General features: G+C 37.4%; 21 protein-coding genes and 1 pseudogene across 30 annotated transcripts; 12 read left to right on the plus strand and 10 right to left on the minus strand.

Annotated features, from left to right (window-relative positions):
- Positions 1–11,702: 11,702 nt before the first annotated feature.
- Positions 11,703–16,193, plus strand: LOC103341466 (Agenet and bromo-adjacent homology (BAH) domain-containing protein). 2 transcript variants are annotated; one of them, XM_016796569.2, is made up of 7 exons: positions 12,073–12,212; positions 13,209–13,274; positions 13,580–13,665; positions 13,770–13,892; positions 14,027–14,869; positions 14,975–15,191; positions 15,311–16,193. In XM_016796569.2, the coding sequence occupies exons 2-7, from the start codon at positions 13,256–13,258 to the stop codon at positions 15,850–15,852; spliced, it is 1,830 nt and encodes a 609-aa protein (XP_016652055.2). In that variant the 5' UTR covers positions 12,073–12,212; positions 13,209–13,255; the 3' UTR covers positions 15,853–16,193. The 2 variants fall into 2 exon arrangements, with proteins under 2 accessions (XP_008243212.2, XP_016652055.2); XM_008244990.2 differs by lacking the exon at positions 13,209–13,274 and having other exon boundaries at positions 11,703–12,212.
- Positions 16,194–16,797: 604 nt separating this feature from the next.
- On the plus strand, positions 16,798–18,390 carry LOC103341465 (uncharacterized). Its single transcript, XM_008244989.3, has 3 exons — positions 16,798–17,170; positions 17,270–17,351; positions 17,998–18,390. Exons 1-3 carry the CDS (start codon positions 17,099–17,101, stop codon positions 18,162–18,164), a joined length of 321 nt encoding a protein of 106 aa, XP_008243211.2. The 5' UTR covers positions 16,798–17,098; the 3' UTR covers positions 18,165–18,390.
- Positions 18,391–18,530: 140 nt separating this feature from the next.
- On the plus strand, positions 18,531–19,524 carry LOC103341464 (Copper transport protein family). The gene is made up of 2 exons (XM_008244988.3): positions 18,531–19,063; positions 19,160–19,524. The coding sequence occupies exons 1-2, from the start codon at positions 18,991–18,993 to the stop codon at positions 19,363–19,365; spliced, it is 279 nt and encodes a 92-aa protein (XP_008243210.2). The 5' UTR covers positions 18,531–18,990; the 3' UTR covers positions 19,366–19,524.
- A 1,028-nt stretch (positions 19,525–20,552) lies between these two features.
- On the plus strand, positions 20,553–29,446 carry LOC103341463 (uncharacterized). 4 transcript variants are annotated; one of them, XR_016123828.1, is made up of 16 exons: positions 20,553–21,063; positions 21,623–22,836; positions 22,918–23,144; positions 23,338–23,522; positions 23,716–23,784; positions 24,304–24,376; positions 24,706–24,862; positions 24,966–25,257; positions 25,334–25,448; positions 25,561–25,728; positions 25,929–25,999; positions 26,119–26,299; positions 26,441–26,530; positions 26,988–27,052; positions 27,585–27,632; positions 27,725–29,446. XR_016123828.1 is itself a non-coding variant. In XM_089045182.1 (13 exons), the coding sequence occupies exons 1-13, from the start codon at positions 20,683–20,685 to the stop codon at positions 26,566–26,568; spliced, it is 3,261 nt and encodes a 1,086-aa protein (XP_088901308.1). In that variant the 5' UTR covers positions 20,553–20,682; the 3' UTR covers positions 26,569–26,696. The 4 variants fall into 4 exon arrangements, 1 of the variants encoding a protein (XP_088901308.1); XR_016123827.1 differs by having other exon boundaries at positions 26,988–27,632; XR_016123829.1 differs by having other exon boundaries at positions 26,119–26,530; positions 26,988–27,632.
- Positions 29,447–29,989: 543 nt separating this feature from the next.
- LOC103341462 (Regulator of Vps4 activity in the MVB pathway protein) lies at positions 29,990–33,093 on the plus strand. The gene is given in 6 exon segments (XM_008244983.3): positions 29,990–31,356; positions 31,462–31,565; positions 31,665–31,836; positions 32,043–32,165; positions 32,294–32,314; positions 32,317–33,093. Coding segments are annotated over 6 exon segments (1,224 nt in total). The 5' UTR covers positions 29,990–31,170; the 3' UTR covers positions 32,935–33,093.
- A 7,758-nt stretch (positions 33,094–40,851) lies between these two features.
- Positions 40,852–42,719, minus strand: AHP2 (Tat-binding protein 1(Tbp-1)-interacting protein (TBPIP)). The gene is made up of 6 exons (XM_008244981.2): positions 42,583–42,719; positions 42,450–42,475; positions 41,790–42,057; positions 41,596–41,666; positions 41,302–41,490; positions 40,852–41,214 (listed from the first exon to the last, which is right to left on the minus strand). The coding sequence occupies exons 1-6, from the start codon at positions 42,608–42,610 to the stop codon at positions 41,080–41,082; spliced, it is 717 nt and encodes a 238-aa protein (XP_008243203.1). The 5' UTR covers positions 42,611–42,719; the 3' UTR covers positions 40,852–41,079.
- Positions 42,720–42,851: 132 nt separating this feature from the next.
- LOC103341461 (uncharacterized) lies at positions 42,852–44,681 on the plus strand. The gene is made up of 5 exons (XM_008244982.2): positions 42,852–43,223; positions 43,314–43,407; positions 43,533–43,570; positions 43,681–43,816; positions 44,156–44,681. Exons 1-5 carry the CDS (start codon positions 42,852–42,854, stop codon positions 44,569–44,571), a joined length of 1,056 nt encoding a protein of 351 aa, XP_008243204.2. The 3' UTR covers positions 44,572–44,681.
- A 34-nt stretch (positions 44,682–44,715) lies between these two features.
- LOC103341458 (aluminum-activated malate transporter 9-like) lies at positions 44,716–47,471 on the plus strand (annotated as a pseudogene). Its single transcript, XR_016123830.1, has 6 exons — positions 44,716–45,481; positions 45,576–45,713; positions 45,817–46,086; positions 46,192–46,328; positions 46,427–46,573; positions 46,687–47,471. The product of XR_016123830.1 is annotated as an aluminum-activated malate transporter 9-like (transcript).
- An 84-nt stretch (positions 47,472–47,555) lies between these two features.
- LOC103341457 (KRR1 small subunit processome component homolog) lies at positions 47,556–51,459 on the minus strand. The gene is given in 13 exon segments (XM_008244979.2): positions 47,556–47,858; positions 48,019–48,090; positions 48,241–48,384; positions 49,104–49,185; positions 49,293–49,375; positions 49,507–49,611; positions 49,710–49,748; positions 49,910–49,966; positions 50,452–50,520; positions 50,742–50,770; positions 50,773–50,851; positions 50,935–51,011; positions 51,177–51,459. Coding segments are annotated over 13 exon segments (1,137 nt in total). The 5' UTR covers positions 51,364–51,459; the 3' UTR covers positions 47,556–47,744.
- Positions 51,460–52,966: 1,507 nt separating this feature from the next.
- Positions 52,967–56,194, plus strand: LOC103341456 (aluminum activated malate transporter family protein). The gene is made up of 6 exons (XM_008244978.2): positions 52,967–53,443; positions 53,595–53,732; positions 53,868–54,131; positions 54,257–54,393; positions 54,496–54,642; positions 55,136–56,194. Exons 1-6 carry the CDS (start codon positions 53,074–53,076, stop codon positions 55,793–55,795), a joined length of 1,716 nt encoding a protein of 571 aa, XP_008243200.2. The 5' UTR covers positions 52,967–53,073; the 3' UTR covers positions 55,796–56,194.
- Positions 56,195–58,370: 2,176 nt separating this feature from the next.
- Positions 58,371–64,504, plus strand: LOC103341455 (uncharacterized). Its single transcript, XM_008244977.3, has 13 exons — positions 58,371–58,576; positions 59,454–59,870; positions 60,204–60,450; positions 60,880–60,992; positions 61,259–61,338; positions 61,523–61,664; positions 61,776–61,856; positions 62,506–62,610; positions 62,815–62,997; positions 63,357–63,449; positions 63,611–63,750; positions 63,850–63,916; positions 64,034–64,504. The coding sequence occupies exons 2-13, from the start codon at positions 59,478–59,480 to the stop codon at positions 64,151–64,153; spliced, it is 1,764 nt and encodes a 587-aa protein (XP_008243199.1). The 5' UTR covers positions 58,371–58,576; positions 59,454–59,477; the 3' UTR covers positions 64,154–64,504.
- Positions 64,505–66,622: 2,118 nt separating this feature from the next.
- On the minus strand, positions 66,623–67,897 carry LOC103341454 (alpha/beta-Hydrolases superfamily protein). The gene has a single exon (XM_016796540.2). It carries the CDS (start codon positions 67,809–67,811, stop codon positions 66,705–66,707), a length of 1,107 nt encoding a protein of 368 aa, XP_016652026.2. The 5' UTR covers positions 67,812–67,897; the 3' UTR covers positions 66,623–66,704.
- A 1,332-nt stretch (positions 67,898–69,229) lies between these two features.
- LOC103341643 (protein PLANT CADMIUM RESISTANCE 11) lies at positions 69,230–70,100 on the minus strand. Its single transcript, XM_008245187.2, has 3 exons — positions 69,923–70,100; positions 69,746–69,817; positions 69,230–69,625 (listed from the first exon to the last, which is right to left on the minus strand). The coding sequence occupies exons 1-3, from the start codon at positions 70,098–70,100 to the stop codon at positions 69,315–69,317; spliced, it is 561 nt and encodes a 186-aa protein (XP_008243409.2). The 3' UTR covers positions 69,230–69,314.
- A 557-nt stretch (positions 70,101–70,657) lies between these two features.
- LOC103341453 (protein PLANT CADMIUM RESISTANCE 9) lies at positions 70,658–71,970 on the plus strand. Its single transcript, XM_008244975.3, is given in 5 exon segments — positions 70,658–70,938; positions 71,027–71,098; positions 71,202–71,411; positions 71,718–71,744; positions 71,747–71,970. Coding segments are annotated over 5 exon segments (462 nt in total). The 5' UTR covers positions 70,658–70,832; the 3' UTR covers positions 71,794–71,970.
- A 54-nt stretch (positions 71,971–72,024) lies between these two features.
- LOC103341452 (uncharacterized) lies at positions 72,025–73,192 on the plus strand. Of its 2 annotated transcripts, none has more exons than XM_008244973.3 (2): positions 72,025–72,804; positions 72,924–73,192. In XM_008244973.3, exons 1-2 carry the CDS (start codon positions 72,459–72,461, stop codon positions 72,977–72,979), a joined length of 402 nt encoding a protein of 133 aa, XP_008243195.1. In that variant the 5' UTR covers positions 72,025–72,458; the 3' UTR covers positions 72,980–73,192. The 2 variants fall into 2 exon arrangements, with proteins under 2 accessions (XP_008243195.1, XP_008243196.1); XM_008244974.3 differs by having other exon boundaries at positions 72,927–73,192.
- Positions 73,193–73,765: 573 nt separating this feature from the next.
- PAN (bZIP transcription factor family protein) lies at positions 73,766–77,539 on the minus strand. The gene is made up of 11 exons (XM_008244971.2): positions 77,323–77,539; positions 77,008–77,111; positions 76,859–76,932; positions 76,537–76,749; positions 76,088–76,165; positions 75,928–75,987; positions 75,435–75,512; positions 75,296–75,353; positions 74,752–75,023; positions 74,383–74,628; positions 73,766–74,275 (listed from the first exon to the last, which is right to left on the minus strand). Exons 1-11 carry the CDS (start codon positions 77,385–77,387, stop codon positions 74,129–74,131), a joined length of 1,395 nt encoding a protein of 464 aa, XP_008243193.1. The 5' UTR covers positions 77,388–77,539; the 3' UTR covers positions 73,766–74,128.
- A 1,431-nt stretch (positions 77,540–78,970) lies between these two features.
- Positions 78,971–83,156, minus strand: LOC103341450 (Plasma-membrane choline transporter family protein). Its single transcript, XM_008244969.3, has 7 exons — positions 82,787–83,156; positions 81,927–82,387; positions 81,093–81,276; positions 80,751–80,975; positions 80,531–80,647; positions 79,831–80,064; positions 78,971–79,665 (listed from the first exon to the last, which is right to left on the minus strand). Exons 1-7 carry the CDS (start codon positions 82,859–82,861, stop codon positions 79,450–79,452), a joined length of 1,512 nt encoding a protein of 503 aa, XP_008243191.1. The 5' UTR covers positions 82,862–83,156; the 3' UTR covers positions 78,971–79,449.
- An 887-nt stretch (positions 83,157–84,043) lies between these two features.
- On the minus strand, positions 84,044–85,996 carry LOC103341448 (Eukaryotic aspartyl protease family protein). Its single transcript, XM_008244968.3, has one exon. It carries the CDS (start codon positions 85,842–85,844, stop codon positions 84,174–84,176), a length of 1,671 nt encoding a protein of 556 aa, XP_008243190.2. The 5' UTR covers positions 85,845–85,996; the 3' UTR covers positions 84,044–84,173.
- Positions 85,997–95,718: 9,722 nt separating this feature from the next.
- On the plus strand, positions 95,719–99,174 carry LOC103341447 (GDT1-like protein 4). Its single transcript, XM_008244967.2, has 13 exons — positions 95,719–95,777; positions 95,871–95,939; positions 96,383–96,442; positions 96,549–96,596; positions 96,710–96,798; positions 96,880–96,916; positions 96,994–97,041; positions 97,307–97,375; positions 97,459–97,503; positions 97,584–97,645; positions 98,339–98,411; positions 98,532–98,627; positions 98,782–99,174. The coding sequence occupies exons 1-12, from the start codon at positions 95,760–95,762 to the stop codon at positions 98,601–98,603; spliced, it is 690 nt and encodes a 229-aa protein (XP_008243189.2). The 5' UTR covers positions 95,719–95,759; the 3' UTR covers positions 98,604–98,627; positions 98,782–99,174.
- Positions 99,175–99,695: 521 nt separating this feature from the next.
- Positions 99,696–101,738, minus strand: LOC103341446 (ATP-dependent Clp protease adapter protein CLPS1, chloroplastic). 2 transcript variants are annotated; one of them, XM_008244966.3, is made up of 3 exons: positions 101,525–101,738; positions 100,299–100,449; positions 99,696–100,121 (listed from the first exon to the last, which is right to left on the minus strand). In XM_008244966.3, the coding sequence occupies exons 1-3, from the start codon at positions 101,586–101,588 to the stop codon at positions 99,857–99,859; spliced, it is 480 nt and encodes a 159-aa protein (XP_008243188.1). In that variant the 5' UTR covers positions 101,589–101,738; the 3' UTR covers positions 99,696–99,856. The 2 variants fall into 2 exon arrangements, with proteins under 2 accessions (XP_008243188.1, XP_008243187.1); XM_008244965.3 differs by having other exon boundaries at positions 100,299–100,452.
- A 609-nt stretch (positions 101,739–102,347) lies between these two features.
- LOC103341641 (Transmembrane amino acid transporter family protein) lies at positions 102,348–105,230 on the minus strand. Its single transcript, XM_016796544.2, is given in 9 exon segments — positions 102,348–102,672; positions 102,849–102,917; positions 103,241–103,258; positions 103,260–103,333; positions 103,427–103,532; positions 103,666–104,059; positions 104,247–104,630; positions 104,749–104,891; positions 105,035–105,230. Coding segments are annotated over 9 exon segments (1,341 nt in total). The 5' UTR covers positions 105,089–105,230; the 3' UTR covers positions 102,348–102,573.
- A 944-nt stretch (positions 105,231–106,174) lies between these two features.
- PFT1 (phytochrome and flowering time regulatory protein (PFT1)) lies at positions 106,175–115,944 on the minus strand. Of its 3 annotated transcripts, XM_089045641.1 has the most exons (16): positions 115,345–115,944; positions 113,648–113,678; positions 113,210–113,273; positions 112,634–112,764; positions 112,019–112,228; positions 111,866–111,931; positions 111,288–111,498; positions 110,778–110,845; positions 109,863–110,654; positions 109,665–109,718; positions 108,825–108,853; positions 108,336–108,404; positions 108,148–108,232; positions 107,374–107,460; positions 106,563–107,016; positions 106,175–106,532 (listed from the first exon to the last, which is right to left on the minus strand). In XM_089045641.1, the coding sequence occupies exons 1-16, from the start codon at positions 115,440–115,442 to the stop codon at positions 106,324–106,326; spliced, it is 2,658 nt and encodes an 885-aa protein (XP_088901767.1). In that variant the 5' UTR covers positions 115,443–115,944; the 3' UTR covers positions 106,175–106,323. The 3 variants fall into 3 exon arrangements, with proteins under 3 accessions (XP_088901767.1, XP_008243186.2, XP_088901766.1); XM_008244964.3 differs by having other exon boundaries at positions 106,175–106,995; XM_089045640.1 differs by having other exon boundaries at positions 106,175–107,016.
- Positions 115,945–116,525: the final 581 nt, after the last annotated feature.

Here is a 116,525-nt window from a genome sequence, read left to right on the forward strand (position 1 = left end):
GCATTATATATCTCGCTCGAAAATGAACATCAGAGTACAGAGAATGTGAGATAAAATAATCTTCCAGAAGATTCTTACCCCGAGAATGTCTATGTCTGTCACATTCAAGACACGGCCTTCTCGTGAACCACGGCGGCTCTGGTTTTCTTCCTCCAGCAAAGCAATGGTCATGTCAAGTTGCTCATCTAGTTCTCTCTGCGCCCTTTTGCTTGCAGCTCGTCGACACATTCTTTCTCTCCTTTCTCGCTATTGTCTCTCCAAAACCTTTTGCATGTCTGCCATTTAAAATGAAGAATGAAATCTAAAATATGACAAATGAAAATGTAGAGAAGATCTGTTGTGGGAGGTATGAGATGAGCCTCTAGTTTTATAAAAAAATTTAGACATATAGATATGACACGTGGCGCAATCTTATAGGGTGAAAATCTTATCTGAAATTTGAAATTTGAAATTTATCTGAAATTTGAATTTCGAAATGTATCTGAAATTTGATATTTTGAATTTATCTGAAATTTGAATTTTGAAATGTATCTGAAATTTGAAACCGAAAATCTTATACGATATGAATAGTATTGACACGTTGGAACCCAAAAATCTTATCCGAAAATATTATTCAAATTAATTGTTTAAATAAACAAAGTTTTAAAAAAAATAAAAAAATAAATAGTATTTGCCATGAAAAGCCTAAACTACTGAAACACACTTTTCTGGGGTAGGATAGCCACTATTCACATGAATAGTAGTTGCTATAGAGCTCCCCTTGCCATGGTAAGGGACTAACTGGTGGAAATGCTCTTAGAGGACAGGGTTATAATAATGACTCTAATATGAAAAGGGAAAATCAAGGTGTGCAAAGAAGAATACTTGAAATAAATCCCATAACTTTGTTCATACCATGTGGTTGTCATTCTCTTAATTTAACAATATGTGATATGGCAAAATGTTGTGTGTGAAAGCAAAATCCTTTTTTGGGGTGGTTCAACGAATTTATTGTGTTTTTGCTAATTCTACAAAACGTTGGAAGATTGTACAAGATCATATAGATAATTTAACTCTCAAAACATTGTCAACTACACGTTGGAAAAGTCGTGTAGAGAGTGTTAAAGCAATAAGATCCCAAACTACTCAAATAAAAGAAGCTTTATTTAAAATAGCAGAAACTAATGAAGATGTTAAAGCAAAAGGTGAAGCTGAAATTTTAGCAACACATGAACTGGAAAATTTTGAGTTTTTATTAAGCATAGTTATTTTGTTGAAAATTAACTTAGTCAACAAAAAGTTACAATCTAAAGACATATGCATTAATGCTGCGTTAAAAAATTTGGAGGAGCTCATTTCTTTTTTTGAGAATTATAGGAAAAATAGATTTGCATATGCTATTATTGAAGCTAAAACTATTGCTTGTGATATCAGAATTGAACATGAATTTCCTAAAAAACTTCAAAGTCATAGAAAGAAACAATTGGATGAGAATGTCAATGATGAGACAATACAATCAGTTGAAGAATCATTTAGAGTTAATTATTTCATATGTGTAGTGGATATGGCTCTTTCTTCATTAAGGAGTAGATTTAAACAAATCCAAACATATGATGGTATTTTTGGGTTCTTGTTTAATTCAAATAAGTTAACTTCATTGGATGATAAGGAATTGAAAATTTGTTGTGTGAAGCTTGAAACTACCTTAAAAAATGGTGAGTCTTCTGATGTTAATGCAAGTAGTTTGTTTTCAGAGTTAGAGGTGATGCAATTACTTTTACCATTAGAAGTAAACACAACACTTGAAAATGTACAGTTTGTAAAAGATATGGATTGTTTTCCAAATATTTTGATTGCCTATAGAATACTATTAACTGTACCTGTGACTGTAGCATCTGCAGAAAGAAGCTTTTCTAAATTAAAATTATTGAAATCTTACTTGAGGTCTATCGTGTCATAAGAAAGACTAAATGGGTAGCAATCTTATCCATTGAAAAGGAGATGTTAGAAAATCTTGAATTTGAAAGCATCATTGAGGATTTTGATTCTCAAAATGCAAGACGAAACTCATTTAAATAATACTTTTTTAGTTGTGATTTTATTGTTTTTCACCTTATGTTGCAGGTGGTGATGTTAATATTTTGCTGGTTGTTAAGGATGCAAAGGGATTTCAAGTAGGTTGGCTGTTGTTTGCTTTGGCTATTGAGGATGCAAGGAATTTTTTATTTTGCTAGTTGTTGATGATGCAAAGGGATTTCAAGTAAGTTGTTGTTGTTTGCTTTGGCTGATGAGGAAGAAAATACATTTTTGTTTTGTTGGTTGCTGAGGATGCAAAGAGATTCAAGTAGGCTACTATTGTTTGCTTTTGCTATTGAGGATGTAAAGACCTTTTGTTTTGCTGGTTGCTGGATGTGTAGGGACATTTTCGTTCAAGACTCTTGAGATGCAATGGGTCTCTTGAAAGAGTCAAATGTGTGAAATTGTCCCTTGAGTTTGAGTTCAACGATCAGACCCCAAGAGTGTTTCAAAAGGGTAGCTGAGCCTTAGGAAACACTTTGGTCTTCTTCACCAATGAAACCAACAATCACTTAAAGATAAATTATTGGCTTGACATGAGAAACTTATGGCATGGGAGCTGAGCATTCATGAGTTTAGCATGAGAGAAAGAGAGAGAGAAAAAAAAAACTGCGATTTCCTATGAGAAACAGAGTTTTTAAGGCAATGGGGAATGGATTCTAAAGGAGTTTGTTGAAGAGAGAGATGGGGGAATAACAATGGTGTGTTGAGTAGTTTCCGGCAGCTGACGAAAGCTCTGTCAAGCTATTGAAACGATTTACCAGAGGAGAAGATAGAGGAATGAGGCTTGAAATTGTAGAGGTTTAAAGGATGAGAGATGAAGCTTGCTCTGGATGTGTGTTGTAGCTAGTGGTGAAGTAGTGGGTGTGGTTGTTTGATGGGTAGGAGATGGCCCTTTTTATAGCCGTTGGAAGCTCCTCATTTTCAAGAAACCCTAATGGTTTCTCTTCAATTTTGCCAAGTCTCACTCTCTCCTTTCTCTTATATTCCTTTAGTTCATCCCTATTTTGTGAAATCTTCCTTAGTCCAAGCACTCAAAGACAGGATTTTTAGGAGCTCTAAGGCTTTCTCGCAGCTTTTGCTTCAGTAATGAACTCCCATTTTTGGCATCCTCCTCACCTTCTTTCCTTCCCTCTTCCATAACAAGAGATGGTGGGAGAAAGAAATGGGCAAGGGCGCTGGTTTGAAGGGTGTTTTGCTCAAGTATCCTTTGGTTTTTTGATGGCTTGTCATGGTTTTGTCTCCAGCCATGTCTTTGGAGATTCCCAATAGCCTGCAAACTTAAGTGACTTTTGGCTTTTGTCATGGTTTTGTCTTCAGCCATGTGCTGGAGACTTTCAGATATTTTTTAAGTCATTTGGGCCTTACTAGGGTGATGTGCTAGTTTACTAAGGGAATGAGCCAGCTTCCTAAAGTGACGGACTGTTGGGTTTTCTCTCATACTTACCCATATATTTGGGCTCAGGGAATGGGCTTAAGTTTTGGTGCTCCGAAGTAGCCCAAAACTTTTACTCCTTGGATCATCAATGGACCTCGTGAATACTCATAATCATCCATACCACAACCCGCTCAACAAGCCTCAGGCATTTGTGTTGTTTGGGCCCATTTAACCTTGTAGCGTGACACGTGTGCAAACGCATATGATGAACTCTTGCGTACCCAAGTTGGATTTCTTCCCAAGTTAGGTGTCATACTGGGCTATAAATATAGTTGGGCCTAGCCTTTGATTTTTTGGGCCTCAATAGGATGCAAAGGGATTTCAAGTAGATTGATGTTGTTTTGCTTCGGCGAAATTTTTGCTGGTTGCTTGTTGTTAGGATGAAAAAGAACTTATTGAATTGTTACAAGTATTTATCTTGTTTTATACATTGTAGCCTTTTATTCTAAATTTTTATATATTGAAGTTTGAATTGATACAATTTATTTGGTTTGAATGTTAAAAATTTTAGTTAATTTGGACAGGTTAGATCTTGGTTGAAAAATGAAAGTGAGTTCATCATTAAGTTTAAATATTGTTGAGGCCCAAAAAATCCACGCTTCGGCCAAATAAATTCTCGGCCCAATGCATTACCTTATCGAGAAGAAACCCGATTTGGGCAAGCGAAAGTTCGTCATATACACTTTGCACACATGCCACGCCAATCAAATAAGCATCATGCCACACTACAAGTTTAAGTGGGTGCAAGTCACACAAGATGCCCGGGGCTTGCTTGAGTGGGTTGTGGTATGGATGGTAATAAATTGTCATGAGGCCCATTGATGGGCCGAGAAATGGAAGTCCCAGGTTGCTTGGGAGCCTCGGGACTAAGCCCATTTCATAGGCCCAAACATGTGAGTAAGCACAAGAGAGAAAAGAATATCCCATCACTCCAAATAAAAATAGTCCAACCAAAATAGCCTATTGACTCAACCAAAAAGCCCAACACCTCAAGCCAAACCTTGGTGAAGTTGGCTCATTTATTTGATAAGTCAATCCATTGTTCTAGAAGGCCCACAGAAATAAAATAAAGACCTGCAAAACCATCAGCACTTTGTTGGAAAGCAGAAGCCACGAAGGAAAGTCTGAAAAGCTATTGCAAAGCTCTAGCACATGGGAAGAAAAAGTTTCAAGCAAAAACTTCCAAATGACCAAGGGATATTGGAGCATAGATCACCCTTTGAACCAGCATGCACACCCATTATCTTTTCCTCATCAGACCTGGCCATAAAAAAAGGAAGAAATGAAAGGAAGGAAATAGTGAAAATGGGAATTCTGAGGAAGTCATGCGGAAATGGCTTTGAGCACCCAAAATCCCTGATTTTATGCAAATGGACAGAGGAAAATTCACCAAAATAGGATGATTGAAAGGATGAGGGGAGAAAGGAAGGGAAAGACTTGGCCAAATTGGATAGAAACCATTATGGTTTCTTGGAAAATGTCAACTTCCATCAGCTATAAAAGGGGCCTCTTCCACCCAACAAGCATCAACTACATCAGAGAGCAAGCTTCCTCTCTTACTCCTAAAACCCAGCAATTTCGTGCTCAGCTCATCATTTTCCCTTAGTTTTCCTATTGGCAAGCCGTTCGACACTTGACAGAATCTCTGTCAAGCTGTCGGAAAAACACTCAAGCTACCTTTTTCTCTCTTTTTCCTCATGCTCAACCAAACCTCTCTGCAAAATTCTTTCTCTCCAACCTTAATACCCCATCTTTCCCCTTAGGAACACTTAGTTTTCTCTTCAGTGCTAAACTCATGACAATTTTGCTCCCATACCACAAGCTTTTCATGTCAAGCCAAGAATTTATCTGTAAGTTGTTGTTGCTTTGATTGGTGAAGAAAACCAAGATGTTTCCTAAGGCTCTACTGCCTTTTCGAAACATTTTGGGGCTTGATTTTCGAACTCAAACAAAGGGGACAATTTCATCAATCTGCCCTTTACGACAGCACCTCATTTACAGCTTGTGAAGAAAAACCCTAAAATATATATATATAGGCCTAATTTTTACTTTTGCTCTGGGCCGTGAAAAATTCAGACAGACTACCCAGTGATTTTTCTTTATTTATTTACAAATATGAGATACCCAATTTCCATTCTAGCCATCAAAGATTTTGTAGTTCAAATGGTTAAGTACAGTGACTCATCATGCACTTGAGATCAATCTTGCGTTTGAATCTCCTTATACCACAATCAATTTCGTTCAATGTTTGATTCAAAAAAACTGCACTTAGCCCTCTGCTCCTTCCTCCCAAAAAAAAAAAGCTTAAACCTTATCTTATAATTAGCCTTCTAATTGATAACCTGAAACTCTCACTTCCGAGATCATGTGTCCAACTCCCCCTTCCGACATTTTTTTGTATTAAAATAAATACAAATTTATAAAAAAACCCAATCCTAGACATGTATTTATAAAAAAACACAAGCACTATTTAAACATAGAAACACACCCAAAATTAACCCCAAAGTCAACTTTTTGGGTGTGTTTATAAATGGGTTTTGAGTGTGTATAATGATGGGTTTTGGGTGTGTTTATATATTTAAATAAATTAAGTGCTTGGGTTTTTTTATAATTTCAACTCCCATTTTGGGTGTTTTAGTGAAACTCCCTAAAATAAATAAATATGGGCCAAAGGTAGGGTTTGATTGTGGGCATTATTTTACAAAGCTCACGGGCTACACCTTGTAGCTTGGCTTGTTGAATAAACCCAACCCAAGAACTTGTGATGTAGATTTCATTCTTAGGCCCTTCTCGTTAATGGTGGCCCAAGAGATCCAAGAGCAACCCGCCCATGGAGTTGAGGTGGGCCCAAAATTGTAATCTTGTCGCATCATGCGGAAACAATTGGGCTGTGGTGAGAAAAGATTCGTAGCCAAATAATTAGTGTCAGTTTTGTTGACCTCTGACACAGGAGCTGATGGATGTTGCATCAATTAATTGCTTTTTTTTTTGTTTCATTCCAACAACAAAATTATATGTTAATTTGGAGATCCCTGGATATTCCTATGGAGCTTACACTAAATTCCAAAATCATCATTTCATGACGTAAAGTTGGTCAACCCCACCACCCTTGTTATCAATATAATTACATTCTTAAAATACATTTCATTGTCTATTCTAACAAAATTATATTTATATATATATATATATAACAATAAAAAAACACTCAATCATTCATGCCCTTGTTTTTAAACTTTCACAGCTAAGTGGGTCGACATGTTTGCAAATGAGGCCAGCCAAACTAGATCTTTGCTATTAAAGGTATGTTTTTCTTCTTCTTTTTTTCTTTTTTGGGTTTATTTATGGGCTTATTTAAGTATTTATTAGTTTTCCATTTCTACCCCGGAAGTTAGCCCAAATTCATGACCCTACCAAAACGAATCGTCGAAATGGACGGTTTGCATTTAAAGGAGGCAACGGCTCAGATTCGGTGTCGCTTGTCTTACAAGTCAAAAATCCCGCTTAACTCTCCCGCCTTTCAGATACAGCCCAATTTTGGGGGCCGGCTTAGCTGTCTTTTGGACCCATTTCCAATGCCCTACCTCACCTATTTATTCGCGTCCTTATCCTCCTTTTTTTTCTTCATTTATTATATTTTCCATTGAAAATTTTATCTTATAATTTTTTAATGGGGGTGATGATAGAGTGCTTTGCAGCTGTATTTGTGGCGATGCTGCTGAGGACAGCAAGGACCGGTCTGTTTTTGCACCGTCAGCAAAGTTTCCGCGTGGAAACAGAATCGAGCACCTGTCGTTTTTAGCTTCATTTTTTGTAAAGCCTGTCGTTTTTAGCTTTTTTCTCTCTTTTTTTCGGTTGGGGACCTCTAGTTTTTTTCTTCTTCTTTTTTTATTTCAAAGTAATATAACTGTATTGAAACAACAATATCAGAAAAATACGGGAATATTAAGAACTAAACTCCAGTGACGTAAAACATATGTGGCCTCGTTAAAATTTGCCTTCAAAACTCCCTAATAAAGAAAAATCAGATTAATTACAAAATTAAGAAAATTAAATGTCATTCGGGAAAACATTACAAACAACCCACGTCTCTACACGTTGAAGAACGTTACAGTCGGGTCACGGGGCCGGCTCCTCAATCATATAATTCAGTCCACAATACATAGCTTTCACCAATGAAATATGAAACATATCATTTGCATACTTGCATGCAAGTAGTATAACTTTTTTTTATTTGACCTCTTTTTGTACAAATTTTTTTATTTTACCTTACCGTTCCTCTTTTACATGAACCAATTATTATTTCAAATTAAATATTGTTGCATATTTTTTCTTCCAAAATTTAATATATATATATATATATATATCGTTGACCCTGTAATTATTGAAAAGCAATATCTTATATTAAATGACTTAGCATCAAGTGCTAGCACATTGGCAATCTACACCATTGTGCATATTGGAGACAATTACATTATACAACAATGTCTACATGCATTTTGATATGGAGATCTAAGGAGTTCAGATAGTTGTACAATAATATGCGTGATCAAGATAAATATCAAGCGCTTATAGTGTAAGTAGTGAAGAATATTTACCTACGTACTAAGGTTTTGTATTTAATTCTATCATCTTATATTGCTTGTATGAAAGATAATGTATTTATCACAAGGCAACATGGTAGCTGATATCTTGGCAAAGAAAGGACATGAGGATAATCACTCTTGTATCTGATTTAGTAACTTACATGTGGATGTTAATTATAGATGTTTTGAATGCATACTAATTCCAAATGTTGAATTTTAAATCTCATTAAATATAAACTGTCGAATGATAGCCTAAATGTTTTACTTAGTAAGGGACTTATAATTCAATTGGTTAAGATCATTTACTCATGCATTCGATGTCCTAGGCTCGATTTCCTCCACCAATATCGATTGTATATAAGGAAAAAAAATATCTTACTTTACAAGCATGTGTTTTTTAAACGAATGATAGAATTGTAGATCTAAAAGTTAATATCTTTTAATCATTATAGGAGTTTTTTCGATCATGAATATTTGTAATTTTCGTTTGTCAAATGAAATTTGAAGAAAAACAATTCCTTGCAATGCGAATCAACCTCGTTTGTTTGTTTTAAAAAAATAAAACTTTATCCATTTGTCTTCTTTTATTTTGAACCTTTCTTCAATAAAGAGACAAATACATAAGATGGAAACAAGGAACAGGAGATTTTCAGCAGCATTTATACGCAAAAAAAATTTATTAATACTGTAAATTAAACTAAAGAAAAGCAACACCCATAACCTACAAAAACATTCAAACATATTTATCTTCAAGCTTTCTCATACACCATATTAGGGAGTTTTTTTTTTTCCTTTTAATCATTATAGGAGTTTTTTCCTTAATGAATAATTGTAATTTTCGTTTGTCAAATGAAATTTCAAGAAAAACGTATCAGGGGTTTGTACCCCAAAGGGGTCATGGTGTAAGAGTCTTCATACATTTGTTTGACAAAAATAATTGAAAAAAATTAAATAATAGTATTTTCATTAACATATTTTTACTCTAATTGCTTTCCTAGCCATAAAATGAAAACTAAGTTTCATTTATTTTTTCCTCTTTGCTACCCTAGCCACTGGCGGACCCAGAAATTTTTTAGCGGATGTGCAATATCGACTAAGTATGAAAAATAGTTTTTCGAATAATCATTTTCTCAATATAATTTTTGGCGGCTTTTATTCCTTACACATCAAATAAGAAAACTTGATTTTATGAGATTTTAGTATGAAGTATATATTGACTTAATGAGCCATCATTTTTAGCCTAAATCGTATTTTGCACTAAAACCGAATTTTCATATTTTGATTTGGTGGGAATTTTATTTTCTAGTATTTTTATTTGAATCCAAATGGGGGGTACTTCCTTATTTATATTGTAAACTTAAGTAAATGGAGTAATATACAAAAAAATAAAAGTAAAAGGACAAAGACATTTACTTAAATGTTGAAAATGGAAATAAGGTAATCTGTACACCAGTTGAGTAAAGTGACAATTTGAAGCGCTACAATAGTTTTTCATGAGGAGGTGCAACCTCCTTTCGCTTTACTAGGTCCGCCATGACCCTAGCTATATCACATATAAAAAAGCCAACAAATATGCCCAAACCCTAGAATGACCCCACTGTGCATACGTCAGTGATCGTATACTATATTAGGGATGGTCATCAATCGCAGTTGAATTGATGAAATCGGCTGATCCAAATAGTAATTATTGATTTGGTTTTGTTTTGGCTAAGAAAAAGTTAAGAAAATGTTAAACTGTTTAAAATCAAACTAAACCTTACATGGTTTGGTTTGATTCAATATTGAGTTTTTGTAAACCGACCCAGTGGCGAAGCCAGGATTTTATGTGTATGGGGGCCTCTTACAAATTATAAAGAATCAAATGTTTGAACTCACAATACATACGAAAAATAGTATATATATATCACATATGTCAAGAATTATATTGCTTATTAGTTGCAATCATAATTGTCATCAACAAAGGGATAGACAAATACATTTTAAGCAAGAAAAATTGTAAGAGATAGACAAAGAGTAGCGATTTAGCAAATATCTTTAAAGCTTTTTCCCCCATTGAACCCAATAGAAAGAAAAAAAATAAAATTTCACAAACTAAAAAAATTTAGGTCCCTTCATGCATTCATATCGTACATGAAAAAATGTTTTATGTCAAAATATTGACTAAGTATGAAAAATGGTTTTTCGAAATAATCATTTTCTCAAGATAATTTTTTGCGGCTTTTATTCTTTACACATCAAATAAGAAAACTTGATTTTATGAGATTTTAGTATAAAGTATATATTGACTTAATGAGCCATCATTTTTAGCCTAAATCGTATTTTGCACTAAAACCGAATTTTCATATTTTGATTTGGTGGGAATTTGATTTTCTAGTATTTTTATTTGAATCCAAATAAGTGGTACTTCCTTATTTACATTGTAAACTTAAGTAAATGGAGTAATATAAAAATAAATGAAAGTAAAATGACAAAGACATTTACATAAATGTTGAAAATGGAAATAATGTAATATGTATACCCGGAGTGCACCACCACCAACTGAGCAAATGAGCAATTTGAAACACCTCATCGTGCCTTAATAGATCCGCCACAACATATATTGGTACATATCAAAGCGTAAAGTATTTGAAATAATATACATATAGAAATACATAACAGTATATTACTTTTTAAATATATAAAAACTTGAGTAGGGCCCGGGACCACACTGGTCCCAATGTGGCTCCGCCCCTGAACCGACCTCAACTAAATCAAATTGTCAACTTGTATATTTATTGTACACTTATGGTACCCTAATTAGATTATATGGATTTTAAATTTGAAGTTTGATGTACCTTTGGAGTTATTGATATTTAAATTTGAGCTATTTTAGTTATTGAAATTTGAAGTTTTAATGCATGTTGAGTTTTAGAGTGGTTTGATAGTATAGTAAAAGAAAAAGTATGTAGCAAGTTGTGAATATTTTTTATTTACTGTAATTAGGCTAATAATGTTGAAAAAATGCAAAAAAGAAGAAAATTAGGCTTAGGCCCAAACCAACCTAATCAAATCGTCTTAAATTAGTTTGGTTTGGTTTGATTTCTTTCTTAATATTTGTCAAAATCAAACCAAATAAAACTGTTATATTGTAATTAGTTTGACAGTTATTTTAAAGTGAAATTGATCAAATTCGGACCATGTCCATCTCTATTCCAGACTAATAAAAAAAAGCTTCACATATAAAATAAAAAAAAATTCGCAACCAGAATTTATTATCTCAGTAACTAACAAAAAGTTATTTCGCAACCGTAATTTCTATTTATATTTTACAGGGTCCTTTTTATCTGAAAAAAAGAAGAAAGAAGAAGACAATTTTTTCAGACAGCTGGCAACCAGAGTGAGCGAGTCTTCCCTTTCTACACCGGCAATTGCGGGAACCACTCTCTCCCCCCTCCTCAACTTGTTCCTTGTCTCGAATGCCCAATTCCAGCATGTGATACATAACAAAAGCCAGCAATTTCCAAACTTGACCAGGGGCACTTTCGGAAATCCAAAACCCCCTTAGATATCCCCGCAGTTTCCTACGACTTTCCTGCGTGTCACGCTCGTGGGTGCAATCTCAACCGTCTATCTCAATCCACATCCCCAAGCTCGAAACCCTAGCTCCCTCCTTCCCTTGAATAATAAAGTTTAAAATTTGCGTTCAAACCCCTCTTCCATTCTCATTCCGAGAGAGAGAGAGAGAGAGAGAGTGCATCTGGTTCGCATATTGCTCTTCGTCTCTGGTTCGTCCTCCTCGGTTAGGGTTTTATATGCAATCAATTAGAACCATAGCTGCGTCGTTATAATCAACTAGGGGTTTAAATTATTGAACCTTGAGGGAATGGATAGATTGGCGGAGGCGGCAACGACGGCGTTTGGGTACGTGAGGTGGGATGAGGTGTTTGTGTCGAGCGACAAAGGGAGGAGAGAGGTCCATTACTATCTGAAGCGAAGCGACGGGAGCTCAGATCTGGCTGTGGTAGGCAAAGAGAAGAGCTTGCGGCACATGTCCTATCATTACGCGTTTAGAAACCGATCCTTATTCTCTATGTCTTCGCTTGTTAAGCTCAAGTCTCGCAGGGAGGTCGTTGATTGGCTAAATTCCGTCGTTTCAGGTAAATTTCGCGCATGTTCAATTTCTTGATGAATTTTGATAACCTCCCTTTCTTGTTTGTTTTTGGATATTTTGAGGGTTTTCAGTTTTCCTTATTGGGAAAATTGAATGTGTTTTTTGTATTTGTCTACAATTTGTTCGTGTAGTATTGTTGGGATTTGGCCTTTGTTGAAGAAATTTTATGGATCTGGATGGTTTTGTTTGAGGCGGACATAGAATTACTGGGGTTGTGTTTAATTTTTAATCGATTTATTCACAAATCGATTTCTTTTGTTCCCATTTTCTTGTGTATATTTTCACCGATTTGTGGTCATGGGAGCTTCCCCACCGCTTTTACATGGGATATCACCATCAGAATTTTTTCAGAGACGGGTTCTCTGGTTGATAGGGCGGAGGGTTCTTGGGTTCACCTACAGGCCAAATTCAAGGCTTTTCCCCTTGTTAAAGTTTCAACCTTTGCCATGAGACGCAAGTTTTGTGATAATCTGGTTTGTTTTATCTGTCAAAATCTGATTTCCTTTATCTTTCAATTTCTAGATTCGGCTCTGGCAGGAGTGTTTATCCTCCAAGTTGGCCTGTCTTCCACTCCTTTCCCTCTTTCAGATCTCCACTTATGTTGAATTCTTCTTGGCATGAGGAAAAATCCCCTTGCCTTGAAGAAAAATTATTTTATTCATTTCCATGTAAAATCTTTTCTTTTTTTGGGATCGGTCTTACCTCTCTGTTTATTTCTTGGAAATTTACACAACTTATAGCCGTTCTATTTGTTAAAAACACGAACGCCTTAAAGATATTTTCGTCATGTTCTTTCATTGAGCCCCCACAGGCTATTTTTTGTTCACTAATGAAGGACCTTACAGGTGGTATGGGCTGTTTTATGCGTATTCTTACTTTTACGGTCTTGTCTTTATCTGGCTTTCAACCTTGACCATGCTCTGTTCTTGATGGTATTGCTGGTGTTCCTGTTTTTGTGAACTGACTATGATCTGGGCTGCAGGATTTTTAATTAAATTGTAAAGAGCTGGTTGAGAGCATCGGATCCTTATGCCCTCAAAATCTCTAGGTCAAGACCCTTCATGGCCAGATTTATTATTATTCCCTAATGATCTTTGGTATCTGTGGTAGTTTATGTCTTCAGGTTTTCAGTCTCTCTGTTTAATGTATCCATCTGTTATGGAGACTTGTCCTTTGCACTGCTTGTTTCTGTTTACACATTTCTTTCTGTTAATATTCTTGGGTTGTTTTTCTTTTATGTTTTCATTAATGTGTCCTGATTGCTGATATATCTGTCATTCTATTTTCGTTATTATTTTTACTGTAGTCCACGTTAAATTTCATATTAATTTGTTTGTTTTATGAATCCTTCAGATACATCACCTCACAAGTCACCTGATTTGGGTGGGAGTGTGTTGGATGATAAAGATTCTTGCAAACTGGGGATTGAAATCCATAAGGTAAGGATGATTACTTATGACTCTTATTTACTCCCCTGCATGTTTTATGCTTCAAATATTTATTACTGAAATACACTTATATTCATTCTCCATCTTTCTCCTAGGATACTGTATTGCGGAAGTTGGGCCACCATACTACAGAGTTTCTGTGGTTAGGTTCTCCTTGGACATGCAGGAAAAAACGGAGGCATTATCAATCTTTCAGCCGGAACAGTGTTGTAGTTTCTGTAAGTTCTATTCCGTTAAAAAAAATTCCCTTTTGTTTCTTGGACATCTTACTATCAATTGTGAGTTTGCTTTTGGAAAATATTTTCATCTGACTCATTCATCTTCTGTTGTTCCTCTTTCCAAATACTTTCAGGTTCATGATTTTGTATTTGTTTTAGCAGAGGAGGATAAGCGTCTTGTTGCATACTTAGAAGATATGTACGAAGATTCTAGGGGCAACAAGATGGTTGTGGTACGATGGTTTCACAAAGTTGATGAGGTTGGTATTGTTTTGCCTCGCAATTTTAATGACAGAGAGATTTTCTTTTCTCTGTGTCTTCAAGATCTCAGTATTGAATGCATTGATGGATTGGCAACCGTCCTCAGTCTCCAGCATTTCGAGAAATTCCACAAGGAGGCAACACAAACTCATTTGGAACCCTTTGTTTGCCACAAGCAGTTTGATAATGATGATTGCAAGCCCTTCGACATTACTCAAGTTAAAGGTTATTGGAAACAGGAGATACTTAGATATATGTGCACAGCTTCTCCTTCAAAGGTTCATGGGAGTTCTCAACAATCAACAGAGGGGTTGGAAATGGAGGAAAATGATGATGCCAATGGTGTCAGACCTAAAAAGAGGCATCATTCAATAAAAGGGTATGATGTGTGCTTGGAAAACAATGACAGAAGGGAATCACTGGATGCAGTATGCGTGGATGTGGGGAATTTTAGTAAACATGGGACTGATTGCAGAAGTAAAAGCGAAGCCTGTGGTTTTGGAAGAGGGAGTTCTGATGCTACTTTACCTAGTAAAGAGGTGAAGAAAACCCTACTGCAGCATTTAGCACTGGGCTCCCAGGTTGAAGTCCTCTCACAAGACAGTGGCATTAGAGGATGTTGGTTTAGAGCTTTAATTATCAAAAAGTACAAAGAGAAAGTAAAGGTGCAATATCAAGATATTCAGGATGCAGCTGATGAAGCTAAAAAACTTGAGGTATGCATTGGGGCCATCTCTGTTATATTTTATTTTGTATTAAACTTGTGTCAAACCTGTTCTATGCTTATGGCTTGCTTGAATTTTATGATTTTCATGTTGTAGGAATGGGTTTTGGCATCCCGGGTTGCAGCTTCTGATCAATTGGGTTTTCGGATTTGTGGTAGGCCAATTATTCGGCCGTCTCCAGAGTCTAATAAATGCAAAGTTTCATGGGCGGTTGATGTTGGGACTGCTGTTGATGTCTGGTGGCACGATGGGTGGTGGGAAGGGATTGTAGTTCAGAAGGAATGTGACGAAAGACTTCGTGTGTATTTCCCAGGTTTGCAAAGACTTCCCTTCTTTGAAATCTAATAATAGTAACAGCGAAGTTCATGAAAATCTGTTAATTTTGTATTTTGTATTTTTGTTTACTTGCTTAAATATATTAATTCTGTGCAGGAGAAAAACGGGTGTTGATTGTCGGTCGTGGAGAATTAAGACATTCTCAAGAGTGGGTGGGTAATGGGTGGGCTCAAATTAAGGACAAGCCTGAACTTGTTAGCTCAATCACGTGTAGTTTAGAAACAAAGCAAGTTGTGGGAAAATGTTTAGATGGCATGTCAGCACAATCTGCTATCTGCGATAGCAGGGCCTCTAAGAAAGATGAAACAGGGTGTAAGGTTTCTTCTGTGCTCTGTAAAAAAGATAAGGATGAAAAGGTTAAAGAATTGGGTAAGGTTCCGGATCTTTTGAAAGATGATGTACTTGCCCAGCTGAAGTGGAAGTCGTCAAGGAAGAGAAGACGTAACTGGAGCTCTGTCCAGAAGGTGCATTGCATTGTTGGTGACGGTAAAAGCACACGTGGCCTTGTGGGATCCGGTACTTGTGAAAGATTTATGATTCCGTCATCTCTGAAAGTTGATCATGAGAACTGCAAATATTTAGGGGATTCTCTGTTCAGTTCTTCAGTGGCGCCCCCACTAACAAGCTTAGTTATGTAGTTTATTCATCCACAAGTATATATTTGCTCTGGTGCATCTATTGGATGCCGCTTTCTTTTTAGACCCTATAATCTCAGCAATGTCATCTCCTGAAGTGTTCGTTTGATGAGTCATGGCATCCAAATCTCTCCATGTAACGTGTTTAACTATTTATGCAACAATAGCCTGAAGGGCCTGAAGCCCTGCAAACGTCAGGCAGAAATTTTTGGCGCAGTTAGAAATGACCTTTTTAGTTCTTCAGTCTTCTTCACAGTTGGTAGCAGTTGGATGTAATTTGTATATCGTTTTTTGATTTAATAAAATTTTAACTGTCAATCTTTTTGGTTGTCAGAAGTTTTCAACTGTCACTTGCATAATGTTTGGGCTGGCCCCCTCTTCCGGAAGGAACCCTTGGGATTTGTAATTGACTATGCCATTCTGAACCATGGATGAATTTATTCTCTCACGAGGATTTTAGTGCATGATCAGGCTCTCGTCGTTTGTGATTTGACTAATTCAACTTAATGATGTTTGGCATCAGCAAGTGTCCGTTGGTCATAATTTAGGGACCGGCCTTTTATTTGACTTGGTCTCACCTTTGAACAGAACAGCTACATGACAGGGATCCTATCCTATGTTCTTTGTAACGTTACAGATCTAAGATAATATCAACTGTTTTCCAAGTTGGCTTTGTTTACAAATAGAAATAGAGTTTTGGTTGGGCAAGGATCCTATGTCACAAATAGTTGAAAACTTGCAAGAACAGACCAAAACTACGACTAAAACCTGTGCTTTAATAGATAATTTGACTGTTATTTACAGCTGTACCGCACTTAGTATACTGCACGACATCATTGTCAAGTAACGTCGGAGGAATAAGTATGGAGAAGATAAGTTTGTGTGCCAATGCCACACACTAATGCGATTGTGGGGCTACCATTTGTGAATGAAGCATCGTTGTCAACTAAAGACCTTTACCTTTTCCCATTTGCTGCTTTAACAAGTTTTTTTTTTTGTCATTAATCTCCGCTCCCTTTCTCTCCAACAAACGGTACTAAAGGACTCAAAGTACCTCAAAAAGTAGGAAGGCTCCATCAGGACAGCAGTAGCTGCTGCTAGATCATTTTCTACTTGCATGATGGGATTGAACTTCTTACCTTCCTGCTCTGTGTGAGGTTCTTCTTCTTGCTCTGTTTAAGCAACATAACGAAGCCATGGCTTGCAGTATTGATGCCCTAACAAGGAGCTCTCATGATTTGGAATCAAAATGAAGTCAAACACTTCATCACTTTCTCCTGGAACCAGTCTTGCCTCTGCTGAATCTTTATCCATGCCTCTTGTTTGTACTCTCTCTCTCTCTCTCTCTCTCTCTCTCATTCCTGCATTCATTTATATTCAGACCTTAAGTTATTGTTGGTTTTTTTCTCGCTCAAACCAGTTCCAGGAAGTTGTTCTCTCTGCTGATATAGGATGTACTGAATGCCAAGAGAGACTTGCAGACATGATATCAAAATTGGGTGGTAAGATTCCTATGCAGCCTTCATTCATATGCTTTGGATTATCATGGCAAATTAGAGACCCTTTTGTCTTTGTTCTAAATATCAGTAGAGCCTTGATCGCTTGCCTGCCTCCTATACAAGATACTGCATGTATGAGTTTTTGCTTTGATGAACTAATAGCATTTGATTTACCGGTTTAGAAACAAATTATTACATTTCTAGGGAGCATGGAACATCTCAGATTGAAATAATGCTGGCCTTTCTCGAGTAATTACCAAAGAGTTCTGCCTCTGGTAAAAACATTTGCCCTGTTTATGCAAAATGGAAAGGCATGTGCTCTGTGGACCCGTGGTGGGTAATTTATCATCTCAGAGCTGTGAAAACTTTGGCTGCAGTAGCAAGTAGTAGGAAACTTCTTTAATGTTCTTGGCCAATAAAGGGTCAAATACTATAAAGCTGCCGAATGCTATAGTATAAGTATAGTATGGTACTTATTCCGTGACAGTTGTACATGATTGTCTGCTAGTCAAGTTCCTGGCTTAGGCCTTGGAGCTTCCTCTTCCCTAATGGGACCACCTGCATGTGTTTTCATCTACTTTCTTTTATTAGCACTGTAAACATGTGATGTAATTTGTAAACATTATAACATGTTTTCATGATTGAGCAGAGATAGAGTCTGTTGTGGTGAATGCATTGGAGAAGAAGGTTACACTCATTTGCAGATATCCCAGAGTAGCCAAAGCACCGGCCTGTCCGCTAGTTGCTGCTGTTTACAGGAACCCTCTAAACAAATTTGCCTTGATTAAACGGATATTTCGTTCTTCGTCGAGTTGATCAATTCCAAGCCAGATTGAGAAGTCCAAGATGCTATGGGAAATTCATATCAGAAGTCTTCCTAATTCCTTCAATTGGATTGGACATGAATATTACTTTTTCGCTCTGATTAATCGATGATTGGGACATACTTCAGTTGGTGGTTTGGTTCCACATTTTGTAATTGAATTTTTATAGAAACGTATAGTAAAATAAGTGGGACATATTGGTAGATTGATTGGGCAAATCCTTGACTACTTGTTCTGTTACTGTGTTTGTTTGAAAAAGAGATGGTTGGAAAAACTGGATCCTGAGAGGGGCCTTAAATTTTCTTTAATAGAAACCTTTGAGTTCAAGAAAGAGATGCTTTCTAATGTTGCTATGCAAAAGTGATGCTTAGCCTTGCCATTGTGACAGGAAACAGACAAATATTTATAATGAAGTTAAGGATATATAATAAGCCGCACAGAAGAAACAAAAAGCCTCTTTCTCAACTTCAAGCATAGTCAGATTCCAAAACGAAAAGGAAGAATTTCCATGGGATGATTCAAAAGTAGAATATCAATTATTGGTTCACAATCTTTCATATTCCCAATATTCCACAGCTGCCTTTTCCATTTACCTTTCTCCAGTCATCAAAACAACCCAAAATTTCATCTCAGGTCCTGGCATTTCCAACTTCATGGCAGGAAAGGCAAGTTCTGTGGCATCTTTGTCTCTCTTCCTTGTCAAGCTTACATAATGTCTCAAAGGTTAAATTTCGTCTTTCCGAAAAAAGAAGAAGATTTCTGATGGGGCTATATATCTGTTTTTGGTTTTTTCTTGGGTACAATTGCAGTATTTTTGCATGGTGATGAGGCTCAATATTGACTGCAATGGATGTTGCAGGAAAGTAAGGAGAATACTTCTAAACATGAAGGGTAAGGTATCCATAAACGTAGGCATCGAAGTCCATAAATTTAACTCTAAATATATATTCCAAAACTAACTATCCTCTTTCCATTTATGTGTTGAAGAAATAGAGACACATTTGATTGAGAAGCAGCAGTGTAGGGTAAGTGTGTGTGGGAGATTTGTACCAGCAGATGTGGCAATAAAGATGAGAAAGAAGATGAACCGTCGAGTTGAAATTCTGGAAATTCAAGAGCTCGATGGCACAACTGAACAAATGGAGCAAAGGGCTATGATTGCTACTTGTAAAACACATCAATTATATTGTTAGGGTAAATTTACTTTACCAGGTGGTTTTTTTTCCTTTTTAGTGTGAATACAAAATTTGCCTAGCAGTTAGTAATACATGCCATTGTTCTTGAGAATTGAAATTGATAATAGAATGCAAATAAGTGAGATATAAGCCAGGAAATCATACTTTTCAATTCGATATTTTTTTTGTTTCATGAAACAGGGTTCTTGCGTGATGATATAAGTAAGTACATAAAGAAACAATCAATTATCCATGCCATGAGAAATCTGTTTTCATTCCCTAAGATATTTTCAGAATGGTTCATAATTTTTATTTTGGTTACCGAGAAAAAAACCTTTGAAGCTGCTTCATTTTATCCAACCTACAGGTTGCCCTTTCTGTGGAATTGGGCTCATTTGCTGCACGAAACCATGTTCTGATATCAATTATTAGAAGCCCATGAGTAGAACTTGCTCCTAAAAATCAATTTGTAAGTTGTAAGAAAAGAGTGCCCAAGAATTGTTAAGTCGCGCTAGAATATGCCATTTTTCCAATGTGGAAACTCGAGTCCTAACATTCCTTCGCGCTTTTGTTAAGTTCTTTAGTAACAATTTTCATTTATTTATACAAATGAGGCCAAAAAGATAGATATTTGAATATAAGACACTCAAAATTTTTGACCAAAAAAGGCACCCTAAATTCCATAGATGGAAAGAAAAATAAGTTCGTTTGGCACAATAAGTGGATAAAAAAAAAAAGTTTTTTTTTTTTTATAAATAGGCCCATTCGTAAGCCTATTTAAAGAAAAACCGAAAACTAGCCACTTGTCATTTTCTAATTGGTTCTTAAAATTTTTTAAAACACTAAAAGCAAATTAGAAAATAGTTAGTTTTGGGTTTTTCTTTTTAAATATACTCTATATACAAATATGAGAGTTTCTCAAATAAGTATTTTATGTTAAGAATTGGTTACATACTTCTAATCTTAGCCATTGGATTGCATTCATTAAATATGTTGGTAATCTCTTAGATACAATATAATGGCCGAGATTAGAAATATACAACCAATTCTTAATTTAAATACTTATTTGAGCATCTGTATATCATGCTGAAATGAGCTTTTTTTATAAATATTTAAATTAATAAAAAATTTCGTTTGGCACATGAGCCACCGTGACATTGGACCCGAATAAGGATATCCATATGTCACGCTGTCAATCTCGAAGTATTTGATTTTCTTCGAAAAGTCATAAAACCAAAAACCATTCTCTCTCGCTCGCTCTCATAATTCAGACTCCTCGCAAAACCCAAAATCATAAAACGACAAAAAACCAACCCCTAACCCTAGATTTCCCGGATGGCCAGTGAAGCCCAAGACTCGCATCGCAAACACCGCCGGGCCTCTTCCTCCGACGACGAGGCCGAGAAGTCGTCGAAGCGCCACAAGCACCGTCACCACCATCGCCACCACCGTCACCGTCATGGCAGCAAAAAGCGCGAAGGCGATGTCAAGCCGGCCGTTGACGATGTTGAAGCTCCTCTGGCTGCTGTTCTGTTATCTTCTTCAGGTGCCAAGAGTTCTAGGCCAGATGAAGACGTGGAGGAAGGCGAAATTCTCGAGGAGGAGGGTGTCGGTGGTCACGACGACGGCGTCTTGAAGACGACAGCCGGCTCTGATGCCGAGTCTGGTGAAATTGAGGCTCTTGGAATTCGCGATCAGTCTGATAATCGAAATCTGGTGTGTTCTGAATGCCCCGTATTATCTTCTGGTTTTTCATTAGTTGGGCCTCTACTTGCTGTTTGGTCACTAAAAAGAGTTTGGAATTTGGAAATTCGAATCTTTAATTGTTTCTGGCTAGTTTTCATGAACTCTTTAATTGATTGGTTTTCAAACTTATATAGTTTTTCTTTTTCGTTTCGTTTGCTTGAGATTCAAATCGTTGAAACTTTTGGAAATGTATTTAACTGTTGTTCAGTGGACAAAATATCTATACCTTTCTATGCGTTTTGGACTGTGTGATGAAATTTGTTTGGTGAGAACTTGTTCAAGCTGAGTCAAAGCCATTGTTTCATACATATGTAAGAACCCGCTCTTGCACTAGCCGAACATGAATCAATTGCAAAAGAAGTTTCCCTAGGCGTTTCAATCAATGAAGGCTGATGGCTTACTTTTAATTTGTAAGAGTTGGTTACGTTGCATATTAAGTAACTGTTATTTTTTTATTGTGTTTTGCCTGGATTAATGTTAAGTACTGCAATTTGTTCACTTACTTGATTTTCCTTGGTGTGCTTGGCAGGGAATTTTTGTCGATAACATTGATAATAATTCAAAAACCATGAGAGAGCACTGTAGTGACGATGATACTCGAATTCATGTTGGTGGCAAGTCTTGGGATGAGACTGGGTTGCCCAGACATTCCAGTATCGAGCCTCAAGATGATTTAGCTTCTAGATTAGGCATAGAGGATCATGCCAATGGCAATTCCCACCGGTTTCACAAAGAGGAGAAGAGGCGGCACAGGGAATCTGGGTTGCCTTCTAAAGAAAGTGATAAGCGAAAGCATTACTATGATGATGAAAAAGTGGATGATAATAGAAGCAAAGTAGCTAATCGAAAAAAGCCATCCTCTGGAAGTAGTGGAGACAAGCACAAGACCTTGGTACGTTCACCATCTCGTGATAGGTGCGGGGATGATTTACATGGTAGGAGCAGATCGAGGTCATATGATCATGTGAGGGAGAGATCATGCTCCCGCAGTAGAGTAGAAGAGGAGGCCCTTTCTAAAAGGAGACGTTATCAAGAACGAGACACTGCAGTATCTGTAGAGAAAAGTAAGGCTACGTTCGACTCTGGTGATGAAGGAGTGGTTCGGAGGCATGACAGTGACGATTTGGCTAGGGATGATGAACGAGAACAGAGTATTAGTTATAGCAGATACTCTGTATCCGATCGTAGCAGAGAGAGAGAGAGGAGTAGGGAGAGGGAGGTGGATAGGATTCAGAGAAGGGAGAAAGAACAAGAAAGGAGCAGAAATAAGGATCGGAGAAGGGATGGAGAAAGAGAAAGGAGTAGTGACAGGGATTTGGTTAGGGACAGGAAAAGGGGAATTGGACGAGACAATAGCAGGGAAAGGAGAAGAGAAGAGCGACATAGGAGCAGAGACATGGAGAACAGGGACAGAAAAAGGGAGGAAGAAAACAATAGGAGCAGGGACCGGATCAAGGCTGATAGGGACAGAGATATGGAGAGGGATCGAGATAGGGACAGAGTTACAGACCGGAAATGGGAGAGGCGAGATGATAGAGACAGGGATAAGGGTCGAGATATGGAGAGGGAGAAATATGAAAATCTTGAAGACAGCTATGGAAATCGAGATAGGAATAAACATTCTGGTCGATCAAGGCATGATGAAAAAGAATACAACCAGGACAGAACAAGAAAAACTGATCCAGCAAAGGTTCAGAGTTCAAACAGTTATGCTGCAGAAGGGATTGAAGACATACCAAAAAGGTATTTGCTTGGTTTAACAGTTGCTCCCTTTTCTCTTGTTTGTTTACCTCTTGATGCTTATATTTCAGTTCTTTTTTGTAGAGGTGAAGATGAACAAGAAGACAATGAAGAGAGGGCCACTTTTCAATTTGCTGAGCAGGAAGAGGAAGATCTGAACAGGATCAAGGAGGAGAGTCGAAGAAGAAGGCAAGCGATCTTAGAAAAATACAGAAATCAGCAGTCACAGCAAACAAATGAGTTACAAAAAACTGAGTCACAGTTACAACAACGAATTGAGCCTCAGCCTCTTTTGGAGGGTGTGGAGAAAGGTACTTCTAAATTTTCTTTTAAGTCATCGATGTTCACCTAAGCTCTCCTTTCCTTTTAAGTGCATCTGCCCACCATTTGTTGCTATTTATATGTTTTATAATACTGTTTATGCTACTCTGGGTGCTTCAGGGTTACATCCTTACAGTATTATTTATTTATTATAATAATAATGTAAACAAATATGTTAACCAGACAAAGATCCTCAAGATCATGCGACCGAAACAGCTGGTGTTGCCAAATCTGGTGCAGAAACTGATGATGGCAGGAGTGATGAAGATGTGTCTCTTGCTGTATTTTCAATTTCACCTCAGCAGAATGGTGATGTTGCTTCTAGGATGACGTCTGGTGCCACTGGGCTTGGAGAGGGTACTCCAAAGGTGAGTCTAGTCTTTCCAAAATTCTGAGTACCCACAGTTTGAAAAATCTTGTTTATTTGAGGAAAACTTAGATTTGTTTGTTGTTGAAACCGTAATTTTTGGTATTTTTATGTCCCAACTTGGCTTGAATCATTTAGGATTTGACTGAGATTTGTGAGTTTTTTAATTTTTAATTTATTTTCAACTTATGCAGAGTGAAAGATCTGATGTCATTTTCTGTGATGATATCTTTGGTGAGACCCCAGTTGGAGTTAGAAAATCGGTAAGTTCATATGTAAGTTACCCATGCAGTGCACCTTTCATTCTTACAATTATGGTGTGCAGATATGACATTTTAGATATTGATAGAGTTCATGAAATAATGTTTATACATCCTGAGTAACTTGTATTTAGTTTGGCTGGTATTGTCTTGCATGGGCAACAATCGGAAAGCATTGACCTTGGTTCATGTTGCAAGTTACTTTGCATGTCAGTTTACATATGTATCACTTTTCATTGTTTTTTGTCATTTTTGTTGTGGATTTGTGTACAAGAATTGCAGTTTGTTTAATGCCCGGCTTGCAGAAATTTTTGTCTTCTCAGCAGAGTTTCATATGGGCAGTATCTGCAGGATGCAACATGAATGATTCTGTGGAGTGGTTTTTCTTGTTATTTATATTTTTATCATCACTTACTCAAGAACATAAATTTTTGGACAGTTTGTGTTTAGAACACTAAGAGTGATGATTAGTCATGTAGCTTGCAGCTAGACTTAGGTCTTGTGTTTCTTTTACCTCTGCAGGGCAAAGGAGATGGTGTTCGAATTGAAAGGAGTGGTCTTCATGACAACTGGGATGATGCAGAAGGGTACTACAGTAAGTATATGACCAATCTTTCACATTTTTGTTAGGCTTGTAATGGTCCCTTTCAAGTAACAGTTGCAGTTCCCTTCCTTCCCTTACTCTTCCTGCAGGGTTTAAAAAATCATGCATATAGCCCAACTCATGTTCTCTCTTATTGGTGGAATTAATTTCTGCCAGATTTCCCCCTTTTTTTTTCTCAGTTGTAATTATAATTTTCATACAAAATAAAATAATTCATTTTCTTAATTACCTAGGTTGATATTTCATCCAAATATGATTTTTTTTATTTTTCTACTGTGTATTCATTTCCTTTTCTCATTTAGTATGATGTTGTTTTGAAGGCTACCGGTTTGGGGAACTACTTGATGCCCGATATGAAATTACTGCTGCTCACGGAAAAGGTGTCTTTTCAACCGTAGTTCGTGCAAAGAACCTTAAAGTCGGTAACGGTGAACCCGATGAAGTGGCAATTAAGATTATACGTAGCAATGACACTATGTAAGTGATTATGATACCAGTTATGTTGGTGCTGGTTTTGGTTATTATCTTGTATATCCATTATTTGGCCTTTTTCCTTGGACTAATTGCTGCTTATATGTAGGTACAAGGCTGGTATGACAGAGTTGGCCATATTGAAGAAATTAGTAGGTCAAGATCCAGAAAATAAGCGCCACTGTGTTCGTTTTCTATCAAATTTCAAGTATCGAAATCATCTTTGTTTAGTTTTTGAATCTCTTCATATGAATCTCCGTGAGGTCTTAAAGAAGTTTGGGCGCAATATTGGTCTTAAGCTAACTGCTGTGAGAGCATATGCCAAGCAACTTTTTATTGCACTGAAGCATCTAAAAAACTGTGGTGTTCTTCATTGTGATATAAAGCCAGATAACATGCTGGTAGGTTGTTGCTATTCTTTCATGATTGGATTTATTCCGAGTCATTTATGTCACTCATAATATATCTATGTTCCAGGTAAATGAGGCTAAAAATGTGCTGAAGCTTTGTGATTTCGGTAATGCCATGTTTGCTGGAAAGAACGAAGTTACACCGTACTTAGTCAGCCGCTTTTACCGTGCCCCTGAAATAAGTAAATTTTCTTATCTTTTTGTTGAGCTATCATTCAGTTTAAAAAAAATATATCCTTCTTGGTTAGTATGTTCCACCTGAAATTTTGATCTGGTCTTTGATGTTGGTTGCAGTTCTTGGCTTGTCTTATGATCATCCATTGGATATCTGGTCAGTTGGTTGCTGTTTGTACGAACTCTCTACCGGAAAAGTTCTTTTTCCTGGTGCTACAAACAATGATATGCTACGTCTTCACATGGAATTGAAAGGGCCATTCCCAAAGAAGATGCTTCGGAAGGCATGTATTTGGTTTGATATTCGTCAACAATTTTTTTTGGAAGTAAAAACATATCAGTGCAAAGCAAGGAACATAAATTCTTGTTACTGGTTCTTCTGTATGTTTTATATGCTAATATTACATTACTGTTTTAATTGTTCTCCATCTTAAAACTTTTCTTTTTGTTAATGTCCTTTTTGTCTTTTGTTTTCTACTTACAGGGAGCATTTACCCATCAACATTTTGATCAGGATCTGAACTTCCATGCCACAGAAGATGATCCTGTTACAAAGAAGGTATGCATCTGTTTTCTGGCTTGTTTTTATGTATGTCCAGCGTGACATCTTGAGTTGTCAAGTATTAGAGTAATGTGGTTTCCTATCAAGTTTATGAGGTTTAAATTCTGCTTATGCAGACTATCAAACGGGTGATTCTCAATATAAAGCCAAAAGATATTGGATCGATTATTACAGGTTCTTCTGGTGAGGATCCAAAGATGTTGGCCGATTTTAAAGATCTTTTAGATAAAATGTTTGTGTTGGATCCAGACAAGAGGTTGACAGTATCACAAGCTTTGAGCCATCCATTCATCACTGGCAAGTGAACCCTGTTGCTGATTTTCTGACTCCAGAATTCCTGTTCCGCTAGATATTTGTACATTTTGACCTAATTCATACAGTTTCTAATCATTGGGCATTATCTCTCTTCTCTGTGATGGCCTGAGAGCTTTGACACAGTTTTGGCATGGTTGAAGTCAAAAGGGGTGATGTTTTTTCAGGAGTACTCATTACTGGCGGGTTCTTTCAGTGGAGTGTACTGTTTCTATTGTAAGACAACTAGCCAAAGGCGTCTTTTCCCCCTGTAATCATTCATGATTGGCCAATGTGAAAATTATTTACATCTATTATAATTTTCCATCATGATTATATGTGTACTTGGAACATGGTTTCTGCAATTCAATCTGTTGAACAACAGAGGATATATTTATCTTCATGGGTTGTTTACAAAACATGCTTGAGCTTTTGCCAAAGTTTTGGGTTTTTTTTTTTTACCTGTTTTACTTTGCTTCCTTACTATGTACTTTTTGTATATATTTTTCCTTTGTTGCTTGTATTGAAGTTCCATTGTTAAAAAATAATTGTGGTATTTAGAACTTATGTTATGATTGGTTGAAGGTTTGTTTAACATCCTTCCCTTTCATGTCCTTTTTGTCAGTTGTATCTTTATTGCCACTTTATTTTAATTACTTTGGTTCTGGAGATTCTAATTTAACTTTTCATTCAGGATATGTGCCATTGCTTTGAGGCAACACTCCAGTGCTTAGATGCTTAAAAGGAACCCAGGAGAAGGTACCTTGGTTTGTTTATTGGGAGAATATTGTGAGGGACTTGAAAGTAGATGTCACTGTGTTGCATGATTTGTCTTTATGTTGTTCCTACATAAAAGCTTCTTTGTAAACTTGGAAATTTATTCAAGCTGAATCTAACAGTGTCACTGCCATAGATTTGATAACTTTTTATAATAGTCTTTTTCCTTTTTTCTGGGTGTTTTCTATTTGGTTTGCTTTTGAGATTGTGAGAGTTGTTAATTTGTTTATTTACTATAGTATTAGTTATCCGGAAAGTGTAGGTGCATGTACATGCATTCTGAAATATGCTGTGGTTTTTCTGGAACATGGGTCAATTGATGACTTGTACCTCGCCATGTTTGTTTTCTTAGGTGTCAAACTAAATCCATGTAATTGTATTCTGGCATGTATGTTTTGTCGGTCTTTGTCTGGGCTTGAGGGTTTTCTATGTTACTTCTTTTTGTTTGTCTTACATTCAAAATATGCATATCCTAATGAGATTGCATTGCATCTGATCCATGGTCATTCTGGAGGCTCTTGCACAGGAGGCATGTGGCTGCTGCCGGATCTAAAAGATATGAGTAAGTAATTTAATCTATGAATTTAGTTTCGTCCTTGTGGGCTGTGTATTTCATTAAGATCTATAGTTTTAATCTTGATTTTTATGTTTTAGGGTATGGCCCCCATGCTCCTGCACTACTTGTAAGTATATTCAAAGCATAAATTTGTCAATTTGGGTACTTTTTGTGTTTTATTGTGTCTAGTGTAATTTTTCACTTCGTATTCTTTGATTGGCTATTTACTTCTTGATTTTTGCTAAATCTATAGATTGCATTCTAATTTGTGTAACAAAATTCTTTAGACTTGTGTCTGGTGCCTGTAATGCTGAGATATTCTGATATGATCTATCCATTGAGAGGTTGTATACCGTTATGGCAGTGGGTGCAACCTTGTGTCTGTTTCAATGAATAGGAATATAAAATACACAATGATTTAAAGTAAATAGGGGCCTAATATAAACATAATTTAATTTGTATAAATAAACTAAAATATAGTTAAAGAAAGTAATTTCCTTTGGAACTAATGTAGTTTGTGGATGTGCGCGTAACCTTATTTTAATTTCATGAAATTGTTGTCCAGCACTTTTGAACAGCTGTCTTCAGGTTCCTTCGATAGACTATTTTTGTGTTGTATCTGTTGGCTTAAAAAATAACTGGATATGTTCTTTTGGAAAGTGTTACTTGTGCAGGTGTGTTTTTATTTTCTTGACTTTCCAATACGTTGGTTTTCTTACCACCCAATCATCTGTCTCAACCTTCTTATCTTCAGTATGCGGGAATGGTTTTTTTGTTCATCTATAAAGAATAGCTGCTCTATTAAAATTTCTAATTTCTCTGTTAGCTTATTTGGTATTCTTTTATCACAAAGGATATCATTGGCTTGTGTTTCGTTTGCCCATTTGGTTATGATTCATCCTTTTATTTCTGCCATTTTTCATCATTCAATTTAAAAGAACTTGAAAAGGTCAAAGACTAGTTTTGTTTTTAATCAAAATCAAGAGACTAAGATGATGTGAACCCTTGAAACCATAAGAAACTTGCATATGACCTACAGCCGTTCAAATAACTCAAGAAAATAACATAAAAAGACAAAATCCCAACTAATAGGCAGCTAGAGTTCTGGTACAGTACCCCAAAAATCCATAAAATTGTCATCTGCTATACTGTTGGGGGGCGTGCTACTTGGTGTGTCATTTTGTCCCATGGAATATGTACGTATGATATCTGTTAGGCAGGTGTTTCTGCACCCAACAACATTCAAGGATCCATAAAATTTGATTTATTTAGCAATTGGCACATATGTTCCAGAGTGGAAAATGTTAAGAGTAGGACGCCTGCAGGCTGTCCCCAAGGCAACCGATTGAAATTCAGTGGTAGGATTCCCAAGGGGTGGGGGGAACAGTATTTGGCTTGGATTGCTTTTATTTTGATTATATGTGTGGAAGAAACTTTGTAACTCTTGAGATCTGGAGAGCAGTGGCATACTCATCCAATGGGTCTTTTGCCAAATTCATAGAAAATGAGGCGTGTTTTAATCAATTGCAGGCTCTGTTTCTTTTTGGTGATGGGCTTATTAGATTTTAAAAAAAGCTACTACTGTGTGTCCATTTCTGACCTAAATATTGTAACTTGTTATATGCCTTGTCCATTGTTTTCAATTATTACTTTTCAGTAGGAGCTTTTGGAGTAATTGATAAACCCGATTGTTGCATCAGAAACGGGTGTTTAGCTTATGGTGTAATGATGTGGATTGGTGTAGATAGTAATTTTGTTCTTGAAAATCATAAACATATGCTGGTCTAATAAATAACAGATGTATTCTTGTTCTTGCTCCATTTGTAACCTGAGATCAATTCTTTCTATTACATATAATGGTAGAAAAGGGAAGGAAAATGTCCTTGTTCTAATATGATTTTCTTTTGATTTTATCGTTTGATATCTTGCCCTTGTACAATAATAACTATCCACAACCTGTATCTTGGATGAACTTTCATCTTCAGTATGCAATGTCAATTAAACTACCATGAGTGTCAAGTTCCACCGTCTTTAGTTTACACTCTCGCGTCAGTCATGGTTACCTTAAAACAATTCTTATATTTTAGAGGGTTCTGCCTTTTTTCTTTGCTTAATCAATGAGGAGACTTCTGAAGAGACTTCTTGTGGAAAATAACAATTTTATATTAACGCGTATGATTCCACAAGTCTAATGTAAAGTAACCAAGCAGGTTCACACGAAAGTTAATTGACTCTGCTGCAAAAAAGATATGTATATATATATATGGCTTGTGAGTATAATTTCAGTCCTTATATTGCGTGATCTGTGCTGCAAAAACAACTGTGTATAACCTTCACTACGCAGCCTAGTTGTTACTTTTTATTATATTCAATCAAATCTGGTGTGATGATATGAATTGTGTTTAAAATTGTTGTGAGGGAATTGTAATTTTATATGCAGCTCTTGTCGTGTCGCTTGATTCATATAACAAAAGAGAAGAAAATGGTAGATTAGAGCCGCCCGCCATTTTTAATAATATAATGATCCGATGGTACCAAAAGCCCTTTCCGCCGGTGGTGTTACATTGTCAATTACGGGGGCCACGGGCTTTGATAAGTTTACCCTTCTAGACTAGTTGGCAGGTTCCGTCTTCTGTGGTCAAATGGAGATTGACGAATTCAAATTAATAGGTTTCTTGCAATCTTTGGGTTCAGTCTTATACAAGATCGCTAAGAAGCTTCCACTTCACATCCATTTCTCCTCACAAGTCACCAAGACCACACTCAAAAGTACCCTCAGCAATCGCCATCCCTACTAACTTGTCGGGTATAGGCCTCAGAGGATAATCCTATATGGGCAAATATTATTTCTATTGCGTTGGTTGTGTTATTCATTTGGCCACTGCTACGTAATGGGTCCACTGCTAATACGACGACACCTAACCGAACCACCAAATTGGGAAGATTGAGGAACAAAGTTGATCCATCCTATATAGGATTACCCTGCACATTTAGGAATTACAGCAGAATTAACATTCATTAGAAATTGTTTTCGTCTTTCACTTGCCCTAATTTCACCAAAATCCTCCGCAATAGGCAGAACCAGCACCAGTTTGTCCAGATCTGGGAAGCACTCTGCATATTTGCCTAGCCACTAGAGCAAAACAAGAAGCTGTTACTTACCATAAACAAACCCATTCCATAAAAAGATTTCATTTCGTGGCGACCGTGATCCACGTGTCCGAAGTGCGTCTGACCAACTGGATGCTTTCTGGCTCTCTTCGCAGAAATTGCCCATCTAAGACTAATAAGCCGCGTTTTACTAAAACCACGTCTACATTTGCATCATCTCCATCTAGAGACTTAGCCCTTAAGCCAAAAAGTCCACAAAAACACATAAACAAAACACGTAAGCAGCGAAGAGGCTCCATGTACTCATAGAAAGTCGTACAGTCACCGAGTCATTCGTGCTTTCTCTCAATCGTCGTCATCTCGTAAAGGAGCAAACGATCCAGGGCTCGTTTGTTGGGTTGTGCCTGGAATTATACAGAAGAAAGAAGGCGATATGGGAAGAAAGCTCGATGCTTTGCTCGGAAGGACTTTCAAGACCTCCAAGCTCAAACCACTTTTGAATCTTGCTCTGTCTCGCCTTGCTGTCCTCAAGAACCTGCGCCAGGTCAAGTTCTCCCAAGCCCGCTCTGATGTTCTTCAGCTCCTCCAACTTGGTCACCATGAACGAGCTCTTCTTCGGGTAGGATTTATATTTTCTTCTGACTTTGTGATCAAATCTTTTTCTGGGTAACTTATTTTTCTCGTTGACTTTGCCACTGAGAGGCTCTGTTTTTGGTGTTGGCAGGTGGAGCAGGTGATTAAGGAGCAGAATATGTTGGATGTGCTTGTCATGATAGAGCGTTACTGCAACCTCGTGATTGAAAGGGTTCACCTCATTGAACAAGAAAGGTTTGCTAGTGATCTCATTTAATTACTTTTTGTGGTGTTATATTCATGCATAGCTTTGCTAGGCTGATCAGATAAGCTTGTGGTTTGGTTTATTTACAGAGTATGTCCTGATGAACTGAGGGAGGCAACGTCGAGTTTGCTTTATGCGGCTTCAAGATGTGGGGATTTCCCAGAGCTTCAAGAGATTCGTACGGTTCTCACCTCTCGTTTTGGCAAGGAATTTGCTGCTCGTGCCATTGAAGTGCGCAACAATTGTGGAGTCAACCTTACGGTATGTATTTCCTTTTTTGGGAAATGAATATATGAATTTGTGAAATTGTTCAATGAGATAAAAGAAACACCAAATATGACGTAAATGAGATCTTGTTCCTTTTTGCCATTAAAAGAAAAAAAAGAAGAAAAGGGAAAAGTCACTACTTTTGCCACTTTCCCTTATTAATAGTTGCATATTTTTGTGTGGATATTGGGTTTCTGTAGATGATGCAAAAACTGTCAACTAGGATGCCAGTTTTGGAGATCAGAGTGAAGGTGCTCAAAGAAATTGCTGCAGAGAACAGCATTGTTCTGCAGCTGGAGGAAACTACTTCTGTTTCCACTGAGGTATGCAACTTGAAAACAAAAACAGGAATTACAAGAGGAATAGAATTGAACTGTCATTTGCTCTTAGACTTTGACAATTATGTATTCATGGCATGTGGTTTGTTCTGTGTGTGTGTGATCAAACGCAGGAGAAGTTGGATGTGAACAAGAATCAAAACCAGGCTGCACCAAACCCACGGCCAGTTCAAGTGGCACGGCATCAGCGGATAATTTGCAGGCTCTCTCTCAAGAGACAGAAAAAGATGATAGGTTCTCTGGTTCACTTAAGAACAGGAAATACAAGGATGTAGCTGATGCTGCTCAAGCAGCTTTCGAGTCTGCAGCTTATGCGGCAGCAGCTGCAAGAGCAGCAGTGGAACTGTCTAGGTCTGAATCTCATGATCCTGATGATCAAAATAGTCCCGGTAGTAAACGAGGAATTTTATCTGACAGATATGAGTCCTTTAAAAGTGAATCTGAATCACAAAATGAGCAAAATCGAGGTGAAGAATTGAAGAGGTCAACATCTTCTTCAAGTTTAGATTCAGATGGAGATGCCATGGTCCATGCCAGTCTTTCAGGGAAGGATATAGCGTTTGATGAGAGTGAGAGTGACAATGAACGAAGTGCCATGCCCCCATCTCGTAAGCAAATTCCTTCAAGGTTTCAATCTGGGCTGAAGGTTGAGTCAGCACATGCTGCTGGAGGGTCTGGAAGGCAAAGCCCACCAAGATTGAACATAGAGAAGGCACCATTCTCTCTGAGGACAAGAGGGGTGCGTGGGTACTGAGAATCATTAGTCTTGTTTGTTGGTTTTGCTAATAAATTATGTCGTCTATAAATTTGATTGTTTCTTGATCTTTGATTTTTTTGTTTTTTGTTGTTGGTGGAAATGTAAACTTAGTGTGATAATTTTTGAAACATCGGTTTTTCAGTTCTATTTTGTTGAAATTTTTGAAACATCGGTTTTTCAGTTCTATTTTGTTGATATTGTGAGGTCTCAAAATTGTAGTCTGGGAATTGAAGTGGGTTCTACTTGTACATGGGCATGAGTGCACAAATTTCCTCAACTTGAACTCCTTCGATTCAACACCCTTGAATTACAATTTGCAGCATAAACACAACCCCAAACAAATTCTTACAGGAAAAAAAATTGAGAAGGCACCGTCTAACATTCACTTCTGACAGTGTTTGAAAAAAGGGCCTAGGCGCTAGGCGGGAGGACACCGCCGCTCTTTCACCCAAATCGTTAGGGGTAGGCGCCAGGAGTTACTTTTCTTTGTAGCTGCTGCTGGGCTCATCTTATTTCAAAGGTGAGCAAGAGGAGATATGGAGGCAGAGAAAGAGGAGAGACACGAGGGAGGTAGAGAGATAGGAGGTGATGGAGGCGGAGAGATGAGAGATAAGTGAGGACCATTTTTAGGCTTCCATTCAGAGCTTGAGGAGGGTTATTATTAAGGCAATTATGCACATGCCCCCTGTTTAACACCGTGGCGAGCGTCCTCAAAACTATAAATAACCGTCTCTTTACCCCATCAGTCTTTCCTTCTACGTTACGAATGCAGTGGGCCCCATTTTTGAAACCTAACGGAACCAACTTTTCAATATTTCTTCAAATTGGGTGGGTTCATTAAAGAGGAGAACATTAGATAGGTTCCTTCGATTTTTATTGCAGATCCTGGGTTAGAATATTGGAGAAGATAATCATTCGTTGGCAGACTTTAAGGCTAGAAGGTGTTAGATGGTGGTGCTTAGAGAATCTGGACCACAAGGTTGTCATAGTGTAAGTCCATTGTTATTCTCGATAAAAACTGTTGTAGGATTTTGTTTTGGTTTTTTGTAAAAACATATTGAAAATGAAATCATAGTGTGGTGTGTTGCTGGACTTTCATTCATATATTTTTTATTCTCATAACGGAATATACCTTATGTGGTCCTTGGGTATTATCAAGCTTAATTGTGTGGTCCACTCTTTGAGGTTTCATATTGTTAAGTGAACGCAGATGAAGATGATGCGTTGTCACATTTAAGTTTTTCCATGGGGTAAACTAAGTGAAAAATAGAAAGGACAGCAGTCAGTGGTCTTATTTAGGTGGTGAACAAGTCAGTTGGTTTGATTACTGTGAGGTTGACTATATGTCCATGTTAGAGCTATTTGGAATGGCTAAAGTTTGGGATTATGACGATGGGTATGATGTGAGTTTTTATGACAGAGTTTGGAAATGCAGACTCATTCACTGAAGTACACTTTTAGCTTGTATGAGCAACTGTAAAACAAAGACAGTCATCGTTTTGTAATGAAGGTAGTGAGCTTAACTTCATAGCCAAGTGGGAATGATAGAATATTCTTGTTCGATGCATGATCTCCACTTTGAAGATCACCAACTATGCAATGATGAAGAGATTGAATTATTGAAGAATGATAATGGTTTGAAGGTTATGTGGAAATCATCAATGATCTAATCAAGTGAAGTCAGACGATCCTCATCCTGCCCAAAAGTCTTGAGGATAAAATGAAGATGATGCAAAGTACGAAGGAAGATTTATCAAAGGATGCCAAAAGGTGAAGATTTCAGACCTGAAATTGATATGGGAAACCCAAGTTTCAAAATAGGTTTAAGGTTTGCAACTGCCGAGTTGTTTAGAAAAGCTGTGAGGATATACTCCATTAATTGTGGAAGGGAGTTGATTTTTATGCATCAATGACCGTATAAATAAATAAGAGCAGTATGTGAAGAGGGCTGTCCTTTTGATCTATGCTCTGTTATTGGTAGCACTTACCTGCAGGTGAAAACCTTTATAAATCATCTACACATGTTTGTAGCAAGGGGACTAAATAAATATACATGCTATGCTGGTGGTTTCACAAAAAGAAAGATATTCATCAACTTAAGGCATCAACCCATTATTCCTTCTTTTGTAGAGCAAGTTCAGCTATGGTTACCTCTAGAGCATGATTTCACTAAAGCCATGGCATTGACATTGTAGAGGGGTCTTACAAAGAAACTTTGCAAACAATATGAAGTCTTGTGGGAATATTGTCATGAGTTAAGAACCAGGAATGTGGGAAGTACAGTTATCAAAATCTGAAATGGAAGGTGATAGGCCACGGTTTCAAAGAATTTACATCTGTCTTGCAGCCTGCAAGAAGGGGTTTTTAGATGGTTGTAGGCCTGTGGTTTGCTTGGATGGGTGTCATGTCAAAGGGCCTCACCCTGGGCAAGTGCTTTCTGCAATGGGAGTTGATGCAAACAACGGAATGTTTCCACTTGCCTATGCATATGTAACCACAGAGTGAGAGCAATTCAACATGGTTGTGGTTTTTAGAATTATTGAGTGGTGATCTCAATATTACAAATAGCCATGTGAGTTATGTATTTATGACTGACAAACAAAAAGGGTTAATAGATGCTGTGGATACTCTATTCCCTCAGGCCCATAGACATTGTTTGAAACAGCTATATGGGAACTTCTATTTGGAACATAGAGGTCTGCCTTGAAACATCAAGATGGAAGCAATTGCTAGAGCCACAACAGTGCCGGTTTCATGCAGAGATGACAAAGATGTTGCAGTTGTCTAAACTTCTGCTACAACAAGAGCTAGTTGATTGGCTCATGGAGCAAAGATCCTAGGCATTGGAGTAGGGCATATTTCAAGAGTGATTCCAAGTGTGACAATGAACAATCTATGTGAGGCATTCAACCGTCATCTCCCGATATTGCTATGCACCATTGTATATAACCTTGTTCGAGCTTGGTGAAAATGGCATGGACAAGTTGTGGCCAAGAATTAGAAAGAATGTAGTCAATAGCATCCTTTAAGTGAACAGTTTGAAGTAATGTCGGTAACATGTTGGATACCCACAAATCTTTCATTTGACATGGCCACTCTTGTTCATGCCATGCTTGGGATTTGAATGGAATACCATGTTTGCATGCATGTGCTGCAATAATCACGTTGGTTTCATGGGAATCCAGAGGACTATTGTACAAGAAAGAGGCTTATTTGAGAGCCTATCAACCAATCCTATGACTAGCCAAGATGTTTCAGTGGATGAAGGTTAATTTACCTCCATTACTCCCTCCGAAATACCACAAGCAGCCTGGTAGGCCTAATTTGAAGAACCTACACTTCCCCGGAGCATTCTAATCCATATAACTTCTAGGTATGGCCTCCTTTATCATCAGTGTGCCAATCTGGAGAAAGGCATTGTAATAGCTCCAGTAATATGTGGTTTTTAGAATTACTTGCTTTACATTTACATGGCCACGAAAAGCAAGACCTTGTCTGACTTGTGACTTTGATTATTAGCCTAGAAATCCCAACATAAAGCCTACGGAAGAGGAACATTGGTCAGTAAGTGTTTGCCACAGTTTCAATATGTGTAGCTTGATTCATCAAATTTGTAGCAGCTTCTCTAGCCTTATTATGAACCAAAGTGGCGGACAACAGAGTATGCAATTAAGGCAAAGGAAAGTGGCAAGCACTTTTCTCAATCCCAGGCATCTCAAGTTGCTGCTTCTTATCCCAACCATCTGAAGCAGTGATGCTTTTCAAAGCTCTCAAACTACCTGAACTTTATCTCGAGTACAACAACGTCGGAAGAGGATGAAAGCAACAGAGGAGTCATTTTGTCAAATCCGCATCTTTAGATATGTTGTGGACTTTAATACTCCACCTGTTAATGTATGTTACTGTTTTGGAACATTTAAATGTATTTGATGTATGTTATGGTTTGAATATTTGAAGCGTCGATTAATTCCTGAATATTTAATGTATGTTATGGTTGGAACCAATTTTGGAACCTCTAGGTTTGTGCATATTTCCTGAGGTTGTTATGATCTGTTTTGGACCTGTTTTGGTTTGTGCATATATTGCTAAGATATATGTTTTGGAACCTGTTTTGGTCTATCATTTTTGGAACCTGTTCTTGGAATCCTGGGTCTGCTTTTGGAACCTGATTTTGGTTGGAACCTGTTTTGGTTTCTCAACCCATTTTCTGTTTTGGTTTGTGCTTATAATGACACTTGCTAGTTTTGGGCTTTGCCTCTTGCTTTCCAGATTCCAGTAAACTTTGGCATGTTACCAAAAGCTACATATCCACCATTATTCGAAAACCTACTTTTTTAGCTTTTTAACCCGATGATGACTTCTTCTCTTATCAAGAAACCGTTCCATAATACTTCTACATATACAAAATATTCAAAATAAAGCATACTCACAATTTAAACAAACCATCAACATAATATGTCAAAATAAACATGAATTACATATCCAATAAACTTAACTAGCATTACATTACATTACACCAAATGACATTACATTACACTGCCAAAGTGTCTTACATTAATTAGCACTCACAATTTAAACTAACTAACCATGCAACATACTGCCAAAATGCCTTACATTACATTAACATTGGATTTCAAATTAAATTAAATACTGCCAAAGTTCTACATCTTCATGGCAAACACCACCAACCACGAAAGCAACATAGCAGCCCACAATATTTTTGAAATATTTGCATTTTCCTTCTCCACCCTATCAATCTTCCTCAAAAAAGGTATCAACGAATTTTGAACGCTCACACATTTCATCATTAAATTAAACCTACATCCTTTTTCTCCCCTTCCCTGTATCAACCAAGAACAACGACTGAAAATTTGGGTGGTAAAATGACTCAAAATATCAATCACTGACAATTTCATCACTAACAACTCTATCAATCAAAATAATGACTGAAAATTTTATCTTAAACATGCTTACCTTTGACTTTGGGCACTATCTTATAGGGTTTGAACTGGTCCACTTGAAGTTGTGAAATTTCCCACAATGAAAATTAGCAAATATAAACCTTCCAATTTCAAACTCCACCTCAGAGTTTTACAAAGAATGACCACCCCACAAATCGAAGGAACCCTCGATTTTGACAACAACCCTCTTCTCCTCTTCTCCAATGAACCCTAAACAATTTCCCCTTTGTAACAATGGCGGCAGCTTCAAGGTTAAAAGAGATGGGGCCCAGTTGAAGGACTTTTGACGGATGGGGATTGAGACGGTTATTTATACGTTAGGGTTTTGAGAGTTTTCCACCAGGAGAAAAAGCGTAAAAGCACAATTTGGGGTTCTTTTACATGGGCAATGAAAAATTTCCTCAACTTGAACTCCTTCGATTCTGAATTACAATTTGGAGATAAGGAGAGAAGGCACCGTCTAAGTTTTGAAAAAGGGCCTAGGCGCTGGCGGGAGGACACCGCCGCTCTTTCACCCAAATCGTTAGGGGTAGGCGCGTAGGAGTTACTTTTTTTATGTGCTGGGCTCATTTATTTCAAAGGTGACAAGAGGAGATATGGAGGCAAGAAAGAGGAGAGACGACGAGGGAGGTTTGATGGAGGCGGAGAGATGAGAGATAAGTGAGGACCATTTTTAGGCCCATTCAGAGCTTGTTATTAAACAATCAGTGTTTAAACGCGTTTTCCTCAAAACTCGCCTCTCTAGTCTTTCCTTCTTCCTTCATGCATCGGATTATTTGATTCGAACCTAACGGAACACTTCTTCAATCTTTCTTCAAGAGGTCGGTGCCAAATTAAAATGGAAACAAGGGACCTCCAAGGCTATTTTGGCTATCCAGATCCCAAACGACCTCCAGAATATCATGGGGAGATAATATTCTATTTAAAGTATAGCCCCTGGCTATACTTTATCCTTCCAAATTTTTAGAAGAAATGGTATAGCCGGCTATACTGGATTTCCATTTTTTTATAAATATGGTATCTTACACCACACTTTACTCAGCTATTTTTTTCTTAAAAGAAATAGTATAGCTGTTTATCGAACCATGAAAAAGATTCAACAAAAGATGAAACAAATCCACTATCTGTTTTACGTTAAGCGGCTATACTCGGTTTTTAATTTTTTTTTTAAATATTTGAATATTTGAATAGTATAGCCGGGCGGCTATACTCTTTAAATATATACAAATATTTAAAGAGTATCGCCGTTCGGCTATACACTTTTAAAGCATCCACAATGATGCTCTCTATTTCTTAGCTAAAATTTGGCTAAGAATATAAGAAAGCTATTTTAAGAGCTCTCTAAAAAATTTCAACTCCAACCATATTCTCTAATTTGGAAAGTCATAAATGCTATAACTCTTTTTTGATTGGTTCATCTCTATTAAAAAATAAAATAAAAAATAGTTAACATTAAATAAATGTTTAAAATACTCATTAAATAAAGCAGCATTAAATTATAGGGAGCCACTATGAGTCCTTTCTCTTTCCTCAGATTTAGGAGCTCCTAGAGAAATTCCTATTTTAGGAGGTGGATAGGGAGTGTGGTTGAAGTTGCATTTTTAAGATTCCTCCCTAAAATTTGTTTGAGGGGGTGGTTTAGGGAGCTCATTGTGGATGCTCTTAATATATTTGAATATTTAAATATATTTAATATGCAACTCCAACCCGGCTATATGCTTTTAATATATTTAAATAATATAGCCGCACCAGTATACGATTTAAATATATACGAATATTTAAAAATATATTTAAAGAGTATAGCCGTGCGGCTATACGCTTTTAATATATTTGTATATTTTAATAGTATAGCCGGTCGGCTATACGCTTTAAATATATACGAATATTTAAAAACATACTAGTATACGCGCACGGCTATACTCATATTTTCTTTTGTCAAAATCAAAATACATTTCGCAAAAGTTCAATGCTCTCCGGTATAGCCACACGACGTTCTGGTTCTAAATTCTTTTTATTTATTTATAAATAATGTAGCCGTGCTGCGATACTCTTTACCTAGATACGGTAATATATTTTTTTAAAATTGTTTTTCCGGAATTTTTGTTTATCGATAAGAGTAGTTTAGAGTATCCCAACCTATGCGAGAGTCTAGGAAATGCCAATACAATTTTCATACAAACCTATTTCATGAAATGAAATTAATAGAACAACACCACCATGAATCACATTATAATAAGCTAATAAACTTAATAACAAATCAAGAACACTAACCCGAATTAGAAAAAGCAAATGAATACGTGCATTAATTACAACCCTATTTTATGGAGAGAAATGAACATAATCTTTCCAAATTTAATGTAAATTGTAATTAGCAATTAATCAGATTTTCAGCTGAATTAGGTAACATATTGAGTTGAATCCTAGTTGTTTGTGAGGTACAATAACTCTAGGCTAAGCTGGGCCAAATCACGGTGTTAGTGGTCAAGTTGGGCTCCCAAAATCATAGAAATTTGAAAACCATTTCCAAGAGGAGTTGAAGAATGGAACCCAAAGCAGAAATGGCTGCGGCGGTTGAGAACGCAGAAGAGGGGTTTGTCTGAAAAAAGGTGAGGATAGGGTTAGTGAAACGTTGTGTTTCACTTATGGGCTGGTACTTTAACAAGGTTCTCTTATGGGCTTGGGCTCATATACTAAAACATAACCTAATTGTGTTTTTATTTCAACTCATTGCTTTATATGAAAGCATATATCATGACGCATATATATACATTTTTATATATTAATTTTGGTATAAATTTATAATTTATAATTTATAATACAAAATAATACATGCCTAGGACTTTGTGTCTTGGGTAAGTATAAGTACATGCTTAGGATAGGTCCTCTTTCAGAATTGGCTCATACATCATTGCAAGTATGAGCTAGACACGATAACTCGTCTCAAAAACCAATAGAGCTAGATAAATTGTATCATATTTATAATTTGTAAAAGGTTTCAGCATGTTAAATCAGTAAACTGTCGATTTATCAACGAGGATACATTATGTAAGCCTAAATATTAATCTCCAGAGCATGCAAAATATACATTGCATACATTTGAAGCAGATCATCCTTTGCTACGAAAGCCAGGCAAACTCATTTCCAAATCGTTGACTATGCATGGCTTCATCAGAAAAAAAACTCACTGGAGTGGAGGCCGCTTTGCACACTGTTGTTGCAGGTCACCAGATGATCGCTTCTTGCCACGTTGTAGCAGGTCACTATATGACTGCAAACTCACACCAACATCGTCATCATATTCAAGCCCGATCTCCTCCTGCAATAACATAACAGACTACTTACAACTAAACCATAGCATAATGCCTAAGTTCATAAGAACACAGAAGATCCCATATAGGCAAACCTTAAATTCCTTGACATCTTTAGGTGAATTCTCAGTAATAGAATCCCACAGATCTTTGAACATCCTTTTGCGCTTTCTCCATTGACTTATTTTCTCATAGACCATTTGCTCAACTGCCTTGCGGTCTTCTGGCTTGACCAAGGTAACTCCTCCACGCAATTTTTCCAATCTGTCCTCCATTTCATTAACCTAATACAGAATTCAAAACTCCACACTTCATCCATATTCCATAGCCTCTTTTTCCTAGACACATATTTTGACTAATGTAATGTCAAACATATCCAATTAGCTTACCTCATTTGTCAGTTTGGCTTCTTTCTCCCTTATTTGTTCCAGGGTCAAATTTGACTGCAAAGCTTTAATTTCTGCAACAACGGTGCAAAACGACAATTCAAATTCACAAGGCAAAGTCTTAAACCGAGAATAAAAAATGTCGACTGCACTCAATTCTGGAAAACATGAAATGTAGTAAAGAATTTAACATGTACCTCCCTCAACCTCGCTAATCGATCTCTTTTGTTCACCCAACTGTTCTTGCAGTTTTTCATTTTCTTGCTTCATCCGGCTGAGCTCCTCACTGTTTGGAATGTCGAATTGGTCTTGCCGAGCAAGGTATACCTTCTGCTTACCATACTCCTTGAATGAAATCTTCCCATTATCAGCAAGAGTATCCAGAGCTTTTTGTATGGCTGCCTTTTTGAGGTTGTATTTTTGCAATGCATCCGCCACATTTTGAGAATTCAGTGGCCTATTTTGCTGGATAAAGAGAGACAAGTTTACATGAGCTTTAGGGAGAGCACATACTGTGCCTAGTGTCTTCTGTTTGTTTCCCTAGAAAATATCTGCACAACTTTTTAAATTTCTTAACTTATTTTATTTCTAGTAAAACTATAGGGAAACAGAGGCAAACAACAAGAAAAAGCAAATTAATCACAATTGGCTTGCGGAGGAAGCTCAGTTGAGCTCAATCATGAGAAATTCGATTTTCCCACCTCCCAAACAGCCAAAAAATCGGAAGGGAAAAATAGACATTTCATCAATTCAATAAGAAAAAAATAATTCGATCCAGAGAAAGTATATAATAATCGGAGAAACGAAAGTAATAAGACCTAAATGCAGACGATTAATGATAAGAAATTTGATTTTACCTCATTCAAGTATCTGAGAACGATAGCTGCAATATTTCGTCAAACCAAAGCAACAGGACGTTTAACATTCAGTAAAACCAGATTGAAAATCAAATCAGCTCAACAAAAAAGAAGCGTTCACGAATTTGGTTACCGTCGGTGCTATCGGATTTGGGAGCCATTGATCGGAAACTGTACGGAAAAGGGCGGGAAGAAGCTTCTGAAAGCTTTTGCTTTCGTTTTGAAATGGAACGAAAACAAAGGCCTTTGCCTCCTAAAACTCGTAGGCTAATAATGGGCTTCCATTTTCGGGACGGCGTCGTCTGCCTCTTTAAATGTCGAGCGTTTGATTGGACAAATTTACCCCCGCATCAAATACCGAATTTACATAAACAACAACTCGTTAATTTGGTGTCGTGAGGCATGCCACGCAGTGTCGTTTCGTTCTCAGAAACGATGGCCGTCATCAGCAGCACAACATCTCAGCCTCTGCTCTGCACCAACCGCACCATTTTCTCAACCAAACTCTCCTTCAGCCCTCGTTCCAAGACCCATTTTTTCACACAAAGGCCAGTTTTTGCAGCACTGGACCTCCAAAAGTGGCCTTCACAACAATCACCCGCAACCCACAAGAGGGACTCTAAATTGAAAACACTTGTGTGCCGTTCGGCTCGTCGAAAACCCACAACCACTGTTCAACAGGAGAATGATAGCTCAGAGAGACTGCTTCAGATTGTTCTGTGGGTTGCTGAGGCAGTCTACATTTTGTGGCTTTTTCTCCTTCCATATGCTCCCGTGTGTAAATGTAGCCTTCTTTTTAACTTGACTAACATTCTTATATACAATCTTAGCTGATGAAGTTTTTTGCTTTTCATATTACAACAGGGAGACCCAGTGTGGGCCATAAGTTCTGATACAGTGAATTCTCTTGTGGGGCTCTCTCTGAATTTCTTCTTTATCTTGCCTCTTTTGAACTCTGGTAAGCTCAACTGGGTCATATTTGTTATTGATTTTTCTGGGTTCCGCTCTACTAGACAAATACTGGTAAAATTCTTATTAATTTTTCTCTTGATGAATTCTGAAATGAACTTTTTGGCAGAGTAGTTACTGCTGGTTTGATTAATGCCCCAGTTCTTCACCCGGTAAGAATTTGTCATTCCAAGTAAAAGTGGTTTTTACTACCAAGTTTCATAATTTAAGCATTTTTTTATTATCATAGGCCACTGTTTTTCTGTTTATGTGTTTGTATTAGATGTCAGAAGGGCTATTCAACTTTGTAATTGGGTGGACATTCATGTTTGCTCCTTTGCTGTTCACGGATCGTAAGAGGGACAGATACAAGGGGTCTCTAGACGTCTTATGGGGCTTTCAGATGTTTCTTACAAATAGTATGCTTTCTTCCAAACTCTCGTATTTGAGGATTGAGTGAGTGTTGGATTAGCTTAACCATGTAGGTCACGAATGCAACTGTCTTTACCTTCAATAGCCTAGGCAGAAAATATGTACAGAAAGCAACAATTTGGCATATCATCTTGTTAATTTCTCAACCAAGATCATGCATTGCCCAACTGTCTAGGAAAGACAAATTATATATGTGATTGTAGGCTAAAATCACTTTAATTTGATAATCTATGATTTCAAGTTTACTTTGTAATGAGCATGGTTTAGACTCCAGCTACATTTCCACCAACCTTATGTCCTGATTGTTTCGTATGTGATGTGAACAGCTTTTTTAATACCTTACATGGCTATTCGGCTAAATGAGGCTGAGTCAGACTATACTCCGACCAAGCCCTCACAACTTGGGTCTGTGATGACCAATGGTGCTCCCATTGTTGGACTTGTTGGTGGAGCGATATGTCTGATATCTGCATTATGGGCTCTTTTTGGCCGAATGGACGGCAACTTTGGGAGCATTTCAGACAGATGGGAGTTCTTGATAAGTTATCTAGGATCAGAGAGGCTGGCTTATGCATTCATTTGGGATATTGGTCTTTACACTGTCTTCCAGCCTTGGTTGATTGGTGAAAATCTTCAAAATGTTCAGAGCAGTAAGATTGGTATTGTAAATTATCTTAGATTTGTGCCAGTGGTTGGCTTAGTTGCGTACCTTGTTTGTTTGAATCTGGATGAGGAACTGTAATTACCCGTTCGTTACTGTGCACAATAATAGCAATATACTGATATTCCAGTGGATTAAATGTAGATCTGTAACTTTATTATATTTCAAGAGCAGATCAGGCTTCCTCTATTCATCCCAGGACAAAGATGGCAGTGCCAGAAATGGTACTACGACATGAAAATGTGAAGCTTCCTCTATTCATCTCAGGACAAGAAGACAATGTACAAACAGAAAGACAGGGGAATGAAGTTTCCCCTCTATTCTCTGAAGGGTAAAAGGCCATGGGGCCAACAATTTTTGCCATACATTATTTTTCACCAGAGGCAGAGTCATGCATGCTAGAATTACCTAAATAAAGTAAATGGAAAATAAAATTGAATAAGAGTAATAATGGGAAATCAAATATATTTGCCCGGGCTACCATATTGTTTTTGTCAGATATTAACCAAAAAAATGCTTTGTCAAGTTGTGAATAAAGAAGTTCGCTCCAATAATGAGTCACTCTCTGGTGTGAGATTTTTCCTTCTTATTTATTTTCTCAACACTGAAGCATTTTCTTTTTGCCAAATATAAACCAATAAATTGTGTTTATTATTTTCCTCACTTCTAGTTTTCAAGTTCTTGCTTGCTAATTTGTAGTGCTCTGCTGTTTGTTGCGGCATGGAAAATTCTCTTTTGGGCAGCTTCAAAGCAGAAAGCAGATGCACATGTTTCAATTTGATGAAGTATTGGAAAGATTTACTAGACTTTGCTAGTAAAGCATGGGAAATGGGCCGCTCTGATCCCAGGAAAGTCATCTTTGCAATAAAAATGGGACTGGCTTTGTCCATTGTTTCTCTGCTAATATTTTGGAAAAAATCATATCATGACATTGGTCAGTACTCAATCTGGGCTATCCTCACGGTCATTGTGATGTTCGAGTTTAGCATAGGTATAAACATTTGACTTCAAAATGTAACGTCACAGTTCAGGCTTTTAGTTTTTCTTTTTAACGTAACATTAATCTTATTTTTTATTTCATGCAGGAGGGACTTTCATTAAGGGATTCAATCGTGGGTTGGGAACATTGTTTGCTGGAATACTTGCCTTCTGCTTTGCTGAGCTATCTTTGCTGGCTGCAAACTTGGAAGAAGTTGTAATTGTTATGAGCATTTTCATCGTTGGTTCGTACTAGTATTTGCAAACTAAAACCATATTTAAACTTAATCTCCTTTGAAATATTTGGTTTTTCCACTTTTCTAACTCTGATTCTTTGAGCCCCTTCAGGATTTTTCGCATCTTACTTGAAGCTGTACCCAACAATGAAGCCCTATGAGTACGGCTTTCGGGTTTTTGTGTTGACATATTGTATCCTCATGGTTGCTGGGAACAGAACAAGGGAATATAATGAGGCAGTTGCGACTCGATTGGTGCTTATTGCAGTGGGTGCTGCTGTTTGTTTGGTTGTGAACATATGCATATACCCCATATGGTCAGGAGAGGATCTGCATAACTTGGTAGTGAAAAATTTCAAGGGAGTTGCGGCTTCATTAGAGGGTATATATATGTTTCAACATTGCATGCATGTCTTTGTCTTCACTGAAAATTTTCAACTCCTAATTAGCCTTCTGCTCTATTAATTTATCCAACTTTTCTGCTCAGGCTGTGTTAATGGGTACTTGAAGTGTACTGGATATGAGAGGATTCCATCAAAAATTCTTACATACCAAGCTGCAGATGATCCGCTATACAAGGGCTACCGATCCGTGGTAGAATCTACGAGCCAAGAAGAAACTCTGGTATGATTTGTCCGACTTGGACAAGATTTGGGTTTTGATTTTTCCAGCGCCGAAGCAGGGGAGTTGTTAATTACTTTACATGTTTTCCACAAGTGCAGTTGGGCTTTGCAATCTGGGAACCACCTCATGGGCGTTACAGAATGTTGAAATATCCTTGGATAAATTTTGTCAAACTAAGTGGTGCACTGAGGCATTGTGCATTTATGGTTATGGCTCTACACGGATGCATTCTTTCCGAAATACAGGTGACTATGTTTATGTTTTTGTATATTCAACCAGTTCTTTCTTTGGTAAAAAAAAAAACAAAAACAAAGCTTTTTATAAGATTATTGGCTTGTAATTTTGTACATGCATGCAGGCCCCAGCAGAAAAGAGGCAGGTCTTTTGTAGCGAGCTCCAGCGGTAGGAGCAGAAGGTGCAAAAGTCTTGCGAGAACTTGGAAAGAAAGTAGAGAAGATGGAAAAGCTAGGCCCCGGCGACATACTCAAAGATGTGCACGAGGCAGCAAAGCATTTACAGAAGAAGATAGACCAAAAATCGTACCTTCTGGTCAACTCAGAGAGGTGGGAAATTGGAAGACGGCCTAAAGAGCTAGAAGAAGACCCTCAAAGGCTTTTGGATGCTAAGGAACATGATAATATGCAATTGGGTTTTAAGTCCTTAAGTGAAACTGTGCTTGACCTGAGGCCAGTTACAACAGCATGCACACCTTGTGCACCACAAAGTGCTTCATCAGACAACATGTTTAGGGATCAAGCATCTTGGCCCTTGCCTCTCTCATTTGGCGGCCATGGAGTCATTAATGAAGATGATTGCAGAACATACGAAAGCGCAAGCGCCTTGTCCTTGGCCACATTTGCATCGCTTCTGATCGAGCTTGTTGCCCGGCTCCAAAATGTGGTTGACACCTTCCAAGAACTTGGGGAGAAAGCAGACTTTAAGGTGCCTGTTCTTAGTGCACCGCCTACAAAGAAATCTGGGATTTGGCCCTGGTAGGGCAGATCTGGTGTTTCAGGTACAAAACTTGAGATGGGTTGGGTGTTTAATTCAAACTACTGGCTTCCATTTTCATCATCATATTCTTCCAATTACTGGTTGAAGCTTCTGAAAATCTTGTGGCATTCGATTGCGTTATTACTTCAACCTAATGGGAAACGTTATTGAAGTTGGGCTGAATGCTTATTTTATATAGCAGAAAATTCCAATCTTGAAAATGTAAGATCCTAATTCCAAAACATTCATGCAGTTCGTTAACTACATTGAAAATTGCTCGTTGATTTGTAAGTTTGGATAATGCCTTGCATACATGATAACATACTGGACGCACAGACAAAAATATGAGTCAAGTTTGATCAGATCATACACATCCAACACTCATCTATGAGGCAACATATCACAACCCACAATTCAAAATATCTAAGAATGCTTGCGCTTGGATTTCTTTTTGGAAGGTTCTCCAGATTCCGCAATATATGCTTCTGCATTTACATTCTCAGCCGAGTTTTGTCTTCCATGCTCTTTTGCCTTTTTCTGCAAAACAACCAGCTGATGCAATTAACAAAAAAGAGGGAAGGTAGAAAGAAACCAAGAAGAGACCCATGTTTTTCTATTTGGATCAAAATGTGACCCTTCAGCCTGTCATGCCAATTTCAGAATGTATAATGGAGTTCTATAGCTCATTTCAATTTACCTTTAAAGATATGGCCATGGCAGCCAGGTCTTTGCCACCATCGTCAGATTTGGTATCCTGAACTACAGGCTCCTGATTCAGAAAAAAGGAAAATTAGTAATAGCTTGTAGGAAGGATATAATTTAAAAATCCATGCTCCTGACTAGGAAGATATAATAAGAACCTCAAAGCACATGATACAAACAAAAATAAATTTCTAGGTGGAACTCATATGTCCCCTACCTTTGGAGGGATGAAAGCAGCTTCTCTTTTTCGCTTGTTTTCTGCAGTTTTTTCAGTCTGCTTCTCTTGCCTCTCTTGCCACTTCTTTGCTGATTTCACTTTGTCATTCAAAAAGTATTCTCCAGTTTGCAATTGTATGTCAATCTGAAAAAGGTTTTATAACATTGCAAGCACATATTATTCACATATTTCAATTTGATTATAGAAAAACTCCTCATAAAGAGTGAGTAATCCAAGACTTCCAAGTAGAATGATAACAATCAAGGGAAAAGGAAGAAAACAAGTAATCCAAGACTAATCATTTTTTTCATATACAAAACAAATCAATAACCTTAAAAAAAAATTCCTATATAAATTATCTGGCCCACTACAACCAATGATTCTAAAGAAAGTCTTTATTCAACAGAGATAAAAAAGCAACAGCCAAAATGCATCCGACAACCAAAAAGGATTTTCCATTCAAATTTAAATTTACCTGGAAAATGAAGAACATCAGGAAAAAAGAATGGATATTTACATACAAACAAATCAGACTACAATCAAGAACTAAAATTGTAAAAATATCAACAAATTAGGCCTCTACCATTAAATATGACAAGGACTGCTGAGATTTTCATATTTTTAGGCAGATTACATGCTCCATCCATATAGACAAAGTAGCTTCAGAAACATAGCAATTTGTTATGCTCATTTAGGAGTATAGCAACCTTATTATGCTTCATTCAGAAATATAGCAACTTTATAAAAGTTTCATGCAGAACCACAGGATGCAGCAGGACCAAACATGATAAAAGCAGACACAACAGGACAAAGAATCCTTGCAGGAGGATAAAACAAACAAGGGTCTGGTAGCAATCACTCACCTTACTAGGTTGTGGAGGAGGTGGGTAAGGTGTATATGGTCTCTTCTCTTTACTCTTAACCTTGTTTTGGTTAATATTTTTCCTGGAGAGAGAGAGAGAGAGAGAGAGAGAGAGAGAGAATAGTTCAAAATAAAATTATTACAATTTATGCATGCACAGAATTACAAACAAATGAAATAGATGTCATACTTCTTAAACTTCGGAAGAAATCTATCCCAGCTCTCATGTGCCAGTGTTGGATCCTTTTCAAGTTCTTTCCTCACCATGAGAATCTGTTTACCAGGAGGGCAGAGATAAAAGGCAATTAAGAGAGACATTCATTTACAGATCTTCAGGTAAAAACAGTAACTTTGTAAAGTGAAAGAGCAATATTGAAAAAATCACACAATATAACTATATTCACCTTGATATGAAATATGGGATGCATTACATTCTGCATGCAGTCTTCCACAATCTTCCTGACTTGCTTTAATGGTTTAAATGAACCCATTGCAGAAACAGTGTTTCCCTGTCCATTTACAAGAAAATTAAAATCTATAATCCATACTTTCACTTCAAATATAAATGTGCAACAGCAATCAAAATCACAAGGAATAGAAAACTTACTTGGATCAGAATATAACAGCCCGTCAGTATTTCAAGTGCCTGTATCCAAATTATAATGTAAGATTAGAGAAACAGCACAAAGATTTAAAGATTCACCTAATGGAATGTGTAATAAAAGATATGTGCATTATAATTTTTCTTTTTCTTTTTCTTGGGTGATAGTAGTCAGTAAAACACGATATCTGAATCACTTTATGCACCTTTAAAGTGGACGAATTGGGGCCCATGAGACGTTGCCGCCGTTTAATAAATCGTTCCTGCACTCAATGGAAGAGATTGGAGCAACTTGAAAAGTCATTTCTTGCACATCTTAGCATTACAAAAGTTCCGCAGTCAGTACTTATTGTTGTAGCCAAGTCCTACCTCTTCCCTAGTAATAGAGGGGGTATTGGGTAGGGATTGAACCCAAAGGTATGGAGGAGTTTGAGGAAAGTGGAGGGGTACCTCCTATCTTGTAGCCCAGCTATTGTACCCAAATACAGGGAAACATAGGTTTGAAAATCATCCAGAAGCATTTGACAACAACTCTACACTACAACTTAGAATTCTACACCACAATTTTATAATACAACTTAGTATTTGGCATCAAACTAGAAGGTCCTGCATTAGAACTACATAGAAGGTTTCCAAAAAATAAAATAAAAGTAAAAATTGATAGGAGGTCAATGGCTTAGATCTGTTTTTAAGAAAATTGACAGTCCCCTGATGCAAATAAATGAAAGGAAGTTGAAGCAATACACACCTTATTTCTCACCAAGTTACTAATCTTGATGATGTCACATTGCATTTCATCATTCAGTACTTTTATTGCCTGAAACCAAAAAGTTGAGAACTTGAATCAGAAAATTAACACAAAATAGCTCAGCCCTTAAATCAGTTCCATGAAGAAGAAAAAAAGGAGTTTTCAACAGAGAAAAGGAATTACATCGACTGAACTTATAAAGTATATAAGAATACAATCCATTTGAACTTATAGAAAAACTAATTTACAGAAAAAAAATATAATCACAATAAAGAAATCTGACTTTGTACCTGAGGAGCAGGAACACTTCTTGACAAAGTTTGATAAGATCCCTAGCTTTGACAACAATATATGGGTCCTTAGTCTTTCTGGTTGTAGAGACTGTCATGGAACCCTCAACCTAACCACATTATAAATGCAACAATTTATTAGGCACTTCAAATCATACACGAGTTTGAACAAACAACAGTTACTGACACATACCAGATTCAGTTCACATGAAATGCCATACTCTTTCAAAGCAGATTTCACTATAGGCCAGGCTTCCTGCAAATATTTTTCTGCAAGGCAATGCAAATGCAACCCATCAAACGTGACCCAAAATCTCAAGCACTTCTCTCACGACTAAAACTTAAAAAGTAAAAAATTTACATTTGTTTTCCCACAATTTCTAAGCAGCCAAACGCACAAAGAAGGAAGAGGAACAAGAAGAAGAGAGCTGGTACCTCTGTATTGAGGGAATAGCGTGGAGAATGAGGTGACTTCAAGCATGCCACCTTCGTTCCAAGAAGGGTCGAACTTCTCAATCTTCCAGCGGTCAATGTTTGGGTCGTCATCCCAAGGTTTTGGCTTGCGGTGCTTGCCCTTGTTATTTTGCTTGGGCTCGACGCCGCCGTTTTCGCTGTTCTCCATCGTCGCTGTGTCGTGTTTTGCTTCGGTGTTTGAAACCCTAGACGTAATAGAGAGTGAACCAGTTAAAAACCCATGGGTCGGCCCGTTTTATCTACAACCAAGTAGTGACGAAAGAAAAGGACCCTTATTCTTATTTTGCTGGGAAAATACAACAATAAAATAAGCGTAGACATCTATTTTACCCTCCAAACAATAACATTATGTAGCAAGTTATTCTTGTGGCTTAAAATAATAACTTTTTAACCCAATTGTTTTCAATAATCTCTTTAATCCTAGGGAGATTTTGGAAAAAGTAAAAAGAGAGAGAAATTTTTTAAAAGAAGCCAAAATTAACAAAATTGCCCTTATTTATTTTTTGATTTCCAAATGAATCATTTACATTTGTATGTTTTTTATTTGAAAGTTGATAGGTTTTTCTGTCTTTTTTGAAAAAGTTTTGGCTTTTTCTAAAAGTGAAAGTTTTTTTTATTACTAAAACCTAAATTTACTTAATCATCTAATCTCTAATCGTTAATATAAGAAACACACTTATAGGGCGTGGCTCCAATTCAGCCAACTATATATATCCTTGTGTTTTTAATATGATTACAATTTTTTATTTTATGAAATGTAATTATAAGACTTGAATTTTAGATATTATAAAGAGATGTACCACTAGATTAAAGCTAATTAAGTTATGTATGATTATAACGTCATAATTTTCTATCTATTTTCTCCTCGAATTGAAATTGAAATGCATACATGAGCTTAACCAAATTTGCTAGAGTGAATGTGCTTCTCATTATCCATTCGAGTTCAAATCCTCCTCTCTTTAGTTTAAATTATATTACATTAGAATATCGCTAGTAGTTAAAAAAAAAATTGAAATTGAAATTGAAATTGAAATAGATATAGTTGATTGGTGAAAATTTCAGAACAAATTAAAACAATTTTGTTCAATGGATTGAATTTTGGTATGGATGGTTGATTTTGCTGATACTTTTGTTATTTAAAAAAAAAAAATCTTTTTGTCAATGATTGTTTAAAATAAATGAGCCTTTATAGATCATGTGACTGCCAATCATAAAAAATATAAACTTAACCATTTTTTTATAACAATATAAATTATTCTTTTCGTTTAGCAAGTTATGGTTTGCACGGGCAGAAAGACTCTCTCTTTTTCGTATAGCCTTTCCAAGATCTCACAGAAAATTCGTGATCAAATCTTCATATCTGGCCATCACCTGGCGAGATTAGTAAAAGGAGAGAGATATAAGAAGAAGAAAAAAAAACATAAATAAATGCGGAGTAAGCCGTAGATAGCGACACCCTCCTGCACATGATAAGACCCTCTGATGTCAATTCTAGAGCCAACCGGGTCGTAACACGTGGAGGGCCTGAACCTGGACGGCTGCAGAGCATAAAATCTTCACTCTCCTACCAGTCCCCAGTCTTTTATCTGTTTTCCGTGCGTTCTATAACTTTCTCCACGTCTCTCGCACGGTCGCACCACCCATTCAACCACCTCTCAAGCTCCAAACTTTTTCAACTGCCCAAACTACCTAACGACCAAACGACACCGTCTTTTCTAACACATAGTAATGCTTTATCCTTTTTTACGGTAATGCGTCAATGTCTCCTCGTACTCATCATCCCCCTCGTGTACATTTTGTTTCTCTGAAACTCTGAGTTTTTTTCTCTTTCAATCTCATCTCTGTCTGTGTCGAATAAATGGCGGCCAAAATTGGTTCCTTTAGGCACAGTTTTGCCGAGAGAAGCAAGGAGAGGCTGCTATCGAGAAAAGGGTACTCGGATTTTGGCCTCAACAGTTCTGAAACCGGCGATGATCATGTTAAATGTGGATGTTTTCGAGCAGTTTCTGATGGATTTAACAATTTCTGTAAGAGTTTTCAGGATACTTTTATCAAATTGTATCAAATGGGTCACTCGGATCCTCGAAAAGCTGTCTTTGCTGTCAAGATGGGGATGTCGCTGTCAATTGTATCGCTGCTCATATTTTTCAAGGAGCCCCTTAAAGATGTTAGCCAGTATTCCATCTGGGCAATTCTCACAGTTGTTGTCGTCTTTGAATTCAGCGTAGGTATTAGTTCTTCTCATCATGCTTATCAGCTTATGTTTGTCTAATTCAGTTTTCAAGTTACAGAAAAAAGCAATAGTATCAAACAAAGTTGATCCCTTTTTTGTTTGTTTGTGTGCTTAATGGAAAGTTTATTGTCATTTTGTTGTTAAAGGTGCAACCCTGAACAAAGGTTTTAATCGTGCTTTGGGGACGTTTTCGGCTGGAGGGCTTGCTTTGGGTATCGCAGAAGTATCTGTATGGGCAGGAGATCTCCAGGAGGTTGTTATTGTAATCAGTGTTTTCATAGCAGGTATTAAGTTAGTTGATATTGATCAATATCAGTAGAGAAATATTTTTTGGTTCTTTACTATTTGGCACCTTGCAGGTTTTCTTTGTTTATGATAAATCCTTTCTCTGAATTGACTGTTGGGTTTTGTGGTATTAGGTTTTTGTGCTAGTTATGCCAAGCTTTATCCGCCAATGAAGTCTTATGAATACGGATTTCGGGTATTCTTGTTGACTTATTGTATCGTCCTGGTGTCCGGGACTACATCATTCGTCCAAACAGCAATTTATCGATTATTGTTTATTGGAGTCGGTGCTGGCATATGTTTGGGTGTAAATGTACTCATATACCCCATCTGGGCAGGGGAGGATCTCCATAAGCTGGTGGTGAAAAACTTCAGGGGTGTTGCTGTTTCTTTGGAAGGTCGGTTCATTTTTGTCTTTAATTTTGATTGTCTCCTGGAGATATCTGCCAAAAATATATCTTGATTTATACTCAATTGCAGTTACGAGATTGATCTTGAGGTGTCATGTTTTGTTCTGTTATAGGTTGTGTTAATGGATATCTGCAATGTGTTGAATATGAGAGAGTTCCTTCAAAGATTCTCACTTACCAAGCTTCTGATGACCCATTGTATAGTGGCTATAGATCGGCTGTACAATCTTCAAGCCAAGAGGAATCTCTGGTGTGCTGATATTACAATTCTGCTTCTATTCTTCAAAATTTGAACCAAATAAGGTCAGGAATTATTGATTGAACTTACTCAAATTTAACACTGTTTATGCAGTTGGACTTTGCAATATGGGAGCCACCGCATGGCCCTTATAAGTCATTCAATTATCCCTGGAGACACTATGTCAAAGTTGGTGGTTCACTTAGGCATTGTGCATTCATGGTCATGGCAATGCACGGATGCATACTCTCAGAAATACAGGTAAATATTTATCTTTCTTTTTTACTGTGGCTTTGCTGAATGTATATAGCAGAAGAAGAAAAATGTCGACATTAAATTCTGAATCTCCATATGAGTCCAGGAGATGGATCTTACGGTTCATACTATTCATTTGAAAATAAAATGAGCTTATGATTATTGTAACATTAAATCTTGAACTTGGTTTTACTTGATTTGTACTGTTCCCTCCAAATAATTTTGATTTGTCATGCCAATTACACTACTCAAGAAGAAGGGATTCTAAAAATTTTGTTTTGGCTTTGCATAGAATAGCCTTACATCCCATTTCTCTGTTTGCAAAGACAAGAAAAGATTCTGAACCATGCAACAACAGGTCCCTATAGTCGTTTAAAATTCTAAGAGCACAGATGTCTTCTTAATCCTGTGTTTCTTAGGTTACCAGTCCATAACTTATGATCCCCTTTTCCAGGCCTATCTGTTTTCATAATCAGGTTTCGTGCATGTGTTTCTGTAGGCACCACCAGAAAAGAGACAGGTTTTTGGCATGGAGCTTCAGAGAGTTGGTAACGAAGGTGCTAAAGTACTTCGTGAGCTAGGAAGCAAAGTGGAAAAGATGGAAAAACTAAGTCCGAAAGACATACTTTTTGAAGTGCATGAAGCAGCAGAAGCGTTGCAGATGAAGATAGACGAAAAGTCATACCTTCTTGTCAATTCAGAAAGATGGGCACCTGAAGTACGGCCCAAGGAATATGAAGAACCTCAGCATTTTGTTGATAGAGAGAATGAAAATAAGCAGGTGGTGATTGACTCTCTCAGTGAATTCTGGGATCCTCAGAATCCTAGCGGGGGTGCAGATCCTTCCATACGACAATGGATATCCTCGGAAAGCTTGTTAAAAAACCCAGTTTCATGGCCGCGCCTTTCGTTTAATGCGCATGTTGTGCAACAGGAACCAGAAGAATCAAAAGTTTATGAAAGCGCCAGCTCCTTATCTTTGGCAACGTTTGCATCACTTCTGATTGAGTTTGTGGCTAGGCTTCAGAATCTCGTTGATGAATTTAAAGAGCTCAGTGAGAAAGCCAAGTTTAAGGATCCTGTGGACCCATTTGAAGTCAAAGAGGAGGTGGTTGGGTTTTGGACCAGACTATTAAGGTGGTTGCGGTTGAAGAATTAAGAGTGTGTTTATCAGTTGGCTAGATATGTGTTATAATTTTGATCCAAGAATTTGGAGGTCATCATCACTGGTGGTAACTCAAACGAGTTGACGAAGTGATTTCGGTTTAGCTCTACAGATGTATTGAAAATGGTGTACAAAGGCAGGGAGTGAGGTTCTCTGCTTTGAACTCTTTATTTGATGCCCTTTGATGCAAGCCATGGTGGGAAATCCCCATTTTCACAGAAGTCCGGTTCATCACAAAAATTCTTATATGAGCAATTGATGGAGAAGGAAACGAAATTTGGATCCGTTTCAAGCATAAAAATGCATATGCCTTATTTGTCTCATTGTCATTGGCTATCATAGTATCATGCGGTTGTCTATAATAAGCCATGAATAAATATTTTTTTTTTTTTTGGAGTAGCCTGAAGCCGATAAATGTGAAAATAACAATATGCTTGACTGAAAGAGTTCCAACTTCTCCACCTCCGCATTTAGATTGCTTTTTTTCTCCAAAAACCCGCTTGTTAAGCAGTTTGTAAAAATAAAATATCCCGCTTATTTTAAAAGCAAGGTCTTTTGACAAGAATTCCTACCTCTTTAATGAAATTTTGCAATTCCACAAATACCCTTATTAGGTTAGAAATCTATCCTCTTTCTCTCAAATCTACAGACACCAAAGTTCATCTTCACGTAGCCTCCCAAGTTTGGAGACAATCATTCTCTCAATCTCTCTCAATCTCTTTCACAAGGTAGATTCTTCAATCTCTTCAATCTCTCAAACTTTTTATATACGTGCTGCTCTTGCTTTTTTATTTTTTTATTTTATTTTTCTACTGGTTTGCGAGGGCTCCATTGGTTGTCAATGGGCTTTATTTTTCTTCGTCTTCTTCTTCATTCAAATGTTCCATACTTGTAATATAATATTTCGGTAAATTACTTGATAAGTCTTATGGCATAATAAAACCATTGATCCTGAGTAAGGGAGTATATTGAGAGATTCAAGATATATGCCCCATTTTAAGGTAAAAATTAGATACAACAATTTATCATTTGTTTTAGGAACAAAGTAATATTTATTGAAATGTTTCATTGTTTGTAGGATTGCACTATAGATGGCGTACATCCTCAATACCTCATGAAGATCAAGTACCATACAGGAAAGGAATACCGATCAAAACATCATGTTTTATGATATATTTGGTGGACTTGAGTATTTTGTTACGGCTTTATCCCAAACCCCCAAATGGTAGAAATATGTATATCAAAACTTCAAATTAATAAATTAAACATACTTATTAGTTACAGGAAAATATTATCTTGTGGATTATGAGTGGGTATACCATATAAAGGTGAAAGTATCATCTTCTAGATTTCCGTATACTCAACCAACAGTTCAAGAAGTATGATCTTAGGAGTCGAACACACTTTTGAATATGTATTTTACGAGACATAGCTATCCATTCGATAAGATGAAGATAGTAATCGAGGCATGATGATATTCATTTTGACAAAGTGATGATGCAATGGAGATGGAGGGTGATGCACAAGAAGAATATATATACTTAGCACAAGAACTAGAAACATTAAGGAACAAGATTGCTGCATTAATGCATGCATCTTTTAGAATTTTCTTTATTTCCATTTATTTAAAGTTTCAATTTGTTTTTATTGCTACAATTTAAAGTCTCTACCGTGGTGATCTCTTTATCTTTGAATTTATTCAATACATAATTATCTTTGTTGGAGTTTATTCAATTTGAATAATTAATATAATTTTAGGAGAAGTATAAAAGCACAATTTTTACCAAGAAGTAAAATCTATGTCCATTTTAAACAAGAAAACAAGGAAAAAAACTTCCTACCTCTTCACCTCCCCCTCTCCTTGTTAAAAAATGAAGAGTACCTCTTCATCCCCCTCTCCTTGAAAAAATGAAGAGTAATTTTTGAAGTTCCAAGCGATTGATAAGACATAAGATGATAATATTAAAAAGCATTTTTTCTGTTTGGGTCACACCATCACATAACGTTACTAATCTCAGTTTTATGATATAGGTGGACTTGATATTTTGTGGATCTAGAACAATATTAATAAATAAATACATATTATTATTATAATATGAGTGAATGTCAAATGATTTATCGTGAATATGAATATGGATCGATGATTTATTGTATATGCCTATATTACTTATTCTTATTACTTTGAAATTAAAAAACACTTTAAAGTCTCTAAGAGCAATAATAATAACCAACCAAGAAAAAATCTAGCAAAACAAGAAAAAAGAATACAAATTTATAAATAAACCCAATCCTAGACATGTCTTTATAAAAAAAACCCAAGCATTATTTAAACATAGAAACAGACCCAAAATCAACCCCAAAGTCAACTTTTTGGGTGTGTTTATAAATGGGTTTTGAGTGTGTGTAATGATGAGTTTTGGGTGTGTTTATATGTTTAAATAGTGCTTGGGTATTTTTATAATTTCAACCCCATTTTGGGTGTTTTAGTGAAACTCCCAAAAAAGAAAAACACCAACCAAGAAAGGGAACAGAAGAAGCATTAAAACACATCACTATTGGGCTAGGGCTTGTGAAGCCCCAACACAAGTTCTGTTCCTCAGCTCTAATCTGAAGACGCCCAAAGGCTAAGAGCTAGCTTCTGTACACATGGGCCTAAAACAAAAGGAACCATAATACGATAGTTTCTCGACTCTCTCGTCCTCTCTCTCTCTCTCTCTCTCTCTCTCTAACAGATTGTCGAATCAGACGCAGCCGGCGGGAAGGGCACTGAGATCGGTAAGACCGTTTTCGCTTATAAGTTTCATCGATTTCCTCTTAGTAAATGCAAACATTTTAAGAATTTCTTTTTTCAATCAATTGGGGTAACTTGATTTTTGGCATCTGTTTGTTTTCCGAGGAAACTAAGGAAAGTAAGACAACCCCCCCAAAAAAATAAAAAAAAACTAAATTAATTAATTTATGTTTTCCTTTCCCGGAAATGAAGAGTAATTCAGCTGAAGCAATGCCTTACTCTATCGCTCGCACGCACGCACGCTAGTTCATTTTTAATTGTTATTATTTCCTTGGTCATAAAATAAGTACGCAGTTGTTGATTCATTTTTCTCATTTGGAATTTTAGTAGCTAAACAGAGCCCTAGAGTTACTGATTCTGGAATCTCAGAATTCATCGTCGTGTTTTTCATTTTCTTTTAAACGATTTTGGTATTTTCTGGATTTGGATTCTAGGGTTTGATTTAGATCTCGCGGTGTTGATCTGATGCTTTTCTCAATTATGCTCCACTGAATACCTTGGGAATCATAGGAATCGAAGTAAAGAATTGAAACCGAAATGAGAATATAGTGGTTCTGTTAATTATTGTAAGATTATGCATTTTTTCTAGTTTCGCAGTTCCTGTGAACCATGGGTGGGTGGTCATATAGACCGTTGGTTATATCTGCAAATTTTGCTTACTTTAAAATACTATTAGTTATAGTTACTGATTTTTTAGAAACGCATTTGCATATGCCCATTTATGTGTTGGTTGGTATTTATTGTTTTTTAATTATAAAGGTACTTATTGTTTTACATATATAATTTAGTAGCTGCATTAATGGGTCTTAATACATATCATTTACTTGTAGTACTTATGTTATTTTCTTTTGGTGTTTGAAGGTTCTAAAAAAACTTTGATTTACAATGTCTATGGTTGATGAACCGCTATACCCAATAGCCGTTCTCATAGACGAGCTGAAAAATGACGACATCCAGCTACGGTTGAACTCAATCCGCAGGCTATCTACCATTGCACGTGCTCTTGGGGAAGAACGAACCCGTAAGGAGTTAATCCCCTTTCTGAGCGAAAACAATGATGACGATGATGAGGTACTTCTTGCAATGGCAGAAGAGTTGGGGGTCTTCATTCCATATGTTGGGGGAGTGGAGCATGCACATGTTTTGCTCCCACCCTTGGAAACCCTTTGCACTGTCGAGGAAACCTGTGTGAGGGACAAGGCTGTGGAGTCATTATGTAGGATTGGGTCTCAGATGAGGGAGGGTGATTTAGTGAACTGGTTTATTCCTCTTGTGAAGGTTAGATAACTTATTTTCTTCTATGTTCAAAATTTTATTAGTTTTTAACATTTGATGCCTTGTTTTAGTTCTAACCTCTATTTCCACGTGCCTAACCACTGGGCTAGCCCTCAAATTATTTATGGAGAGACATGCCTTTTATATCTTTAAATCTATGCCATGTGGATACTTTTAAGTGCTTTGCACTGGTGACATTGACATGAAAACATCAATTCATCAGTGTCCTGCACATGTCTATGTGCATTCATTACAATGCTCTGTAGTTTTCAATCCTTTCACCCTCAGCAAATCCTTTGTTCAATGCGTATTGTATTTTTTTTCTTTTTCAATCAGAGGTTGGCAGCTGGTGAATGGTTTACAGCTCGAGTATCTGCATGTGGGCTTTTTCATATTGCCTACCCTAGTGCACCAGAGACATTGAAGACGGAACTGCGGTCAATTTACAGTCAGTTGTGTCAAGATGACATGCCTATGGTTAGAAGGTCTGCTGCAACAAACCTGGGGAAATTTGCAGCAACTGTCGAACCTGCTCATCTGAAGACTGATATCATGTCCATATTTGAGGATCTTACACAAGATGGTAATTTAATGCTCACCTTGTTTTCTCGCCATCTATATTTTGTAATTCTATTAATTTGGTTAGAGTGTTTTGTCTGTACTTTAAGAAGTTGGGTGTTATTATTTCTGTCTTCACATTCTCAGTTTTGTAATTCTATCAATTTTGTTAGAGTGTTTTGTCTGTACTTTAAGAAGTTGGGTGTTATTATTTCTGTCTTCACATTCTCAGTTTTGTAATTCTATCAATTTTGTTAGAGTGTTTTGTCTGTACTTTAAGAAGTTGGGTTTTATTATTTCTGTGTCTTCACATTCTCAGTTTTGTAAATCTATCAATTTGGTTAGAGTGTTTTGTCTGTACTTTAAGAAGTTGGGTTTTATTATTTCTGTGTCTTCACATTCTCATTGTCTCTTTGAGTTCAAAGTTGGAGTTCTCACAATTTTTTCATCTCAGATCAAGATTCTGTTCGACTTTTGGCTGTTGAGGGCTGTGCTGCTCTTGGAAAGTTGTTGGAGCCTCAAGACTGTGTTGCACATATCCTTCCTGTTATTGTTAACTTCTCTCAGGTAAACCTATTATTTAGAATGTCGAGTTTTGGTTTCTGAATATTTTGTGCAGGTTTATGTCCAGAATTTGCTACTTTTATATTGCTAGCATGGTTTTCATGGTTATATTCATCCTATTTTGTCATAAAAAGGCTGAATGGATGGTTAAGGCATGTGTTTGGAAGCTGTTGGTCATGACACTGTGGAGTGTCACTGACAGTTTTGTGTAACCAAAAATATATCAATGAATTTTGTGTATCTTGACATTTTTTCTTATCTCTGAACAGGATAAGTCTTGGCGTGTGCGTTACATGGTTGCAAATCAACTATATGAGCTTTGTGAAGCTGTGGGGCCTGAGCCTACGAGGTATTTATTGTCATACTGCAGCCATGTGATAAAGATAGTTGAGATCAGTTATTTGACCAGACATTTGTCTGGCTAATTTTTGTTTAGCTAAGTCACACTTCCCATCTGTAGTGGCTTATTTATGGCCCTTGATGTTTTTTTTTTTCCTTTTGAAATATTTGATATATGGCGGTTGTATTTGAAGGACGGACTTGGTTCCTGCTTATGTGCGGTTGCTTCGAGATAACGAGGCTGAAGTACGTATAGCAGCTGCTGGCAAAGTTACTAAGTTTTGTCGGATTTTAAGCCCAGAACTTGCAATTCAGCACATTCTTCCATGTGTGAAGGTATGCATGCTTTAATGAAAAGTTTTTCCTTTCTTGGTGCTGTTTGCTGTTGGCTGTAATTTATACTTTATTTTGTATTAGCCATTCAATACTTCTCAATGCCCTTTGCAGGAGCTGTCATCAGATTCTTCCCAACATGTCCGGTCTGCTTTGGCTTCAGTTATAATGGGAATGGCTCTTGTATTAGGAAAGGTGAGAATGTCATGTGGTTAGTGCAGTTTTTATTTCCAAGGGAAGAACTCCATAATTGATCATTACATATAATAATGGCGGTATATTGGATTTGGTTTTTTCAATTAAAAAAGAGTTTGACAAATCAATGAACTGAAGCTGATATGAGGTGTATATGACTTTTACATTAAATGAATGGTTTTGATTGGATGGTTGGTGGAGCTGAATATGTGTTGGATAGTCCATACATCTGTGAAGAAGTTGGGAGGAAAAAAAGAAGAGATGTGTATCTGGTCCATATCTCAAATTTAAATTCAGCTAACTAAATGGTATGAGTCAATGAATCTCAAAATTACATTCTTTTCAAATTAAATGACATTGTTGAAGATTGACTCTGAAATCTGCATGCCGAGGAGGGCTGCTTGATGTAAAATATAAACCGTTTCTCAGGTTTTTGTTATACATCGCATAGATTTGGCCTGCAAATTAGCCCCTGAGATAGATGGAGTGTTCTTTCTGGCTTTTGTTTTTTGTTTGTTTTTTCTTTCTTTCTGGTTTGTGCTTGGATGAGATAGTCAATTGGTTTAGTCTCAATCCCGCAACGAATCTTTCAATCTTATGATAGCGTTGTCTGATTAATTGCATTACTTGCATGCATCTCATTATGCAGGATGCTACAATTGAGCAGCTCCTTCCCATTTTTCTTTCGCTTCTGAAGGATGAATTTCCGGATGTGCGCCTTAATATCATTAGCAAGCTTGATCAAGTGAATCAGGTCAGTTCAGGACCGAGAAAGTAAATGCCGGTGCTAATTACATTATATTCTCAATTTTCCCCCGTGTCTCCTTCGATGATTCTTTACATGCTTTTAAACACAAAGTTTTCAGACCTTACTATTTGGGCCTTTTTGGCTGTTCCCTATCAAAAGATGAGTGGTTAGACCTTTTTAAGAGAATGCTCAAGCATGTCATTCTTGCAGGTTATTGGAATCGATTTGCTATCTCAATCCTTATTACCAGCCATAGTTGAGCTTGCGGAGGATAGACATTGGAGGGTTCGGCTCGCAATAATAGAGTACATACCTTTGTTGGCAAGTCAGCTGGGTGTAGGATTCTTTGATGATAAGCTTGGTGCCCTTTGCATGCAGTGGCTACAGGATAAGGTTAGTGTATTCCTACCTTTCAAATACATGTCAGTTCATGATAAGCCTTGGAGGGAAGTTAAATTGTTCGTTTTTTCCTTTCAAGCTCGCATCTGTATCAAGTTTTATCAACTTCCTACCCATCTCATCTCTCTCTCCACCCCAAAAAAAAAAAAAAAAAAAAGGAAGGAAAAAAGGAGAAAGAACTTGTATATGTGCATTAGTGATTTTTGTTTATATATATATATATATATATATATATATATATAAAAAGCATTAGTAATTTTGATCTAATCTTGGTACATATTTCTCTGTTTTATCATCTTTGATATCCGTTGCAAGTTTTTCCGTCTAATTATCATATTTGGGATCTATTGCAGGTCTACTCAATTCGTGATGCTGCTGCTAACAATTTGAAACGTCTTGCAGAAGAGTTTGGCCCAGAATGGGCAATGCAGCATATTATTCCACAGGTTTGTTTATTTTCTGGTGCCCTACCACATTTTTGACTTCGCAGCTTTCTGTTCTTCTAGTTTTAAGTTGTGTATCTTATCTTTATACTTCTGACCAAAAAAAAAAAAAAACTTTATACTCTACTCTTTAAAAGAACTGGGAATTTACGTCATTTGGGCAGGTTCTGGAGATGATTGACAATCCACACTATTTGTATCGAATGACAATTCTACGTGCAGTCTGCCTCCTTGCCCCGGTTATGGGTTCAGAAATCACATGTTCAAAACTGCTGCCAGTGGTTGTCAATGTGTCAAAGGACAGGTATATATACTCTATGATCTGTGCGTACCAAATATTAGAGATATGATTTAGCAGAGTTATTCTGTTTTGCTGGCCTGAATTCTTATGTTTCCCCTTCAGGGTTCCCAACATCAAATTTAATGTAGCAAAGGTGCTGCAGTCCCTTATCCCCATAGTTGATCAGTCTGTAAGTATCTACACCTGAATCTTGACAATTTCATTTCTGAATGTTTTATGTAATTTGTTATTCCAATGTTCAATTTATGTTTCTTCTGACTGGGGCATGAAAATTGCTGTGATCCAGGTGGTGGAGAAGACAATTCGGCCCTCTTTGGTTGAGCTGAGTGAGGACCCAGATGTTGACGTCCGATTTTTTGCTAACCAGGCACTTCAGGCAATTGATCATGTCATGATGTCAAGCTAGCCAGGATTCTTTACACTCTAGGAGATGTTGATTGCATATGTTTAAAACGAAGGCATCATTTCTACGTATCATCAGAGTAGTTTATATGTTCTTGCTGGAGCGTCTGAGTAAGTGTGCTAGTATTTTGTGCCTAACATGCGGAACCGTTTTGAGTTGCCTAAGTTTATGCAATATTTAGTTCCCGTCGTATATGGGGAAAATGTGTAATATTAGCTTCCAGATTTTCTTTGTACTCTTCTGCAAATTGTTTCTTGTCTTCATCGGTAGGAAGATAAATATTGTCTTAGAATTGAATTGAAGAACCGTATTATTTTGTTGGTGAATATATTCCATATTTTTTTTTCTTCGTAATATTTAATATTTGTTGGTGCTTTCAAAACGAGTTTGGGTACTTTCAAATCTCCGTTCATCTCCGTTAAAGAGAAAAACTAACCTATTCTTTGTTTCATGTACCTTTTTATCTATCATGTTACGGGAGACAGAGAGTTAGGTGTATGAAACATGTTGCGTAGAAGTTTTACTCGCTGGTTAGATTGGTACTTGAAGCTTTTCTCAGTATCGTGATTGATAGAAAATAATTTTAATTAGTGAATTATAATTGGATTCGCTTTAAGTTGATTGTCAACACACAGACCACGAATTTGCAATGATAGGAGCGAACCAAGGACAATACCTGTTATATTTCATGTTCATTTAATGAGGGATGCTTTTTTTGGGTGGTGCCAGTCTGAGCTGCCAACCCACGTGGAAAGGATCCTAGTTTGGTGACCATTTCCTAGAGAGAGAGAGAGAGAGAAAAAAAAAAAAAAAAAGAGAGGCCAAACGGTGGCACTTGTCTTGTGTTTAATTCCTCCACGGCTCTCCATGATGCAGACGTAAATGGAATATTATGTATTCTCACCAATAGAGTACAAAACAAAATTATAGTGTTGCTAGCATTCCCCCGTATCCCAGTTGCCATCAACCTTTTCTCCTCTCTCTTCCAACGACAACCCACCACCTTGTCAACGTCCACGCCCCAGCCACTTTCCCTACCCACACCTCAAGACCCCGATTCCGTAAGCCAAGACCCACCACCGCACCCTGATTCTCTCTCTCTCTCTCTCTCTCTCTCTCTCTCTCTCTCTCAAAGAACAACCCATACCCACAACCAACTCCCAGCAACATCTCCCAAGATCTTCCACCCGACTACACTACCCCATGCCGTTTTGCTTTACAAGTATTTATTTTTTCAAATGTTATGTTTTAATATTTTTAAGTTAATTTCAAAAAAGTTCATAGGTTTTTGAAAAACCAAGATAGACACACACGATATGATAATGTAATGAATTGATCAGAGAGAGCCGTTAAAAGTTAAATATGGGGGTTGAAGCATTTGCAGCCTATACGACCGATGGTTCGCACCTGCTGGCCCCCCAACCACCAAATGAAAACGAGAAGCTTCGTTTTACTGCATATAACTAATTAGCTAGCTGCTGGGTTGGGTTGGGTGCACATGCAAATGCGCATATGATTGAAGTCTTATATATACAGCCATAAAACAATACTATATATTACATTTAAGCTTAGCATTCAAGTCCAGCTCTCCATGCATGATCTTCACGATATGGAAGTAGCAGAAGAAAAAGTAGGAGAACGAAAGAGAAATAAGCCATTGCCATCCAAACTCAGGTATTTCATAGACATATGATGTGTTATGTGTACTCTATAATTAATTAATAATATAGTATTGTCTCTGCGCTGGCTACATGATTAACTACCTTTTTCTAGCATTGAACCTAAAGAACATACATTATTTGTTTCTGCAGAAAAGGATTGGGCAGTAATTTCATGTGGAACACTCATTTGAGCAAGAATGTATCACTACTTTTAATGGACGGAGGGCACCATCTGCAGCCCCATGAAGAAACCTCAACCACGAACCTTCACGAGGGGCCATTGTGGGAGAGGGCATGTATGGCCTTCGTCAATCACTTACACTTTCATGCTTAAGAGGACATCATTATATAATTTGTTTTCATCAGAATGTACAGGTTTTGGCCACGAAGTATGTATAATGTATGTATGATGATCCCCAGCTAGCTATAGGCATGAGCGCATACCAATTGATTCTTCAATTAAAATAGGTCATTTTACTTATGCACATTTCAGATTGTATGAGAAGTATTTCATTTTCTTTTCTGGTTGTAACCAAAACATTACAAGGGATCGATATTTTACCTAATTTACGCATTACCATTACCATTTGAGAATCATCATGAATTAATTTTTCAGTACTCCATGTATGAGCATTAACATTATGAAAAGGACAAGACAAGTCCCCACCATAAGAACAAGAACGTATATGATGATAGAGACGATAAGAAGCCCTCCTAGTACGGACTGATTTAGATGACAGCCAGCTAGTAATGACCTGGTTTCTTCGTCTTTTCCCAACGTTTTACACAATTCATTCTGATAAGAAGAAGAAAAAAAGTAAAAAGCTTTTACACAAATAGGAGAGAGATAGGAGAGAGAGAGAGTTATATACATATATGCATATATATATCTACTAATTATAATTAACAAAGGCCTTAATATGAGTTATCATTTCATGGGATCGAGTTTTCGAGAGCTGAGACTTATCTAGAACCTGAAATGCATGCCCAACACCTTTGTACACCACACACTCCACCTTCATCTTACCAGCTCTGTTGCTGTTATGATCCAATGCACAACAAAACTCTATGTTTCTATCTTTCAATATATCCATCTCTGAAATGCAAACCATGGTAGCCCAAACAGCCCTTAGAGAGCTAGCACTCTTCAAAGGGTTGCACCATGGATGGTCGCGATTAGCGCCACATGGCAGTGCCAATCTCCAGTAAGTATCAGAGGCTGCCAAGCTCAACGCAGACCTAGGTTGCTTCTCCATATAGTACTTCTCGGAACTTGTTCTTGCCTCTCCCCCGAAAAATGGTTGCAGCAAAATTGTACCCTTAATAGTTAAAGGCTTAATTAAGCTTGAAATAATAATTTGTTCATCACATGGACCGTCAGAAATAATATTGCAAAGTCTTGTGGCCACATTATGGGCTATATTGGCACCCGCACTGTCCCCCACTAGGAAAATTCTAGTAAAGTCACACTGCCTTGACCACCATTTATTATTAGCTCCACGTTGACTTAGAGCTTGTTGCTTTAGCCACAAAAGGGCCTTCAACCCATCTTCATATGCTGCTGGGAGTGGGTGCTCAGGGACCAGTCGATAATTCACAGACATGATTAAGCAACCGGCTTTGGCTGCTAGCTTTGCTAAGAATTCATGGTAACAACTCCAAGCGGCTGAGCCAACACAAAACCCACCTCCATGGAAATAGACTAGCAAAGGGAGCTTGTTGTCATTTCCATGGCATTTGGGAACATAGAAACGTGACCAAATGTTTGTGAACTTGTCAATGACCACGTCCCTGGATGTCACGCCTAGCTCGGGAGCCACTGCGGTTGCGACACATGGAACAATATGGAGTCTCTCCACATGTCCATCTTTGTACACTTTAATAAGCCCTTCAATTTCCTCAATCACATTCCCATGTTGTTGGTCATGCTCATGAGGGTTGGTTTTTGGGTTGAAACTTGGATCTAAGGTGATAGCAGCCATTGATCGCTTTGCTCTCATATGAAGAATGTGAATGAAAACTTTGGAGAGATAGCACAAAACTTTGAATAGAGTTTTGGGCAGTTAAGGAAACGTTTGTGGCTCTGCGTTCCTTAAATAGATGATGAAAACGCGAAAATGATAAGGTAAGGAAACCTAAAGTTATGGGGTAGCTAAAGAGAGGAAGAGAGATGAACCCATCTTATCCTGCCAAGTGGGCAATTGGGTCACTGCCACATGTCTTCACGTGGATCTAGTGTAGTATAGGGGCCATGGGAGTGCCTTTGGTAACCCAGTTGATTAACTAAATACAAATTTATAAATAAACTCAATCCTAGTGTATTTATAAAAAAACAGATTTTAATAGAAACAAGTATTAATTTTTGAGTGTGTATAATGATGGGTTTTGGGTGTGTTTATAAAGTGTTTTGGATGTTGGGTTTTTTTATAATTTCAACCTTCATTTTGTGTTTTAGTGAAACTCCCTTAACTAAATTGTCAGTAATCAAGTATTAATTTTCTTCATCGGTAAGTCATAAGTACATTGTAATGTTAACTACCCATTAATCAGATACATATTAAAATTAATTAGTTGGGTTTAATTCAAATCAATGAGAATAATTTTCACATAGACATCATATGGTTGACCTTTGACTATAATTACACCATTATGTTTTCTTATACAGCTGGGCTTGGAAACAGCTTTTCCTTTTAGAATATGTGCATGACATTGTTAGACATTTTAAAGCGACAATGCTACAGCATTAGGGAGTTGAGTGGAATCAAAGCACTAGCTAGCTAGAGGGACCTCACTTTTCGTTGCCTCCCAATACCATCTTTTCAACGGCACTGTTTTTAGGGACATTATTCTTCCACCAAGGCAAAAGTAGAACCAGAGCATTATTAATCTTGAAAATTAACTCCTCCCATTTCCATATATGTTAGAATCCCCCTCCCCTTGTGTTTCAGCACGTCCATGGAACATGCACCTGTGTAAGTCATCAGTGGATCTTTCCATGGTCAAAGGTTTTTGGCTTATCAAATGTCACATAAATTTTTATCATGAGACCCACTTTGAAAAGGATCTTAATGGGAAATTTCTGAAGAATATGGTACATGTATGTTGTCAGTTTTTACAAACAAACATGGAGCATCAGTTGGGGATAAGAGAATAATTGCACTAGCCGGCTGATTGTTCTTGATCGTGCAATTGTACCTTCCTACTACCTAATACGTCACACCAAAATTTGTACAATATTCATTATCAAAACAAGAATTAGTAATGCTGAGTTGAGAATACACCGTTTGAAAGTAATGTTACGGACACCAATTCTTTTAATAATTTGTTGTTTACCAAACCGATAATGACATAGGAATTCATGTCATGTTACAAATTCTATATTTCAATGCGAACATCTTTGAGAAAATTATTGGCAAAATTAAACACAAATAAATTACTGTTACAAATTACATTAACAGTATAACAATTGGCTTTGAATCACAATTTGCTGTGTGTGGGTCTAGTTAGCGCGTCATGCCAGACTGAAGCTGTGGAGGCAATGGCGATGGCGATGCCATTGTTGCAGCCAGTCGTTTCTCCCTTTCGACGTTGCCATGCCAACCTATGGACATGTCAAAGCCCTGGTTCTGAAGCTGCCTATACTCTTGGCACAAAGCACATTCCTCGCAGCAAAAATGGACGCAACAATCTGTGCAGGGCCTCTCCTCCAACAAATATTGCCCTCTCAGTTTGGATCGATAGAAGCACGAATACAAGCACGAGCAACCCACCAAACACAGCATCAAACTGTAAATAGTCCCGCTTACTCCACAAGCTGCATGCATATCCACATTTAAATTGGATCATATGCATGCAAATTGCGACAAACACATATACTTATTTATATTTCATGGTATGGTAGAGATATAATTAATAAAGGAAAATAAAAACATACAAGTTGATCCCCTGTCCACAATTTCTGCAACGCGTCCAAATGTCACACATGGACACCAACACGTCAAGCAACCTATACACAGAAAAAATTGATAAACTATTATTATTGACAAACATTCGTTAAAGTTTTACTTTGGCAGTAAAAGATAAATTGATAAAAATGCGACATGGCACTTACAACTGCTAACATCTTCACAACAGTTGCAGAGCCCAGTGGACCAAGGCACTGGGGAATGAGGAGTATTATTGCTGATAATGATCGGATCAACCGGAATGCCGGTGGCTGTGAGAGGCGGCACTGACGGGCCCTGTCTGGCCAGAGTGACAGACTCTTTCTGTAACTCAGCCATGCCCATATGCTTTTAAAGATCAATGATCTCCACATACATATATAAATATGCGTGTGAATCAAAGAGATATATAGTTTCATAATTAACCAACGTGCCTCTTCGTAATAAACAGTTAATTGGATGAAGGGATATGTAAGTTTTCAAAATCCCTGATTAATTTCCTTTTAAGCACTATTAGATTTGGGTAGTTTGTGATTTTTCTTAATTAATTACGTGTGTTAATGATTAATTAACAACCTCCAAACAGAATTAAGCCTTCTGCACTATTTAACTTCAAGAACCGTATTACCCAGAAAAACATCTCAACTTGGAACAAGTCATCTAAAACATTTTTTTTAAGCGTGACATTTTCCTGGTACCATCCTTCCTCGTTGACCAAATTAATCTATGTTTAATTTCCGTTAACGTCTTTTACTACACTACAGAATTTTGGATTGGATCTACTACGTGGCGAGGTGAGATGAGTTGAGACTTCTGACCTTTGATATGATATAATATCTCTAGCTTTCGCACTAGTTTCATATATTTTTCGTGTTAGAATTATTCACCTTTCATTTTGATAATTTATTTCGAATGAAGCATAATAATTTCCAAGAAATGAATCCCCTTGTAATACGGTGTAGTACGTAGGGCTCTTCTAGTGATAATCTGAACCCCATTTTTTCTTATAAATCTGTGGTGCCATAGCATATAGATAGGTCATCGGCCATTCAAGAATTTGTTTTTCTGTCGGTAACAATGACTTCATATAACTCCAATTCCAAATTGGCTCAACCTGAAAAGCAACTTCCTCAAGGGCAATGGTCCACTGGCCTTTTCGATTGTTTGGACGATCGTTCTAACTGTACAAATTTTTCTTTCTCTTTTTCTTTTTCTTTTCGTTTTGCTTCTTCGTGACTGACGTTTCTTCTTCATATTTCATTTTTTTGAAGGTCTTCTCACTTGCTTCTGTCCATGCATCACCCTCGGGCGGATTGCGGAGATTGTTGACAGGGGAACTACATGTAATTAATTATCAAAAAAACCCTACTCAATATGTTAATTGTTCATTAAAATGTTTGAGTAAAAATAGTGACTAATTAAGTAATATATATACTTGGCATGCAGCTCGTGGGATGGCTAGCCTCAACTCCTACGCAATGGGGTCTATTGGCTGTGGGTGGCTATATTCTGGAAAATATCGAGCCAAGTTGAGAGCAATGTTTTCACTACCAGAAGAACCATGCGGTGATTTTGTGCTCCATGGCTGCTGCTGTGTCTTTTCTATTTGTCAGGAGTACAGAGAACTCAAAAATCATGGAATCGATCCCTCCATAGGTAACTCACAACCCAACCTAAATTTAGAAATTGATATATGGGCTCAGAACAACCTTATCTTTTTCAAAGTGATATTTGGGCTTGGACCCTCCTCACTTGTTGGGCGTACGAAAACTAATCCCATGCCCAAATAAACACTGGGAGCAGCTGATTACGATTAGGTTCAAATTCGTGCCCCATCAATCATGGTGGTGTGCTTTGCAAATAGGAAAACACAATTATTCTTATTATTATTTTTCTGGGTGTCAAATTTTCCACATATAAAAGTGATCATGAATCTTATTGCTGTGCATGGTTGTTTTCAAGGGTGGCAAGCTAACGTTGAGAAGTGGAACCGGAAGGGATCAAGCCCCCGATTGTCGAATCGGGCATGGATCGTTAATTCACTACCGTCTTATGTTAAAAATTTATTATGAGTTTGGTTTAGAGTTTGCTTATCAGATTGATCATTTGCGAGTATGTATTTATGTTCATTCTCATTATGTGACCGCCAAAAACTTTCGTACATGTATTATTATGTATGTATTGAATTTATGTGCTTGGCTGCTCTTTTTTGTTACTTTATGCGTCTTAAGCTACCCATTTATGTCTTGACCAAAAAAAAAAAAAGCTACCCATTTATGTCCTCTTGTGCTACATATCAGCAAAGCAGGGCCCTTGTTTACGTGTGCAAATTCTCTGAATCACCTTTCATGGAAAACTTTCTAATTTTGACGTTAGCAAAATTAATTATCCCAAGTCATTATCGTCGACTTGCATGAACAAGGCAGAGGAATTTAACAAGCTTACAGAATAGACATGTGCCGACGTACGGACAGAGACAGATTCTTGGACTTGGATTCATTTGGAGACATGACAAATATGCTGATTATCTCCATCATTATTGACCGCAAACAAAGTATTTTCTGTTGTCCAAATTCTTCTATATATAAAATCTAAAAGTTACTCTTTTTCTGCAACCCAACCCAAGACACCATTCATTTCCTTCACAAATATCCCTACTTTCAAGTTTTGTCACAGAATCTGGTTTCTGTCTTGAAATTCAAAATGGAGGTGATGAGCCCAAAATCCAGTCTTGAATTTGATGATGGTGGTGCTTATGTTGATGATGACGTATTTTTTGCCGATATCACACGGCAGATTTTGATCTTGACCGCAGACGATGAAGATTTTCCTAAGCCCAAAACTACAAGCTCATTTAGTACTAATGTCACCAAACGTAGCTTTGATATCCCAGCTCCTGATTCATCATCACTTGGGTATATCAGTTGGTTGGGAAATAAGAACACTGATTGCTCAGTTCCAGCTTCGCTTTCAAAACAGTGGGAAAACAGCAATGGGACTGGAGTTTTTATCCCACAGGCTGTAAATCCAAGAAGCAATTACAAGCCAAGTACTTGTTCTCATCCTTTCTTATGATTTTTCTTTTTCTATAAATTTTTAAATGAAGAAAATTGGGTTTTATTTAATCAATTGATTCAGTTCAATGACTAATGTTTTTTTGGTCCCTAGCAGGAAGGATGAATAACAACACAAGAATTTACAAGCGGGTGCAGAGCAAGCAGTGATGAAAACAAGTTTTGACCTTTTCATGGATCCAAAAACCTCAGATAGATGCTGTCTCACCCACAACGTTTCTACTAACAATTCAAAAATAAACGGAACACAAACATCATGTTGTAAAGAAAAATGTAGGGTGACAATCAAATTTCATTGTGTTATTTCACCTTCATGTTAAGTACGAATTAATTGTAACTTATTCTTTTCTTTCACTTAGTCTATCTATTAATCATGTCGTCTGGGCTAAACTCGAGTGATAATGATGCAATTTTTCAAATAAGGTCCCATTTGGTTCATGAAAAAGGAGGCTTGAGGATGGAGAAGCAATTACTTTTCCATGTTTGGTAAGTCCGAGCATGGGAAATCGTTGCTTGCACATAGAAAAGTATGGAAAGAAAATGAAACCCTCCTATCCTCTTAGGTTTTGTTTTCCTCCTCATGGGAAAATTGGGAAAATGAGCTAATATTAAATACACATTTTTCATGATCATATTGTCCCTATTAACAATTTAAAATTACAATAGAGTATAAAATACTTTCTTTTTTTATTTGATTTCATATGAGTATAATTGAAAAATTAAACTAACTTTGCTTTACATTCTTACACAAACCAAACAATGAAATGAAATAAAGTAGGTATTTCTTGATTACTTTCACTGTATTACTAAACATGAAAAAGGAATCTCCATTTCCCATCCTTTGAAAAATGACATGAGAAGTGATTTTCCCTCAAATCCGTGCTGTGAACCAAACGGGGCCTAAGATTTATCTAAGAATTTGGTAACCACAAATGCTTTCAGTCCCCTGGCTATCTGATTGGATTAGTATTAGCACATTTAGTGTGAAAATAAGTACACATTTCCATGCCCAAGAGCAAGAGGGCATATATTTAACTTAATTACATGTTTGAGAACGGCCACTAGGCTTTCATTAAGTGGATCACTGACGTTTCTATAGGCCAAGATGCAGGGCCTAACCTGTGACTGATAAAAGAAAAGCATCATAAGAAAAATGGGGCCTCAAAGCTGAATCTGCATTTTCATAATTAACCATCTTCGTGGTCTCAGCACTACAGCTGGTTTACTAATAGTGGGGCAATAGCAAATTCTTTTTTCTTCTTCTACTTTAGGCCGGGTCGAGGTGAAAGCGAAAAAACATTAATCCCTAGGACGTGCCAACCATAATGAACTGAGTGCTCGGAGACGAGAGAAGTAGTCACTGATGACGAGGAGGGCACGAGCTGCTTGACGAGTGGTCAGAATACGATGCATTTGTTGTAGTGTTTGCTGTCTCAAAAGGTCAGCCTAACAAGTGAGAAAGTATGCACATTATTTATACATATCCAACATATATGCACAACGATACTACAAACAAATCACAAGAAGATAATTCGCAAATCCACACTTGTTACCTGGTGAAGGAAGTTCTCAAGTGTGGCAAGCTTGCCCATAGCAATTGCCATTTGGCCCATGTAGTCTGCAACATTGCCAGAACCAGTAGGTCCATGAGTACCTGAGGAAAGTGTGTCTACAAGAGATTGTTGCAAAGCTTCCATCCCTTGTGACAAGGCATCTTCAGCCTGTTGGGAGGATTGCTGCAGATTACATATGCCCATCAACTGTTGATCTGTCAAAGGTTCAAGCTGGTTCCCAAGTATCTGAATATCCAAGAGTAAATTTTAAAAAAATAAAATAAAATAGACCAACTTGAATATCTATACTCGTGTCAGGCCAACAGGGCAAAGGGTAAGCAATTTGGGAAAAATCAAATAGAAGATCACCTTGAGAAGTTCAGACGAACGGAATCCACCCAACCACATAAAGCACCTCTCTGCAGGTGTTTTCCACATGCCAGAAAGCATGTGAAATACATCAGTCTTTGCAGCAGTGCTCTTTAACCTGAATATTTCATCATAATGGGTCATTACGCTATCAACAAGGATCCGCAATTCGTTATCACCCGTATGGGAATTCACAGCTGATCGCATATCATGTATCAGTCGTTGATGTTCGTCAAGCCAGCGCGCATACTCCAAGTCAAATGCTAAGGCCCCTGAAAAGTACAACCCGTTATAAGTTCACTGTCCGCTGTGTAAGTTATGATGTTGATCTTTAGGCTTAACATCATATATTTACTTGTCTGCCTTTGTACATTCTTTCTAGTTTCTACCAAACAGTTAAAAAGGACAATTGAATAATTGGCTAATATAGTATTACAAATTACAATTTTCTTGGATTTAGTTGTTGCCCTATGGATGAGAATCCTTACAAGGAATGAAGTTTTCCAAACAAAAAAGTAGAATTCATGTGGTCAAAGCAATTTACCATTTCCTGACATTGAATGACCATTATCCCCAGAAAGTCCAGTTGCAATAAACATACCCTGCATTGAAATAGTAAACATATAATGAAAGAAGAAATAAAGATATATATTTTATGGATAGAAACTTCAAAGTCCCTTCACCTGCTGCCGTGCTCGCTGAAGCTCTTGCTCTAGTTGTGAAAGCCTAAGTCGACTATTTTCCAGCTGCTGGACATATGCCTATCCAAAACCAAAACCTATAAATGATCCAAATATGTTGTATTCATTAACTTAAAAAACAATGCAACTTTTCATTCAACAGACAAGGATTCAGGGGGACATCAATGAACTAGAAGGGTACCAAAGAGGTAAGCTAATTAATAAGGGAGCAGAACCAAAAGGGCAAAAAAGGTAATCCAACCAAAAGAGCACAGTGAATGAGAAGCATTTATAAGGCAAACCTAAATCATAGAGCTGACAGTGAATCTTCAGGGTAGTCTACACCAAGATTTTTATGTCTCAACATTTGCTAACATTATTATGTATAGAGCTAAAAGACCCAGAGCCCAGGTCCCAGGCCTAGGCAGATGAAACTTTAAAGAAAAAGATTTCCAAAAATGTGAAAACTGCAAAGTACATGAGAAAAGATGCATACTTTCTTCCTTAGACGACTCTTCCTTGCTGCTTCTCGATTCTGGGCCAGCCTACGCAGTGTCTGGAAATTAATTAGCCCAATAAGATCAGCATTCAAAAAAGAAAAATTACCATCCAATCCAAGCACATGACTTTGAACAACAGTATAAGATATATCTAACCTTTTGATCTCCACTTCTTTCCCTGGGCTGTTCCATTGAATCCACTACTGTTAGTGCTCCATGCGGAACTCCATGAAGCTAAAAAAGAAAAAAGAATTCAAATTTCACATTAAACCAACTCACTTTGACTCAATTCAAGAAACATCCCTAGCTTGGGTAGCTAAAATTACTAGTAACATATTCGGTTTCAAAGTAAATCAATTTAGAGATAGGCCCACCATTGATCCGGACAGAACATGTACTAATTGAAAGCCTTCTGGAAGCTAAAAACAGCATGGATGGCAATCAAAAAATTCCAACTTTCAAAAGATTCTAAATTCCAAGCTGACACCCACCCACCCATTAAAGCCTATGGATAGATTCCTATTAAACAGTGCATAGTAACACGGCATATGTTCATGAAACACAGAGAGAGAGAGAGAGAGAGAGAGAGAGAGAGATGAAGGTACTTGGGTTTTATCATCGGTGTCAACGTCTGTGGAGGTATCATCAGTCTGCTGGCTGTTGTCAGCCATGGCTGAATCACCCCAATTCTCAAAGTGTCCGTTTCCCGACGACGTCGTCCCTTTCTGCTGGTGGTACATGTATTGGTGATGCCCTGTCTCTACACAGCCTCCTCCTGTCCCGGTTATTGTTGAGCCTATGTCCAAACACCCAGTGCTCTGCACAAACAAACCATCCCATAAGCCCAACAAGAAGACACTGAAGCTAAGCTACCTATATCATAGTGCAAGAGAAGAAAAAGAAAGGGACTTGGGTAGGGTTGAGTACCGTGTTCAAGGCCCCATAGTGCAAGTTATTAGGTACAACAGCAACATTGTTTGCTTTCAAACTGAACATTGAGCCTACAACACATTAAAACCACACATATAAATAACAGAATACATATAATACTAGAGAGAGAGAGAGAGAGAGAATACTTGGGATTAAATCAACAGCATCATCGTGAGGGAAGACAGTAGCGGACTGTTCAAGCTCTCCAAGATCCGTAAAACGCGTTTGGTTTCGGTTAGTGTCGTCTCCTCTGTTTTTGCACAGCACAGATTCACAGAAACAGAGGCGCTGGGTTATTATTTAGAGATAAACATAAATGTTAAAGACCTTTTTTTCTGTGCTAACCCATTTCTTATAAACTCCATTAACACCCAAAAAAACCATAACTTAAACAGAGACCCAGAAACCAAAAACATAACCAATTAAAACAGAGAGAAAGAGAGAGAAAACAATAATTAGACCTGAAATAGAAGGAAGAGTGGGAATACAATTCTGGGTTTGTTGAAGCTGCTTTGAAGCTCTGCATTTTTTTAAGTGACTTGGTGTTCCTTCCTACCTATTTCTCCTTTAAAGCAAAGGAAAGATAAACATGATCCTCATAGGGACTTTTTTAAGTTCTCGAGTAGAAGAGGAGGAAAGAGGAGAGAGAGGAAAGAGGAAAGAGCAGTGAAGTGAAGAAAATCTTGAAGTACCTTTAAGAAGAGGATAGCGTATCAGGACCCCCTTTTTAATAATTTTAAACACCAGGCTTTTTATTATTGCTTTCTGACTTGGGATTTTAGCTTCCCAATACCCCAGCCCAACATTTCTAGCCCTTCCTCAGTCTCTCCCTCTGGAGCGTCTCTTTCACTCTCTACAATCCCTGCTCTCCCCTTTTGCAAATAATCAAAACCCAAAAACCAGTCTTGGACAAAACCCAAAATAGAAAACTATGTGATCACACAGTTTGAAATCGAAGAGGAGCGTGTGTAACAAGAAGTCCACTTGGCCCAAGACAAAAAAAGAAAAAACGACCCCTATTTAGTTGATTCTCTGTTTGCTTCTGGATCGTCTAGGGTCTCTTCCTCTGCTAGACTGTGTAGTGTAGAGAGAGAGAGAGAGAGAGAGAGAGAGAGAGAGAGAGAGTCTTTGGCATTGATGCTCTCTCTCAGTCTCTATCTCTCCCTCTACAGAATTATAATAATAATCTTGCTAGTATCACTGTAAGTCTGCAGCTATATACGTATCATGGGGAAGAGTGTCTGCGCGCGAAAAATGATGGGATGTGAAAATCAGATTTTCAGTCAGATGATGCCAAAAAACAATAAAAGTATAATATAGATTGTGTGTTTGGAGTTTGGCTTTTACCCTCTCGTCCCTGCGGATTTATTAGTACTTATTTTACGATGGAGGATTTTAAATGAGACGTTGCTTGAAAGGAACCTCTTGCTAATGGCAAGCAGTTTCAGCCGCTTAGCCTCTGCGTGTGTGGCAGTGGCTGGCTCTCACGGCACAGCTAGCTCATCAGACAGACTGATCATCATCTGCATTGTTTTGTAATGTAAAATTAAAATATATTTGTCATGGATTTGCATTCCGCATTTTTACATGCATTAACATTACATTTATTGTGTGCGCCAAAGCCGAAAAGAATATGACGCATTTCATACGGCAATCGTACATATGATAGCGTGTCACTTTCCCTCTGGTGGTTTTTGGTCTTTTCCTGTGTCTTTTCTCCGGAAACTCGTTCTGGTTCTGCTTGCCTTTGGTGTCTTTGGTGATGAAATGTGTGAGGCTCACGTGACTTTGTGGATCGTGATTCTTGGATGACACATTACTAAACCCATCGCCAAGCCTCTGCCTTTCCCTCTCTAGCTCATTTCCTGTACGTTCGGATCCTTCCTGCAATCTCTGAACTTCTGAAGTTTGCTGGGTTTGTAATGTTGTATGACTAGCACAAGTTTCCTGGCTCTTCTTTTGTCACTCTTTTTTCCTTGAGCCAGAAAAGGGAAAAAGGTAGCTTTAAGCCTGTAACTGATTCCCAAACTTGGACTTGGAAGTGTTTAACTTTTTAGACACAAGATATTTTACTCAATGGCTACAGAAAAATACTGATAGAATCTGATAAAACTCATACAATCTTTGACTGCATATGCATCTCAACATGACGGGATCAAATATATCCATGATTTGAGAAATTCACGAGTTACATATAACCAAGACCAAACCCCCCCAAGAAAAACCCTAGTTACAGACATCAAAAACAAGTGACACCTCCAATGGGCACATCCTGTTACTATAACTTGTAAGTATCAAATGCATCACAGCGAAACCCTTAGGAGAGCACCTCCAACTGAATATGGTGGAACCTGATCAACTTTCTTCTCTCTTCAACTAGAACCAACCCCGTGAGGGTACATGAACGTACCTCTGCCTAAAGCCAATAACTTCAAACAAAGTTCCCACCTATCATGTTTTCCCTCTTTTGTGTGTGACAAAGATTATATATCCTATAACAAAACTCAAACCATATAATAACGATTCATATTGGATAAGTAACTAACAGCAGTTAATTACATTGTACATTTTATAACGCAGTTAACTTTTCAAGCAGGAAGTGTTTCTTGTGTGTGGTTATCAAAGCGATGGTGAGTTAACACTTCCCTCGCCCGCGAACTCCTATGTTGAAGACGCTGGTGTAGCATCTCTGACATCTGGTTGAAGAACTCAGCATCCCACCTGTGAATTAACAAGGGGTCTTCTGCATAGCAGATATAAATAGATGTAACAGCACTTTCCACAACCACCATTGCCAGTCCCACCTGAAAATACATGATCCATGTTAAACATGCCCTATTGAATTGAAATGAAAAGCAATTTGTATGCTCTAAATCAACCAAAACTCTGTTTAGTGCTTAGGAATAGACAACCAAGAAGTAATCTAGTCAATATGTTACAAAATATGATGAAGGCATTAAGAAAATTACCAAGACCATTCCCATCAACATTGCAGTGGACCCCACCATAACCACCCTGTCCCTATATTTAATCCATGTCCAGATCCCTGAGCATGTACCAGTGATAAGTCCACCCAATAGAGTGCCCATCAACAAAACAGCACCTGAACAATCATAGGCTACGAGTGCCTCCACTCCCGTAGACTGAAATAACTCCCAGGCATCCCTCGCTGAATGATTAAAACTTTTTCCAGAAACAGCTATCTGTTGAGAAGGGTCACTGAAAAATAACTACTTCTACACAACTTCAAGAATACAGAGAGAACTAAGTGATAATCATTGAGGGTTTGAGATAGCACCACTACATAACAAGGGTGATAAAATTTAGGCAAAAAGTTGTGTGTTTAGGATCAAATAGAACAACAATCAAAAACCGACCACCATGAACTAGAAGTCTCACATTAAAAGATGTTGCTGTTTTCTTTGCTAATATAAATATTACTGTTGTTAACAATTTTTCTGTTCCTTTTACAAAGATGCAAGGATTGGCAACTGTTGCTGATTATTTTTTCCCACTTGCAACCCTTGTAAAGGTTATGAGGTATCCAAGCAGCCTTGCTCTAGGTGCAGTGCAGCAGATTTTTTTGGACAGAAACATGTTGCTTTAATCCATAAGCAATTAAATGCAAAGTAAAAATGACTGGTTGTTAACGGAACACTCCAAAACTACCTGGACATAGGCATACTTGTTAAAGAAACGGACAAGAGTCTCCACTAGATGAAAGAGGAAATCAACACAGCAAAGCAGACACTCATTGTTGCCAATCTTGGATCGGAGTCCCCTGATCTGAAATATATTTCAGAACTCTAAGAATTAAATTACTCACTCTCAAACTAAAGAGAGATATTAATGAACCATCCCTTAGAAAAGAAAACGCAGGCATGTGTACCTTCCACCGAAGTGTCCGAATGGCAGCTGTGAAAAGTGAACCATAGCAGATGCTACCAAAAGAAGTTGTGACTGCATACCGAAGAGACTTCATCAGTGAGTTCGGAGGCATTGATGATGCCTCTCTACCACCATGGATAAGTACAAGAAACACCATCCCAGAAACTATAACATGTACAGTATTACAGAGTACAGCACCCGTCCAAAATAAGCTTATAGAGAGAACCTAAGTACATGTGCGACAGCATTATTAGTGTCATTAGATGAGGCATGTTGTAAAGTTTTACTGCATTTCATATCCCAATAACAACAGATGAAAGAAGAGCAAAACTTGCCAGCTCACCACAAGAAGCCACCAGCGTCCACCATCTCCAATGCTTGAAGCTACAACACCAGCTGCCCCAAAGGACCATATTCCCATCCATAGAAGCATAATAAGCATGAATGCATATGCTACTCTCATAACTTCACGTAGACTCCATACCATCTTGACAGCTGCTTGTAGCACCAGCATGGTAAATGGAAGTCTATTGATTAACAATAGAGTCAGAAAGACTGCCATTGGATCTGATTATTCCAATTCTAATTTATCTGTAGATTTTGTTTGTCTTTGTGCGTAGAGTGAGTGAGGGACGTGTGTGTGTGTGTGTAGAGAGAGAAAGAGGGCGAGAGACAAGGACAGAAACAAAGACGCTCTATGATCAGAAACTACCAGGTTAGGTTTGGAGAGAGATGGGACTGGTTATGTAATAGGGCAAGCATAGACAGGGACAGAGAGAGAGAGGAGGATAGAATAGAGAACAATTAAAGTCAATCGTGGAGACAAAGTCAACAAAAATTCCTTCAAAACCCGACTACTTGGGACGACCCACAAGGCATATGATATAAGATTCCGAAAGGAACCCCAACCTCATGCCTTAATTTATAAAGATAGGCACGTCAACCCTGCAATCTAGCATAATTGTAGAAATACCACAATGTGTATAATTAAATACATACAAATACTTTGTAGTATGCAGATTCCCATTACTGAACAAAAACCTATATCATACATCCTCTTTCCCCTTTCTTCACTTAAGTTAAAAGAAATCATGTTCAAATTTTAAAAACAAAATTTCAGGCACAGTTCCATTGTAACAGTCTAACCAAACGAACAAGAGAAATCTCAGCCTCATACCTGTCAATTACTGAAATAACATACAAGAACTGCAACACAGCACCAATCGCAAATGCAACGCCCCAGAAAAACTGTTCCATCCAAAATAATAGAACACTAATCACAGCAAGATAAGTAGTCAAGATGTGAACCGCAACCTTCATCATGTGATTCGCTTGAGAACTGAGGAACAACAACCAAGTCCAACCAAGAACAGTCCCAACTCCACCGGCAAGAGCATAAAGCGGCCAATAGTTCTCCGTCAATCCCCTTTGATTTTCCAAAAAAGGCTGGGTGTACCTATCTATGTTTAGCCTATCTGTTTTCTTAAACCTATTGAGCCCGAGAACCGTAAGCGCACATACCATTAAAACCAATTGAATTAGAAATACTCCCAACCAGAAAATATCACGCCAACGACGCGACGGCTCAGAAGCCAGGGTTTGACTACTGTCTGCACTCCTCCGACTTGAGATCACATTCTATAATCAAAAGAGATCATACAATAGCAATCAAATTCAGAAGCTTCGAACATGAATTGGAGTGAAGCCATCAAACTCAACTAAACTAATAGAACTTAGGTATAATAAAAGGAGTGAAGCCATTAAGAACTTTTGAGACATAATATATTAATTGAAACTGAAATTAACTTAGGTAAATAAAAGGAGTGATCCAACTCCGGCCAATGATCAATAATTACATTTCAAAAAGATGATCAATTACAAGATTGAAATACTATTCACTGGGTCGTAAATTGTACTGAAAATAGCCGCACGCCGTAATGGATTCCATGTGATTCAAAACTGGACGAATAAAGTTCAAGTCTTGCATAGTGAATGAAATGAAAGTAAAGTACATAATACAAGGAGTGATGTAATTACCGGATCGGCGGTGGCGACGGAGGCCGAATTGACGGAGGAGGACGAGGAAGAATAGGAGCTCTGCGATATGTTCATGGTGAGAGGGACAGAACGACACGCATTGTTAGAAAGAATGAATTTGAGGGTTTTGTGGAAAGCGAGCGTAAGGTCAATGAAGGGTTTAATAGTTTTTAGGGGTTTGGTTTGGATCAACTTAAAAAGGAATAAATATTAAAGAATGGAAATTCGGGAAACGCTGAGAAATGGAGGGGGAAGAAACTGAAACTCAACGGCTAAGCGTGAAAAAGAATGAATATTATTTGGATTTGGTCTGAGTTTGACCAGTGCGGAGGAGAAGATGCCAATGTCCTGATTTGCCATTCTGTGATGTTTTTTGTGAGTGTGGGTCAGGGAGGAGACTGGTCCAGCTAATCTACTGTGGCGTTAATCTAGAAGCTTTTGGACGTGTTTATTTTAATTTTATGAGATTCGCTGGTATGCAATGCAACAAAGAAATTAGGCATAAAGTAGACACATAGTGGGAATTGCAAGTTTGGTTGTGCCACTAGCCAAATAGCTTATGGAACCATAATCATAATGGACAAAAGCTCCGCTATATGTTTTCTAGATACGACATCGAGTACAAAGATAAATGTTTTTAATCAACTAAACTACTTTTTTTACCAATTGAGTTACTTAACTTGTACTCTTTTCGTCCATGTTATAACTTATACTCTTCTCGTCCATGTTTTCATTTTCTTATCTTATTTGATGACCAATTATCTTCCCATAAGCAGTAGAAAAGGACATATATATATATATATTAAGTTTTAAAACATAAAATTAAACAAATGTGTAGGAGGAGAGTCGGATTTCTGATTTCATATTTTTAAATTTTTTATGACAGTCAACTTGGAACGGTTCAAGTCAAAGATTACCTAAACAAGTTTTGACGGGCCATTGACTTCGGAATACCTTGTACCGGGCCTCTTTATGGCAAGGGTAAAGGCCCAAAACCATTTTCTGACGTATTATTATATGAAGTTCTGAACAAAATTGGCAAACCCCCAAATTCCAAGAGTAGTTTACTCTCTCAACGACAAGACGTAACCGTTGTATCTGCAGCTTTTGCCCAAATTTAAAATTAAGCTGAAGCTTCACACTTTGATTTAATTAATCTACTGTATCAACGGCAGTACTATCACTATGCCACTAACCTGTCATTATAAGTTAATAAAACAACACCGCAAATTTTTTATATCAAAAACAGAAGAAAAAAAGAAGAAGAAGATGTAGATTTGGTAACATGGAGTGGACATACAAGAACTGAACAGGGAGGAAGGTTCCTAAAAACTACAATTAAAAAGAAAAAGAAAATGGTCGAAAACATAACGCCTAATTTATCTGTCTAGCATTGGTTGGGGAAGAACCCAACCACCGAATTAGCGATGTCGAAACCGACACGTGTCCCTTGCTGTTGGACATTCCCAATGATTGACAGTGAGGAGGGCGTGGGCGCGAACGCAAAGCAAAAAGTCCCCTCCGAGTCAATCGGTATCAGGTAATTTTTAGCCGGTAACGGTAACACTTTCCCGTCCGCGAAGTGAAACGACACCGTTGGCACCTCAACGCTCTTCTTCGCCGACAAGTCGTAACACACGTCGAAGAGCGCCGCGCCTTGGGTGGACGTCAAGTCCTTGGTGCCTTTCACGAACGCATCACGGAGGGCGTTGTAAGTGTCCGTCTGCAACCGAGTCACCGCCGTGCCCGAGTCGATGATGATTCCGCCGTTTCCACTGTCGTCTATCAAAAAAGCCGACTCTGGAATCGGTAGCAACTCGCCGCCTACGCTCAGTCCGGTTAGGCCGATATAGTAAAACGTGTCGAGCTCAGGGTTACGGTGTAACGGAGCCGTCACGGCGTTGGGATGGAGCGGCGAGTTAAACTCAAGAGTTGAAGCCGAGTCAGAGTCACGGTCCACGAGGCAGTAGGAAAATGACGTGGCATTGAGCTGGGAAGGAAACGACAACGAGCCGCCTCCGAGTCCGAGTAGCCCAGACGCGCCGATGAACAAGCCCTCGTTGGTGTGGCCACAGCCGATGGCTATGTCCTTCGCCGAAACCCCGCCGATGGTGATGGTCTCCGTGACGAAGTCGCCGACGGTGTAGGAGCCGTCGCCGTAGGCCACCTCGTAGAGACACGTGTCGTTGCGGCACTCGAACACGTCGAGGGACTTACACCGTTGATTTTCGCACGAGACAGGCGAGAAGGAATCCGAGGAAGTCGGCTCGAAAATGGGGTCGGCTTGCTGATAGCAGTTGGCGCAGGGTGCGCACTGCACCCAGCTGACGTCACTGCCCGTGTCGAGCACCACGTAGGCCGGACTCGGCGGTTTGCCGATTCCGACTTGGGAGAAGTACTCGCCGCTTCCCTGACTCGTCCCCGAAATGACGGGACCCTCAAAACCCTTGGCTTCCTCAAGCTCCAACCCGTCGCCGGTATCCACGGGTTTAAGATCCGACGTGGCAATGCCTTGAAGAGCCAGATCTAACCGGGTTGTGAGAGATCTGACTCGGGCCGAGTCACGCTCAAGTCGAGCCAAAGTGAGCGACTTGTAGTCACTGTGGGAAGGCTTGTGAAGTGAAATTCGAGAATGTAGCGGCAGAGAAAGTGAAGAAGCAGCTGAGGAGCTCCGGTCTTGTTGGCTCAATGCCTGCGTGTGAGACTCCGACGACAGGGCGTTTAAGGTCGTCTGAATTGAAGCAGCGACGTCGAGCACTGTCGTTTTGGAGCTAAGCGGTGAGCTTCGAGAGTGAGATAGTTGGAAAGTAAAGCAAAAGAAAGCAAAGAGAAGAAAAATGTGGGAGAGGAAACCCATTTTGGGCGGTTGAGGTCTGGAAGAGAGTGTGAGGTGGTGAGGTGAAGTGTGAGATTTGAGGACTGTTGATTTATTTAAGAGCGGAGAAAAGTAAGCATAATTGCAGGAATCACGTAAAGGACATTGGAAGAAAACAAAGGCAAATTTATGGGGTGGAGAGGAGAGGAGGAGCTTTGGATGAGGAGATGAGAGGAGGAGCATACAGCAAATGGGTAAAGTCGAAAATATGGGGCCGCTGAAAGCATTTGCACGAAGGGGTTTTGTTTTGTTAACATTAAATTTGGAATTGTCATATGTTACTTATGGATTTTTATTTTCATTTTTGCAGAGTTTTGTTCGTGTTTCATTATCTTTGCATTGCATGTATGTATGTTATTAGAATAGTATTTTGTACCATTTGGTTCGTGTGCTTGCTAATCTTTCTTCTTCTTTTCTGGGTCTTTCCTTATTTTGGGATTCAGTTGCTTGAAAGATAAAGAGAGCTTTTTAAAGTTAAAGATGTATTGAATTTCACTCAAAGGCTTATTAGATGGGTGTTTTTATTGGGATTATGGGGATAAGCGTGATTCTGGTAATATAATGCTTATTTTCTCAAGTACTCTTTGTTGACCAATTTAAGACTAATTTGATATATAAATTATAGCCGCTCTCCTCTTCTTTAAGTGACAAAGAAAAATTTCATAGAGAGGGGAGGAGGAAGAAGTATCTTTGTCCCTCCTTCCCTCCTCTCTCATCGCCTTTTTCTTTTGGGTTAGTGAATAAGTTCACTAGAGTGTTTGGAATAAGAAATCATTTGTGGTGATTTCTTCTGGGCATGCTCATATTGAAGTTTCTCATCACCCATTTTAGGTATTCTCAAACAAATCATTCTCCCAAAACACGCTCTCTATTATTGCTCATGTTTTCTAAATTTGGATATACATCGTCTTCGATGGAGGTTGTTGCAAATCACATAATTGTTCTTTGTTAATGTAGTTGTTTTCGTTTATTTATTCGCTCTTATGCGCATGTAAATCGCTGGAAACCATGTTTTCTCGATATCTGTTAATGATGCGGTGGTAGGTGTGGCTGCGACGACGCTTCTTCATGTGGTGGTGGTAAGGTTTATTTATAGTCATAGGTTGTTTTAGGGTTTCTGTTATGTTGAGTATGTGGACTTTATTTAAATTTATGAATAATTTTAGTATAACTTTTATTCGCTTTAGTTTTGTTTCTGTCCTAGGATTGGTAATTTAACTTTCATGTTAATATATTTGATTATACTGTTAAAGATTATGTAATGAAGTTTATTTGTTATAATATACTAATTTGATAGGTTCATTTCATAGTGCAGCTTGCTTGCCCAAGAGCAAATTGACAGGGACACACATAACAATACTTCTGCAAGTCAAAAGGAAGAGCTTGGACTCATGTACCTTGCCATGATAAGAATTGAAGAAGAAGGAAGAGAGAGGGACCCATGATTTAATTATGTAACAACCTAAGTATCATATTCTCATGCATTTCGTGACCCTAATTTATTTATTTATTTATTTATTTTTGATAAAGGACCCTAGTATTTTTATTGCTGGCTGGTTGTTGATATTCGTTTGGTCAAACTAAACATGGGTCCGGGCCTGGATAGGGCCCAACTCCAACGATTTAGATTCGCCTTTTGGAAAGCAGGCCATGATATTGTCAGCCTAAACGTGCACCAAATGATCGATAAAACCTTAGCCAGCTATGCAGCTGGAGCAAAAGAAAAAACAAAGTACACATGCGGCATGGAACGTCTTCCTCAAGCAGGCAATGCATGATCATGATGGAGATAATTCTTATAAGAACAGTGGCGGGGAGGGCAGTGCATGGTCCGACTTCGCCCTACTGCTTTGTCATTCCCTAATTAAATGAAACAAATACTAAAAAGCCTCATAGACTTCCCAATACTATTTTCTTTTATCACTCTTTCTTCCCAACACTATTTTTTTTAAGGGGGTTTCACTAAAACACCCAAAATATGGGCTAAAATTATAAAAAAACTCAACATCCCAAAACACTTTATAAACACACCCAAAACTCATCATTACACACTCAAAACTCATTTATAAACACACCTAAAAAATATACAATTGTTGATTTTGGGTGTATTTCTATATTTAAATAGTGTTTGGATTTTTTTTATAAATACATGTCTAGGATTGAGTTTATTTATAAATTTGTATTTCTTTAAACTATTTTGACCTAACCACTAGTCAACCATCCCTTTTTTTTTTCTTTGTTTCTTTTCCAAACTCTTCCTCTACTTGTGTGCGCAACTATGAATTTCCCTTTGAAATTTCCATGAGTTGGAAACTTTCATACCTAAACAATCAATTTTCCTTTGAAATTTTCACAAGTTGGAAATTTCCCTTTGATTTTGTTCACGAACATCATACTCTTCGTCCAAAAATTCAATTGAAAAAAAAAACCAACCCTTTGTCCAAAATGCAAGGGCCCTATCATCTGGTAGTGTTATGGGTGATGGAAATATATCTCAACCTTTCGCCGCCTTGACGTTGGCTTTACGCTGAGATGATCTCCAGGGGAAGTTATCGGAGATCAAGAAATCTCTAGCTGAGCTTTTCTCCAGCAACTCTAACTGGTTGAAAAGTTTGTACAAATCCATGGCTTAGTGCATTGTTTGCCAAACGATACAACAAAGAGAGAGAGATAGAGAGAGAGAGAGAGAGAGAGAGAGAGAGAGAAAGAGAGAGAGAGAGAGAGAAAACACGTTGTAGAAATCTATGGGGTAGAGGTACTTATGTTGGTCTTTATCCTTTTTAATCGCAGGTCTAGTCCTAATCCTAGATTGAATCTTTCCCCAAACTGGTGTTTGGTCATTGATACACCCGATTTTTAAATCCTTTTTAATCGAGATTCTCTTCAATGATTCTCTTCAAATGGCGTATGACTTGAAAACAAAGTTGGCTCAAGTGCTCCTAAATATAAAATTATCACTTGATTGTAACATGTGCTGTAAATTCAAGTGCGCATCAGCAGTGGCAGATCCACATAGGGGCAAGAGGGTTAATTGACCCCTGCAAACCCAGAATCTACCATAAGAGGCCAAGAACTTGACCCTTGAAACTTGCCCAGAAGGTGTTTGATGAAATGCCACAAAGAGGAAGCAGCCACAACACACATAGGTAGGAAAGCTACTTGCTACGAGCCCAAGTAGTGCTCAGCAACGTCTTCTAATTTTTCCCCTACGTCAAAATGACGTCGTTCCACTTAAAATTTGTTTTTCTTAAAGGAAACTTGGCCAAAACGACGTCGTTTTGACTCAGGAGGTTTTTTAATTTAAAAACTGTTGCCTGATAAAACCTACGAGTGCAGCTTGGAGGTAAATGTTTCTCTCTCCTCCCTCTCCTTCTTTTTTATTACTTTTCCTTCTCTCTCTCTCTCTTTTTTTCTTTCTCTCTTTCGTTTGGGATCAGGTGTTTTTAAAAAAAAAAATTGTTGCCTGATAAAACCTACGAGTGCAGCTTGGAGGTAAATGTTTCTCTCTCCTCTCTCCTCCCTCTCCTTCTTTTTTTATTGCTTTTCCTTCTCTCTCTTTTTATTTTCTCTCTTCTCCTTTCTCTCTCTCTTTCTCTCTCTTTTTCCTCTTTTTGATGAAAACTTTGTTATAATATTTATAATATTTTCTTTATTTTCCTTATTTGATAATTAATACTCACAAATCCCGAAAATCCCAAAAATCTCTCAAAATCAGAAATCTCTCAAATCTCGGGTGACGGCTTCGTCTATAAAAGGAAAACACAAAATAACAGCACATAAAAGAAAAAAAAACCTGAAGAAAAAATCCACCAATTTTCTTACCAAGACTTCCTTCAATCTAAAAACAAAATCAAAATGGAATTCCCTTTAATTCCTAAAAGCTCATCAGATTTGAATTTATCTCTTTATCCTCCTTTAACCCGGGAAACATCACTCATAGGGTACCACATAATTTTGTCCTACAAACGCAATATTTATAAATTTTCTTAGTATCGTGATAAATTTAAAGTTGCTTATTCTAGGCGTTGAATCTTTGTAAGATTGGTTAATAATAATATGGTGCATTCTAAATTTGTCTAAAAAAATTTGTGAGCTTTTATACGTCCTAAGATTCCGCCGCCACTGCGCATCATTTTAACTAAAATTTTTTGTTCCAACTTTCAATTGAAAGGGATTAAAAAGGAATCCAGTCACACCATGAACAAAACAAATCAGACATTGATGAGACAAAATGCATACCTATTCTCTTCAGAATGGGGATGCATTGAAAGAAACGTGTTGAGGACAGTAAGAGCTGCCCACATACAGAACACTAACCCTAAAAGCAATTCAACCACCACCTGCATTCCCAATTACCCTTTTAAGCACATAAACACCTAAACAAAACAATACCCATTTATAGAATTTGTTTTTGTAATCTTACATTCAATGGAGGTCCTGAAAACTCTTCCTTCATAATCTCTTCAACATTCTCCTCTCATAAGGTATCCATATTCAATCACAACAAAGTTGTAGACTTTCAAATCCATATAGATACACAAATACGTATATATTATCTAGAGTTTACATTGAACGGTTGAATAAGCTGCATGAGAGAGAATTACAACTCCAAGGATGCCAATCACGAATCCCAAATTCAAAGCCATTTAAGCTTCGATCTCTGTCAACCTATTTCTCCTGTATCAGCTTCTACAAAGTGCAATGCAACAAATCATCGTTATTGGCTGGCGGTAGAGTCAGAAAATTTTCACATAGGGGGCACCTCATATATTGAAATATACTTTTTCTTAGGTTGACAATCAAATAATTTTTTTACTTTGAGCAAAATCTTATTTTAGTTTGTATACTCCATTATTTTACATGTAACATTAACTATATCTACTCATTATCACTCCTAGCAAACAATCAAATGAAATGTACTTTATTAAAGATACACACTACGAAAGGTACATGAGAATGGTTGCCTCACAGGGCTATTAGGGAAAATAAAACTTAAGTTCATTCGAGTTTAGTGATGTGAGCGCCTGCATTTTTTATTGTTTCAAGTTTATTTCGTTTTTGGCGATAAGACAATGAGGGATGCTACTAAGCTTAAACAAGCAGTGGAGTTCATGGTGCCAATCATCTTTAGGAGATTTGAACACAAATAAAGAAAGAAAAAGGACTTTAAAATTTGGTTAAGAAAACTATGATTGTATTAATAATACAATAGCCTCAAATTTTCTTTGAGAGAGGCACATCTTTGTTGAAGTTAACTTTCCGCTTCGCTTTGTTGAAATTAACTTTCTGCTTCGCTTTGTTGAAACTGTAAAACAAAATACCAAAGCAGTGGCATTTCATGCATGATTTCATAGTTTTATAAAGCATTTCTAGCGCTTCGAGCTAGCCTGAGCGAATGGGGCTCGAGGCCCTATGCCCTTGTGCCTAGTTCCAGCGGGCTTTGACAGCTTCGGGCAAATGGTGGGAGCCACCAAACTGGGCAAGCCCAAAAGCAGATCGAGCTCAAGCTCATGCCTGAGGCTGATGACGTTAGCTAATGGTAAAAAAATTTCAAAATCCCATGCGGTCAGCCCTACTTTCCTCCAACTATTATAAGCCACGTGACACGTCCTGGTATGTTCGATCCAAATTGGAAAAAAAAAAACAAAAATTACCAAAAAATTCTGATTTTTTTTCTCTCTATAAATACCTACCAATATTCTTCACTTTTCATACCAAATCTTCGTACAAATTTTCCTCCTTCCAATATTATTCACTTTCCACAACAAATTTTCTTCACTTTCTAAATTTCATTTGTGTAAAAATACAAATGGCCTATTTCATTGAAGTCGGAGGGTCGTGGACAACCATGGAAGATGTTTCATTGTGTGAGTGTTGGGTCCAAGTTGATCATTGCCCGATCACGGGCAATGAGATAAAGTTCTCTCATATGTGGAGAAAAATTCATGCTGAATTTTGTGAAAGATCGGGTTTGGCTCGTACGAAAATGACCTTGGCTAGTAGATGGAAAATTTTGAATAAAGAATTTCCCTCCGTTTGGATGAAGAAATTAAAAATTACATAGAATTCTAAAATGAAGGAATTTCAATTTCCATCATTTCAATTTTCTAGAAATTGAAGATTTCGGTGTTTGGATTTATGCATGTCAAATTTTGTAAATGACAAAATTTTGTAAATGGCACTATGAAAATTGTGAAATGACGCCTATTTTGATGGAAATTAAACTCGGAAATTTGATGCTCCAATTTCCATGATTTTTTCTGTGCGTCATTTAATAAATTCCGTGCTTAACTTACCAAACAAGGGAATTGTCATTTAATCCTCGTAAATTTCCGACTTTTAGTTAAATTCCGAGTTATTTTCCCTGGCAAAAATGAGGGACAACATTCGAAGCTGCGAAAATTTTGGCAATGAAGTAAATTATTTGTAATTGCTGTTTTATTAAATTTAACGTCCTATGTTTTGAAATTTTCTTGCATTGTTTTTAAAAAATTATAGATTATGCAAACACAAATATAGTTTGTTGCCATTGGTCAAGACAAAAAATCTTTCAACAATTACCAATGTTGGGAGGTTATGAAAAATTGTTCGAGATTCAAAATTATTGTCACGGGCCCGACCGTTGTGTTGAACGTGACGTCGCTCCACGATTCGTTGGCACTGAATTCGCCATTGGAGTCCCCGATGAATGAAGACTCATCAATCCAAATGGAGCCGATGCCTATTGGGAGAAAGGCCGCAAATGCCAAGATAATGAGTAATTCGACCAATGATTGTGCAAATTTTTTAGAGCAAATTACTCTGAACGGCACAATGAGAATTAACAGAGACATGATAAAAGATGCTGATGAGAAGGTAACATATGAAGCATGTGCAAGAGAAATGGAATAGATAGTTTCAATTGCATCACAGAATCTGACCAAGCTCTCTAAGATAGTGGATTTCCCCATTTTAGCAATCTCATCTATCTGGTCTGCAGATGCACCAAACGCCAGCAGCAAACATACTTCGTTTAGAAGTATACGTTGTAATTGCAAACATCATGCATGATTTTATTGAACAAATTAGGATGCATTTATATGGGCCTCGAAAATCAAAACTAGAGTACAACAAATTTTGGATAATATCTTCCACGTTCGGGCATTGGCCTATTTGTGAACCACGATGGCCTTGACCTGATTGATGCAACATACCCACTGCCATGGTAACTTGATCATCATTTTTTTCCTCCTTCTTTTCTTCTTCAACTCGTTTGCGCCTTCTTTCTTCAATTTCTCGCTCTTACCTCTCCAACAACCTCCTCATGTAAAACATTGAGAGTATAATGTGTTTTCTAAAATATGAGAAATGAAATAATAGAGAGGATATGGTGTGAGAGGTCTGAGTTGAGGTTGTGGTTTTATAGAGGAATTTAGAAGATAGAGATGACATGTGACATAATTTTAGATGATGAAAATCTAATCTGAAATATGAGATGTGAATTTTATAATAAATATGGACATGTGGCAACCAAAAATCTTATTAAAATTTTTTATCTAAAATATGAGATGTGAATTTTATAATAAATCTTGACATGTGACAACTGAAAATCTTATCAAAATTAATAGTTTAACTAAATAAAAAAAAAATTAAAGTGAATAATATTTGCCATTTGCCATGACAATAGATGGAAACTATTGAAGAATACACGAGTCCTACATTGGAAACTTAATAAAATAGAAAGTCACATATAATAAATGGTTCCACTCCTAATAATATCGAAGCCTTTTGTATAAAACCCTATACATCTGCTAAACAAGTGGTTAAGTTGGGGACAATATCGATGTCGGAGCTCTAAGCTCTCATATTTCACACAATTACATAGCATGGGTCAACTTGTTCAAGATTTAAGTTAGAAACAATATCGATAATATCGATGCACATTGTATTTTTCATATTTAGTTTCCTCTAACATTTAAAGTGAATATTGTGAGTTTCAAGCAAAAATTGAAATAAGTTATGTAACCTCTTGTTCTTTTAATGTACAAAAGACATATTACATGTAACATCAATACACATTGCATCTATATATATAAAGCAAAAGGCAGAGAATTGTGAAATATTCAAAATACCAAAAAATGTCATTAGTTAATGCAAACATTAAAAATTGAAATTATTAATTAAATGAGGATAATATGATAAATTAACAATTTTTCATATTAAAAAAAAAAATTAAAAGAAAAATCAGATAATGGATCTATTTTTATGAAACACAACTATCTATTATCTTTTTTAATTCTAAAAAAATGTATCTCGCAGGTGTAGAAGCGTACGGAAAGGCTAGTGATATATAATTCATTAGCCTTTAGTGGATAACTCAATACTCTTTATATTGCAGTCAATAACAGATATAATGTGATGTGAGCATAGCTAACCAGCAAGCCCGCAAGTCAAAAATGCGTGGCTATAAGAACTGGGCCCAGCCCTTTTTTCTTGTGGGCTTGAAGCACATTGTTTTGGCTTTACCAATTGACCATGAATTAATTAAGGTCATTTTTCCTGAAGCATTGTAGCCAAATGTCGTTGGCCTCTTTTTTCATGATAATGACTTTGATTATAATATTAAATAATATAGAGATTCTGCAATTTGTTTCAGTGCTCAACGAATTAGACAAGTGGGGGCCTGATATAATAGACAAACTTATCTTTGTTGCGTGACGGAATTATAATATAACTATGAATCTTGTCCTGTTACTGTTATATTAGTTTCCAAATAACAAGGGAATATGTATGGTAACGACGGCAGAAGCCTAAAGCATGTTGATTTACTTTGTTTCAAGTTTGATTAAGTAATTAAATCACCGTCTAATTTGTATTATCTCCTTGTCTTACAAACCTTGCACGCCAACTACTATGCCAAGTTTGACAACTTCATTGCATAATTCAAGGATTAGGGTTCCTTGTGCTCTCCGGCACTGATAAACTCTTATAAACATTGAGTATGTGTAGTGATATTATTTATATAACCCAATTAATATATTAAATTGACTTGAATGGAGCCAAGAAATCGGATATACCTTTGGTACAAAGTTGTGCATAGTGCTTTGTGTGCCCACTCAACCCATAAAGCCTTATTCCCTTTTCTTTTTTTGGGTAAAAATCTTTTAATTTTTTCTTAGAGATATGTAGTGATATACCCATTTTTAGCACTAATATTATAGATAAATCCTACACCATTGAATTTCTATTAACAAATCCATAAAAAACTCCAAAAAATGACAGCTTGCCCTAATTGAATTTAAATATGATTATTAAATTACTTTATACCGTATTGAGTATTTTGGATTTTTTACGAGGTTTTGGAGTTGAACTTGTTTTAAGAAAATGATGGTAGTTTTGTAATTTAAAAGAAGTTAAAAGCTGTTGTAAATGAGTTTTAGGTGTGTTTCTAAAGTCCATTTCATATATAGTATTTTTATAATTTGGGCCCTTATATTGGGTATAATAGTGAATCTCCCAACGAGATATACCCCACGATAGAAAAGACGTTGACTTACATATCAGTGATCTTAAATTCGAATTCCAATAACAGTCTGGCAATGTATGCCCCCGATATACTTGTATCACAAAAAAAAAAAAGAAGAATAAATGAATAGATAAAAAGAGAAAAATTAGTATTTCGATAATCCAAGAAGAAAAAACCAACCAAAGCTGAAAGTGAACGGTTTGACTGTTCAGTATCAGTAGAGCCGGAGCATCCCATATATCTCCATCCGCTTTAACAGTCTCCTCTTTTTCTCTATGTTTTTTGAGGTCCAATAAAAAGCATCAGTTCTTTTGTTGGCCTCAATTTAATAGGTTAAATCGCACGCACCAAACATCACATAGCTTTTGCTATTGCTGTGCCGTTGTATTCTTCTACTACTTGTACTTAGGCTGACCCGATTCAGAAACTTCAACGAAGCAACCCAACAGACTCTCGCTCGCTCGCTCTCACTCACAAATTTCAGAGGCAGAGAGAGGGAGTCGGAGCGAGTCACAAACTCCCTGACTCGGTTCTCTGCGAACATAAACATCCATTGCCTTCTTCTTCAGCTCATCTGACTCTACTCAGTCAAAATGAGTACAGTCGTGCAGGTAATTCGTCTCTCTAATTAAATTGACCCGCGTTCGTGTTTATTTTAATCTGGATTTGCGTTAGCTTATTATGATAATGCATTCCTTAATTAGGGTTTCACCAAGTCACTTGCCATGACTGTGCTCTCTGAGATCGGCGACAAGACCTTCTTCGCAGCTGCGGTTAGTCTATAGGATTGCACGTTTATTTCTTTTTTCTTTCGTTTTGCTTGTTTTTGAATTCTAGAAGTTTGAATAACAATCTAATTGCACTTCAAGAAGAAAATATGAATTAATTCGGAATATACAAGATTTTGGATTCAATTCTATCAAGAACATATTTGATACGGGCAGAGCTTGAGCTTAGTACTTCTGAAGGACAATATAAGTTTTGAGAGCACCTATATGAGCTGCTAATTAGTTTTGAAAAGTATCCCTCTATTTTTGCGTTGAAGACTTTTTAGTAACTTATTGAGCATCTTATGGTATATATGTATGTATATATTTGTGCCCCTGAGTTTCCTTTACAAAGTCCCGTGAGTAAGAACCACAGCCCGGAATTCTTTTTATTCTATCCATATACTATTTTTTGTGTAGTTATCTAACAGTATGATGTTTGCTTGAAGATCCTCGCAATGCGCCATCCTAGGAGACTTGTTTTGTCTGGTTGCCTAGGAGCTCTGATTGTAAGCATTTTCTTCCCACTTCATATATTTTTACTCTCTTGTTTTGGATCTTGCATGTTTCTTTTTTGAGGCCTCGGACGTATCTCAAAATTTCCTTGAGTTTTAGGTGATGACTATTCTTTCTGTTCTTGTCGGTTTGGCTGCTCCAAATCTGGTAAGCACTCTGATTCTGCCACCCTGAAATATATGACTGAGATTGTCATATATTTCTATTACTTCTCTGTTCTCATATGAATACTGAACACACTGTGATCTTAAATTACACAGCTCTCACGGAAATGGTCCCATCACATAACAACATTGTTGTTCTTTGGGTTCGGGCTGTGGTCCTTATGGGATGCTTTTCAAGAAGATGGGTAATTAATTTTCTTTTTGGTATTTATTTTATTGTTTGCTTTGCTGCTTGTAGTGGAGTTTAATTCTGGTTTACCCTACAGGGATGATGATGAGTTTGCAGAAGTTGAAGCAAAATTGGTTGGTTTTTCAAATTTTTATTTGTATCTTACATTCAACTCAAATCCTTTCTGACTTCACCCATGCGGTGTCATTAGGATGCTGATCTAAAGGCTAACGCAGGAGCCACCAAAAAGAGTAGTAAGGTACTCCAACAGTTTAATAATCTTTTGCATTTGAATGAGCTCTACTTATTCCCTCCTTCCCTCTCTCTCTCTCTCTCTCTCTCTCTCTCTCTCTCACACACACACACACACACACATCATTATTTCACTTATGATTGTCACCATGTTTTTCAACTTTCAATTCATCATGGTCACTTGAAATACAATATGCAATTTACTGTTCTATAAGATTCATCATGGCGTTTTTTATTTTTCTAATAACCTGTGGAAATTTTTGGCTTCCCAGGACGATGATGACTTGAAAAAGCAGAAACGTTCGTTTCTCTTGCAGTTCTTCTCACCAATTTTTTTGAAGGTTATATTTTCTAAGGATTATGAAATTAAATTTTTTTGCATGACCAACTATACTTAACAGCTTCTATCATGCTCATTATGCAGGCCTTTTCCATTACATTTTTTGGTGAATGGGGTGACAAGAGCCAGGTGAGCATTTGCCCCAATGAATAGATGTTTTATTTATGGTTGCGTCAGCACGATTTGTTTTTGAACTTCTATCCTTTTAGCTAGCTACCATCGGTCTGGCTGCAGATGAGAATCCATTAGGTGTGGTTCTTGGTGGAATCTTGTAAGTGCCCATCCTTTTATTTATTGAACATGCTCTGAAATTGTGTTCTGTTACATGACCTCTTATTTCCTTTTCTTGTTCCCTCTTCAGTTTGACCAATTATTATTTTTCTTCGTTTTTAGTCTTGTCCTTTTCACTATTGTGTCTGTCTTTGACTGCATATTTTGATGAATGTGCTCTGATGGTTTTGAATGATTAATGGCCCATCTTGGATCAGTGATATGTAAAAGTCTTACTATATGAATTTATTTTGTTCTGATAAGTATTACATTGATACCTTTATATGCATGAAGTGGCAATGCTGGGCAAAACACGAGATATGTATTATTGTTGGATATGTGTTTCATATGCCTATTTGTTGGTTAATATTTTTGTCAAACAGCATAGGAAAGGGCTATCAGCATGGGATTTCTTTTGTGTAGTCTATTCCTTATGCTTTCTCAATTTACTTCACTTATGGTCATATAAGCTGGTGTGACCGTGTGAGTTCATGTACTGATGTGAAGCTTATTTGTTATACAACAATGCTACTTCATTTGTTTCCTAGTGTCCTTAGGTGTGGGGATTAAACAAATTTAGATACCACCGTGCACTCTCATTCTTAGAATTCACTTTCCTTCCTTTATTTAATTGTTTTTGTCCTAGTTACTGATTGTGCTTCCCTTTTTTCTCTATTATTATAATTTTTTTCAGAGGACAAGCATTGTGTACCACTGCTGCTGTCTTTGGTGGAAAGAGTTTGGCATCTCAGATATCTGAGAAAATAGTAATTCTATGCACCTCCATTTTGGTTTTAACTTATTATAGTTATCGTTTTGTATCATATGTGTGGCCTCTAGGCAATATATAGCATTTCCACTTGTAAGTTGTAACTGTTTTGTTTCAGGTTGCTTTATCAGGCGGAGTTCTTTTCATTGTTTTTGGAATCCAATCCTTCCTTTCAACAGTTGAGGCGTGATACCTAGAGTCTGATTAACGATTAGTAAGTACATGATGCTGGATACCAGGAGCTCACACGCACACACACGAGCACAGCTCACACACGCACACACACACATACACACGTCTTAGATACTGCCAGGCCGCACATGTAATTTCTGATGACAACTCCGCATTGTGCTAATCTGCTGATTCAGGGACTGAAGGATGATTTAAAGAACTTACATGTACACCCTGTGCAAGGGATCATTTACAAGCATTGCATCGTCAGTATTTATAGGAGGGATGGGAGCCTCTCAGATACGAACATTAAGATTCAAACACCAAACCATTGTTGCACTCTGGAATCATTGATGAGAACATCTCTGCTCTACTCTGTTGCATGCTACTCCAATAAATTTTACATTAACATGGATATATCTATATTATATAAATATTTTCACTCGGATTACTTTATATGAGGATTAGTTTGGTGTCGACCAAAAAACGAGGATTAAATTGAGTAGATAAACTAGTATAGATGTATGCATTTAGAACATCGATTTTAAGATCCAAAGCAATCTGCTTTGCCTAGTTGATCCACCCACAAAGTAATCTCTGTGTAGCTCATCTCAATGAATCTGTCGCCAAATACAAATGCATTCGTACAGTCCGATAAAGTGAATCAAGATTTGAAATCTAAATTCAAATTCAAATCCTACAATCCACTTGGGACGACGAATTTGAACAGATTTATTTGAGTGGAACCAACATGAAAAGCCCTATTTTTACAGCGAATTTGGACTAATGGGAAGAACAGGAGCTCATAATATGGTCCACAATAACAAACTAAACTAGCACGCATAAATCAAGACCGAACAACATGGTCAAAGGAGATTACAGTTGCTGGACCAGGTGTAAAAAATCCGAGAGTCCACACTTCCACCTAAACTCAGTCTAAATCCCTTGTAAGAAGGCTCATAATCACGTGTTAATCTTAAGATACCACGTTGTTTTTCATGACAGTGACAGTGTGTGCCATGAATGTGGTCAGCAAGTAAACAAGTTGATTAAATGTAAAGCACCATGTAAGCAGCAGGCCACTGTAACTCAGGAAAATAGTCCAAATTCATACTTTAAACTGAGCCACTTTTTATTGAACTACCATCTCTCTTGTCTTAATGAGACCACAGGATGACCAAGATTCATAAAAATATGGGCACTGGGATTATGTACAGCATCTGAAGCTCAGAGGCAATTCTTCACAGCAATTGGGTTCTACCATGCATGTCATTAACATCCGCCGCCACTTGCAGGTTCGATTGAACTCAGAAGCCCATTGTGCCTCAGTTGCATGCAGTGTTCTTCAGCATCAGCCTGAGCGCATATGATCACTATTGACAAGCCATTATGGTGTGCTTCTTGCATAATATTAACAGCATTATCAAGGGACATCCCTGGGATAACCTTCATCAGTACTTGCACAACATATTCCCGTTTGTTGTAGTTGTCATTGTGCAAAATTACGCGGTATGGAGGAGCTGTTTTCCTTGATTTCCTAAACAATTTGGACAATCTAATATTAATTCCCATTTGACACAACAAGATACACACAGGTAAACTCTCTTTGCAGCATTTTAGTGTTAAACAAGGCACTTGTACGGTGTAAAGATATTAACTCCATATTGCCATGTACACAATATAAGAAAATAGCAGGTTAAAATTGAGCCAATACCTCAAATCAAACTCAGAATCACGCGCAGGAGTTGTTTTTTCTATAACTGGCCTTTCCAACAACCCTCCTCCTTTACCAGGTCCTGTTGCTGATACAGCCATAGGAATGCCAAGATTGGTGCATGGTCCTTTACAAAGAGGGTGTCTGTCTCCTGCTAAACATATTTTATCAAGAAAATTTCACTGCTCGGAATCACTCTGGCATCTACATTTTAAAGGATAAAGCAACACTGCAGCAATGCACTATCCATACTAACCAATCTTTGATTGAAAAAGTAATTTAGCAATTGAAACAGAAACAGAGAAATGTAAAAAGATACGAAGATAACATAATACAGAACCACCACAACATGTGCATTTTACAAGCACCGCAGATAAAATATACAGAGTTTGAAAACCCAGAACTTTAGAACTGGCTCTCCAATTGGTCGAAAAGATAAAATATACTGAAATTGTTTCAAAAGCACTCTAACCCTAGAGATGCTAGATCTCCATAATTGCAAAAAATCCTTCAAACAATTTTAAGGAAACCAACACGTGGGTGGCATCACATGCACCCGACGGCAGTGGCAAGATATCCAGAAATTGCCACTTGCATTACTCGATCTTACAGTAGCAAAACTGAAACTCCACAACTCCCAAAGCAGAACACATAAGAAACCCGCCCAAGTTTATGTACAAGCACACAATGAACTAACTTGCATTACACATGACAATCCCAAATCTGCCCTACCTCCTCAAGATACCGAAAATTTGATTCAATTTTGTTGCGAAAAAGTTTCTTGTAATCAAAACTTTAGATTCGTCACAACATAAATGCACCCTTACACATACAATTCTCGCCAATTACATAATTCTTTGGCAGCATCAACTAATCTTATACATTGTATATGTAATTATAGCTACATGATAATTTGGGGTTTTCTTGGCAGTTCATTTTTCTGTAAAAGAAGGGTGGAACACTTCCATTTTACCCAGAAAAATAAAAGTACCCAAGGGAGAGAAGTGTGTTAGATAAAAATTTCATAAGCTGATAGAACAGATGTAGAGGGCAACAAGCTCAATCCAAAAATAGGAAAACAATAAAGAAAATCACAAGGATTTACAAGAATCAAGCTTTGAAATTGAAGGAGATAGCAAATCTACTCAGCAGCTTACGAAATTAAAGATTTTGATGCAAACCCAAAATCTGAAAAGAGGGCATGAATTCATGGAAAAAAGAGAAACCTGGTTTAGGATTGAAGACGTGGTTGGGGGAGAGAGGTAGTCTCCCACATATCGCAGTCTCCATGACTCTCTTTCTTTGTCTTTCTGTGAAATGTGTCGCGTGGTTTATTTATTTATTGGAATTTTCTCTTTTGGGTCTCTAACTGAAATAACAAGAAAACGATCGAACTGGTGTGTCTGGTGCGGTGGAGGTGGACTGCTGGTTTTCACAATTCACATGAGACGTCGTTTTGTGCCCTGCCAAGTACGAACAAAGCTGATTTTTTTTTTTTATTTTTTCTCCTTCGTATTTTGAATGAATAATCTTATTTATAATTCAAAAATGTGAATGTAAACGACAGGAATTTCTACAAATTGGCAACCAGCCAGGTCACAGGTGTTTCCGAAAATAAAAAAATGATGTTCGGTAATTTCAGGTATTAATCTTTTCCCTACGTATTGCATAAAGTATCGAACTTCATTCTAGGTAAACCATATTTTCATAGGAAAAATTCAGGTGATTAGTATGATTTTGTTTGTTTCTAAACCAAATTTTAAATGGGCTTCTTATGACTGTTGAGGTCCAACCTATTACAACCTCCTTTTACTTGGGCTTTAATGAGAATGTGGTTTTCTGGTATTTTAAGCTTCTTTCAAGAACAAAAGAAGTTGTTGGTGTTGTTTTTTCACTTCAAATTTAAAATACAAGCGATACTAAAAATACAAGCGATATTGCGAGAGAGGTTTGTTTCGTTAAAATTGCATCTATGTAATATAAAAGGAGCAATGAATTTTGCTGCCTCAATTTTTTCATGAAACTTTAACATATAGCTCTCGCTAAAAATTACTCCAAAACCAAAAAGTATTATGACTTGAAATTGCTTCTGGTCAGGTAAATGAACAACCGAACGAATTGCTTGGCAGCTAGGTAGATAGGGAGGAAGGATCGGTGAAGGAAGAGGATGACAAAACATTTTAGGCCGTACAAGAGAGTCTATCCTCAACATGATAATAATACATACTTTTGGTCCAATTAATGACATAATAAACATTCGCCTCTCATTAATTAATTATGTGTAGAAACGATACGTAGATGCATCAGTGATGATATTCCGGAAGCCCCCAACTGTGGAGGCCAACATGATGAACGCTCCAATGAAGATGGAAGCCTGCAAATTTCAAACACAAACTCATCACTAACTAAAAAAATAAATTATATATATTGTCATGCAAATTAATCCAACTAGCTAATATGTATATATGTTGCGTCATGCAATAAATAAGCTTATTTGAGGATCCCTCAACTGAAGCTCTCTCTCTATATGTATATATATGTTTGGCTTACCCAGTTGACGAGCCACTGGAGGCCGAATCTCTTTGGTTTCTTAATGATAAGCCACATTATAGAAGGAAGCTGTAAGAAAGAAAAATGCTCAATTCAGGAAGCTGTTGTACAATTAAAAGATTACAAATTTATAAATAAACTCAATCCTAGACATGTATTTATAAAAAAACCCAAGCACTATTTAAACATAGAAGCACACCCAAAATCAACCCCAAAGTCAACTTTTTGGGTGTGTTTATAAATGGATTTTGAATGTTTAATGATGGGTTTTGGGTGTGTTTATAAAGTGTTTTGGGTGTTGGGTTTTTTTATAATTTCAACCTCCATTTTGGGTGTTTTAGTGAAACTCCCTTAAAAGATTAAGAAATGAAATATTAGCGAGAGAGGATTACGAAATATGAAGTGGGGGCCAAAACCAAATCCACCAAAGAAACCAAGCAGGTCCCCAAAGAAAGGGAAGGTCACTCCAACGAATAATGTAAATGCTGCAACATATTAAAGTTTTAATCAACCACAAATAACAAAATTAATCACTCTCTGTCTCTTAATTCAGAGCCAAAATGGGGAATTAATCTCACCAACATAAGCTGATCTTGTGATTAGTCTGAGTGCAATTCCTGGTGGGAAGTTCACTTTTTTCACCATCAACCTCTCCAGCATGTCAAAAACAGGCATAGCATAAACCTGCACAGTTTGTTTTTTCTTCTTCAAATTAGTCACATTACATCCTTAACCTTAATTAGGTAACTCTCTTTCATATTATTACTTAATTAAGCTGATAAGTGCTGAGAGCAGAGTGGTGAGTCAGCAGTTTGACCTGGTAGCTGCCAATGACATGGACGACGACCATTAAGTTAGCAGCAGCAATGAGCCATGAAGGTTTCTTAAGATCCATGAGCACATTGTCATCAACATCTTGACCAAAAGCCCAGTACCCAATAAGGGCCACTGGGAAATAGCAAATGGCATTGATGAAATAGGCTCCGAGAGCACCTTTCCACATGGGTATCCTCGAAGGCTTCTCGGGAGTTGATGGAATTGTGGCCTGAATTTCAAGGGCCACTGCATGCCCTGCAAATGCAAACGAGATTTGACCCAACGCATTGAACACCCTGAACATGTAATCTGCTGGGCTCGTTTTCTTGTAAGCGTAGCTTACATTTTCAACCCGACCTTTGCTTAAGCAACCAGCCCAGGCTATAGTTGAATAACTGCAAATTAATCAACCAAATTATAATTAATCAAGCAAGTTTGTTAACTTGCCTTCTAAGGTTTCTCTTGTTCAGTGAGGCAAATTTAATGGGGTTTTAGAAAGGGTGACTTGACTGACTGCTCTAATTGTTGTTCTAAAACAAAACCAGAAAACCAACTTAGAGAAAGAATTAAGAAACTAATTACCTTAGTGACATGACCGCAGCTGCTAGAGAAACACCAGCCACGGAGTTGAAATTAGGAAGCTGAGAAAGAAAGAAATGGAGAGAGCCAAAGATGACAATCCAGTATGATTGCTTGATGGGTGTGCAGTTGGCACAGGCCATCTCCACAAACTTTTTCAGACACTTTCCCCCGGTAACCATGTACACTATGTCACACCCAACCTGCACAATTAGCTGCTGTGGAAGCACAATCCATGGCCCCAGTTTTGGTCCAAAGGCATGTCGACCCAGGTCTATATATCTATCGAACCGAGTCCCTGGGACACATTCATGGAGTTGTATCATCTGCCACATTGTGTTCAAGGTCATGCACCATGATATTGCCAACACCATTGTCCCCGGACCCCTGAAGAAACAAAACCCAAAAAAAAAAAAGGAGGAAGAAAAGTGGTTTAGTCTGTAACTACGACTACAGAGACAACTTGCCTCTTTTTGGTTTTGGTAATTTGAGGTGTTTTTTGTACCATCCTAAGTAGGCCATGGCATAAGGCAGACTGAGAACACCGGCACCTATCATGGCAGTGACGGTGTGAAAGGTAGAGTACCACCATTTGGCTCGGCGAGTGGCGTCCTGATCCTCTTTCCATTTGTCGTCTGAAACAACTTCCTGCCAGAGTTTGGAACACATAAATGATAAAACCAAAATCAAAATCAAACAGAGCTAAGATTGAAAAAAATTGTAAAGCTAGTTGGTTAGTAGTCTAGTACTGTTTTGTGTGAGTAGAGTAAATAATGGTGACTGATGCTCACCTTTGGAGGTGGAGGAGGAGGAGGAGGAGGAGGAGGAGGAGAAGTTGTAACCATTTTTTCTTCTTTCTTTTTCAAAGAAGACACAGAAACACTTTCAATGTGGGAGTTGAGTGATCGTCATCATGTATGTATATAGCGGTTGATGACCCAAAATTGAGGATGGAACATGGAAAGAAATGTGGGGTATATACATTGCTTTGCCCCACTTGTGTATATTTATTTTTGTTGCTTTCGACTGGGACTTGTGCTTTTCAAGACTGATCAGATGAGCAACAAGACTGATCAGATGAGCAAATCATATAGGAAAAGCAGTAAAGACCCTTGCATACTTGGCAAAAGATGTTAACTCCCCACTTAAAATTATGTAGTGTTTTACTGAAGCTAAGGATTGTGATTTTACTCCACCCACTTTAATGTTTGAAACAAAGGAATCTGAGGAGGACCCCATTTTGACAAGCATCATGAAGCTCCCCTGTCAATTTTCTTTATGGAAAGTTCCTTTTATACAATTATTTTATTTCTATTCCGAGTATTGAATCAATGATGGAAAATAAAAATAAAAATTTGTTAGTGGGTGAATGGATCCACCTTAAATTCAATCAGTACAATTATATAAAATTACGGCTTTATAAAGAGAAGAGGGCATAGTTTGAGGGATAATGATTAAAGACCAAGGATGCTCTTCTTCATGGGTAGTTGGTGGTGTCTAATTCTTTTCTTCTTTTTGAGTGTCCCCTGTCACTTTGCACGCCCGGAGGTGACTGCTAGCCACTGATTACCACAAAATTAAAGGTTAATTATCATGTTTTGTTTAATCTTACGCTAACTCAACATCACACATATATTACAGAAAATTATGATAATGATATTAGAAATGCAACTAGGTTTCAACTTTCATACATGTTCAACCAACAAGTTCACACGTTGTTCAATAAGCTGCTTCTTTCTTGATATGCGTATGCGTGTGAGGGTGTAAATAGCGATTACAAATCAAACAAGTACACCAAAAATTTGGCTTAGGGAAGATATAACGCACCCACGCTAAATTTCTGCAGAAGACAAAAAGGTATGGCCTTATTCATGGGATAAAAACTTGCACACTTAACCAGGATTAGGTATTGGTAAAGAGCTATGTCAAGATGCGTAAAGGTATAAATTCTCATTTAAGAAGAGAGGCCTCTAAAAATCATAAGTAAAACTGTGATAATTTGAGGTTATACTTGGCTGATAATTAAGTTCTTCACATGCCAGTCTACAAGTATTTGTAATAAGTCGAAGCTCTTGTTTGTTTAACCCATAAAGCCTCCTCCAGGCATATTGGGCCCTTGTGAGGGAACTTGTCCCTGTGAAACTAATTGCGACCGGCCTTGAACATAAGCTTGGCCCATTCCTGTCCCAACCAACTGCTGTTGTTGGTGCTGTTGCTGCAGTTGCTGCAATTGTGGAAGCTGTTGTTGTGATTGTAGCTGTGAGAGCTGCTGCTGTTGCAGCTGCGGAAGCTGCTGCTGTTGTTGCAGCTGTGGAAGTTGCTGCTGCTGTTGTTGCAGCTGTGGAAGTTGCTGCTGTTGCTGCTGCTGCTGTTGTTGCTGCAGTTGTGGAATTTGTTGCTGTTGTTGCAGTTGAGGATGCTGCTGCTGTTGTTGTTGCAGTTGAGGATGCTGCTGCTGCTGTTGTTGCAGTTGAGGATGCTGCTGCGGCTGTTGTTGCATCTGAGGATGCTGCTGCTGTTGTGGTTGCATCTGAGGATGCTGCTGCTGCTGCTGCTGTTGTTGCATCTGAGGATGCTGTTGCTGTTGTTGCAGCTGCTGCTGCTGCTGCTGAAGCTGTGGATGTTGTTGTTGTTGTAGCTGTGGATGCTGCTGCTGCTGCTGTAGCTGTGGATGCTGTTGTGGTTGCTGCTGTTGCATTTGTTGCTGCTGTTGTTGCTGACCACCTACTTGTGGCTTAAACACAACCATATCCTGAACCGACGGTACACTTAGCTTTAAAAGAACCAGGTTATAAGAAAGTTACAATGCCGTGCCACAACCTCATTTTGGAGAAACCCCACAGGCCTCCATTTCAAAATTGGAAAAAATTAAAACAAAAGTTGAGGAATATGCAGGGAACCTTCAGAACTGAAAGCACCTTGTACAGGCTGCTACAAAGCTCTTTAATCTATCCCTAACAATCTTCACAAAGTACAAGGTTCATTTTGCAGGTTGCTTTTAATACTGAAGGTACCTTACATACGTTTTGTGGACTTGCAAGCTCAGAGTTGGTAGCTATTAAAACATTATTTGGAAAATAAATAAATAATAAGTAATCACAATCAGCAGTAATAAGAATGGCAATCTCACCCCAGGAAAAAGCATTCCAATCAAGCGGCAAGCTTTGTCAGAAACAGAGAGCAGTAGTGTCTGAGAGGGCAATTGGATCACAGCACACTGAAAAAAAAGTGGGAACGAGCTTTTTGAGAAAAAAATCTATCGGAAAGAACTCAAATTCATATTTACATTCAGAGGAAACTATTATAATAAAAGGTCAAATAAAATAGAAGACACCAACTAGCTTTGATGCTCAAGCCTCACAAGGATGAGAACAGAATCCAAAATTTAACCCCACTTCAAGCTGACCATTATTCACCCAAATAAATGCATAAATAACACAAATGGAATATAGTTTATCACAACATTTGGAGGTTATTTAGTTTGATTAAATAATTATCTAGGTTCATATGAGAATGTCACAAAGCAAGGGCTAATAATGATGATTAGGTTAATATAAACGAAAGAGCATGATCATTGGACAAGTGGATGAGAAACTTAAGGGATAAAGTGGAAGCTGTAAGTAATTGAATAGCAATAAGGAGAGTTTTTCAAAGTAAAGACTTGAGAAAAAGCGAAGTCCCCTCGTACAAAAAGTATAGATGTGGTTCACTCTATCTCACCCCCCACAAACAAAAAAACCTAAAAAAGGGCTTGAAAAAGGAAGTGCAGAATGAATGATGAAAGTCAAAATTTTTGTGAAGAAAGTCAAAATTTTTGTGAAGAAAATCAAATTGGAATATGTTGGCTACACAGTTTACAGGAAGAAATACATATAAGGGAAGGGAGAGAGAGCAAGCATCTTACAAGCTTCTTTTCTTGCAACTGCCCAAGAAACCCATGCTGATTCATTGCCCGAAAAACAAGAAAGTCTGCCCTTCCAACATATTGCCTGAAATTTAAATGTTAATGAAATCAAGAAGACTGAGGAGTATAACAACTACAGGACAATATATAAAATACAAGAGGGAAATCTTTCAATAAACAGTAGTTACTTGTTATTCATGTGGTCCTGAGATATGAGCCTGACTATTTGCATTGTTGGTGGCCAGTTTGCTGCAAGCCTGAGGAGTGAGAAAACACAGGTCGATCAATATAGGTAAAAGATATATGCCAATGACATTATGTTTTACCATAATTATAACACTTTATTGTGCAGTAAAGCACCAACCAACAAGGCCAGCCCAACTAAAGAGTTCTGATCAAAACTTATAGCAACCACTCTCAGATCATCAGGATTCTAAGAATGGAGGTAACTTGAGAAAACACATCCACTCTCAGATAATCTATATTTGCCTAGTAAAGGTGCATGAAATCAAGTTGAGTACAAACTCAGTTCATTAACTTTTTATTTTAACCAATAGTAGTAGACCTTTTTTCATAAAAATAAATAAATTTGTGTTAAAGATAGAAACTCTAAACCATTGATTATATTCCATTGACATATTATTTGGCAAAGAAAATAGAGCACTCTCCCAACTTACGTCTCAGAAGCTGAAGCACTCCTGTAACCCTGACAAAGAAGCATTTGGGATTTTAGTAAATAATTGAGTAACTGCTAATATTGTAAAAGATAAATGGGAAAATTACAAATAAACCCCATTTGGTTAGGCCCTAAAACATTGCTCATCTCTGTGGTTTATTTCAGGACACTTGCATCTTTCTGGTTTACTAAAATTTCTAATTAACATGTGTCATTAACATGTAAGAAAACTATATATCCACTTTTTGTGTTCTCTGCAATTATTGTTCTCTCTCTCCTTCTCTGGCAGCAAATGCATAATAATTTTGTAATATAAATCACTCAAAAGCACAATCACAAGGGAACACATAGAAAACCTATGGTTATCCATGATAGACACATTGGCTTTGATTCTATGGAAATCTGGAGTTTGCATTTCTCTGTTTTGATAGTTTGGCAGTGGAGTTTTGGGTGAAGAGTGGAGTTGATGGAAATCAAAGATGAAGAAGAGGATGGGCATATGGTCTTTCACAACCAGTTTTTATGAAAACATCCTGAAAATTCTCATGTGCCAGAGCCACACACATGCTTCATTATTTTTCTTCTCAAAATTAATGATTATGTGCAATGAAAGAAACCACAGAAGTATGAGTGTCACAAAATAAACCATAAGCACAAAATGTCAGACCACATGGGGTGTATCTGTTATTTTCCCAAAACAACTTTAAGTAAAAGCACATAAAAGCATATGAACATCCTACAAGAGAGCAAACTTTATTAGAGGGGGAAAAGTAGAATCCTAAAAACAAGTATAAAATTAAAAAGAAGTCCATGTGATCCCATGGGGCATCTGAGACCAAACCTCTAATCTGGTGATAAATACAGGTTGCCCTTGTCTCTGCCCAGATAAATTTCCCTGCATGTGTTTAGATCATTCAAATATAACTGATTGCAGAATTCCACAGTAAACAAGAGCCAACCCTCTTATAAATTTTCCCTGATATTCTATCTCACAAAAGCCCAACTCAAATATTTTCCAAAAAAAATATACTAGACCTACCTCCCAGACTTTCACATATTTGGATTGTGCAGATTGCAGAGCACTTGATGTCTGTTGTGACAACGGTACATTAGGTGCTGAACTATTGTTTGCACCAAGTGACTGTATCCCAGCTTGCACCTGTTGAGGCATTCCTGGAGTAGGAATCATGGTACCAGTTCCAGAGGAGGAACCTGATGAACCAAGGGCACTCATCATGTTAGGGTTCATGCCAATTGCACTTTGAACCATTTGTGGTCCCGAGAGATTTCCTTGGCTCATGCCAGGTACAGATTGACCCATACTAACACCACCTTGAAGGTTACTCATTGGTTGCGAAATCCCAAGGTTATTATTTCCAGACACATTAGAATTAGCTGAAGTAAATGAACTAAGACCTGAGTTCTGTGCAACCTGTGTAAGAGTGCCAGACCCTGAAGATGAAAACACGTTTTGAGCAGCACCCACTGAAGATGCCATTCCACTAGATATCATGTTTGATACATGCATGGCCATAGGATTTTGACCCATAGTTTGGAGTCCTATAGAAGTTCCTCCAGTTAAGGCTGCTGAGTTCATCACGCGTGCTTGAGAGATATTGTTGAGGATGCTACCAACAGGACGTGAGGGATGTGTCACACCACTCACTACAGGTTTCAAATCTGGCACATTCTCATTATTTGTGGTCATCTCTTGAGAAGCAGAAGATGGTGAAGAAGTCTGCAAGCTTGGGACTCCCTGGGAAGGAGGACGGACAGATGGAATATGTGGAAACGCAGGTCCAGCTACCATGGAACTTACAGTACTTGGCTCCTAAACAAATTATATACAGAAGTCTATGACAATTTGCATAATTTAAATCAACACAACAGAACAAAAAAAACAACCCTTGCAGCACAAAGCATAAAACTCAAATGGGAGCATAACAAATCTTACAACTTTTACAGTAGCAGGAGGCACATTTCCAACAGCAACTGGTTGCCGATTCATAACAGATCCATTCACTAATTTGGAAAGTAAACCAAAAAAAGGGGGGTAAGTCTTCAACAAAGCAGGATAAGCAAGAATTAACCATGAAAAAATTATGAACAACCTAACCATAACAAACTTAATTGATTAATTCAAACCAGAAAGAGCCTTGTATCCCATGAATTGCAAACATTTCCACTTATTATGTTCATCTGTGAGGTGTTCATAATGATGAGCCAAGTACTCTTATACATAAAAATAAAATAAAAACTGCAAGTACATTGGTATTGACGCATTGATCATTTCAACTGAAAGATAAAAGCAAGAATAAAATCAAATGTATATTTGGAAAGAAATCATTAAGTTCTTTCATTAAAAATAAAATATAAACCAGATATTTTGCACTATAAAAAAATACATGATATTCAATATCTAGCACGTTTAGAAAGGGAGCAGCATATTGACTGGAAAAACAACCAGATGGCATAGAAGTTGGAGGCGGCCCTGTAACTGAAGCAACAGGAGCTATGTCCATTTTCACAGGACTCGGATTCGAGGGCAAATTTGTACTTCCAGGACGACTTAAAGTAGCACGGGCCTCCATAAAGTTCTCTGAGATTAAAACAAGAAACTGGGGGTTTTTTGCATTATCAATTGGTGGGTCTGCCACCCGGGGGTTGCGCTTTCCCTGCATTGGAAAAGTGGTCTCTATCATGCCAACTTCTAGTGATTTTAAACCATAGGAAATAAAATATCAGTCTGGCAATAATTATGTCACCTCTCTTTTGTATCAGATCAAACATTCTTCTTTGCAGGTTAATTAACATAATTAGACAGTAGTTAAACATATAACCAAAGAAAGCTAATTTTCTTTCAGGATAGTCTAAGCAATTAAGTCTAGAGTTTGGCAGCATAAAGGTGTAAAGCTCAAATAGAGCACTAAGGAAAATAAAGAAAGGATCGTTAAGATGTTGATTTAGCTAAAAACAAAAAATAGTCAAGGGTATAATATATAAGAACAAAAACTAAGAAATAGAGTCAAACTATCTGCATACCGCATTATAAATTGCTCTGAGTTTAGGTAGCTGTTTTGGACAAATGACTGACAGCGAAACAGAGCACTGGATGGAAAAGTAAGGGATCAGTACTGATGATGTTCAACCTAATAAGAAAAAGGAACAGCCACCATTAAACTAAACAAAAACTACCTGTGGAAATGATTTAGCAACAGCCTCAGCATCATAAAGACGGTTTTCTGTTTGTGCGTCAATACTTTCATTCTGCTCCAAATTTTGCAGTTGTGGTCGATACACTGGTGTGGGCAAGGGGTGAGGGTTACTAGCAGCAATAAGTATGCAATGCTTCTGACAATCCACATTTTGTTGATTTTGGTTTCCATTTTGAACAGTAGGGAACATCTGAGTTACACAGCAGAAGAATAGTAAATGTTTAGCTTAAAATGTAACCTTAAGAACTGCAGTCAATAATGATCCAAAAGGCTTATGATCTTTTAACTTAAAATCTGTGGAAAATCGGAAGTAGATCCACAGCAGCTGTAAGTTATAACTTGTAATTTAATCTAACTCACTTCTCCACATTCTTTCCATAAACCAAATTGTAGGCTCTTTGTGGTCAAGAACCAATCCTTAGCAGTAAGACATGTTTTCATTCCCTCCCCTAGAACTAATAGTCACCAGTATAGATGGAAGCCATTGTGATATAAATTTTGACTCACTTTTTTTTATTTAAAAAAAGAAAAAAGAAAAAAGAGACAATTATATGTATGGATAAGCAAAATACTTGGACTGACTGAAACAACATACCATTAGAGCTTCAGAAAGCCCTTCCGCAATTGCAGCATCACTAAAACCACCCCCAGAAAAGGGTATAGCTGAAAGCCATTGTAAGAATAGATCTAAATCCCTTGTCCAGCCACTCCGTTGTACCAGGCAACCTGCATAAAAGGTTGTACAAGTATAAAAAGATATTGAGCTAAAGCCAGTTACAGTAAAGACATGGAAATTCCTGCACATTGTCTAGATGAAATGGAAGCTTCATAACATCACAGGCATGTTACTCTTATATAAGTGATACTTCTATTTTCTAAGGGGAACTGGAAAATGTACTTTTTGAAGTCGTGTAGTTCATTGTGTTTCAACATAAAGTTCACAAAAGTAGACAAGGCACTCAATTCAAACAAGTTGATGTCTTCCAGGCGGTATTATGCACAAAGAAAAACTACATTGGTATGATTTTATTCTTTAACACAAATCCACTGAGAACCCACCACTGCAAAGGGATCATTCCATTAAGTATGATGTGAAAATCACCAAGCAATAAAGTAACAAGAGAGGTCATATATTGGATAACAAGGATTAAGACGAATGAAAACTACATACCACAATACGATCCATGAGTATAGAAGGTGACCAGGGAGAGCTCAACAGTAGAAGTAGAGGGCTTCTGTATCTCAAAAGCAAAATATCTCGTAAATAAGAAAAAGGCTAGCAAGCTAGAACTAAATCTTACAGAGGGAATTCATACTGCTAGCTGAAAGTGAAATGTTAGATTATAGATGTCTATGGTTTGATAAATAATTAATAAATAAGGCATGATGACCAGAATGTGAGAAAAGTTAATGCAACATTACAAAAAATTGAATCCTGCAAAGGAAACTGGACAACACTAAAATGCATTATCTGGAATGCCAAACATTATATGGGCACATGTTCAGAAAATAGCTTTTGCATGAACAATTAGCAGTTCTTGACAAATGCCTTTCTGATGCAGAATCATAAACATAGACAATAATAAATTTATTGAAAAAAGGCGCATACCTGCCCATTCAACTCGTTTCCACAAAAACACCTGCATGAAAAAACTAAATCAGAACTGGCATACAGATATAGTAATGCATAAAATGCCATTCAAGTTAATGATCCAACATGTAACGAGAAAAGGCAATGACATATTGAAAGTTCATATATGGCTCTATGCACAGGAATATAATTAATGAACCTAGTTAATCTTCCTAATATGAACTGTAATTGAAGCTGTTAAAGCTGGGCACTTGTTAACTTTTAGAGTTCTCATGGACAACTTAATAAGTTTTCCATGTGCAAGAAAATGAAACTGTAAGCGGCAAGGCATGATAAAATTTCATCATTTATGCAACCCTCTAGGGAAAGCTATGACAAAACACAAACGAAGAAAAATAGAAGAATGAGTTAGAACTTAAATAGCAGACCTCACAATCTTCTCTAAATAATCTACAACAATGAGTTCCCAAAAGAGACCCATGGCTGCAGTCCCTTCAACAGAGATGATAAGTTGTTTCTCAGCCATTAGGGTTTTCTCTGTGACAGAAATGGGAATCCTCTTTTAAAGATCACACTGGCAACCTCAGGGATATCGATTAGTCTCGCTAACAAGCACGTATGCACTTATTTTCTCTAGTTATTGACGCGTCTGTGTGGAACTCTGTAAAAGACAAACTAGCTATCCACCATTGACCACATGTAACCTATAATAGTTATTAATTAATAATAATAACTGTAAAAATCATATCAACTAGAGCATAACACCCCGCTTCAAGATGTCTAAGGATTTATCCTCTCTCCTTTATTTCACCACCGGAGGAAACCCAGAACGTTTGAATTTATTTGCTCAAACACGATATTATTAAGTTCAGAAATGAATCAAAAGCGAAAAGTAAGCCAACCAGTTATTCAATGTAAAAACCTAAAATGTAAATATGAGAGGTTTATAGCCTATGCTATAGCCAATAGGTATGCTATATATTCCTAAAGCATAAATTTCTATAATAACCAAGACTCAACTCATTAAACCTCTTGTATTGTGCATAATTTGGATGGAAGTTCATCATGATATATGGAAAATATCTATATGATATTATAGGACTTATTTTTCCACCACATGCCAATAAGCAACAGTTCAACATTTGCAGATCATCATCGCTGACAACTTCTAACTAGTTAATTATATATATAATGCAGTTTCCATCAGTTGTACGAAATCAAACCTTGTACATTGTAGAAATATAGCAAGGCTGCATATGGTTTCAACAGTATAAGGGTTTAGAAATTGGACATTTTGAGGTTCACTGATCTATTTTTCTGAGGTACTTCTATAGCCGGCCAAAGAACCAAAACTCTATGATTCGAGTTACCCAAAAACTACTCCACATAACCAACATCAGATTGAAATGCAGCGTCTTCAAGCACAAAAGTAAAACTTGCAATTTAAGTTCAATTCCGAGCCACCAAACCCAGCCGGAAACAAACTAATACATCACATAAAAGAGCCATAAACATTTCTCCTCCAATAAAATAAACGAAAAGGTAAAATCTTGTAGTTAGAGTGGCAGTCGCAAAAGTTAAAAATTTCTTCCCTCTTTCCCACAACTTCTCAGCAACCAAACAAAACAAAATTAGATAAGCAAACAAACCAAAACCCTAACATCACTAAAAATCAAAATCAACAAAAGAATACACCGAGTATGAGAAGTTCCTACCTGATTATCTTATCAAGGTAATCAGATATAACGGTTGACCAGTACGGCCCCATGGCCGCGGTGCCTTCAACGGCGACGATCAGCTGCTTCTCCGCCATCCTAAGGCCAGAAACGACCGTTAACTAACACTAAGAAATTTCAACTGCCTTGCGACAGGTTGTCCGTCAATGTGAGAAAGTTGAAAGCTTGAAATGGGATCAGTGCAGGAAACGCAGCGTCTGGTTGAAGACAGCAGGCACCAGTATTTAAACGAGAGCCAAAACCCCGCTACTACAACTACGACTGGTTTTTGGGGTTCCTCTGGTGGCGCAAAATTAGAGGGCGGGCGCATCGGGTTTTTTCGTTGGAAGGTGGAAACCTCTGTAAACGGTAAGTTTTGCTGGACAAAACAAATACAAATCCTTTCCTTTTGTAATTCTTCCTATTATGCCAATCAAATTTCATTTCTTGAATCTATATATATCAAGCAAATGGCAGAGAATGTTACAAAACTTCGAAACATTCAAAATACCAAAAAATACACTTGATTAATGCAAATATTATGAATTGAAATTAGGGAGATTCTATATGAACCCTATTATTTACTCTTTACACTCCATAATCTTTTTAGGCCTTCTCCAACCCATGAGAAGCTAAACCCAAATTTCTCCCCTCCAAAAAGTAACTATTTAGGTTTTGCCCGAACTTAAATTGTTTTTTCTCCAAACCCTACTGACTCAAATTTTAGGTTGTCAACTTTATTAAATAGTTTAAGAATGGTTTAAGTCTAATTTTTTTTATGGATAACTTTTCTTCATTTAATCTTTTTAAATAACATCATAATTTAATTTTTTTGAACAATTTGACCTAAACAAAATTGAAATTCTATAAATTTAATTTTATTCCAAAAGTAAACACACAACATTAATAATTGAAACACAAAATGAGGATTGAAACAATTGTCAACCTCATTCACCATCTCCAAAGCTTCATCCAAAGGTGATTGATCAAATTATTTCAGTAGATTATTACAAAAGTATGAGAATGAAAGGAGATTGATGAGATTGACAAAGGAAAAATAAATTGAGAAATAGATAAAATATTTTTGGCAGATTATTTGAGAAATGGATGAGTATTTATAGAGTTTGGAGTGAGTTTTGGGGTTGGATATGATCTAGATTAATTTAAAATATTATTTTGAC

The sequence above is a fragment of the Prunus mume genome, linkage group LG2 (genome assembly GCF_029339155.1).
Source record: "Prunus mume cultivar Tortuosa linkage group LG2, ASM2933915v1, whole genome shotgun sequence".
Classification (NCBI taxonomy): Eukaryota; Viridiplantae; Streptophyta; class Magnoliopsida; order Rosales; family Rosaceae; genus Prunus; species Prunus mume.

Coding starts and splice junctions, on each gene's coding strand:
- LOC103341450 (XM_008244969.3), bottom strand. CDS start 82,861: ATGAACATATCGCAGAGCTCCTATTCTTCCTCGTCCTCCTCCGTCAAT. Junction 82,388..82,786: donor CCGTCGCCACCGCCGATCCG/GTAATTACATCA, acceptor TTTTGATTATAG/AATGTGATCTCAAGTCGGAG. Junction 80,648..80,750: donor TTCGGACACTTCGGTGGAAG/GTACACATGCCT, acceptor AATATATTTCAG/ATCAGGGGACTCCGATCCAA.
- LOC103341455 (XM_008244977.3), top strand. CDS start 59,478: ATGTCTATGGTTGATGAACCGCTATACCCAATAGCCGTTCTCATAGAC. Junction 61,339..61,522: donor GTGGGGCCTGAGCCTACGAG/GTATTTATTGTC, acceptor TTGTATTTGAAG/GACGGACTTGGTTCCTGCTT. Junction 62,998..63,356: donor TGCAGTGGCTACAGGATAAG/GTTAGTGTATTC, acceptor GATCTATTGCAG/GTCTACTCAATTCGTGATGC.
- LOC103341465 (XM_008244989.3), top strand. CDS start 17,099: ATGAAGTCAAACACTTCATCACTTTCTCCTGGAACCAGTCTTGCCTCT. Junction 17,171..17,269: donor AATCTTTATCCATGCCTCTT/GTTTGTACTCTC, acceptor CGCTCAAACCAG/TTCCAGGAAGTTGTTCTCTC. Junction 17,352..17,997: donor CATGATATCAAAATTGGGTG/GTAAGATTCCTA, acceptor ATGATTGAGCAG/AGATAGAGTCTGTTGTGGTG.
- LOC103341456 (XM_008244978.2), top strand. CDS start 53,074: ATGGCGGCCAAAATTGGTTCCTTTAGGCACAGTTTTGCCGAGAGAAGC. Junction 54,394..54,495: donor CAAGCCAAGAGGAATCTCTG/GTGTGCTGATAT, acceptor CTGTTTATGCAG/TTGGACTTTGCAATATGGGA. Junction 54,643..55,135: donor GCATACTCTCAGAAATACAG/GTAAATATTTAT, acceptor GTGTTTCTGTAG/GCACCACCAGAAAAGAGACA.
- LOC103341464 (XM_008244988.3), top strand. CDS start 18,991: ATGGTGATGAGGCTCAATATTGACTGCAATGGATGTTGCAGGAAAGTA. Junction 19,064..19,159: donor AATACTTCTAAACATGAAGG/GTAAGGTATCCA, acceptor TATGTGTTGAAG/AAATAGAGACACATTTGATT.
- LOC103341448 (XM_008244968.3), bottom strand. CDS start 85,844: ATGCTCCTCCTCTCATCTCCTCATCCAAAGCTCCTCCTCTCCTCTCCA.
- LOC103341447 (XM_008244967.2), top strand. Junction 96,917..96,993: donor CAGAAGTTGAAGCAAAATTG/GTTGGTTTTTCA, acceptor CGGTGTCATTAG/GATGCTGATCTAAAGGCTAA. Junction 98,412..98,531: donor CTCAGATATCTGAGAAAATA/GTAATTCTATGC, acceptor GTTTTGTTTCAG/GTTGCTTTATCAGGCGGAGT.
- PAN (XM_008244971.2), bottom strand. CDS start 77,387: ATGCAGAGCTTCAAAGCAGCTTCAACAAACCCAGAATTGTATTCCCAC. Junction 76,750..76,858: donor ACTATGGGGCCTTGAACACG/GTACTCAACCCT, acceptor TTGTTTGTGCAG/AGCACTGGGTGTTTGGACAT. Junction 75,024..75,295: donor TCATTCAATGTCAGGAAATG/GTAAATTGCTTT, acceptor TGTACTTTTCAG/GGGCCTTAGCATTTGACTTG.
- LOC103341463 (XM_089045182.1), top strand. CDS start 20,683: ATGGCCAGTGAAGCCCAAGACTCGCATCGCAAACACCGCCGGGCCTCT. Junction 22,837..22,917: donor ATTGAAGACATACCAAAAAG/GTATTTGCTTGG, acceptor TCTTTTTTGTAG/AGGTGAAGATGAACAAGAAG. Junction 24,863..24,965: donor ATACGTAGCAATGACACTAT/GTAAGTGATTAT, acceptor GCTTATATGTAG/GTACAAGGCTGGTATGACAG.
- LOC103341643 (XM_008245187.2), bottom strand. CDS start 70,100: ATGGGCATGGCTGAGTTACAGAAAGAGTCTGTCACTCTGGCCAGACAG. Junction 69,818..69,922: donor TTGTGAAGATGTTAGCAGTT/GTAAGTGCCATG, acceptor TTCTGTGTATAG/GTTGCTTGACGTGTTGGTGT. Junction 69,626..69,745: donor TGTGGACAGGGGATCAACTT/GTATGTTTTTAT, acceptor ATATGCATGCAG/CTTGTGGAGTAAGCGGGACT.
- LOC103341454 (XM_016796540.2), bottom strand. CDS start 67,811: ATGAGAGCAAAGCGATCAATGGCTGCTATCACCTTAGATCCAAGTTTC.
- LOC103341446 (XM_008244965.3), bottom strand. CDS start 101,588: ATGGAGACTGCGATATGTGGGAGACTACCTCTCTCCCCCAACCACGTC. Junction 100,453..101,524: donor CGTCTTCAATCCTAAACCAG/GTTTCTCTTTTT, acceptor AAATATGTTTAG/CAGGAGACAGACACCCTCTT. Junction 100,122..100,298: donor GATTCTGAGTTTGATTTGAG/GTATTGGCTCAA, acceptor CAAATTGTTTAG/GAAATCAAGGAAAACAGCTC.
- LOC103341461 (XM_008244982.2), top strand. CDS start 42,852: ATGCCACGCAGTGTCGTTTCGTTCTCAGAAACGATGGCCGTCATCAGC. Junction 43,408..43,532: donor CTTGCCTCTTTTGAACTCTG/GTAAGCTCAACT, acceptor TTGGCAGAGTAG/TTACTGCTGGTTTGATTAAT. Junction 43,817..44,155: donor TCAGATGTTTCTTACAAATA/GTATGCTTTCTT, acceptor TGATGTGAACAG/CTTTTTTAATACCTTACATG.
- LOC103341466 (XM_008244990.2), top strand. CDS start 11,939: ATGGATAGATTGGCGGAGGCGGCAACGACGGCGTTTGGGTACGTGAGG. Junction 14,870..14,974: donor ATGAAGCTAAAAAACTTGAG/GTATGCATTGGG, acceptor TTCATGTTGTAG/GAATGGGTTTTGGCATCCCG. Junction 15,192..15,310: donor ACTTCGTGTGTATTTCCCAG/GTTTGCAAAGAC, acceptor AATTCTGTGCAG/GAGAAAAACGGGTGTTGATT.
- PFT1 (XM_089045640.1), bottom strand. CDS start 115,442: ATGGCGGAGAAGCAGCTGATCGTCGCCGTTGAAGGCACCGCGGCCATG. Junction 111,932..112,018: donor TTGCTAAATCATTTCCACAG/GTAGTTTTTGTT, acceptor TTTTCCATCCAG/TGCTCTGTTTCGCTGTCAGT. Junction 108,405..108,824: donor AGTGCTTCAGCTTCTGAGAC/GTAAGTTGGGAG, acceptor CTCACTCCTCAG/GCTTGCAGCAAACTGGCCAC.
- LOC103341452 (XM_008244973.3), top strand. CDS start 72,459: ATGGAGGTGATGAGCCCAAAATCCAGTCTTGAATTTGATGATGGTGGT. Junction 72,805..72,923: donor AAGAAGCAATTACAAGCCAA/GTACTTGTTCTC, acceptor TTTGGTCCCTAG/CAGGAAGGATGAATAACAAC.
- AHP2 (XM_008244981.2), bottom strand. CDS start 42,610: ATGGCTCCCAAATCCGATAGCACCGACG. Junction 42,476..42,582: donor CAAATCCGATAGCACCGACG/GTAACCAAATTC, acceptor GAAATATTGCAG/CTATCGTTCTCAGATACTTG. Junction 41,667..41,789: donor GATTAGCGAGGTTGAGGGAG/GTACATGTTAAA, acceptor CCGTTGTTGCAG/AAATTAAAGCTTTGCAGTCA.